The sequence below is a fragment of the Entelurus aequoreus genome, linkage group LG17 (assembly GCF_033978785.1).
Source record: "Entelurus aequoreus isolate RoL-2023_Sb linkage group LG17, RoL_Eaeq_v1.1, whole genome shotgun sequence".
NCBI lineage: Eukaryota > Metazoa > Chordata > Actinopteri > Syngnathiformes > Syngnathidae > Entelurus > Entelurus aequoreus.
The window spans coordinates 50,350,393-50,494,571 of NC_084747.1; the positions used below are offsets into that span (position 1 = coordinate 50,350,393).

General features: G+C 38.8%; 6 protein-coding genes across 10 annotated transcripts in view; 3 read left to right on the forward strand and 3 right to left on the reverse strand.

The window, feature by feature from the left end:
- Window positions 1-15,658: 15,658 nt before the first annotated feature.
- On the reverse strand, window positions 15,659-39,074 carry rmi1 (RMI1, RecQ mediated genome instability 1, homolog (S. cerevisiae)). The gene is given in 12 exon segments (XM_062023976.1): window positions 15,659-16,550; window positions 16,552-16,764; window positions 16,767-16,925; window positions 17,065-17,284; window positions 19,047-19,242; window positions 23,694-23,787; window positions 25,501-25,624; window positions 25,700-25,770; window positions 25,852-26,001; window positions 28,420-28,530; window positions 29,694-29,909; window positions 38,970-39,074. Coding segments are annotated over 11 exon segments (1,662 nt in total). The 5' UTR covers window positions 29,850-29,909; window positions 38,970-39,074; the 3' UTR covers window positions 15,659-16,382.
- A 66-nt stretch (window positions 39,075-39,140) lies between these two features.
- On the forward strand, window positions 39,141-62,071 carry hnrnpk (heterogeneous nuclear ribonucleoprotein K). Of its 2 annotated transcripts, none has more exons than XM_062025868.1 (16): window positions 39,141-39,214; window positions 46,969-47,104; window positions 48,624-48,721; window positions 48,876-48,932; window positions 49,642-49,685; window positions 51,087-51,159; window positions 51,225-51,338; window positions 55,108-55,236; window positions 55,486-55,805; window positions 56,065-56,112; window positions 58,622-58,661; window positions 59,417-59,432; window positions 59,722-59,754; window positions 59,841-59,899; window positions 60,313-60,482; window positions 61,133-62,071. In XM_062025868.1, the coding sequence occupies exons 2-16, from the start codon at window positions 47,050-47,052 to the stop codon at window positions 61,161-61,163; spliced, it is 1,287 nt and encodes a 428-aa protein (XP_061881852.1). In that variant the 5' UTR covers window positions 39,141-39,214; window positions 46,969-47,049; the 3' UTR covers window positions 61,164-62,071. The 2 variants fall into 2 exon arrangements, with proteins under 2 accessions (XP_061881852.1, XP_061881853.1); XM_062025869.1 differs by having other exon boundaries at window positions 61,348-62,071.
- A 1,943-nt stretch (window positions 62,072-64,014) lies between these two features.
- qng1 (Q-nucleotide N-glycosylase 1) lies at window positions 64,015-78,057 on the forward strand. Of its 2 annotated transcripts, XM_062024291.1 has the most exons (7): window positions 64,015-64,120; window positions 69,177-69,373; window positions 69,460-69,610; window positions 70,061-70,173; window positions 74,296-74,439; window positions 74,669-74,864; window positions 76,806-78,046. In XM_062024291.1, the coding sequence occupies exons 2-7, from the start codon at window positions 69,188-69,190 to the stop codon at window positions 77,036-77,038; spliced, it is 1,023 nt and encodes a 340-aa protein (XP_061880275.1). In that variant the 5' UTR covers window positions 64,015-64,120; window positions 69,177-69,187; the 3' UTR covers window positions 77,039-78,046. The 2 variants fall into 2 exon arrangements, with proteins under 2 accessions (XP_061880275.1, XP_061880276.1); XM_062024292.1 differs by lacking the exon at window positions 64,015-64,120 and having other exon boundaries at window positions 69,189-69,377; window positions 69,463-69,610; window positions 76,806-78,057.
- Window positions 78,058-81,241: 3,184 nt separating this feature from the next.
- LOC133632052 (kinesin-like protein KIF27) lies at window positions 81,242-108,271 on the forward strand. The gene is made up of 13 exons (XM_062024294.1): window positions 81,242-81,827; window positions 81,907-82,110; window positions 90,912-91,798; window positions 94,461-94,583; window positions 94,654-94,803; window positions 99,370-99,545; window positions 99,625-99,830; window positions 99,907-100,121; window positions 101,980-102,210; window positions 102,286-102,477; window positions 104,504-104,692; window positions 106,132-106,330; window positions 107,717-108,271. The coding sequence occupies exons 1-13, from the start codon at window positions 81,524-81,526 to the stop codon at window positions 108,172-108,174; spliced, it is 3,534 nt and encodes a 1,177-aa protein (XP_061880278.1). The 5' UTR covers window positions 81,242-81,523; the 3' UTR covers window positions 108,175-108,271.
- Window positions 108,272-116,845: 8,574 nt separating this feature from the next.
- Window positions 116,846-131,861, reverse strand: gkap1 (G kinase anchoring protein 1). Its single transcript, XM_062025872.1, has 12 exons — window positions 131,701-131,861; window positions 131,170-131,475; window positions 125,845-126,006; window positions 125,683-125,763; window positions 123,500-123,638; window positions 123,406-123,434; window positions 123,191-123,328; window positions 119,874-119,960; window positions 117,567-117,630; window positions 117,429-117,499; window positions 117,276-117,353; window positions 116,846-117,160 (listed from the first exon to the last, which is right to left on the reverse strand). Exons 2-12 carry the CDS (start codon window positions 131,410-131,412, stop codon window positions 117,116-117,118), a joined length of 1,137 nt encoding a protein of 378 aa, XP_061881856.1. The 5' UTR covers window positions 131,413-131,475; window positions 131,701-131,861; the 3' UTR covers window positions 116,846-117,115.
- Window positions 131,862-133,070: 1,209 nt separating this feature from the next.
- Window positions 133,071-144,179, reverse strand: part of LOC133632980 (probable gluconokinase) — a 12,936-nt gene continuing 1,827 nt past the window's right edge. For 2 of the 3 annotated variants that reach the window (XM_062025874.1, XM_062025873.1), the window contains exons 2-6: window positions 142,543-142,620; window positions 140,888-140,918; window positions 140,736-140,822; window positions 136,523-136,566; window positions 133,071-136,172 (exon numbers count right to left, since the gene is read on the reverse strand). In XM_062025874.1, coding sequence (XP_061881858.1) covers window positions 135,770-136,172; window positions 136,523-136,566; window positions 140,736-140,822; window positions 140,888-140,918; window positions 142,543-142,580 — 603 coding nt within the window. In that variant the 5' untranslated portion in view covers window positions 142,581-142,620 and the 3' untranslated portion in view covers window positions 133,071-135,769. The remainder of the gene's footprint in view (window positions 136,173-136,522; window positions 136,567-140,735; window positions 140,823-140,887; window positions 140,919-142,542; window positions 142,621-144,179) is intronic. The other variant, XM_062025875.1, reaches the window with a different exon arrangement.

Consider the following 144,179-nt stretch of genomic DNA (forward strand, 5'->3'; position numbering starts at 1 on the left):
GTGGGGAAGTAACATGAAGGTGTTTCTGTTTCTTTCATGTATTGTAATCAACAGAAATAAATTTTTAACCCAAGAACTACAAAGCGGAGAGAAGGCAGGATCTGCCCGAGTTCCAGACGACCTATTTTTGAACTGTTTTACGAACCTCTTCTTTGAACTGTTTTACGACCTTTTCTGTGGACTGTTTACGACCCCGTCCCTTTGGAAGCAGCTGTTGACATGTGGTCGGAGAAAGTCCAAATAAAGGAGGAGGCATACAATCTTTCGCCAGAGCGTGGGTGACACTGTAAGAGGTTACAGGTCGACACGTTTCACCTCAAATTGAGCAAAAACGAATTCTGTCTCTGTTTAATTCTTTGCTTCTTGTCTTGTTTAATAGATAATGAAATTAAACAATGGATGTCCGCTAACTTTTTGCAATTTAACGCTAAGAAAACGGAAATGCTGATTATCGGTCCTGCTCAACACCGACATCTATTTAATAATACCACCTTAACATTTGACAACCAAACAATTACACAAGGCGACTCGGTAAAGAATCTGGGTATTATTTTCGACCCAACTCTCTCGTTTGAGTCACACATTAAGAGTGTTACTAAAACGGCCTTCTTTCATCTCCGTAATATCTCAAAAATGCGTTCCATTTTGTCCACTCGCGACGCTGAGATCATTATTCATGCGTTCGTTACGTCTCGTCTTGATTACTGTAACGTATTATTTTCGGGTCTCCCTATGTCTAGCATTAAAAGATTACAGTTGGTACAAAATGCGGCTGCTAGACTTTTGACAAGAACAAGAAAGTTTGATCATATTACGCCTATACTGGCTCACCTGCACTGGCTTCCTGTGCACTTAAGATGTGACTTTAAGGTTTTACTACTTACGTATAAAATACTACACGGTCTAGCTCCATCCTATCTTGCTGACTGTATTGTACCATATGTCCCGGCAAGAAATCTGCGTTCAAAGAACTCCGGCTTATTAGTGATTCTCAGAGCGCAAAAAAAGTCTGCGGGCTACAGAGCGTTTTCTGTTCGGGCTCCAGTACTATGGAATGCCCTCCCGGTAACAGTTAGAGATGCGACCTCAGTAGAAGCATTTAAGTCCCATCTTAAAACTCATTTGTATACTCTAGCCTTTAAATAGACCCCCTTTTTAGACCAGTTGATCTGCCGTTTTCTTTTCTCCTCTGCCCCCTCGCTGGCTTATTCCGGTTCCGGTGACCATGGATGAGGTGCTGGCTGTCCAGAGCTGAGACCCGGGGTGGACCACTCGCCTGTGCATCGGTTGGGGACGTCTCTGCGCTACTGACCTGTCTCCGGTCCCGATGGTCTTCTGCTGGCCCCACTATGGACTGGACTCTCACTGTTATGTTGGATCCACTAGGGACTGTACTTCAATCCTCCCCAAGGTTTCTCATAGTCATTCACATCGACGTCCCTTGTGTGGGCTCTGTGCCGAGGATGTCGTTGTGGCTAGTGCAGCCCTTTGAGACTTTTGTGATTTAGGGCTATATAAATAAACATTGATTAAATGATTGATTGAATATATGTCATCAGTGTTTGAACCTGACAATAACACCTTTTTTTTTTACAGGTAGAATAAACAAATAATTCCAATTGTTAGCTTTCAGTGGTAAAAAAAAAAAAAAAGTGTGAAGAACCTTGAAGGGCTGCCTTGTGATCTATAGAGATGATTGCCGATAGAGGCTTACAAGGACGACTAATAAGTGCGGCAGAAGCTGAAAGAGCGACACTTGAGGGTGAAGTGCAAATGACAATGATGTCGTATGATATATGTGACAATATAGCGTAACTTCAGATGTCAGCTATTAGTCCCTGCAACAATTAGATGCTGTCCGTCAACAAGATGGAGACGTGACGAGTCTCCTTGTTGCTTACATGTTTTCCCTTTCCTTAAAGCAACATCCAGTACACATTGTTGTATGTGTTCTGGATGTTGTACATCATAAAACATGCATTGTGCGACATGCGCGTCGCACAACGTACACCGTGTGATGCGTACATTGTATTTGTCATACAACATATGATTGTATGAAGTGACAGCAAATCTCCCTTTAATTCCTCCTCCTTCATCCCAATGGCTTCCTGCTGCTGACCTTTCATTTCATATCCGGGCTCATCAATTCCGGGCATTAACTGGCGCTCGCAAAGGCGCACTCGAGCACACACAAGCAGGGGCGCCCATAAATGAAGACGCCATAAAACACTGAAAAATGTGACCAAAACAAAAGATCAACCGCTGTCATCTCCTGTATGAATAAAACATGACGGAGACATCGCAGAAAAACAAGCATTTACTGGGATTAGAAGGCCATTAATCTAGGATCTTTGACTGGTGCCGTAGGTTCTTAAAAACAGCAGAGTGCCTCTCTTGATATGGAGGACGTTTTGTCATATAGAGGAACTTTGGATGTCGTCTTGACTCCATACCAATATTTTGGTACTGGCACCGGCACCAAAATGTGTTTCGATACTTTTCTAAATAAAGGGGACCATAAAAAATTGCATCATTTGCTTTATTTTAACAAAAAAATCTTCTGGTATATTAAACATATGTTTCTTATTGCAAGTTTGTCCTTAAATAAAATAGTGAAACTACAAGACAACTTGTCTTTTATTAGTAAGTAAGCAAACAAAGGCTCCTAATTTAGTCTGCTGACGTATGCAGTAACATATTGTGTCATTTTCCATTCTATTATTTTGTCAACATTATTAAGGACAAGTGGTAGAAAATGAATTATTAATCTACTTGTTCATTTACTGTTAATATCTGCTTATTTTGTCTTTTAACATGTTCTATCTACACTTCTGTTAAAATGTAATAATCACTTATTCTTCTGTTGTTTGGATGCTTTACATTAGTTTTGGATGATACCACAAATTTGGGTATCAATCCGATACCAAGTCGTTACAGGATCATACATTGGTCATATTCAAAGTCCTCATGTGTCCATGGACATATTTCCTGAGTTTATAAATATAATATACATTTAAAAATGTCATGATCCGTGGTCCAGATCATGTTTTCGTTATGTTCTGTTAGATTGACTCCATAGTTCCTGTTTTCTGTGCACTCTTGTTTGTTTTGGTTGCCATGGTTGCGTATTAGTTTCACCTGCCTCTTGTGTTCGGGACGCTCACCTGGCTCTAATCAAGAGACATTATTTAAGCCCGCGTTTTTTCCAGTCAGTCGGCCTGGCGTCATTGTTTGTCATGCAATGCCATAGTTTATGCTAAGTGTTTACCTCATGCCTTGCCAAGTAAGTCGTGTTTGTTTCATGCCACAGTTTCGTGTTCGTTCCACGCCATAGTTTATGCTGTTTGTTTCATGCCAGTTTCGTGTTCGTTCCACGCCATAGTTTATGCTGTTTGTTTCATGCCACAGTTTCGTGTTCATTCCACGCCATAGTTTATGCTGTTTGTTTCATACCACAGTTTCGTGTTCGTTCCACGCCATAGTTTATGCTGTTTGTTTCATGCCACAGTTTCGTGTTCGTTCCACGCCATAGTTTATGCTGTTTGTTTCATGCCACAGTTTCGTGTTCGTTCCACGCCATAGTTTATGCTGTTTGTTTCATGCCACAGTTTCGTGTTTGTTCCACGCCATAGTTTATGCTGTTTGTTTCATGCCACAGTTTCGTGCTCGTTCCACGCCATAGTTTATGCTGTTTGTTTCATGCCACAGTTTCGTGTTCGTTCCACGCCATAGTTTATGCTGTTTGTTTCATGCCACAGTTTCGTGCTCGTTCCACGCCATAGTTTATGCTGTTTGTTTCATGCCACAGTTTCGTGTTCGTTCCACGCCATAGTTTATGCTGTTTGTTTCATGCCACAGTTTCGTGTTCGTTCCACGCCATAGTTTATGCTGTTTGTTTCATGCCACAGTTTCGTGTTCGTTCCACGCCATAGTTTATGCTGTTTGTTTCATGCCACAGTTTCGTGTTCGTTCCACGCCATAGTTTATGCTGTTTGTTTCATGCCAGTTTCGTGTTCGTTCCACGCCATAGTTTATGCTGTTTGTTTCATGCCACAGTTTCGTGTTCGTTCCACGCCATAGTTTATGCTGTTTGTTTCATGCCACAGTTTCGTGTTCGTTCCACGCCATAGTTTATGCTGTTTGTTTCATGCCACAGTTTCGTGTTTGTTCCACGCCATAGTTTATGCTGTTTGTTTCATGCCACAGTTTCGTGTTCGTTCCACGCCATAGTTTATGCTGTTTGTTTCATGCCACAGTTTCGTGTTCGTTCCACGCCATAGTTTATGCTGTTTGTTTCATGCCACAGTTTCGTGTTCGTTCCACGCCATAGTTTATGCTGTTTGTTTCATGCCACAGTTTCGTGTTCGTTCCACGCCATAGTTTATGCTGTTTGTTTCATGCCACAGTTTCGTGTTCGTTCCACGCCATAGTTTATGCTGTTTGTTTCATGCCACAGTTTCGTGTTCGTTCCACGCCATAGTTTATGCTGTTTGTTTCATGCCACAGTTTCGTGTTCGTTCCACGCCATAGTTTATGCTGTTTGTTTCATGCCACAGTTTCGTGTTCGTTCCACGCCATAGTTTATGCTGTTTGTTTCATGCCACAGTTTCGTGTTCGTTCCACGCCATAGTTTATGCTGTTTGTTTCATGCCACAGTTTCGTGTTCGTTCCACGCCATAGTTTATGCTGTTTGTTTCATGCCACAGTTTCGTGTTCGTTCCACGCCATAGTTTATGCTGTTTGTTTCATGCCAGTTTCGTGTTCGTTCCACGCCATAGTTTATGCTGTTTGTTTCATGCCACAGTTTCGTGTTCGTTCCACGCCATAGTTTATGCTGTTTGTTTCATGCCACAGTTTCGTGTTCGTTCCACGCCATAGTTTATGCTGTTTGTTTCATGCCACAGTTTCGTGTTTGTTCCACGCCATAGTTTATGCTGTTTGTTTCATGCCACAGTTTCGTGTTCGTTCCACGCCATAGTTTATGCTGTTTGTTTCATGCCACAGTTTCGTGTTCGTTCCACGCCATAGTTTATGCTGTTTGTTTCATGCCACAGTTTCGTGTTCGTTCCACGCCATAGTTTATGCTGTTTGTTTCATGCCACAGTTTCGTGTTCGTTCCACGCCATAGTTTATGCTGTTTGTTTCATGCCACAGTTTCGTGTTCGTTCCACGCCATAGTTTATGCTGTTTGTTTCATGCCACAGTTTCGTGTTTGTTCCACGCCATAGTTTATGCTGTTTGTTTACCTCATGCCCTGCCAAGAATTCTTGAGAAGATTAAAATATGTTCCTACCTGCAAGTCCCGTCTGGAGTGATCCGTTTGCATCCCGGGGAAACAAACCTCGCAGTAAGCTGCGACCCCCCCACCCCCCCGTCATGACAAAAAAAAAAAAAAAGAAGATGTTGTGATGCAAAAAAATATTGTTGTAATCACAGTAGTATCGAATAGATACGCTCCTGTACTTGGTATCATTACAGTGGATGTCAGGTGTAGATCCACTCATGGCGTTTGTTTACATTGTGATGCCGGTGAGCTACGGTGTGTAGTGAAGCATGTTTAGCTATTCCTCGTCCTGCAGGGATGATACTTGTAAGAAATGTACTTTATTTGTCGCCATGGAGGCGAGGATTAGCGATTTAGAAGTAGCTAAAACACTGCCGACTGCAGCTGGACGTTAGCCGCTAGCTAGCTAGCAGTGTCTTAAAGCACCTCTTCCTGTGGGGTGTTTCAGTGTTATAACTTCACCTTTATCGTTAGTTTTTAAACCAAAATGCGTCCGTTCTCCCTTTTCTGTCTACACACTGTGTCTGCTTGTAAGTACTCCGTGATTGTGCGCTGCCGAACATGCTCCTCTGCTCGTAAACCAGCAATGACACGACGTGACGACAACGGGGGAGGCGGGGGACCAGTACTTTTTAAAGGCGGTATAGTACCAAATATGATTCATTAGTATCGCGGTACTGTACTAATACCGGTATACCGTACAACCCTAATTTGTGGTCGGTCTTTAAAAACACAATAGTGCTTCTGTCATATACAACCTTTTTGATGTCTCCATTCCATTTCCTGCAAAATGTCCCCGATATTAAACTACGAAAAAGTTCAGAATGTTGTTCCATGTCCGACTAATTTCTGATGGGATCGTGCTGCCCACCTCTGAACATAACATGATTTCTTTCTTTTTCGTCCATCTTTCTTCTTCTGAAGTCTTTTTATCCACTGCATTAATGATAAGAACTAAGTGTGGTGGGAAAAAAAGACTTGATGATGTTGGAGAGGTGTAAAGGGAGCAAAGAAAAGCACTCTGCGCAGCTTGTCAAATTACCTTTCTAATGACCCGCTTGTCTGCCAGTCTTATCTCTGTGCAGGAAGGGAGAAAAATAAGACAAGTGGGGGTGCTAAGCCATTCTTTCCCTTGTCACAAAAATCACTCATTGGTCTCTTTCTCACGCTCGTCTCTTTCAAGGCCTGTTTGGCTACAGCACGCCGCTTGTATTCAAATGTTAGTAATGACTTAGCAGTATACGAGTTGCATTGTGGGCTTGTCAATCGCTTGTCTGCATTCTTTCAAGAGTTGCCCCGTGGAGACATAATGGGATTTTCCATTAAATTTCCTTAATGATTATTCACCTGAGCCATCACTGAAAGGTCACAGACAGGATGGCTTACTTCTGCTTAATTGCAGGAATTACATCTGTAGAAATCCTTCTTTTTTTTTTTCTACAAAGGAATATTAGATAAGAAACATACGCTAATAGAGTCATATTGCTACCAAAAAAGTTTTAATAGAATCATTGTTTGTGCACGAGTCAGCATTATAATGCAAGTAAACCTTGACACTCATGTAAATATTAAGAAAATATTAATCCCAGAATTTATTTTTCCCATGTAAAATTAGCTTTTTCTAATATTTTTAGTCTGAACTTTTTACGCCATTTCCCAACAGCCTTTCGTCAGCTTTTTCCAGTAATATTATGGATATTCTTATGTTTTCTAGTAATATAAAATAATATTAAAATCATTTGTTGAATCTTAAAATTATGCCTTTTTCCCCACGTACATTTTTTTCCCCCCGAAAGTTATTACTTTTTATGACAATCTGTTTTTCTAGTAATACTGTGACTATTATTTTATTTGTTTCTAGTAATATTAATACTATAGTAGTATTAAAAAATATCTTGGAATTGTGCCTTTTTGTCATCAGCTTTTTTAGTAATATTGTGCCTTTTCCTATAATTTTTTTATAACTTTTTTGTCATTTTATGACATTATTAGTATAACTTTAAAAAATAATTATCCCAAAAATCATGCCTTTTTCCTACGTAAAATTTGCTTTTTCTAATATTTTTTATATGAACTTTTTACACCATTTTTCCAACAACCGTTCATCGGCTTTTTCCAGAAATATTGTGGCTATTCTTAAGTTTTCTAGTAATACTAAATAATATCAAAGTCATTTTTTATATCGTAAAATTATGCCGTTTTCCCACGTAAAATTAGTTTTTCCGATGACTTTTTATGACAATTTCCCTGTAACATTTCATTTGTTTTCCTAGTAATACTGTGACTATTTTTTTGTTTTTGTTTCTAGTAATATTAATACTATAGTTGTATTAAAAAATATCTTGGAATTGTGCCTTTTTGTCATCAGCTTTTCTAGTATAATTGTTACTTTCCTAACCTATAATTTTTTTATAACTTTTTTTGTCATTTTATGACATTATGAGTATAACATTAAAAAATTATTATCCTAAAATCATGCCTTTTTCCTACGTAAAATTTGCTTTTTCTAATATTTTTAATATTAACTTTTTACGCCATTTTTCCAAAAACCTTTCATCAGCTTTTTCCAGTAATATTGTGGCTATTCTTAAGTTTTCTAGTAATATTAAATAATATTATAGTCATTTTTTAAATAGTAAAATTATGCCTGTTTCCAACGTACAATTTGTTTTTCCGATGACTTTTTATGACAATTTCCCTGTAACATTTAATCTGTTTTCCTAGTAATACTGTGACTATTATTTTATTTGGTTCTAGTAATATTAATACAATAGTAGTATTAAAAAATATCTTGGAATTGTGCCTCTTTGTCATCAGCTTTTTTAGTTATATTGTGCCTTTCCTATAATTTTTTATAACTTTTTTTGTCATTTTATGACATTATTAGTATAACATTAAAAAATTATTATCCTAAAATCATGCCTTTTTTCTACATAAAATTAGCTTTTTCTAATATTTTTGGTATGAAATTTTTACGCCATTTAACCAACAGCCTTTTATCAGCTTTATCCAGTAATATTTTGGCTATTCTTATGTTTTCTAATAATATTAAATATTATTAACGTAATTTTTTAAATCGTAAAATTATGCCTTTTTCCCAAGTAAAATTAGTTTTTCCGATGACTTTTTATGACAATTTCCCTGTAACATTTCATCTGTTTTTCTAGAAATACTGTGGTTATTATTTTATTTGTTTCTAGTAATATTAATATAATAAAGTAGTATTAAAAATATATTGGAATTGTGCCTTTTTGTCATCAGCTTTTCTAGTAATATTGTGACTTTCCTACAAGTTTTAATAACTTTTTTGTCATTTTATGACATTATTAGTATAACATTAAAAAATAATTATCCTAGAATCATGCCTTTTTCCCACGTAAAATTACCTTTCGCTAATACTCTTACGAACTTCTTAAGACATTTTACCTGTATTATCATCAGGTATTTCTAGTTCTATTGTGACTGTCTTATATTTTTAAATAACTTATTTTTAGAATTGTATGACATTATTAGTAAAACATTTTTTTTTTTTTAAATAATCACATAATTATGCCCTCTTCCCACATGAAAGCTTTTTCGAATATTATTACGACTTTGGACAACATTTACACCATAACATTCCATGAGCTTTTTCTATAGTAATATTGTGACTATTTATATATATATATATATATGTATATATATATATATATATATTTTTTTTTTTTTTTTTTTTTTTTTTTAATGTTATGACTTTAATAGTATAATATTTTGAAGTAATGATTTTAAATGTATTATGTAAAAGTAGCTTTTTCTCGTAACTGTGACTATTCTCATCAATGTATTTTTATCCTAGTAATATTATGACTTTATTCTGATAATATTCAAAAAGAAATAACCTAAAATGATGTTTTTTTCCCCCACGAAAAATGTGATTCTTCTATTCTGTATTATTATGAATTGTTCTTTTAATGTTCTAAAATATAACATGACTTTATTCTTATAAAGCAGGGGTGTCAAACTCATTTTAGCTCAGGGGCCACATGGAGGAAAATCTGTGCACATGCGGGCCGGACTATTCAAATCATGGCATTATAACTAAAACTTCAGATTGTTTTCTTTGTCTTACTTTGGTCAAAAATAGAACAAACACATTCTGAAAATATTACAATAAAAATATAGAAAAAAATAACGGCAGCGGTAAAATTTAGATCCATGAAAGAAAGAAGAAAATGAATGAATGTTTATAACTGAATACATTTACATATGCATAAAAAAAATTTCTTTTGTATTATTTTTTTTCAATTAATTAAGTAACATTTATGACAAAATTTTTGAAAAACACAATATAGAAATAAAATAGAATAGAATAGAAAGTACTTTATTGATCCCTGGGGGAAATTCAGCACCACAGTTCACTCACAATAGACAATAATAATAATAATAAATAATATAAATAATATAATATATATTATATATATAATATATGAATAATATAAATATAGTCTACATATATTCTACATTTAAGTGCAGAATGTGACATATAACAGGATAATGCGTACATTTATCATTTGTTTTCAAAACGCTTACAAAAAAAGTGGGACCCCAAAAATTTACTGTGGGATCCCATTTTTAGGACTTGATGGGGTCCCAGGGACCCCATTTTGAAAATTCTTAGCGCCAACACTGAGGGAGTATTGGTGCCTGCAAAACAGCAGCAGGCAGCTGTGGGCTGCGGGCCGGTTCTAATACTAATCAAATATCATCCCGGGGGCCATAGATCATTCAATCTTGACTTTGACACATAGGTTATAAAGTAAAGAGATAAAAGTATGTTTTTTTTTATGTATAATTTATTTTTTGTTTTTTTAATAAATTATTTTTTCCCTTTAAAATGATTTATATTTTCTTTTAGAATAATTACTTTCGGCTCAAAATACCTGTTTTGGTAACATAAATTGTTATTTATGTTACGATTTTTGTTTCTACCTAAACCAAACAACTAAACCCTTGTATGTACTTGAATGTTTTTCACATAAATATACAGCTTTTTTTCCTGATATTTCTTAAAATATCACAATAAATAAATCAAATTACAGCTGTTTTCTCTACATTTCTTAAAATGTCACAATAAATTAATCAAATATGTTTTACTCCAATTAATACAAATGATCTTAAAAGTAAGTATTTCATTCCCCTAACAATCCAAAAGTACTGCTAGTTTCTTATAAAACCATTGTGACATCATTTCTTCAAATGTTCTGACTTTATTTCGATGAAACTCGGAGAAAGGATATTTTGATGAAGAGATTTTAATGGACTGTACAACGGAGTCGCGGTCAAATGAAGAGTACACTCCATTAAGAGCCAAAAAAGCTCCTCCGTCCATTCCTCTTTTCAAGGCCGTCTGTCCAGATGAGGCAAAATACAGCAAAAGTTTAATATAGTTTAAGTTCAATTTCCTGGTATATTCTTCTTCCTTTAATGATTCACATCCTCAAGCCTGGGGCACATTTTCATTTCGGCCCTAAAAGAGCGCTTGAGCCATAAGAAATGATTTTTATTTTATTACTAATAGTAATAAGGCAAAGAAAACTACAGCTGCTCAAGTTTTTTTTTTTCTTCTTCCCCCCAGACTTTTTTCAGGATTGTTTATTTGCTTTTTCCCTTGATGCTGGAAGGCGTATAGTGCATGAAGCTGTACGGAACCATTAGACAAATTAGCACAGCGTTCTCCCTCCATATGGGCACCGGCCCTCCCGTCTTTATTGTCTCTGCCACTCGGCTGCTATTTCAAATCGGGGAGGAAAGAAAAATTCATTCCAACTAAAAGGGGAATGAACACTTATTTTATCTCCAGCTACTGTACATCTCCGGCCCTCAAGTGGGGGACTAACGTAATCACGTTGGTAATATGGCAAATGGAAAGCTATTAGGGCGGAAAAGTGCTTTCTCGTGCGCGCTGCTGGAATATGGACTCTGCTTTCTCAATGCATCTACATTATGGATGGAAAAGGTTCCTTTTCTTTATCTCTTATCCACAACTCACCTCGTCACTGTTACAATCATTTTTAAGACTTTAAGTCAAGCTACAAACCCCGTTTCCATATGAGTTGGGAAATTGTGTTAGATGTAAATATAAACGGAATACAATGATTTGCAAATCCTTTTCAACCCATATTCAATTGAATGCACTACAAAGACAAGATATTTGATGTTCAAACACATAAACTTTTTTTTTTTTTGCAAATAATAATGAACTTAGAATTTCATGGCTGCAACATGTGCCAAAGTATTTGGGAAAGGGCATGTTCACCACTGTGTTACATCACCTTTCCTTTTAACAACACTCAATAAGCGATAGTGAACTGAGGAAACTAATTGTTGAAGCTTTGAAAGTGGAATTCTTTCCCATTCTTGTTTTATGTAGAGCTTCAGTCGTTGAACAGTCTGGGGTCTCCGCTGTCGTATTTTACGCTTCATAATGCGCCACACATTTTCGATGGGAGACAGGTCTGGACTGCAGGCGGGCCAGGAAAGTACCCGCACTCTTTTTTTACGAAGCCACGCTGTTGTAACACATGCTGAAAGTGGCTTGGCATTGTCTTGCTGAAATAAGCAGGGGCGTCCATGAAAAAGACGGCGCTTAGATGGCAGCATATGTTGTTCCAAAACCTGTATGTACCTTTCAGCATTAATGGTGCCTTCACAGATGTGTAAGTTACCCATGCCTTGGGCACTAATGCACCCCCATACCATCACAGATGCTGGCTTTTCAACTTTGCATCGATAACAGTCTGGATGGTTCGCTTCCCCTTTGGTCCGGATGACACGATGTCGAATATTTCCAAAAACAATTTGAAATGTGGACTCGTCAGACCACAGAACACTTTTCCACTTTGCATGAGTCCATCTTAGATGATCTCGGGCCCAGAAAAGCCGGCGGCGTTTCTGGGTGTTGTTGATAAATGGCTTTCGCTTTGCATAGTAGAGCTTTAACTTGCACTTACAGATGTAGCGACAAACTGTATTTAGTGACAGTGGTTTTCTGAAGTGTTCCTGAGCCCATGTGGTGATATCCTTTAGAGATTGATGTCGGTTTTTGATACAGTGCCGTCTGAGGGATCGAAGGTCACGGTCATTCAATGTTGGTTTCCGGCCATGCCGCTTACGTGGAGTGATTTCTCCAGATTCTCTGAACCTTTTGATGATATTATGGACAGTAGATGTTGAAATCCCTAAATTTCTTGCAATTGCACTTTGAGAAACGTTGTTCTTAAACTGTTTGACTATTTGCTAACGCAGTTGTGGACAAAGGGGTGTACCTCGTTCCATCCTTTCTTGTGAAAGACTGAGCTGTTTTAATACCCAATCATGGCACCCACCTGTTCCCAATTAGCCTGCACACCTGTGGGATGTTCCAAATAAGTGTTTGATGAGCATTCCTCAACTTTATCAGTATTTATTGCCACCTTTACCAACTTCTTTGTCACGTGTCGCTGGCATCAAATTCTAAAGTTAATGATTATATGCAACAACAAAAAAATGTTTATCAGTTTGAACATCAAATATGTTGTCTTTGTAGCATATTCAACTGAATATAGGTTGAAAATGATTTGCAAATCATTGTATTCCGTTTATATTTACATCTAACACAATTTCCCAACTCATATGGAAACAGGGTTTGTAAAATCAATCCAAAATATGCTAAGTTATCTGTTGTTAGTTGTGCTGCTACTGTATAGTATGCAAACCAGCAGTGAGGTACTTATGCAGTTAAGGCAATGCATGCAAATACAGTATACATTATTGTATACAGGAGTCCCCTTCCCCCGTTAGCAATGAGACCGCCTGAGCTCCCAGAGCTATCATCTCATCCAGACTCTCTAGCGCGTAACGGGCTATCAACATGCATAGTCGGGTCTGGATTTTAGATGCTCAATGTGATTAGTCCCTAATGAAGAAAGAGCAGCCACGTGAATGGAAGCGCACACAGCGGCGTCGGGCAGGAAGTACACCGCCATGAGTTGTGTGAGCACATATATTAACGTAAACATACATTTTGGATTTTTCAGGGAGTTGGCAACCCTACAGGATTTTTGGTTTTCTCCCGTTTACAGATAGGCTCAAAGGTTTTGAGGCTGTCGTTCGGCAACTTATCATTTTAGCTCGCCCTGCATAATTTTCGAAGTGACTATAAGCTAACCTATGAATAATAGTGTTGTGTTTTGAGACGCTCCTTTGCCCCATTCATCAACTTCCTGTATATATACATACATACATACATACATACATACATACATATATATATATATATATATATATATATATATATATATATATATATATATATATATATATATATATATATTATATATATATATATATATAATATACATATATATACATACATACATATATATATATAGTGACACGTGTATACTGTATTGACTGCACGATACATATATATATATACACATATATATATGTATATATATATATAATATACACATATATGTATATATATATATATACGTATATATATATATATATTATATATATAAAACACATATATACGTGTATATGTATATATACGTGTATGTATATATACCCATACACACACATGTATATATATATATACACATACACACAGCTGTATACTGTATATATACGTATATATATATATACACGTGTATATATACACGTATAAATATATATACGTATATATATATATACACATACACACACTTGTATATATATATATATATAAGTATATATATATACACATATATATACAATATATATATATATATATACACACACACGTATAAATATATATATACACTCGTGTGTGTGTATATATATATACTCGTGTGTATATATACATATATATCTGTATATTTATACATATATACATACATATATATGTATATATATATACATATACATATATATATATATACATACATTACATATATATGTATATATTTATACATACGATACATATATATACATATACAGTATATGAAGATATACATGTATATACATACATATATACGTATATATACATATATATGTATATATATATACACATATATATGTATATATATATACACATATACACTACCGTTCAAAAGTTTGGGGTCACATTGAAATGTCCTTATTTTTGAAGGAAAAGCACTGTACTTTTCAATGAAGATAACTTTAAACTAGTCTTAACTTTAAAGTAATACACTCTATACATTGCTAATGTGGTAAATGACTATTCTACGTGCAAATGTCTGGTTTATGGTGCAATATCTACATAGGTGTATAGAGGCCCATTTCCGGCAACTATCACTCCAGTGTTCTAATGGTACAATGTGTTTGCTCATTGGCTCAGAAGGTTAATTGATGATTAGAAAACCCTTGTGCAATCATGTTCACACATCTGAAAACAGTTTAGCTCGTTACAGAAACTACAAAACTGACCTTCCTTTAAGCAGATTGAGTTTCTGGAGCATCACATTTGTGGGGTCAATTCAACTTTCATCTGAAACTCGACAGTCTATTCTTGTTCTCAGAAATGAAGGCTATTCCACAAAATTCTTTGGGTGACCCCAAACTTTTGAACGGTAGTGTATGTGTATACATATACATGTATATATACAGTATATATACACACGTATATATATACATGCATATATGTATATATATTTTAATATATATATACACGCATATACTGTATGTATATATATATATACACGCATATATGTATGCATATATTTAATGTATATATATATTTAGATATATATGTATATATCTATATACATACACATATATACACACGTATATATCTATATATATATATACACACACACACATATATATATATATATATATATATCTATGCATATATTTAATGTATATATATATTTAGATATATATGTATATATCTATATACATACACATATATACACACGTATATATCTATATATATATACACACACATATATATATATATATATATATATATATATATATATATATATATATATATATATATATATATATATATATATATATATATGTGTGTATATATATATATATATATACACACACACGCACACACACATTCATGCATATATATTTACGTACATACATACATATAAATAGATACACATACATACATGTATGTAAAATATATACATGTTATATATACACACACACACAGTACACACTGACAAACTGTACATAAATGAATTAAAAAATGATTGCAAAGTTCAACAAACACTTAAAATATAGTGATTTCTTCGTCAGAGCGGCTACCTTTGAGTTTCCAGTGTTTCCTAAGAGACTTAAACTTGAAACAAATTGTTTGCTTTTCATATAATCTTGAGGAGTTGTGGGACCCACTGAGATGCAAATCTTTAATAGATTAAAACAAGAAAAGAAAGACGACTTTTCAAACAACTGCATACAGTTAATATTAGCAAAGCGTAAACATTAGTGCCACATGAAGCCATTAGGACAAAAACACAGAGGAGCTGTGTAATGAACAGAAAGAATCGAAAATCATGTCTGCTTCCTCGTTTCCCTTTCCTCTTATTTTCCCTCCGGGGCGACTTTATTGAAGACCCGCGCTGCCCTTGGATATTCAATTATTTTCCAGGCACACGTAATAGAGTAATGAATGAATGCAAAGCCGCCAATTCATTACTGCAATCTGAATATAAACCCCCCTTCCGTTTTCTCCACTCCAAAGATGGTATAGGTTAAAATACTCTTTACAATTGCAAATTCTTTTTGGCCTGGCTTTAGTTCAAATTCTACATTTTTTTATATCTGATGGAGGGCACAAAATATCAGCGTGAATAAATGAATGAAGCGTGGTCTCAATGACAGCATGTTATATTCACATATAGCAGATGGCTGCATTGCAGCATGGACTTCAAGTTCACACATTGTCTCCTCCAGATTGGAAGCAGAAGGACAGCTTGATCATCAGACCCCCCACCAAAAAAAGTCTCATTAAAAAACATCTTTAAGGCTTGCGCTGATGTAAAAGGCCATATTTGGCTTTTCTCATTTTCACATCCAGCAGTGAGTTCGTTCTCATTACAGCCTCCCCCACCAATTCTCATTTCCTCCTGTCTCTCACCCTCGCCTCCAGCCCCCGATGGACCCTCTCGTTGACAGGCTCGGCCCGGGTCACCACCGCTCTCCTGCTGCCCTCGGCGACCACCTCGATGGTCATGAGGCAGCACATGTCCACCAGCTCCTCTTGACATCGCCTCATTCCGGCGTCCCAGCTCGCCCCTGCGGGCGGGGTCTCGCCTCATGGCGCCTTTCTCCGCCACCGAGAAGCCCAGCAGGCCCGTCAGCACCTGGTCTGAGAGCTCCACGTCTAGGTAGCCGCTTCCGTCGGACACAGTGGCGCAGATTCGCCAGAGGCCGTTGTTGGCGCTCAGTTTGCCCAAGAGAGTGACGATGAAGGCTTTGACGAGGATCCTAGTGGAGGCGGTGGGTCTGGCGCGGAGAAGGTGTCCTCCAGCAGGTTCAGGTATGTAAATGGCGGCGAGGACAGAGTGATGGGGTGAATTTTTGGCGCGATTCTATCAACTTCGGCAGCACTCTGGGCGTGACTTTCTCCCTTGACTGCACGATGGGAGCTCTCAAATTCCTAATAGAAAGCACATCGATTTCATTTCCACCTAAGTGGCTGTGAGCGCCTCCTGATTCCACTTCATCAGATCCAGCTTCTGCAGGAAAGCAGTCCATATCGTCCTCCATGACGTCACCCACACCCTGTACTAAAGGACGGACGCTGTCTCTGTTCTGGGCCTGTCACTTCTGCCGCCCCCCTGAATGATCGCATTGTCCAACTCGTCCAGGGTCAGGTCGTCAAAGTCCTCGTCGGCCAAGCTCATGTGGTCCAGAGACCGCGGTGTCAACGGGGTCGTAGTCCTCCTGCTCGTTGCTAGGGCGACGGCTTTGGAATGAATGAATGCACCCGTGTTGGGCTGGGTAGAGGCCTCACTTCTAAAAGACAACGTTATAAATTAAACTAAATGGACACATCGATCCAACACAAGAAGAGGAAATTACAAAACTATTACCACTACAAGTACTACCCCCACTACTGCTAGTACTACTTATTCAAAGAACCTTAGTTCCTTACATTACTCCATTATAGGGTTGTCTTGATACCAATAGTTTGGTACCGGTACCAAAATATATTTCGATACTTTTCTAAATGAAGAGGACCACAAAAAAAATTATTTTTTGCCTTAATTTTAACAAAAAATCTTACAATACGTTTTACTACACACCAAGAACAATTTTAGAAGATTAAAATGAAAATAAAAAAGCATTAAACACATTGGGCATTTCCTGTTATGGTCAAAGAACAATTTATAATTTTATATATTACATATAGCCTGCCATTGTAGGATTGGGTTAGAATAGAATATAAAGCTTTATTGATATTATACTCTATTATTATTTATGGTTGCCATTCTTGGGCTATGCTTTAAAGAAAAATACAATAATTCGTAAAAAACAATGCTATGGCTGAAAGTACACAGGCAATACACACATTGTTAAAGATACAACACAAATGATAGCAATTTGTTACAAGATGCAGTCATATCACTTGCATTAGTTTGCGCTACGTGGGCGGTTTTGACTGCTAATATTTGGCATTAAGCCAAACAGCTGTGTGCGCTTCTGTATATATATATATATATATATATATTATATATATATATATATATATATATATATATTATATATATATATATATATATATATATATATATATATATATATATATATATATATATATATATATATATATATATATATATATATATATGTATATATATATATGTATGTATATATATGTATGTATATATATGTATGTATAATATATATATATATATATATATATATATATATATATATATATATATATATATATATATACATACATACATACATATATATATATACATATATATATATATATATATATATATATATATATATATATATATATATATATATATATATACACACATACATATACATATATTTTTTATTTATTTTTTTGTTTTTGTTTTTTTAATAATTGTTTACTTTGACAGCACTAATGTAAACATGTATCAATGAACTGATTAAAAAAATATATTGTCTGCAAACATGTTTTCCACCAAGCTCTTGAAAAAGATGTGCTGAGAAATGAACAAAAAAGGCTATAAAATGCAAAAGTAAAAGGAATAAATTCTGTATCCGTCCACAATACATTCCCTTTAAAGTAAAGCTACCCAGCCCATCCATTAGCAGTCTGACCTCCACCAAGGCCAAACAATAATGCCAGCTACAGTTGTTTAATTATGGCAGTGTTTTGCAATCAATAATATCATGAATGATACTGCGCTATTTTATTTATTGGGAAGAGGGTATCAAATAAGACATGCTGAAATCTTTGTAAATAAATAATGGAAACTGTGTCTTCTAATGCATTAGGCACACATAATTTTATGTAGTAAAGTATTCATACTGTCCTCTAAGTGGACGACTCAATATCGATATTTTGTCCCAGGTGCACACTCTCCCCAGTAACAACACACAGGGAAATGAAACCTCCCTTGGTAAAAATTGCACGTTGCCACAGCAATAAATGCCACCGAAGCAATCTAAAATGTAAAATGTCATGACGATTATGATGCCAGTGATGCAGGGTGGGGGAAGGGGAGTTTAAAGTACTAAATGTCAAGACATCGCACTGACAACCACTCACCTGGATGAGACACTCCTGACAGTGGAGCTTCTGGAGGACTGAGTGGAAATCGGGCTTAGTGTCCTGTAGCCGCTGTCGTGAGGGGGCCGAACCGGAAGCCTTTCCGCCATCATCTCCTCATCTTGGGCCTCCAGACTGGCCAACAGCTCTTGGTCATCAAGTTCCAGGTCCAGACCTTCCTGGTTTGTAGCATTACCTTTGGTAGATATCATAGTAACACAAAAGGGATGGATATTGATAAGATGTTTACGGTTCTGATTAAACTTAACTGATTGGAATATCCTTTAACAGTTAATGTGCAGTGTGGAGATGCTGAAGAAACAAGTCTGTGTCAGAAAACCAACAAATTTAGCTGAACTGCACCAATTTTGTCAAGAGGAGTGGTCAAAAATTCAACCAGAAGCTTGTAGATGGCTACCAAAAGCGCCTTATTGCAGTGAAACTTGCCAAGGGACATGTAACCAAATATTAACATTGCTGTATGTATACTTTTGACCCAGCATATTTGGTCACATTTTTAATAGACCCATAATAAATTCATAAAAGAACCAAACTTCATGAATGTTTTCTGTGACCAACAAGTATGTGCTCCAATCACTCTATCACAAAAAAATAAGAGTTGTAGAAATTATTGGAAACTCAAGACAGCCATGACAGTATGTTCTTTACAAGTGTTGGTAAACTTTCGATCGCGACTGTATATGTTTTTCTATTTTTATGCAATCCTTCATGCTCACAGATCTAGTCTGACCAATCTTAGATCTTACCAATCCAAGTCTATGAGCATGAACTGATGAAACCTACTTTGATGACAGGAGAAACGTCTTCTAAGAAAAACCAAACAGTCCAGTTGCGATCAATTGAATGCCCTGAGAATACAATGATCTGGATGAATGACAACATCCATAGACATATACGCTACATTGTCAGCCCCAAAAACAAGAGGATAGAGGGGAAAAAAGGAAGTTATTGACTACAATGGCAGATTAATGCAAAGCTCTTTGGGTAAAATTTTACCATATATTGTAGGGCTGCAACTAACAACTAATTTGATAATCGATTAATCTGTCGATTATTACTTCGATTAATCGATTAATAATCGGATAACAGAGACAAACTACATTTCTATCCTTTCCAGTATTTTGTTAAAAAAAAAAAACAGCATACTGGCACCATACTTATTTTGATTATTGTTTCTCAGCTGTTTGTAAATGTTGCAGTTTATAAATAAAGGTTTATAAAAATAATACAAATAAATACAAATTAAAAAAGTAGCCTCTGCGCATGCGCATAGCATAGGTCCAACGAATCGATGACTAAATTAATCGCCAACTATTTTTATAATCGATTTAATCGATTAGTTGTTGCAGCCCTAATATATTGATATATCTGCTAATGTCATACTTAGGAAAAACGTCACAAATGGGGCATCCTCCACGGTTGCCATTTCTAATATAAGATAGTAACTTATATCTGTCAGTATACTTGATATGGAAGCGCTAAAAACAACAACATGGTTGAGGGCAAGAAGAGGCAGTCGAAGAGGAGGCATGTAAAAAGGACGTTGCATTCTGAAGAGATGACCAGAAAGCGGTTTGAAGATAGTCTGTAAAACATAATCTATGACCAAAGAACCACCATTAGCTGTTATGTAGACCACAATGAAGTGTTTCAAATGTAGAAAAAAAAACATAACACGGCCCCTATAAAGGGGAACTGCACAATCACGTCTACAATCATAATGAGAGACAAGAAGACAAAAGTTTTGGTTTTTTTGCAGTCTAACATGTAAAAATCGGCTCGTTCTAGGTAGCTAGTTATGCAGCTGATGGGAGAAATCCATTCTACCTCTATATCACTTTAAAAATGCAAGAAAAAAACGCCAACAATACTTCATTAACGTTCTGTAAACTGTGTAATAACTTGTAGCGACATTGTTATTGTAAGAGCGAACACTGAGGAACTCTTTTTCTAACACATCGGCGTGCTTCAGTATTAGCCGTAAAAGCTAACTACGGCGAGAGATAAACTAGCTTCAACGACAACACAAAGCGTGTTTGAGTTTGTACAGCACAACACTGTGATAAGACACAAATCTGTACTGACTGAAAAACACCCACAATCACATTACAGTATATTTAAAGTATTGGCCCATATTTCATGTATTGTTTGTACACAACTAGCCAGACAGCGTATGCACTGTAGTTGTAATAACACGCATGGCGTGCTGCATGTATCATGATCAATTAGGCCTGGGCCGATAACAAATTATGCTGGACGATATATTGACCTACAAATTATTGCCGACAAACGATATTATTGCCATTATATTTTTGAGACCAAATTAACCACTGATGTAATGACAGTACATAATAATAGACTTAGACTTAGACAAACTTTAATGATCCACAAGGGAAATTGTTCCACACAGTAGCTCAGTTACAATGATGGAAAGTGTAAGGATGGAAAGGACAATGCAGGTATAAATAGACTAAATATAGCGAGATAAAATATAACATATATACGTAATATTTACATAATATATGTACAGTATATTATATATACTGATATATTATATTTTGTCTATATCATATATACAATATATAACAATTACCATTTACAATATTACAGTATATGTGACAGCTGCAGCATAAAATAGAGAGTAAATCAGACATTGAAAACAAAGAGAAGTAGCTAACATAGAAGATGTCAGGATAATAATGGAAGTATATCCTTTCAAAATGCAATCAACTTGTGTTTCGCATATATTTTAACATTGTAGTTGAAATGTAAACTTTTAAATATGAAGTTAAATAAAACAAATAATAAAAATTAAAAATAAAGTATACTCTGTAAGCAAAATGTTGCACTTGAAAAAAAAATCACAACCAAAATCAATCAAATTAGTTCTGTTTCTGTTAAGGAAGGGGTGAGTAACCTCAAATATACACAACCAAAACAATAAACAAAATGGCTAAATAACATTATCTTGACCAAAATTATCACGTTATCATAATTAACGTGGTACACAGACTAACATCGTTTAACCAAGTTGTTTTTTTAATAACTAAAATTAATAGACAATACACTTTCTTGGCAGAGGAAACATTAAATATTGTTCTGGCTTCATAAAAGCCATGTTATTTTTATTTGTGTGTTTAAAAAAGTTGATCTTCTTCCATTTTAATTGTAAAGGGTGAACAGTTTTTTCACTTCCAGTTTACGTATGTGACGTCATAAGAGTTCACTTGAACAGAGTCCGTGTGTGTCTGTTTCAACTTGTCTAGTTTATCGATCACTTTGTGCAAAAACAACACATCCTTTATGTTTAATGTGAATACTGTAACTCACTTGTTTACACAGTAATGTAATGCTCTTGAAGCATACACATGGCAATTTATTGACGCTGGAAAACTTACCGCCTTAATTTTAATGTATCATTGGTTAATTGACTTATCGAATATCAGCCGAGGCCTACTATCAATATGAAGTGTGACTTACACGATGGACAGTTGTGTCTTTGGTCCATTTGGCTTGGTTTATTAGGGGTAAGCACGCAATTTATGTTGAAACGGCATGTTTCCAAATTCCACAATTCCACACCTCATTCTCTCGACTTCCGTCTGCTCCAACGTTTCACCCTCTTTTCCGTGCTCGCTTCTAGAAGCAGCAGTTCATCCAGGTTAAAAAAGATAAGAATCAAAAATAATTTAAAAATAATCCTCATTTGTCCACTAAAGTTGTCTTTGTTGTTTGTTACCAAGTCTGCCATGATTAGAACAGACACACAAGCCGTTTTTTTATCCGGAAGTAGGAACACACAGTTGTTGCCGGAAGTCGGACGTGCGCTGCTATGGAAACGGAAATCAATGCACGGAAGAAGAATGATTAAAATGATCAAAATACGGCAAATATTGTACATATTACATATTGTTATGAACATGTCTGTTACTAGATTGTATATATAGTCTATAAAGTGTGTATACAAAACGTTGATGGAGGGTTTTGAAGTTGTTTTAGAGGGCATTAAATGGCAACGACGTTGACTCCTATTCGATGCATCTTCCAAGCGTTTTCTTATCATCTTTAAAATCCTAATTAAAAAAAGACATGTGTTCTTGTCTCTCGTAATGATTGTGAATAAAAGGCAAAACTCCAAAAAATGTGCAGTTCTCCTTTAAGACACCAAAAAATGCAGTTTATTGCCAAAAAGGAGGTGATTATTATTAGTTTAGGGGAGAGGTAGTTTCTCTTGTTATATTCTTATTTTACTGTTATATTTGTATTCTCATTGTTGCTTTTTATTTTTATTCTATTGTAATATTTTTCTATTTTGTTTCCATTTATACCTCCATTATTACTTATTACTTTTTAAATTCGATATCAATTTTGTACACTGCTGCTGGAATTTTAATTTTCCTGAGGGAACTCTCCCGAAGAAATCAATAAAGTACTATCTATCTATCTATCTAGGTTCAACACTGTGTATAAGGACACATAATTAGCGGCTAGCCGCTTGTCAGCCAGACAGGATCGGCGTTTGTGATCAGCAATAAAAGACTTTAATCGGCAACAGCCACATGAAAATTGTCCGATACTGATCGGTGGCCGGTCGTTCGGCACATCCCTAGAATTGTCATAGTGTACCTTGGTTTGACTGGTGAGCATCCGCCCTGACTTCCTCATCTTGCTCCTGAGGATGCTCTTCAGGAAGTCCCAGGGTACGGCATAGTAACCTCCCCTGTCGGAAAAGTGAGAATGGAATCTTATCATTCTTTTTAATCAACAATCAAAAACAAAAATCAACCCTTTTCACACAGGAATCTTGCAAAATTAAGGACCATAGGAGTAGACAATGGCAAAATGGACGGTGCCACTTTGATGGTTGCAGACTTATGGCCCTATTCTCCCGCTATTACGCGCTTAAAGTTAGGCACGTTTTTCTTATTCGTATTTTCCCATCTAGCCTGCGGACGAGCTCACTCATGCGTAAGTCAGGCAAAAGTTTTTAAGTCGTGAATGAAAAAGTTAAAGTTAAAGACCCAACGATTGTCACACACACACTAGGTGTGGTGAAATGTGTCCTCTGCATTTGACCCATCCCCATGTTCACCCCCTGGGAGGTGAGGGGAGCAGTGAGCAGCAGCCTGCGCCGCGCTCGGGGATCATTTGGTGATTTATCCCCCAATTCCAACCCTTGATGCTGAGTGCCAAGCAGGGAGGCAATGGGTCCCATTTTTTGTAGTCTTTGGTATGACTCGGCCGGGGTTTGAACTCACAACCTCCCAGTCTCAAGGCGGACATTCTAACCACAAGACCACTGCGCTGGGCTTGTGGCCTTGAAGGCAGGCTCATTACTAATGAGGCAGACTTTGCCGGTGCGCCCTTTTTTAAAAATGGTGGAGCATTGAGTTTTACTAATACTTGAAAATGTCAGTGAAATCCATTAAAAAGATAACTCTTCAAATTTTAAAAGGCGTATCAATTCAGATAGTACTAGTCACGTGAACGTGTGTCGCTATGGCGATGTAGTGTGCGCACGCTACAACAGCTCCTTCTTCCTCATTGGCTGTGAAAAAAAATCTGTAGGTGAAACTTTGTTTCCCTTGTTATTATTACAACCACTTTGATGTTATTGGTGATGTTAAGAGTTCTGTTTAGTATAAATGTTTGTGAAGCTGTGATCATACTTGCCAACCTTGAGACCTCCGAATTCGGGAGATGGGGAGGGGGGTTTGGTGGTAGCGGGGGGTGTATATTGTAGCGTCTCGGAAGAGTTAGTACTGCAAAGGGTTCTGGGTATTTGTTCTGTTGTGTTTAAGTTGTGTTACGGTGCGGATGTTCTCCCGAAATGTGTTTGTCATTCTTTTTTGGTGTTTGTTCACAGTGTGGCGCATATTTGTAACAGTGTTAAAGTTGTTTATACGGCCACCCTCAGTGTGACCTGTATGGCTGTTGATCAAGAATGCCTCGCATTCACTCATGTGTGTGTAAAAACCGCATATATTAAGTCAATGGGCCGGCACGCTGTTAGTATGGAGGAAAAGCGGACGTGATGTCAGGTTGTAGAGGACGCCAAAGGCAGTGCCTTTAAGGCACGCCCCCAATATTGTTGTCCGGGTGGTAATCGGGTGAAATTCGGGAGAATGGTTGCCCTGGGAGATTTTCGGGAGGAGCACTGAAATTCAGGAGTCTCCCGGGAAAATCGGGAGGGTTGGCAAGTATGGCTGTGATGTGTCTAAGAGGCTTAAAGAGCGGTGTGTGTCTGTGTGTATCTGTGTATGTGTGCTTGCACAGGGTAGCGTGACAGTTTGATATTAACTTTTTTCACTTAGCACATGGGAGAATTGGGAAATGCGCCATTAAAGTCTTCAATGTGTGACCAACTGGAATTGAATTTGGGTGCTGAATGGTTAACAAGTCATACATCAGCAAGTCAATTGTTTGGTGTCACCTGGTTGTTCCTCTCAGACAGCTCTTCCACTTCCCCGCCCAGAACCTTCACGTTGGACGGCCCCAGCAGAATCACTCCAAGTCTGCAAACCATCTGCCCTTGCAGCTGCAGCTTGACGCCGGGTCTAGTGGTCAATAGAGGCCATTAAGTGTCCTTTTTCCATTCTGTATTTAGAATGCAAATATATATGTGGAACTACCTAAGAGCAGTGCTCAGTGCAGGGACTGTCTGATACTCCATGGCCTCCAAGCTCTGGACTCCATCGGTCACCTGGGATGGAGATCATGTGGTTATTCGGGGAGGGAACAAAACCTATTTGAGAAACACGATACCCATAATCCACTACCCGACCTGCAGTAAGAGCATGCGCGTGGGTCTGGCCTCCCACGATCTCTGCGTGGCCTGTGTGACAGCAGATACGTCATCATTGGAGCAGTCTGTGCCCTTCCATTTCTGCAGCTGGCCATACGCAGGCTGACTGATGTCCAGCAATGAGTCAACCTGCAACAGAGAAAGAAGAATCATCAAGTCACACTGATCTTTTTCTCCCTTCAAGTAACACATTTCATCGAATATACTAGATAAATGCAACCGGGGGGCTATTTTTGGCCTTTTTGACTGGAGGGGCAATGTTTTACGTCACATTTTTTCACATTCATCATGACCATACAGGTGAACAAAAAAGATAACCACTGCCTTGACTTGGAGAACAAGTGAGGATGTGTATAACAAACTAGGACAAAAGTATTGGGGCAGTATATGAAAGGAGTCCATCTTGTATCATATGCTTTAGTTTTCAGTTTTGGGGTTCGGGTACACACACAATAAAATTAACTATAAAGTCATTTTTTAATCAAGAAAAGTTTCCCGCACATTGATCTGATATATTGGATTGGAATGTAACTTTATTATCATTGCACTTAAAAAGTACAACAAAATTTGTTTTCAGCTCAAACCCGTCCAAGAACAGACAGACAAACAGCAGACACGGGTAGACAGAACAGGAAGACTCATGGATTGCTAGACGGACGGTGGCCGATAGAAAAGTAAGAAAAAAAAAAAGGTAAACATATTCAATAAATATAATCTAAAAGATGAATTCAAACTACCTTAAACATTGGAAAAATAGGACTTCCTAAAATGTGACTTTGCCGATAAATATATGATAATTAAAAACCTTTAGAATGTTTTTATAGTTATTTTTTTATACATTTGTGTTACTCATTATCCCAAATTAATTTACTTTAAAAAAAAATTCTAATCAAACTATAATAATTCAGGTAAATGTCACACTTTAGACGTGACTCTAGGTTTTTACTCAGACCTGCTACCCCATTACTGAAAAGTTTAAAATATTCTACAAGTCAAATGGTCCAAAGGAAGTTGCATCATTCCAATCCTCGGAAAAACCATGGGAAGGCCAAAAGTAAATTCACGTATTAATTTTTGTTGAACATATTCGATGATATTTCAATTTCAATTTCAAAACAGTCCTGTTTCCTAAATTATGTATAACATGTTGGCTTATTTATTAATCTTATTAGCATCAATTCCATGTATACATCATGTATTTTCTAATTCTATGCTAAAAAATAGCCCTTTTTGGCATAATAGGGAACTTTGTCAAAAATGAAATAAATGTGCTTGAGATAGGTCCGATCAATACACATTTTAAGTAGTTCAATACACAGTAGTAGTACCTTAACTTTCAAACTTAATTGGTTCTGTGACGGAGCTCTTACCTCAAAACACAGGTACCGTATTTTTCGGACTATAAGTCGCAGTTTTTTTCATAGTTTGGCCGGGTGTGCGACTTATACTCAGGAGCGACTTATGTGTGAAATTATTAACACATATCAAATAATACTATTTAGCTCATCCACGTAAGAGACTAGACGTATAAGATTTCATGGGATTTAGCGATTAGGAGTGACAGATTGTTTGGTAAACGTATAGCGTGTTTTATATGTTATAGTTATTTGAATGACTCTTACCATAATATGTTACGTTAACATACCAGGCACGTTCTCAGTTGGTTATTTATGCCTCATATAACGTACACTTATTCAGCCTGTTGTTCACTATTCTTTATTTATTTTAAATTGCCTTTCAAATGTCTATTCTTGGTGTTGGGTTTTAGCAAATAAATTTCCCCCAAAAATGCGACTTATACTCCAGTGCGACTTATATATGTTTTTTTCCTTCTTTATTATGCATTTTCGGCCGGTGCGACTTATACGCCGGAGCGACTTATACTCCGAAAAATACGGTACCTCCAATCAATGTCTGACATTGAAATGAATTAAAATCAATTCAAATTGGTGCGTGGACCACAAAACTGCACACTTTTACCTTAGAACATGCTTTTGGAAACCGTATTTACCTTGAAGAATGGATTTCTAAAGTATCTCTTTTAAGCTGCTTGTCCGTCAAACACTTCAGCAGCAGCTTCTCCATATTTACATGGGTACAAGTCTGCCCTTTGAGCATTATTCAAACATTCGTGGCTGGCGTTAGACTAAATTTGCTTCAGTATGGTGCAGGTTAGCAGTGAAAGCCTCAAATTGCCTTCTCAAGTCGACCAAACACTTGGTCATGTTTTTGATGATTTTGATGTTTAATTCAATGAATACCATTAACTTCTTCTCAGCACACTCACTTTATTTAACATACATAAATAATGGATGTTTGACATTTGTCCGTTCAAATCGTGACACCTCGGCGATTGATAATTTTCCCAACTCTATTACTTACTGTATAAGATAATTGACTGTATGTTTGTATTTTAATTTAATGTATAAATGCATACCTCACACTTGCTTTTGTTACCCTGTATTTATAGATGTGTAATGACAATAAAGTTGAATCGGATCAAGTAGTGCATGTGCTTGTGTGTCCTCATTTCATATCAGTTAGTACCTGCACACAGAAGGTACCCCTGAGCTCAGTCTTCAGGGCTTGAGCGAGGCCATCGGGGAGAACAGGGTAGTCCAAGTCCTTCAGGTCCGTCAAGAGCCACTGGTCAAGCGCCTGAGGATTCCCGATTGTGATGCAAATAAGGAATTAGAGTTGTTAGTGTCAGGCTGGTTTAAACTTAGGCCATGTCTACACTAAGTCGTTTAACCCCTTAAACGAATAATTATTTAGCCACACTAAACCAGCTTTTAACGTCCCCCTCCTCGAACAAATTTTTACACGGGTAAGTCAGCTGTGTAATTTTTGAATCTCTGGCACTTAGCTTTGTATGGACTCATTGATCGTTTACAAAGTGAGTTTGGAGAGGAAGTGTCGCCAGAAAGACCTCGCCCACCAGGAAGTGACGTCAGAAAGAACGCGCCACAGCCAGCTTCATAATAAAGCGGTTTCGTAGCTCAGAGCTAACCACTGGAAATGTGAAGGAGAGTCATCCAGATATGCCCGTGTTTCTCCTTCTTCTACATGTACAGACGCTTGTGGAAATCACACATGAATACCTTAAGAAAAAGCAATTGCAGCTATTTGGGATACAACACTTCTCAGACGGCAAGAGAACTTTCCAATGTCCGGCCGGGTCAGCTATGATGCTACTTAGCGAAAAACTTGTCGAAGGAGAGACAACGACAATGCAAGCTCCCGTGGATGTGATAAAAAAAGATAGCGTGTGCTTTGTATTACCTGGCCGTCGAGGAAAACGGCGAATGCATTTTGACTGGCAAAGCAGACTGTATCAGTTATTGTCCGCCATTTATGTCGCGGACTCAACGTCTAGGTCCAGAGTATATAAAGTCACCAAAAAGGAATGGACAATGAAGGTGGAGGCAAAAGAGTGAGGAGTGTCCTGACCAGATATCTAGATCCGTAGATTGATTAATGTAAAATGTTATTTATCATATTGTTTACGTGTCTAAAAAAGATTTGATGGCTCAGGTGTGATTCACTATAATAGGGCCCCACAGCACACTGAATTCCAGTTAATTTAAATACCACAACTCTGGATATTGTTCAAATAAGTTAAATTTAAGAACTTGCACACAAAACAATACTGGAGGTGACTATGACGTGCGCATTTTCCACGCATGCGTACTAGGTCGCGTGCGGGGGTCTTAAACGGTGGCATTGTTGTGTGTGGACACGGATAATGTTAGATGTGACTTACCCTGGATAACCTTATCCAGCCTAGTGTAAACGGGGCCTTAAACTCACTTAAGTCCTACCTGTTGGTTGATTTGCTGTTGCGATAGTCGACCTGCTCCTCCGGCCTCTTCTTGTAGCCACTCCACACATGCCTCCAGCCAGGCGAAAGGCACCTGGACATGCCAGGAGGACCGCAGCCAGGCCTGTGTCGCCTGTACCACAGCCTGAGGAGCCATCTTTTTTTCTTCTTCGAGTATAGCTTCACCTTCACCTTCACCTGTAGCAATGTCATAAAGCTCAAGCAAATAACGGAATGTTTAGTCGATTTAAAGTTAAAGTTAAAGTTACAAAACTGTTGTATTACTCATTCACGGATGTCATTTTACTATAAAAAGGTCAGTACCGTATTTCATGCACTATAAGGCGCACCTAAAAACCTCCAATTTCCTCAAAAGCTGACAGTGCGCTTTATAATCCTGTGCGCCTTATATATGGACCAATGTTGAGCCACAACAGGTCTCGCAACTACGGTAACTACGCCGACTTCATTTTCCCCCTTCTACGGCTGCTTACCGTAGAAGAAGAACTTCTTCTTCTACGGGGGAAAATGAAGTCGGCGGCTGCTTACCTGAAGTCGGCGGCTGCTAACCGTAGTTGCCAGATCTAAACTTTATGTAAAGACCCAAAAATGGCTGCTATTAAGAGACACGCTTACGACGCAGAGTTTAAACTCAAGGCGATCAGTCACGCAGTAGAACACGGCAATAGAGCAGCAGCGAGAGAATTTAACATTAACGAATCAATGGTGCTGAAGTGGAGGAAGCAACATGATGACCTGCGCCAGGTAAAGAAGACTAAACAGAGTTTCCGAAGGAACAAAGCGAGATGGCTACAGTTGGAGGACAAACTCGAACAGTGAGTTGTTGAACAGAGAGCAGCAAGTAGAAGTGTCAGTACAATCACTATTTGTTTTGTTGACATTCCCTTTAGCGCAGCTCCATCTAATGGATGCATAACGTAACCCCAGCCTCTACTGTAGCGTCTATTCTATGCGCCTTATAATGCGGTGCGCCTTATATATGAACAAAGTTTTAAAATAGGCCATTCATTGAAGGTGCGCCTTATAATCCGGTGCGCCTTATAGTGCGGAAAATACGGTAAATGAATGTATGTATTTGTAAACGCTCTGAAGTGGGAAAGGGGTAGGATTAAATAAGCTTTGCTTCTTCCTACTCCTTTTCGGACATGATGTAAAGAGAAATTATATGAAATTGTGTGACATATTATGCTGTAAGTGTGTTCGTGTTCAAAATAAACTAAAAGAAAGAAAGAAAGAAAGTTAAAGTACCAATGATTGTCACACACACACTAGGTGTGGTGAAATTACCCTCTGCATTTGACCCATCCCCTTGTTCCACCACCTGGGAGGTGAGGGGAGCAGAGAGCAGCAGCGGTGGCCGCGCTCGGGAATCATTTTTGGTGATTTAACCCCCAATTCCAACCGTTGATGCTGAGTACCAAGCAGGGAGGTAATGGTTCCCATTTTTATAGTCTTTTGTATGACTCGGCCCGGGGTTTGAACTCACAACCTACCGATCTCAGGGCGGACACTCTAACGCAGGCCTGGGCAATTATTTTGACTCGGGGGCCAAATTTAGAGAAACAAATGTGTCTGGGGGCCGATATATCTATTTTTAGGAACACCAATACAACACCTCACAATAATGTCTGACTGAATGCTAAAAAGTTATGACAGACCGCCTTAAAAAACGGAATTCCATCCATTTTCTACCGCTTATTCCCTTTGGGGTCGCGGGGGGCGCAGGAGCCTATCTCAGCTGCATTCAGGCGGATTGAATTTAAAATTTTCTAATGAAGGAGACACCCAGAAAGTACATGACAATAATGTGGGATTTCCGATATTAACTATGAAGGATAAAACACTGAATATTGACAACATATTGACCGTGCGTGACTGCTCGCCGTCTGTTCGCTGCTGCGAAAAAGCGAAAAAGCTAAGTAGCGCTCTATCTGTGTGCTTTTAATTGTTCTACAGCTTTCTTTATCACTTCTCAAACATTTTTAGTGGTACTATTTAACTTGCAAATCACCCGATCTCTGTCCCACCCTTTCCTCAGCTAGCTAGCTGCTAAGCTAGCGCGGAGAAAGGCAGCGCCGGTCAGTAAGAAGCTACTCCTACAGACCGCGACCACTTCCCTGAGGACAGCAGGAACTTCACTCGGTGACAGAAAACACTGTGAGTAATGGCTTCCTGCGCGTCTTGCACCATACTCACGGAGAGGTTGGCTCTGCTAGAGGGCCGTGTCCGCCAGTTAGAGCAGAGTAATGTCGTAACTTTAGATGTTGCGGACACATCTGCTAGCGTTAGCTGTAGCGAGCTAACTAGCCCAGCTTGTAGCAGTCCTAAGCGGCCTACAAGCTACGGTGTACCGGTTGAGACGCATAATAGATTTAGCTCTTTAGCTAGTCCTACACCCCAGTCTACCGGGCACCACACCTTAGTTATAGGGGACTCCATCACCCGAAACATAAAGCTTAGCAAACCAGCCACAATAAAGTGTATCCCCGGGGCCAGAGCACCTGACATTGAAGCTAATCTTAGGGAGCTAACTCGCAACAGGCCTAGTAAACACGTACGACAGGCTAATCGCACCACTAATTATGCGAATATAGTTGTACACGTTGGCTCCAATGACACTAGAATGAGACAGTCAGAGATTACAAAGAGAAACATAGCCAGGACTTGTGATCTCGCCAGAAAGATGTCCAGGCATCGAGTAATTGTCTCTGGCCCCCTGCCTGCGAGAGGCAATGATGAGAGATATAGCAGATTAGTCTCGCTTAACAAGTGGTTGGCTAGCTACTGTAGGCAGAAGGGACTAACGTTTATTGATAACTGGCCCTCTTTCTGGGGCAAACCAGGCTTGCTGATGAGAGACGGCCTTCACCCTAACCAGGAAGGCGCCATCATCCTGTCTAGAAACATAGACTACTATTTAAGTCTCACTTGACTGACTACACTAGAGCAAGCCCGGTCACAGGCAACTACAATGTCTGTTAGTCCGGGTGAGGAGTCAGTTAAGCTAGAACTAGCCAGCGCCAGGCTGGATAATCCATGTACGCATAGCAATTCTCTTAGAATAATACACAATTCACATAATGTTTTTTCTGTTGTGTCTGTGTCAGGGGTGGACATGCATTCTACTGAGGTGGCAAATTATGATATGTCCAGTCTATTGCAGCACCAAACAAACAATCGGAAAATTCCCGTCATATCAATTCCTAGATATGGTCGAAACTATTTAAAGTGCACTACGCATAATAAACGCAACATTGTTAATATTGCCACTACGGATAATCTTAACAAAAACTCGTCAAAACAGCCCAATACCTATAATATGGGCTTTTTAAACATAAGATCATTGTCTCCCAAGGCGTTATTGGTTAATGAGGTCATTAGAGACAACAATCTTAACGTCATTGGTCTTAGCGAAACCTGGCTCAAACCGGACGAATTTTTTGCGCTCAATGAGGCATCTCCTCCTAACTATACGAATGCGCATGTTGCCCGCCCTCTTAAAAGGGGAGGGGGTGTCGCACTAATATACAATGAAAATTTCAACCTTACCCCTAACCTAAATAATAAATATAAATCGTTTGAGGTGCTTACTATGAGGTCTGTCACACCGCTACCTCTCGACCTGGCTGTTATCTACCGCCCCCCTGGGCCCTATTCGGACTTTATCAGTGAATTCTCAGAGTTCGTTGCTGATCTAGTGACGCACGCCGACAATATAATCATAATGGGGGACTTTAATATCCATATGAATACCCCATCGGACCCTCAGTGCGTGGCGCTCCAAACCATAATTGATAGCTGTGGTCTTACACAAATAATACATGAACCCACGCATCGCAACGGTAATACAATAGATCTAGTGCTTGTCAGGGGTGTCACCACCTCCAAAGTTATGATACTTCCATATACTAAAGTAATGTCCGATCATTACCTTATAAAATTTGAAGTTTTGACTCTTTGTCAACAAGCTAATAATAATAATAACTGCTATAGCGGCCGCAACATTAATGCTGCCACAACGATGACTCTTGCTGACCTACTGCCTTCGGTAATAGCACCATTCCCAAATTATGTCGGCTCTATTGATAAACTCACTAACAACTTTGACGATGCCTTGCGCGAAATTATTGATAGTATAGCACCGCTAAAGCAAAAAAGGGCCCCTAAAAGGCGCACCCCATGGTTTACAGAAGAAATTAGAGCTCAGAAATTATCATGTAGAAAACTGGAACGCAAATGGCGCGCGACTAAACTTGAGGTTTTCCATCAAGCATGGAGTGATAGTTTAATAACTTATAAACGCATGCTTACCTTAGCTAAAACTAAATACTACTCAAATCTCATCCGCCTCAACAAAAACGATCCTAAATTTCTGTTTAGTACAGTAGCATCGCTAACCCAACAAGGGACTCCTCCCAGTAGCTCCACCCACTCGGCAGATGATTTTATGAATTTCTTTAATAAGAAAATTGAACTCATTAGAAAGGAGATTAAAGACAACGCATCCCAGCTACAACTGGGCTCTATTAACACAAATACGACTGTATATACGACGGACACTGCCCTCCAAAATAGTCTCTCTATTTTTGATGAAATAACATTAGAGGAATTATTACAGCGTGTAAGTGGGATAAAACAAACAACATGTTTACTTGACCCACTTCCTGGGAAACTTATCAAGGAACTGTTTGTATTATTAGGTCCATCAGTGTTAAATATTATAAACTTATCACTTTCCTCTGGCACTGTTCCCCTAGCATTCAAAAAAGCGGTTATTCATCCTCTGCTCAAAAGACCTAACCTCGATCCTGACCTCATGGTAAACTACCGACCGGTCTCCCACCTTCCGTTTATTTCCAAAATTCTCGAAAAAACTGTTGCACAGCAGCTAAATGAACACTTAGTGACTAACAATCTCTGTGAACCTTTTCAATCCGGTTTCAGGGCAAATCACTCTACGGAGACAGCCCTCGCAAAAATGACTAATGATCTATTGCTAACGATGGATTCTGATGCGTCATCTATGTTGCTGCTTCTTGATCTTAGCGCCGCTTTCGATACCGTCGATCATAATATTTTATTAGAGCGTATCAAAACACGTATTGGTATGTCAGACTTAGCCTTGTCTTGGTTTAACTCTTATCTTACTGACAGGATGCAGTGCGTCTCCCATAACAATGTGACCTCGGACTATGTCAAGGTAACGTGCGGAGTTCCCCAGGGTTCGGTTCTTGGCCCTGCACTCTTTAGTATTTACATGCTGCCGCTGGGTGACATCATACGCAAGTACGGTGTTAGCTTTCACTGTTATGCTGATGACACTCAACTCTACATGCCCCTAAAGCTGACCAACACGCCGGACTGTAGTCAGCTGGAGGCGTGTCTTAATGAAATTAAACAATGGATGTCCGCTAACTTTTTGCAACTCAACGCTAAGAAAACGGAAATGCTGATTATCGGTCCTGCTAGACACCAACATCTATTTAATAATACCACCTTAACATTTGACAACCAAACAATTAAACAAGGAGACTCGGTAAAGAATCTGGGTATTATCTTCGACCCAACTCTCTCGTTTGAGTCACACATTAAGAGTGTTACTAAAACGGCCTTCTTTCATCTCCGTAATATCGCTAAAATTCGTTCCATCTTGTCCACTAGCGACGCTGAGATCATTATTCATGCGTTCGTTACGTCTCGTCTCGATTACTGTAACGTATTATTTTCGGGCCTCCCTATGTCTAGCATTAAAAGATTACAGTTGGTACAAAATGCGGCTGCAAGGCTTTTGACAAAAACAAGAAAGTTTGATCATATTACGCCTATACTGGCTCAGTTGCACTGGCTTCCTGTGCACTTAAGATGCGACTTTAAAGGCCTACTGAAACCCACTACTACCGACCACGCAGTCTGATAGTTTATATATCAATGATGAAATCTTAACATTATAACACATGCCAATACGGCCGGGTTAACTTATAAAGTGACATTTTAAATTTGCCGCTAAACTTCCGGTTCGAAACGCCTCTGAGGATGACGTATGCGCGTGACGTAGCCCGACGAACACGGGTATGCCTTCCACATTGAAGCCGATACGAAAACGCTCTGTTTTCATTTCATAATTCCACAGTATTCTGGACATCTGTGTTCGTGAATCTGTTTCAATCATGTTCATTGCATTATGGAGAAGGAAGCCAAGCAAGCAAAGAAGAAAGTTGTCGGTGCGAAATGGACGTATTTTTCGAACGTAGTCAGCCACAACAGTACACAGCCGGCGCTTCTTTGTTTACATTCCCGAAAGATGCAGTCAAGATGGAAGAACTCGGATAACAGAGACTCTAACCAGGAGGACTTTTGATTTGGATACACAGACGCCTGTAGAGAACTGGGACAACACAGACTCTTACCAGGATTACTTTGATTTGGATGACAAAGACGCAGACGTGCTACTGTGAGTATGCAGCTTTGGCTTTTTTTTGCGTATGTACGTAACTTTTTTAAAATATATAAGCTTTATGAACCTTGGGTTAGGTGAACGGTCTTTTGGGCTGAGTGATTGTGTGTGTTGATCATGTGTTTGAATTGTATTGGCGTGTTCTATGGAGCTAGGAGCTAGCAGAGGAGCTAGGAGCTAGCATAACACGTACCGTACCGTAAGTGCGCGTCACGTACGTAACTTTTTAAAAATATATAAGCTTTATGAACCTTGGGTTAGGTGAACGGTCTTTTGGGCTGAGTGATTGTGTGTGTTGATCGGGTGTTTGAATTGTATTGGCGTGTTCTATGGAGCTAGGAGCTAGCAGAGGAGCTAGGAGCTAGCATAACAAACACGCAGGTGTTATTATGCAGGATTAATTTGTGGCATATTAAATATAAGCCTGGTTGTGTTGTGGCTAATAGAGTATATATATGTCTTGTGTTTATTTACTGTTGTAGTCATTCCCAGCTGAATATCAGGTACCGTGAGTATGCAGCCTTGGCTGCTAAACATTCGATAACTTGACCGTATGTGCGCGTCACGTACGTAACTTTTTAAAAATATATAAGCTTTATGAACCTTGGGTTAGGTAAACGGTCTTTTGGGCTGAGTGATTGTGTGTGTTGATCAGGTGTTTGAATTGTATTGGCGTGTTCTATGGAGCTAGGAGCTAGCAGAGGAGCTAGGAGCTAGCATAACAAACACGCAGGTGTTTTTATGCAGGATTAATTTGTGGCATATTAAATATAAGCCTGGTTGTGTTGTGGCTAATAGAGTATATATATGTCTTGTGTTTATTTACTGTTGTAGTCATTCCCAGCTGAATATCAGGTCACCCCCGGCTCTCACAGCATCTTCCCTATCTGAATAGCTTCAACTCCCCACTAGTCCTTCACTTGCACTTTACTCATCCACAAATCTTTCATCCTCGCTCAAATTAATGGGGAAATTGTCGCTTTCTCGGTCCGAATCTCTCTCACTTCATGCGGCCATCATTGTAAACAATAGGGAACTTTGCGTATATGTTCAACTGACTACGTCACGCTACTTCCGGTAGGTGCAAGCCTTTTTTTTATCAGATACCAAAAGTTGCAATCTTTATCGTCGTTGTTCTATACTAAATCCTTTCAGCAAAAATATGGCAATATCGCGAAATGATCAAGTATGACACATAGAATAGATCTGCTATCCCCGTTTAAATAAAAAAAATTCATTTCAGTAGGCCTTTAAGGTTTTACTACTTACGTATAAAATATTACACGGTTTAGCTCCAGCCTATCTCGCCGATTGTATTGTACCATATGTCCCGACAAGAAATCTGCGTTCAAAGAACTCCGGCTTATTAGTGATTCCCAGAGCCAAAAAAAAGTCTGCGGGCTATAGAGCGTTTTCTATTCGGGCTCCAGTACTCTGGAATGCCCTCCCGGTAACAGTTAGAGATGCTACCTCAGTAGAAGCATTTAAGTCCCATCTTAAAACTCATTTGTATAATCTAGCCTTTAAATAGACCCCCCCTTTTTTAGACCAGTTGATCTGCCGTTTCTTTTCTTCTCTCCTCTTCTCCCCTGTCCCTTGCGAGGGGGAGTTGCATAGGTCCGGTGGCCAGGGATGAAGTGCTGGCTGTCCAGAGCCGGGACCCCGGGTGGACCACTAGCCTGTGCATCGGTTGGGGACATCTCTGCGCTGCTGACCCGTCTCCGCTCGGGATGGTTTCCTGTTGGCCCCGCTGTGGACTGGACTCCCGCTGATGTGTTGGATCCACTGTGGACTGGACTTTCACAATGTTATGTCAGACCCACTCGACATCCGTTGCTTTCGGTCTCCCCTAGAGGGGGGGGGTTACCCACATATGCGGTCCTCTCCAAGGTTTCTCATAGTCATTCACCGACGTCCCACTGGGGTGAGTTTTTCCTTGCCCGTATGTGGGCTCTGTACCGAGGATGTCGTTGTGGCTTGTACAGCCCTTTGAGACACTTGTGATTTAGGGCTATATAAATAAACATTGATTGATTGATTGATTGATTGAACATATGAACATCACACCCCCTCTCCATCCACATATTTCACAACCAAGCAAAACGCAACAAAAATGCAACAAACACAGTGAAATATGAACGCAAAGGGTAAAAAAAAAGCCACCTACAATCTGATATATCACTAAACTTTAGAACATTGTTGTAAAAATCTCCTTCCGAGTCTGTCCCTTACACCCACATTTCAGCCTCTGGAAACACTCTTTGGAAACAAACTACGCCCACACTGCTTGGTGCCTCGTCTGAGCTGCTGTGACTTAGATTACCATAGTAACTAATTAGTTGACCATAGTAACTCATTAGATTACCATAGTAACTAGTACATCATGCAAAAGCGCAGATTCCAACCAATGAAATACTTTGTATAGTTGAAGACTTACGGTCATTTGAAAACATCACTGCACATCATAATGGCAGCTACAGTTTCGATCCTAAAGATCTAAAAAAAATGATTTGGGAATGTCCGGTGGGCCAGATTGAAAAGCTTAACGGGCCGCATGTGGCCCCCGGGCCTTAATTTGCCCAGGTCTGCCCTAACGTAGGTACGTAAGTGTCACGCAGAGAGAAGCGGAAGTACAATAACACAAATCACAAACATACAATTCACCCAATTATGTGCGGATAAAGTGTGATAAAACAGGCCAACACTATTTTATTTAACGCTGTATCGAGTATTAGAATGTTAATATTCACATACAACTGTCGCGTTTGACCCAATATGTGGAGAAGTTCACATTTAACCTACCTCGAAACCAGAAAAAAGCGCCACTATTTTGCAGACACGACTTCCGTGAAAGGCGGATCTTGTACTACAAAGCAAAAACCCATATTTTTGATTGACAGCAATGAGAGCCAATCAGACTCGTATGCTAAAGGACTTTGTTCCTCTTGTTTAGCCAATGGCTTTGCTGGTTGAGATGCGCACTTTCGTTCCGCAAGCAACGGAAGGGGGAGAGGCAAGGCAGGCAAGGCATCGCACTGTACTTTTGGGTTAGTACGCTCTTTTTTTTTTTTTATTCCGAGTTGTTTTTATTACGCGTTTTGAGCTTCAAAAATGTACGATTACTCACACCACGGCCGGAAATCGTGGTGTGGCGACAATTAAACATTGCGGCGCCAAGCTGTCCAAAATGAGCTAACATGGCTCGCGCGACTGAATTTGTAGCAAGATGGCGACGTTAGCCAACTGTGGCTAAACGGCTAGCGTCATTGCTTTGAAGGAGTCTTAAATTCTCGTAGTTTAAACGACGCAGCTATCTCCAGTTTGGTATTCACTTGAGCGTTGTCATCCCCTGGTCGAATAGGATAATTGTTACAACCATTATGGACGTCCTTTTAATGATAGTTTAATGGCGGTGCACTTTACGAAGCGCCGAGCTAATAGTTAGCTAGCATAACCTGATTGCAATGACTAGCTACAGTTAGCTGCCTAAACTGTTGCCAAGGTAGCGTTAAAATGCATAAAACATATTATCGCCGTCTCTGTTGTTCAAAGTTAGTTATCCATTGACGTTTGAATAATGCATCCGTGAGTGTGTTATTCACCATCAGAGGTGGGTAGAGTAGCCAGAAATTGTATTCAAGTAAGAGTACTGTTACTTTAGAGATTTATTACTCCAGTAAAAGTAAGGAGTAGTCATCCAATTATTTACTTAAGTAAAAGTAAAAAGTAAGTTGTGAAAAAACTACTCAAGTACTGAGTAACTGATGAGTAACCTGTTCGTTTAATGATGACGGCAACAAATAATGCACAAAACCATAAAAATAGCAATGAGCAAATTCAGAGCCAGGAATATCTCTTAAGCAACTAAAACAATAATACATATTAAATAATAATACATTAACATTAAAAAAATTCAAATTGAGCCACAATAACTTAAAGGCCTACTGAAATGAAAGGTTCTTATTTAAACGGGGATAGCAGGTCCATTCTGTGTCATACTTGATCATTTCGCCATATTTTTGCTGAAAGGATTTAGTAGAGAACATCGACGATAAAGTTCGCAACTTTTGGTCGCTGATAAAAAAGCCTTGCCTGTACCGGAAGTAGCGTGACGTCACAGGTTGTGGAGCGCCTCACATCTGCACATTGTTTACAATCATGGCCACCAGCAGCGAGAGCGATTCGGACCGAGAAAGCGACGATTACCTCATTAATTTGAGCGAGGATGAAAGATTCGTGGATGAGGAAAGTGAGAGTGAAGGATTAGAGGGCAGTGGAAGCGATTCAGATAGGGAGGATGCTGTGAGAGGCGGGTGGGACCTGATATTCAGCTGGGAATGACTAAAACAGTAAATAAACACAAGACATATATATACTCTATTAGCCACAACACAACCAGGCTTATATTTAATATGCCACAAATTAATCCGCATAACAAACACCTCCCCCCTCCCGTCCATATAACCCACCAATACAACTCAAACACCCGCACAACACACTCAATCCCACAGCCCAAAGTACCGTTCACCTCCGTAAAGTTCATACAGCACATATATTTCCCCAAAGTTACGTACGTGACATGCACATAGCGGCACGCACATACGGGCAAGCGATCAAATGTTTGGAAGCCAAAGCTGCGTACTCACGGTAGCGCGTCTGCTATCCAACTCAAAGTCCTCCTGGTTGTGTTGCTGCAGCCAGCCGCTAATACACCGATCCCACCTACAGCTTTCTTCTTTGCTGTCTTCATTGTTCATTAAACAAATTGCAAAAGATTCACCAACACAGATGTCCAGAATACTGTGGAATTTTGCGATGAAAACAGACGACTTAATAGCTGGCCACAATGGTGTCCCAATATGTCCGCACAATCCGAGACGTTTTCAGCAGAACAGTTCGCGGGAAATTTAAAATTGCACTTTACTAATCTAACCCGGCCGTATTGGCATGTGTTGCAATGTTAAGATTTCATCATTGATAATTAAACTATCAGACTGCGTGGTCGGTAGTAGTGGGTTTCAGTAGGCCTTTAAAAGTTAACCTTTACGCAAACCATAAACTGATAGGTGTGGGCTGCACCTGGGGACACACTGATTGGTGTTTGTATGCATGCGTGTGTGTGTGCGACTGTGTGTGTGTCTATGAGGCTGCAGTGCTTTTAATAAATGTCCCCACACGATGTGCGTTTGACAGTGATTCATAGCAGGGAAGCTAACATCAGCCTACGGTGACAGCCAAAATATCTACTAAGGTTACTTACCACGATGTGCTTCCTCAAATTTGACGTTGAGTTCATGTAAGCTTAAGCTTGTTAATCATGTGACCGCCTGGCTCTGTTTGATTGGTGAAACGGAGTCAAACGTCACCGGTGACTGTATTTGATTGGTGAAACGCAGGCATGCGATAGATCCTACTTTGAAGGTCTGTCTTGACAAACCAAAACAAACAAAGCGTGCATAACAGATCAATAAAAATCAGTAGCGAGCTGAATGTAGATAAATGGAGCGCAGTAAAAGTAGCGTTTCTTCTCTATAAATATACTCAAGTAAAAGTATGTTGCATTAAAACTACTCTTAGAAGTACAATTTATCCCAAAAGTTACTCAATTAGATGTAACGGAGTAAATGTAGCGCGTTACTACCCACCTCTGTTCACCATGAATTGATTATCGTGGACCCCGACTTAAACAAGTTGAAAAACTTATTCGGGTGTTACCATTTAGTGGTCAATTGTACGGAATATGTACTGTACTGTGCAATCTACTTAAAATTTTCAATCAATCAATTCACTAATACCAAGTGTTGATTACTGGTGTCTACCGCACCTTTAAGGTATTAATTCATTACCTTGCACCTCCTAAACCCTCAAATCTAGACTCCAAACATCCCAGAACAAGCTAGTCAGGTTACTTTTAGACCTCCACCCCAGATCACACCTCACTCTTACCCACTTCTCCAAAGTGGGCTGGCTCAGGGTGGAGGACAGAGTAAAACAACTTGCACTGAGCCTAGTCTATAAAATTCGCTACACCTCCCTGATACCGAAGTACCGTATTTTTCCGATTATAAATCGCTCCGGAGTATAAATCACACCGGCCGAAAATGCATAATAAAAAAGGAAAAAAACATATATAAGTCGCACTAGAGTGAGTATAAGTCGCATTTTTGGGGGAAATTTATTTGATAAAGTCCAACACCAAGAATAGACATTCTAAAGGAAATGTAAAATAAATAAAGAATACTGAACAACAGGCTGAATAAGTGTACGTTATATGACGCATAAATAACGAACTGAGAACGTGCCTGGTTTCTCGCTTACTACAAACTTTGTCTCTGCTGCTCGATTGCCGTTTTCTGCTGCATATTTCACTACTTCCAGCTTGTAACCTGCAGTATATGATTTCCTTTTCGCTGCCATTTTTGTTCAGCCCTTATCAGTTTTTATAAGTTACCGCCAATGTTGAAACGATCAATTTTCAGAGGTACGGAAGTAGCAGGTAGCATCTTTTTTTTCCACAATGCACTTCTGCCATGACCCGCCCCCGCCAAATTTTTATTGGTTGACGTGTGTGTGTGTGACGATTGGTGATACACGCTTAGTCTCTTACGTGAATGAGATAAATAATAATATTTGATATTTTACGGTAATGTGTTAATAATTTCACACATAAGTCGCTCCAGAGTATAAATCGCACCCCCGGCCAAACTATGAAAAAAAACTGCAATTTATAATCCGAAAAATACGGTGCATGTCAAACTACTTCCATAATGTAAATGACTGCCATAACCACAACACCAGGGGGAGCTCTACAAACCACATTAAACCCAGATTCCGATCTAACAAAGGTCTTAACTCATTCTCCTTCTATGCCACATCAATATGGAATGCACTCCCAACAGGTGTTAAAGTGCATCTCTATCATCCTTCAAAACCACACTAAAAGAACACCTCCAGGCAACTACAACCCTAGACTAACACCCTCCCCCCACCACATCCCACCTCCCCGAATTGAGGGAAATTTGGGCAATATGGCAAGGTTTTTAAAAATCCCAGAAATGGGAAAAGGGAATAGTAGTGATTGTTGCCTTCTTCTGCCATCAAACCTACTCATACTGTAGTGTCAAAATAAATATTTTAGATTTTCATCCTGTTTCACAGTCAGTAAGTGTCATAAATATTTTAGATTTTCATCCTGTTTCACAGTCAGTAAGTGTCAATGCATTGAATTAGTCCGATCCAACAACCCATGGAAAGACCTTAACCCGATTGTTTGGTTTTTAAAAATCGGGCTAACACACCTGTATTATGCAATTTGAAAACCAGGGGCCGTACTTATCAAGCTTCTTAGAGTGCCATTTTACACTTAAGTCCTGAGAATTTGCGAAATTTAGTCCTACTCTCAAACTTAAGAATAAAAGCTTTTTATCAACGTTCTTAAGTCTAAGAATCACTCCTACTCTCCACGATATTTAAGAGACCTTCAGAGGTGTCTTAAGTGGTTAGGAGTTGCCAGCAGGGGATGGCACTGAGGCGAGAGAGACGTGCGCGAACGTTCAGGGAACGGAACAATGTTTTTGTTTTTTTTTGATGACGAGCAGCTGATCAAACGGTATCGTTTAGACAGAGCGGATATTATTTTTGTCACAGATTTAATACTTTTCGATTCCTTGTTGATTTCTGCATGTGTCTGCAGTGGGCTAGTATATATAGAGCCACCCACACCACTTTCAAATTAGTTGCCTAATTAATGAATTGGAAAGAAAATGTTATGACAGTAGCGTATGTGTGTGGCCGTGAGGTGAGTGACGTCAGTGAGAGTGTGGGCGATAGAAGAGAGGGAGCGGTAGCGTGAGTGCCGGCGGGGACTAGTTTGTTTTGTATTATTTTGTAGTTTATTGTCAAAATATACACTCCCATTGTCCACTTAAATATTTCCAAGATATTTCTTTATTCTTAGACAACGGATTCCCTTCCGTGATTGGTCATTTCTATGGACACAGAAATGACGTCACCTAAAATTCCGTTTACGGCACATAGTAATGTCGTAATTCAGCTCTGAGTGTGACACTTAAGATTCAGTCCTACACTTCGCTGAAAATGTGAGTAAGACGCTTGATAACTAACTTTTAAGTGCAGCTTTCAGCGAAGAATTTATTTACTCTTAAGTCAACTCTTAGCAGACTTCTTAGGAGTAATTCTAAGAAGCTTGATAAGTACGGCCCCAGATCTCTTGAGTGGGTAGCTAAGGAACTGAAGAGTGTCATCTTAATTCGAACTCCCGAACGAAATACGAGTGATTTAGACTTAGACAAACTTAAATGATCCACAAGGGAAATTGTTCCTCACATTTGGAAGACACATATGAAAGACACACATTTGGAAGACAAGCAGGTATATTACAAAGAAATTAATAAAGCGTATGTAAACCCCTTCACGCTGCATTTGGGCTCTCCAAACTGATTATCAATAACTGTATTGAACACAACTGCCAAGATAATCCAGACCAATAACCACCTTCACCTGGAACAGTATCGACCGGGACACGAACTGTCTTTACCTTCGGATTTAGAACTTCTTCCATCAAATCAATATTATATATTATGAATCAACTCCAAGACATTGAACAGTTTTGTTTCCATGATTCGCCGTTCGAAAATTCCTTTTAAAAAACACTCTCTCTGGTCTTTTTTTGCTTTAGACCTGCATCCTTTCCAAGGCCTTCTTGGTAGTAACGTCATCATCGTAGCGCAATCTAAGATCATTTCTTGATGCTGTCTGCTATTTAACATCAGCAAAGCCATTAGAGACGTAATATTTCTAATATGTGCCAATATTACAGCGGACATCAGGTACAACAGAACTAGGCTGATCATTTGTAAGGAGCTACAGATGCCTGGGTCAATGGGATAAGCAATATATTAGTGCACGCTAAAATGAAATAAGCGCCCCCCCACACACACACACTGTACGGTAGGCACATGGCGTATGACCAATCACATTAGACAGTGTGCATGGACACTGGGACTTCACATGTAAGTGTGAAAATACAAAAAACTGAACTACTTGAGAAATCTACCTACCTACACCTACTCAGCGGCCTAGTGGTTAGAGTGTCCGCCTTGGGATCGGTAGGTTGTAAGTTCAAACCCTGGCCGAGTCATAACAAAGACTATAAAAATGGGACCCATTACCTCCCTGCTTGGCACTCAGCATCAAGGGTTGGAATTAGGGGTTAAATCACCAAAAATGATTCCCGGGCGCGGCCACCGCTGCTGCTCACTGCTCCCCTCACCCCCCAGGGGGTGACCAAGGGTGATGGGTCAAATGCAGAGAATAATTTTGCCACACCTAGTGTGCGTGTGTGTGTGTGTGTGTGTGACAATCATTGGTACTTTAACTTTAACTTAATCAGACAAATTTAGTGCATGAAAATGTTATTGTCTTTATCATGAACTCTGTTTGGAACTAACTTGATTCATATGGTATGGGTTTACAAATGTCACATGACTGGTTGCTTAGCATCTCCCAGAACAGTGCTTCAAATGCTTCCTGAGCAGCTATTTGCTTCTACCTGTTTATGTTCCTCTGATCAGCACGCTCCTACTCTTGTAACAAGAGAATAGCTACCATACCAAAGCAAAAACTATGCTTGATTTATCCAGGAGTCTTGAAACCTATTTCCTTGACCCAGCCACACACAAAAAAGTTGTAGACATACATGCTTTTGCAAGCTTTTCATCTGTTTTGCCGTGTAGAAAGACTTATGGACCGCCAAATATTTCGACATGTTTAAGAACTCGACTAGAGCTTCAGCTATCGAATATTTTAGTAATCGAGTATTCTATCGAATATCCCGATCAATTAATTGAGTAATCAAATAAATCATATTTTGCCTAATTATTTTTTTATTTTTTTGTCCTGTCCAGCTTCTCAGGCAAATTATATTGTTGATGTAGATGTACAAATTTACTTTACAAAGGAGAAGTGTGGGATACTTCTCTTGTTGCCTTATTTGTATTTTGACTTTATTGAATGGATTTATATTATTATTTGGTGCAGTCTGGCCGGAGCAATTTTTTGCTTAATTAAGGTTTAATTATACATGTTAAGATGTGCCCTCAATTATTGTGTTTGGCCTAATTGTCTTTTATTTCCTAAACGCCTGTTTTTATCATTGAAGGCTGACACGCACAGCTGAAAACCATCCGTGGTTGATTGTGCCAATTTGTGTGTGCTAACAAAAACAGGTGCGCTCACAGCCCTATGTGCTGTGTGGAGTGACCGCATAAACAAAGTTCTTGTCTCTCGTGCGTTTTTAATGATTATTATACGGTGCCGTGTAAATGGTGGTTTCTCCACGCAAATCCGCTGAGCTGTTTTCAACCTTCCAACAATACATAAACAATTTAAAAAGACAAACCACTTAATAATGACAACAACAGTTTTTAATTTTAAGAATGCAATACAGTTTATTGCATTCTTTGCGTGCAAAATAGTAATCAATGATAATTTCGCAATAATAACATGTTTGAGATGAAAACACATATATATAAAATTACTTCAAAATTAATATTCCCTGAGAAAGTTAAAATAAAACTATTATTAGTAGCAAAAATAAAACAATAAGGACAGTTTTCATTATATCAAACATAAAAAGTACTTTGCTGCACAGTAGCCATATTAGTTTGGTTGACCACCAGTTTGTTTACTTCTGTTCAAAAGTCACGTGACTGATTACCACCTATAGGCGCTTTGCTTTTGCATCTCCAAGCAAACACTTCCTCTCTTACAATGTTGACAGTTTACAAGACAGAGGAAGTTTTCTTGTTTCCCCCTGCTGTCACCGTTGTGCCAACTCCTGGTTTTCCACGGTCAGAAGATCATGGACATGAAAGACGATCAAGACGATTCCTCATTCAGCAACATGGAGGCAAACGGTAAATGGACACTGCATCAGGAAAGTATTCACAGTGCCTTACTTTTTCCACATTTTGTTATGTTACAGCTCTGTTCTAAAATGAAATACATTTATTTTTGTCCTCAAAATTCTACACACAATACCCCATAACGACAATGTGCAAAATGTTTCCTTTAGAGCTTTTTGAAATGTATTAAAAAACAAACAAACAAAGAAATAACACGTACATAAGTATTCATGACCTTCGTGCCATACATTGTTGATGCACCTTTGGCAGCAATTACAGCCTCTAGTCTTTTTAAATGTCACAAAATTGTACACCTATTTTTGGGCAGTTTCGTTCATTCCTCTTTGCTCCATCAGGTTGGATGAGAAACTTTTTCAGATCTCCAGAGATGTTCAGTACGATTCAAATCTAGGCTCTGGCTCGGCCACGCAAAAACATTTACAGAATTGTCCTGAAGCCATTTTTTTGATATCCTGGCCGTGTGCCTAAGGTTGTTGTCCTGCTGAAAGATGAACCGTTTCTCCAGTCTTGATTTCAAGAGGGCTCCATCCAGGATGTCTCTGTACATTGCTGCATTCATCCTTCCCTCCATCCTGAAGAGTCTTCCCGTTCCTGCCGCTGAAAAACATCCCTACAGCATGATGCTGCCACCACCATGCTTCACTGTTGGTGTGGTATTAGCCTGGTGATGAGCCTAGCCTGTTTTTTTCCAAACAGGACACCTGGCATTCACACCAAGGAGCTAAAGTTTGTTTCGTCAGACCAAAGAAATTTGTTTCTCATGGTCTGAGAGTGCATTTTGGCGAACTCCAGGTGGGCTGCCACATGCTTTTTGCTAAGGAATGGCTTCCGTCTGGCCACTCTAACTATACAGGCCTGATTGGTGGATTGCTGCAGAGATGGTTGTCCTTCTGTGAGGTTATCCTCTCTCCACCGAGGAATGCTGTAGCTCTGACAGAATGACCATCGCGTTCTTGGTTACTTCCCTGACTAGGGCCTTTCTCCCTCTATCGCTCAGTTTAGACGGCCGGCAGGCTCTAGGAAGAATCCGGGTGGTTCCAAACTTCTTTCATTTACGGATGATGGAGGCCATTATGCTCATTGGGACCTTCAAAGCAGCAGATTTGTGTCTACAGACAATCTTGCCTCGTTGGTCCACAGTCATAAGGCTGCAACCTATCAATATGTGGAAAAAGTACAGCGCTGGGAATACTTTCCGGATGCACTGTAATGTTTTCAATGTAGCTTCTGTAAAAAATCCATTGGTTTCGGTAGCTAATTTCCAGGTACTTAATCCTAAATGAAATTGTATGAACAAGAAAGTACGTATTTCTTGATTACATCTGTGTTTGCTACACGTTTTCTTTGGTGAAATGTTTCCACAATAACAATTGTGTGCACTTATTTTACCTCACTTGGACTAGGTTAGAAAGCTATCATTTACTCTCTCTATGTTGTAGTTGATTTTTTTTAACTGAAGGGATGTTGTTAGCTGGCCTCACGCCGTGTGTTTTTATCTCCTTTACGCCAGGTAAGCGCCCCGCTGAGGATGCAGATGAGCAGAAATCATTCAAGCGCTCCAGGAACTCTGAGGAGTTGATTGAGCTGCGCATCCTCCTGCAGAGCAAAGTAAACTAGCTTGTTTTATTTTTCTATTTCTGTGTATGTCTGAACTGTACATAATGAACGTATATCCGTCTATGTCTGGCTCTGCAACAACTTTTTTTTCCCGACCTGCCAAATTATTTTTGGATATTCTTATCAATTGTGTTTTTACTTGCAGAACGCAGGGGCTGTTATCGGAAAAGGTGGCAAAAACATCAAAGCCCTACGTTCAGACGTGAGTAGAACTGAAATGTTCTGTCTTTTTTGCCCCCGTTCCCCAGCATCTTAAAAACGTAATCCTCTATTGAGCAGCAATGTTTTGTGATAAGATTGTGCTTGAAGAATAATTTTTATTTGATTGCCTTACAAAAAAAATGCTATTGTTCCTACTGTTAATTGTATGGCCATGCTTTTCAAATCACTTGTGTTGTGTGTTTTAATGATAAGAAGTGCATAGTGTTGTGTTCACTTGCAGCCTTCAGGTAACCCGGCCAAGTCTTAATTATTTCCTTTAAAGTCATTGCCTCTCTTGCCCTCCACAGTTTGCCCCCCTCCCTCTCCACTGTCTTCTAGTATGTTCCCCAACATTGAACTCTTCATGTTCTTTAATATGCGTGACCTATTTTTCCAATGTCAACCTCTTTACTCTCTTTGACAAGCCAATCTCTGAGAGAAATGAAGACACACAATTTGATCAGTGTAGAGCCTGTATATTAAAAATGTTTCCACTTTCCCCTCTCCCTTGTTTATTATTTTACTGTTGACTTTTTTGCCCACTTCCTCCTCTGTTGCCCATGTTCTGGACGGCCCCTCCTGCGCCCGCCCGCCCACCTGACACCCCGGTTGGCCCTGCCCATAATCGTGCCCTGTCCCTAAACGGGCCGCCTTACTTGATTGACATCCGTGCTCGAATGGCCCTGGCCCCCTGCCCATGCCACGCCCAGTACAATGCCAGTGTGTCAGTCCCAGACAGCAGTGGGCCTGAGCGGTATGTCCCTAAGCTCCTCCCTCTCACTGCCTGACTACAGGTCAAACAGACAAGAGACGATCAGTCATAGTCATCCTGCCTCTTTTCAAGTCACTGTGTTACTATTATAATCTACTTGTGTTCAATATATTGTAGCCACAGTTAAAATGCCTTAATGCTTTCATGTCCAGTGTTGCCTGTTTAAAGCCATGTCAGCATCCTTTACATACCACATCCGCATTGAAACTTTTAAGGGTTTTTCCACAATCTGCCACTGGTCTTTTCCCCAATCTTGTTAGAATCTGCCTATGTGCCAGCAGTTCTTTTTTTAATTTACTTACTGATTACTTATTTTGTTCATTTTTTCCTATCCTGTGTTTTCATCTCCCCCTTCTTTAAAGTGGAAGTTTTGGGTGGTTTATATTGTTGTCGGCTCCATAAATGCTCACCTGTGGCTTTCCCCGCCACATTCTTTCCTTTCAAAGTTGCGTGTTTCATAACAAAAAGGCTTAGCGTCCTATCCATTCCCTAATACCATTCATTGTGTGTGTGTGTGTGTGTGTGCGTGCGTGCGTATGTGTGTCTTGCTCACTAGCCTCTTGCTTCATCCCAATGTAGCTTTTAATAACTGCAATGCTTGGAAGAAAAGGGTGCCTCTGTCCCAGTCCCTGCTCATATCTGTGCCCTTTGGTTTTATAGTTTGGCTACTCCCATCACCTAATTAGCACCATTTACAGTTACGGCAATCCTAATTAGACTTCCATGTACAAACTTTGCTTCAGTATTTTTATTATTATTATTTTTTGCTGAAGTCCTCCAGTGAGCGCATATACCTGTAGTGAATGGTAGTTTTGACTTCGCAAACTTAAAAATCAAATTTTTTTAAGACAAAGACATGTTAACCTAGCCTTTTTAAAATTTGGTTTGAACCGCTTTTTTGGAATGTAGTAATGCGCAACCACTAAATATTTTTTGCCTTTTTTTGCAAATAATGTAGCATCCAGTGGTGCTTTTTATCCCCCGAGCCAGATTGTCCCCAGACTTCCCTCTCCCCATCTTTTCCGTTCAGTATTTCACTGATTGCTGTTATTTTGTTTTGGGTTTTCCTTTATCTCTTTTCCTACTTCTATCTGATCTGGACTAAATATGACATTCCTTTGTATCTGCTTTGTTCAGTTTGTAGCTTTTGGCCAGCTACAGTGTGGTGTTATCTCACTGTCCTGTCATTAGGCGTCACAATTTATTCCAATAATCTGGATTTACTTAAATGGGGTTTGGCAGTTTTCTGTGGTTCTGTGGGGGAATGCATTTAATTCTCCCATCTAACATGCTTTCCCTTCCTTCTGGCATGCCTTGTTGGGCACTCCACCCTGTGTATGGCTCTGCCACTGCCTTGTCATTGCCGCTCCCAACCTAATAAAGCATCCTGTGCATCTCTGCCGACATCGACACCGTCGGAGAGATCATGCTCAAGATTATCCCAACCCTGGAAGAGGTGAGAACCTGACACATTTCACACAAACCTGAATAGTGATATTAACATGTTAATGTACTCCACAGTACCAGCAGTACAATGGAATGGATTTTGACTGTGAGCTGCGTCTACTGATCCACCAGAGCTTGGCTGGCTCCATTATTGGAGTCAAGGGAGCCAAGATCAAGGAGCTCAGAGAGGTATTTTTTTAAATGAAACCACAAAGGTTTTTACTGATTTAAACTTAGGCAATATCGACCTGATGTTAAACATTCTCCTGGAGCCTATCCCAGCTGCACTAGGGCGAAAGGCAGGGTACACCCTGGACAAGTCGCCACCTCAACACAGAGACAACATTCACTCTCACATTCACACACAAAGGCCAATTTAGTGTTGCCAATCAGCCTATCCCCAGGTGCATGTCTTTGGGGTGGGAGGAGGCCGGAGTACCCGGAGGGAACCCACGCAGTTACGAGGAGACCATGCAAACCCCACGCAGAAAGACTTTGAGCCTGGGGATCTAACCCAGGACCTTCTAGTTGTGAGACATCAGCACTAACTCCTGTTCCACCGTGATGCCCGTCATTCATTTCAATGTGATAATGATAGGCGGTGTTAGTTAGTACTAGAAATATAATGGTATCAAAATCTCACTGTACCATATTATCACGATATTAAGGGCACAGTACGATATTAGTTTGTGGTATATGTCCCAAAAAATTCCATAGTGTGTAAAATTAAGTGGCAGGAATGTTTAGGGTTAACACATTTACTGTAATTGAACACAAACATAATGCAAAAATGTTCTAATCGTACTACAAACATGTATTTTTAATTGCCAAGAATTGTGCAGGGCATCAAGTTTTTCTAGCAAATATTACTTGCAGTTAAGTGTCTTTAAAGTGACAATGTAAACATCCAATGTTCAGTTTGGTGTCTTTCAACGTTTACTTTCTGAGATGCAGTGTCCTCCACAGTAGACATGTTTTTATATCAGTTTGGAATATGCTGTTTTTCAGAAAAGTTAACTATTTAACTTTTAATAATATAAATACCTCACAAACAGATGTTTGGCTGTGCATGTTTTGACTGTCTTTTCTGGGAGAACGTTTATAAGGTGACTATTTGTCTGTGGTGTACCCTGCCTTCCGCTCGAGTGCAGCTGGATAGGTTCCAGACCCCCTGGGACATGGGGACAGACAAGTGGTGGAAAAAGGGATGGATGGATTGAGGATTTATCAAGTAGCTTTTCAGTTTACTCCTATTTCCTGCGGTTTACAGTTTTTTTGTGACGTGACCAGCTGGCTTTGTGTCGCCTTGGAAACGCTTGAGACGAAAGTGCCGCATATGCATGATTTTAGAACGCAGACTTTACCTGTGCCAAAGAGGTTATATTTTCGCCAGGGGTTGTTCGTCTGTTAGCAACATAACTCAAATAGTTATATACTTCGATTAATTTTATCTGGATATGTCCAAGAAAAACATTTCCTTCATCTACTTTGAACACTGCTTTCGGCATTCCACGCCCCCACCTGATTGGCCTGCACTGCACAGAGGATTCTGGGAGATGTAGTTTAATTTCAGACAGCGGCAGAAAAAAACTACACATCAAGTTTTTGTTTGATACCGTCACACATCACGGCATTATTGTAAAGACTTTGAAACCACAATACTGTTTCCCCCCTAGTTGTTAGCACCTGTTGTATTCAGATGACATGCTAGCGTTACTGCTGCTGGGATGACATCAGAGTGGTTCAAAAACATGACATTCATTTATGGTTATACCACGCTGTGTGTTCAATATATTTCAGCATATCTCCATTTTGATGTAATGGCAGCCTTGCAATTATTACAAGTAGCACTTTTTCAATATTTTCTTGTAAAATAAAGCCAAAGTTTGGAGTGTTCCCACAACCTGGGCGCCATGTTGCTGTCTGAATCATCTACGCACGTTGCGTAATGACATTCCAACCCGCAAGAATCGTTAAGGGAATCATTTGAAAAATGGACAGCGATTTTAAAGGCCTACTGAAATGAATTTTTTTTATTTAAACGGGGATAGCAGATCTATTCTATGTGTCATACTTGATCATTTCGCGATATTGCCATATTTTTGCTGAAAGGATTTAGTATAGAACAACGACGATAAAGATTGCAACTTTTGGTATCTGATAAAAAAAAGGCTTGCCCCTACCGGAAGTAGCGTGACGTAGTCAGTTGAACATATACGCAAAGTTCCCTATGGTTTACAATGATGGCCGCATGAAGTGAGAGAGATTCGGACCGAGAAAGCGACAATTTCCCCATTAATTTGAGCGAGGATGAAAGATTTGTGGATGAGTAAAGTGCAAGTGAAGGACTAGTGGGGAGTTGAAGCTATTCAGATAGGGAAGATGCTGTGAGAGCTGGGGGTGACCTGATATTCAGCTGGGAATGACTACAACAGTAAATAAACACAAGACATATATATACTCTATTAGCCACAACACAACCAGGCTTATATTTAACATGCCACAAATTAATCCTGCATAAAAACACCTGCGTGTTTGTTATGCTAGCTCCTAGCTCCTCTGCTAGCTCCTAGCTCCATAGAACACGCCAATACAATTCAAACACCTGATCAACACACACAATCACTCAGCCCAAAAGACCGTTCACCTAACCCAAGGTTCATAAAGCTTATATATTTTTAAAAAGTTACGTACGTGACGCGCACATACGGTCAAGTTATCAAATGTTTAGCAGCCAAGGCTGCATACTCACGGTACCTGATATTCAGCTGGGAATGACTACAACAGTAAATAAACACAAGACATATATATACTCTATTAGCCACAACACAACCAGGCTTATATTTAATATGCCACAAATTAATCCTGCATAATAACACCTGCGTGTTTGTTATGCTAGCTCCTAGCTCCATAGAACACGCCAATACAATTCAAACACCTGATCAACACACACAATCACTCAGCCCAAAAGACCGTTCACCTAACCCAAGGTTCATAAAGCTTATATATTTTTAAAAAGTTACGTACGTGACGCGCACGTACGGTACGGTACGTGTTATGCTAGCTCCTAGCTCCTATGCTAGCTCCTAGCTCCATAGAACACGCCAATACAATTCAAACACCTGATCAACACACACAATCACTCAGCCCAAAAGACCGTTCACCTAACCCAAGGTTCACAAAGCTTATATATTTTAAAAAAGTTACGTACATACGCAAAAAAAAGTTGCGCACATACGGTCAAGCGATCAAATGTTTAGAAGCCAAAGCTGCATAGTCACAGTAGCACGTCTGCGTCTTTGTCATCCAAATCAAAGTAATCCTGGTAAGAGTCTGTGTTGTCCCAGTTCTCTACAGGCGTCTGTGTATCGAAGTCAAAAGTCCTCCTGGTTAGAGTCTCTGTTATCCGAGTTCTTCCATCTTGACTGCATCTTTCGGGAATGTAAACAAAGAAGCGCCGGCTGTGTACTGTTGTGGCTGACTACGTTCGAAAAATACGTCCATTTCGCACCGACAACTTTCTTCTTTGCTTGCTCAGCTTCCTTCTCCATAATGCAATGAACATGATTGAAACAGATTCACGAACACAGATGTCCAGAATACTGTGGAATTATGAAATGAAAACAGAGCTTTTTCGTATTGGCTTCAATGTGGAAGGCATACCCGTGTTCGCCGGTCTACGTCACGCGCATACGTCATCCTCAGAGGCGTTTCGAACGGGAAGTTTAGCGGCAAATTTAAAATGTCACTTTATAAGTTAACCCGGCCGTATTGGCATGTGTTATAATGTTAAGATTTCATCATTGATATATAAACTATCAGACTGCGTGGTCGGCAGTAGTGGGTTTCAGTAGGCCTTTAAGGAATTGGTACACCGGGAACCAGTTCTGAACAAGAACCGGTTTTCGATTCCCATCCTTACTGGTAAATATAAGTATTTTTGTGTCCATTTCTCTAGACCACAAAGACCAGTATCAAGCTGTTTCAGGAGTGTTGCCCTCAATCGACAGAGCGAGTCGTGCTTGTCAACGGTAAAATGGAGCGTGTGGTTGAGTGTATCAAGACTATGTTGGAGGTCATCGCTGATGTAAGTTAGACAATGTCAACCTGCCTCCTTTTTTTTTTTAAATTGTTTTAAATGTATTTTTTCATTTTAGGACCCAAAATAATTGTTTCCTGTTTACGTATGTCGTGTACCTAACCCACCCATTTGGACATACACTGTGCATTGCTTTACACTGTATACTGTAGTTTTAGAGTAGTATATATTCAAGTGTTTTCCTATTAACTTGCACTTCTTTTTTTTTAACTTGCTAATTTGTTTTTTTTCCGCCAGGCTCCAATTAAAGGCCGTTCACAGCCTTACGACCCTAATTTCTACGACGAAACATACGAATATGGAGGGTTTACTATGATGTTTGAGGAGAGAGGTAGCAGCCGCCGGCTAATGGGAGGCTTCCCCATGCGCGGGAGCAGGTCCAGTGCCGGCGACCGGGGCTATGATCGAATGTCGTCTAGCAGATCGGGACGGGCATCCATGTCTTCCTCACGCAGGGATTACGATGACATTAGCCCTCGTCGAGGTCCTCCTGCACACCACCAGAGCAGGAGCGGCAGGGGCAGCAATATGTCCATGGGTCGCTCACACCGAGGCGGGTAAGACCGGTTGTGCTTTTTAAAGTGACAAGTTGTTTGATTCTCTTCAGGTGCGTATGTATGTTTATTTTATTTCTATATTGCCCAGACTTGCTTTGCATTGGTGCTTTCATCGGACAAATGGTGTCCAGTTGTAGTTGTACTATGCGTGCATCTGGAAAAAATTATATTGTTGTCCATTTCATTAAGTATGTTCTCATGCCTGGTTGTCTGGGTGTTTTTTTGTCTTTTTTTTCCCCATCTCCATCTCTCCCCACAGAGATGATCGTTACTATGACTCATACCGTGGCTCAGATGAAAGGTCAAAGTAAGTTTCAGTCTTCTCCCCCCCAAACCTCTGCTCCCCTAATGTATTCCTCTAGTAGTCATTTTTGTTTGTCACACAGGCTTAAGAGTAGTTTGTCTCTAATATGCAACCCTCCTCATCCCAATTCCTCTTTCAATTGTGTTGGAAGGAGAGTGCTATGATCCTCTTGTGCTAAAGACCATTAGAACCTTTTTTGTAATACATGGTGGTGTGGGTGATGGTCACATGCTAGTGGGAAGTTGACTAGCTGTCACGATAGTCTCTTACAAACCTGCTTATAGTATAGTAGAGTAGGGACGCACGATAAATATATAGTTTTTTTAAACCGATACACATTACTTCCTGCTTCTCGAGCGTTACTAATAACTATATCATTTGTTTATTTAGATTTAACCAATTTTTGCACACCGGTCTTTGGGGCAGCTTTTTTTTTCTTTGCAGGCTTTCAGTACATCATCATAGCGATGCTGATGTTTCAGGAGACTGAAGTTTGAAGTGTTGAAGCTCAATGTTTTGTTTTTTTTCCCCTCTTTGAATATTTGCAGAACATTTATAGTGCATTGCAAACAATGTTCCCTCTAAGGTGCGCGCCTGTGCAATTGCGCACTGCTCAAGTGTCCTCTGCGCACGTCAAATCTATGCCACGCACAAAATCAAATAAAAAAATAAGCGCATAACAATTTTCGACACGACACGGACACGACAGAGAAGACAGTTTTCGTCATCATTGTTTTTTAAATATTGAAACGTCTGTCGAGGCACTTTGAGGACATGAATTCCATCCATCACTTTACTGAGCATAACTCTGTATTGTCGGCCATAAACACATCACCAAAACATTAGTAAAAAAAAATTATATCTAGCAAAACTGGTCATTTTCCACAGTACAAACCAGACCAAAACCAACTTTGTTATATCAGCAGCCGCTCGCTCTCTCACTTGCGCCAACACATGCACATATGGCACTTAGCCAGTGATGTGTTTACAGCCACACAAAAAGTCGGACAACTCCAACACCACACATAAAGTGTCATTCCAGGTCGTTACACTATGATTTACCAATCAAATGTGTGCTTATTCTAGTGTCATTTATTAGGAATCTTAATTTATAAATATTAATCATGAAATGCTGTTAGTATATTAAATAAATACTAATAAAGATATATTTTTACAAACAGGAAGTTGCAGGAATGTACACATGATCCCCTGCTTACATCTCATTGTGCAACATGTGAATGTTTTAATGGGAACTAAATGCAATGTCTGAAAGGGGTACAAATTTCCAAAGCAGGACCTCCACCCAGACAAACAATACAAGTACACAGTTCATGAAAAACAATATTTTTTGTTATTGTCATTGTAAGTGGGCCTAAACACTTATATTAGAAAATAACCTCATGGAAATTACTGCTGTCATTTGATTATAATAATAAGAGAATGTTGTCTGTCTATCTGTGTTGGCCCTGCGATGAGTGTGGGGACTTGTCCAGGGTGTACCCCGCCTTCCGCCCGAATGCAGCTGAGATAGGCTCCAGCACCCCCCGCGACCCCGAAAGGGACAAGCGGTAGAAAATGGATGGATGGATGGAGATTTAACTTATTTAGTCAGGTTTGGGACAGGCGTGCTGCTGGTGTAGCCACAGTGTGCACATCTGATGTTGCTCACATGGGCTCCACTGAATGCTCAAGGAGTTTTTGCGTTTGCTCACACACATGAAAAATTAGAGGGAACATTGATTGCAAAATAGCATGCCAAATGTCTTCCTCTGAAACATTCAAGAAGTCCCACATGATCGGTGCCATGTTTGTTTACAGTGAGCTTAGGAGGTTTACAAAAGGCAGTTTACAGAATGAGTAGGAGAAAAGGAGTGCTTGATTTGCTCACTCTAACCTCCCTACAGCACGGTACCGGTAATCTCGCCTCACTTTAGCGTTTTTTTAATTCCTCGGTTATTGCAGCTATTTTTTTATGTTATCTGATTTGTTGTATGACCTCATTCCCCTGATAATTATCTGCCCCCTATTTATCGTGCACCTCTATAGCACTATATATTTGATGTACTTATCCACCTTGTAAATGCACCAATTCAAAACCATTGCAGTTCAACATATGGAACTTGGGAAAGAAGAGCCGATTTCAAACAAATGTCGTCTATTCATGCTCTTCAGTAGCGACAAGAGTAGCAAATAAATGCACATTATGAGAGGGGAGCAGCGGCAGCCCTTGGCTCTGATTTTCATCACCACCACCTGTCACTCCTCTCACCATAACACTGTCAGAGCTGTTCCTGTTACTGTGTGGGAAGATGGCTGAGAGTAAATGTGTTTATACTGTAATCTTGCTCAGCGTGTGTGTGCAGGTTGACCCGGACCAGATTTATTTTTTTCTTCCTTGGAATGTTTTCAAGCATTTCTGAGCATTTTCCTGTTTCTTTCCACCCCCACCCGCATCGTTCCTGACTACCTCCCATCTTCCCCTCCCTCCCTCTGTACCACTCCTCATCACCAGTGACAGAAGAGGCAGACCGGATCGCTACAGCGATAACATGGTTAGTGACCCTTGCTAAATACATGAGGCTCTGCTTGTAACGACTCACAGGGTGCCAGCATCCTGAGGCTAGTGCGTACAGGTTGGTTCCAGTCTCCGACAAGCTGTGATTGTGCATTGTGTTGTACTCATGCCAACGCCTCATTGCGCTTTATTAACGACAAAGCTGGCCACTCGTGCACAAACCCACCTCGGCTCAAGACTGGCATTTGAGCTCGTTCTGGCACTATGTAGAAGTCGTCCCACAAAAATGACCGTAATCACCGCAGCTGGAGACATCCCATAATAATCAACTATAATTGCCCTCTTACTGTGTACTTTCCATGGCCAGGCCTGTTTTTCTGTATAAGAGAGAGGGGTGGTGGTGACCACAATTGGTTGCTAGGCAATAATAACGCTTTGTTGACAGACTCTCTCTCTCTTTCTCTCTCTCTCACCCCCCACTCTCTCAGAACTGGCAGGATACTGCCTGCCGTTGCTGGGCAACAGTATTTTGAATTGCTTGTTGCCCCGGTGACAGCAGCCGCTGAATAGCAGGTGAAAATGGGGGCTGATGAGATGCAGGGAGAGAGGAATAAGGAGGAGTCTGGCATATGGATGAAAACTGGGTGGCTTTTAGTTGAGTCTACTCCATTGACGAGGTTACAGTGTGATCCGCGTTGGGCTTACAATGTACTCCTCATCCTGCATGTGTAGGGAGAAGAAGGGCTGCGCTCCCATTTTTAACCTCTCTGTATTTCTCTTTGTTTTTCACAGAGTGGAGGAGGATATGGTAAGTCTCAAACCTTTTTTATTGGTCTTCACTACGAGGATATGCAATGTTCCTTCTCTTGAACTACCTACCGTATTGCCTTCAGCAAACTATTGCCTTTTGAATTGTATACAAGTGGCTCAATATGCAGAACAGAACCTTCAAGCTTGGTGTGATGACATTTTGCAACACATTTTCAATATACATGCAATGTCAAATATAGTAGATTCCTCGTGCATTTTTTTTCCGGCTTTTAAAAATAGTCGCCTAAAATGTACATGACCTTTTTGTCGCTTTCTTGCGTGCTTAGACAACACTTCCTCCTGGGATGGCTACCAATCAGGTGAGTCCTAAGAATGCACTGCTTACTCCTTCAGTTCCTTTTTTTCCTGCTGTAATTCTATACCTGTTTTTATCTGTTGCCATCAGGTGGACGGTGCTCCTACAATGACCCTGTCATTACCACACAAGTGACCATCCCTAAAGATGTGAGTAAATACCCGCGTTAAACTTGACATTTAGTCACATACCTGGTCGTAGGGTCATGGGTACTGTAGCGGTTCAAATTGCCATCAATTCCGACTCTGTGCGCCTTTCACATCTGTGATTGACTGACAAGCCAGTCCAGGGTGTAGCCCGCCATCGGCTTTAAGTCAGCAGGGGTAAGCTACCCTTCACCCCCACCCGCTGTGACCCTGAGCAGTATAAGCTGTATAGAAAATGGATGGAGATTCAATATATGATGGTCTGTGTCACCTGTTGGGTATTGTGAAAACCACTCCCAAACAATTACACTTTTTCCAATATTATATGGGGATATTTTATTGAAATGGACATTTTTGCACTAATTTGCGCACATTTTTCTCCTCATCCCCCTCCCCGCCTACCATGGCCCTTCCAGCTGGCGGGCTCCATTATTGGCAAGGGGGGCCAGCGGATCAAACAGATCCGCCATGACTCCGGAGCATCCATCAAGATCGATGAACCTTTGGAAGGTTCGGAGGACCGCATCATCACCATCGTGGGCACCCAGGATCAGATTCAGAATGCCCAGTACCTTCTGCAGAACAGGCAAGTTTTAAATTTGAATATTTACTGCACTAGCATCCTCTAGTCTTCGCTTGTCTACTTAAGAAATAGTTATATATTTTTGATGATGATTGTGAAATACATGTTGCATCCTGGTGCAAGCTAACTTAGTTTCTCTTGCCTGCTGTCTTCTTCACTAACACCGTTCCTTTCTTCCCGTGCAATCTGCAAAGTAGTTCAAACCTTCCTCTTTCATGAAATGGCTATGACAAGGCAATTTTATTGATATTTTACATATATTTTTTCAATTGGACTTTTCCTGTCGAAAGGTTCCTCAAATTGGTCAGACACCCCCAATTTTCATTTGCCTACGAAGCCGTTTCACTGTGAAGCAGGGAGTGGATTGATTCTTCCCCCGGCCGCTGCTGTGTGGAAGACTAGTGATTTTGTTGTTTTTAGTTAGATCAAGCGACAACAAATCACAGTCTGCCAAATAGCAGGGGCTCCTCCTCTTCTGTCTCCCTTGGCAACCAGTAGGCACGTATACAACACACGACTTCCTTGTTGATGCTCGCCAAGCTTAGCCTGAATGCTAATACAGCGCTACAACCTGCTGTTGCTGTCTAATTAGTGGTGGTGTTGTCATGGTAACTAACCCTGCCTCCCTTTTCCTTCCTCTCCACCCCCTTCAGTGTGCTGCACCTGCTTGGACTCAAGGACTAACCACACCCCCCCTCTTTTTTTTTTTTTGGCCACTTTTTTCATTTTGCCCGTTGTCCTTTTCCTCAAAGGACGCCACAGCCCTACACGCCTAGTTATATTCTATGCTTTAATACATGGTTTAACTGTGACTGGTGAATTGTTGCTGTTGTAAATTTTATTTATTTTTTCACTCTTCTTATTTCAGTGTGAAGCAGTTCTCTGGTCTTTTGCTGTAGACTCCCCTGGATTGAAGCAGATTTTCCCCCTTGCTCCCTTTGCTTTTTTTTTCCTTTCTCCCTAACTTTCTGCCCTCGACCCCTTCTGGCTCAACACAGCCCCCTTCAGACTATTAATTCTGGATTTTGGGTATCTTTCTGGTTTTTTTTTCTAGTTTTATTTTTGTATTTTTAATGAAATGAAATGTCCAACATTCCTGTGCATCAAATATGTTCTGCATTTTTTAAAATGTATTCTTTTAGTTGACCTGCTTACTGTTTCCAACACACGTGTATTAAAGCATATCCTTATTGCTTGGCAGACAAAAAACGTCATTTGTGATGGTTTTGTATATTATTAATGTGTAGCTTTTTCCCCCAGTCCTGACTCACACACTGCTGTAAAACATCTAGAATGTAAGCTTCCATTGTTTTGTTTTTTTGTGGCAGGACTTGTTGATGCACCAGAAATACTACACATTGACAGTCTACTGCAATATTCATAGGTGTCGTGTGAGTTAAATTCATTCATCATTCAAATGTACTTCCAAATTGAAAGACATGACAGTTTTGTTACTAAACTTTATTGATGAAATGGAAATAAATTAACAATAAAGCCACCTTGTCTGTGCTCTACTACACTTGCTTGATGTTCATGCTCGAAAGCTTATTTGTCAAATTGTAAAATGAATAAAGATGCCACTTTTCACTTCATGTGTTTGCTTATTAAAGACATATATGAAGGCATGGGCGAGTGGGTGACTTTCCTGACTATTTCTAAATTATTATAGTGATTAATTATTTTACTATTAATCACTTTCTAACCAATTGTGAAGGCAGCTTACAAAAGTGGGAAATTGCTTTCATTTCCAAAACGTTTAGCAAATCATCAAAATGTACATTAAAGATGTTTTTTATTTTTTTTAGAAGAACAGATATTTTAAATCAATTTGGTAATTTTTCTTTGACTTTTGGACTGGCAGCAGAATTTGGACAAAGCAAAATATATCTTGGACCAAAAATCACTGCATGTTCTCTACTGCTTGGTACACTGCAAAAAGTCAGTGTTCAAAAACAAGAAAAAAAATACAAAAATTAGGGGTATTTTATTTGAACTAAGCAAAATGATCTGCCAATAGAACAATAAAATTTGGCTTGTCAAAACTTTCCAAAACAAGTCAAATTAGCTAACCTCAATGAACCCAGAAATACCTTAAAATAAGTATAATCTCACTAATTGTACTACTATATGAGTATGTATTTTCTATTGTTTCATTGAAAATACAACAGCAAAGTCCATTTGGCTGTCATCTGTTTTAATATGAGACACAATTGTGTCAAAGTCATGATTTTTTTTTTCATGCTTGAAATAAGAAATGATTACTTTAAAAAAGTAGTTATATACTTGTGAGTGTTGATGACACAGCTTTGCAACAGTTGATATTCTAGTTTCAAGCATTTTTTACTCAATATAGGTCATCAAATCTCAGCTACAAGCTGTAATATCTTACTGAGATAATTTAGGACCAAAACCCTTAAAACAAGTAAAACACTAACATAAAATCTGCTTAGTGAGAAGAATTATCTTATCACACAGAAAATAAGCAAATATCACCCTAATTTGAGATATTTAATCTTACTTAGATTTCAGTTTTTGGAGTGTAATGTTATCATATCTGAGTTATTGTGTAGAAATATGGGGAAACAGCTGCAAATGTGCACTTTATTCATTAACCGTGTTATAAAAAAAAGATAAATTAGACTCATTCATAATGTTGGCTATAGAGAACATACAAACCCTTTATTTATTGAGTCAAAAATACTGAAGTTCAATGATTTGGTAAAATTGCAAACTATAACCTGCTACCCAAGAATGTACAACAATTATTCTTAACTAAAAAGGAGAAATATAACCGTAAAGGGAAAAAATAACTTGAAACATTTGTATGCGCGTACAACACTAAAAACCTTTAGCATATCAGTATGTGGAATTAAATGATGGAATGGATTAAGTAAAGAAGTTAAACAATGTACTGATATGATCCAGTTTAAGAGGTTGTTCAAATTAATAGTGCTTACAAAGTACAAAGAAGAAGAATTATGAGAAATACCTTCAACCTTATTGAAAATGGGATATTCTTCATCTCAGTATCCAACCAGTAACCAGTCTCCAAGGTTTCTCATTGTCATCCCATTGGGTTGAGTTTTTTTCTTGCCCTGATGTGGGATCTGAGCCGAGGATGTCGTCGTGGCTTGTGCAGCCCTTTGAGACACTCGTGATTTAGGGCTATATAAGTAAACTGATTGATTTGAGTATGTTTATCATGACTGACTTAATGATCCATTACAAGATATGCTGTATTAATCATTCACTGATGTAATTGTGTTACAAAAAGAAGACAGTAAATGTATGTATTTGTAAGGGGTAGGATTAAATAAGCTTTGCTTCTTCCTACTCCTTTTCGCACATGATGTAAAGAGAAATGATATGAAATTGTGTGATGTGTTATACTGTAAGTGTGTTCATGTTCGAAACAAACTAAAAAAAAAAGAGGAAAAAAAGAAATCAACACATGTTTTGCGTGACAAAGGTCGGTGGCTTTGGCTTGCCGTGTAATTAGTAACAAATTGAGGCTGTTTCCGGTTTCATCAGCTGACCGCCAGTGATTGGTTGAGAATGTACAGCGGAGGCTCTGATTGGCCAAATTTCACATACACAGTGAGCGGATGTAGATGGGCGTGTCCAACGTGCTGCCATGAGCGGTAAGTTGTGTTTGTACGACGAGAAAATTGATTAAAAAGCGTGTCAGAAACTACAATTACACGTTTCTAAGTGTGTATGTAAAGTAAACAAGTAACATATTTAGCACATATTGAAACGTAGACCTGAGACAACGCAGCCAACATTGGCTAGCTTTTAGAAAATGTAGTTTTAAATGTGTGATACAGTCTGTTAATTAAATCAAAAGTTGTATTTAAACGTACAACCTTTTAATGTAAGTTTTAGAGAAAGAGGTGAATATAATTCATGTAATACATCACACAATTCCAGTTTTCATTACAGCGCGTCCGAAAAGGAGTAGGAAGAAGCAGAGTTGATTTAATCCTACCCCTTTTCATACCATAGCAATTTTATCCCATTTCCTTGTTTTCTGTATCAGAACAGTGAACTAATAAATACATAATATACCATAGTAAGCATACAAATATTAAATACATAAATAATATTTGTCTCAATTTAAAAAAAAAAAGGGTTCAAGATGTTCATCATAATTCTTGGTCTGTGTACTTTGTGAACACTTGTAGTTTGAACCGTCTCTTTAACTGAATCATATTGGTGCTTTGTTTGGTTTCTTTGGTTAATCCATTCCATAATTAATACTGATATACTAAAGGTTTTAAGTAGAGATGTTCGATAATATCGGACTGCCTATATTATCGGCCGATAAATGCTTTAAAATATAATATCGGAAATTATCGGTATCGGTTTCAAAATTATGTCCCAAATTCCAAGCTGCTGTTTTGAGGCATGTTAAAAAAAATAATGCACTTTGTGACTTCAATAATAAATATGGCAGTGCCATGTTGGCATTTTTTTTCCATAACTTGAGTTGATTTATTTTGGAAAACCTTGTTACATTGTTTAATGCATCCAGCGGGGCATCACAACAAAATTAGGCATAATAATGTGTCAATTCCATGACTGTATATATATATCGTATCGGTTGACTAAGAGTTGGACAATATTGGAATATCGGATATTGCCAAAAAAGCCATTATCGGACATCTCTAGTTATAAGTGTTGAACGAGCATACAAATGTTTTAAAGATTAGATTTTCCTCTAAGGTTATATTTGTCCTCTTTTGTTGAGAAGAATTGTTGTACATTCTTGGGTAGCAGGCTATAGTTTGCTTTGTGCATAATTTTAGCTGCTTGCAAATGCACCAAATGGTTGAATTTCAATAATTGTAATTTAATAAATAAAGGGTTTGTATGTTCGCTCTATCCAACATTATGTATTATTCTAATTTATGTTTTTTGTAACACAGTTAGTGAATGAAGCGCACATTTGTAGTTGTTTCCCCATATTTCTACACAATAACTCACATATGAAGTGATTTTTGGTCTCGAACATGTTTTGCTTTATTCATTATTGACGTGTTCCTTGCTACTTTATGTTGTATTTTTTTTTTTACATGAGATTTCCAATTCATTTTATCATCTGTTATTACACCCCAAAATGTGTTTTCTTTTACCCTTTCAATATTTACTCCGTCTGTCTGTGTAATGTACCGTATTTTTCGGATTATAAGTATCTCCGGAGTATAAGTCGTACCGGCAGAAAATGCATGATAAAGAAGGAAAAAAACATACACTACCGTTCAAAAGTTTGGGGTCACATTGAAATGTCCTTATTTTTGCAAGAAAAGCACTGTACTTTTCAATGAAGATAACTTTAAACTAGTCTTAACTTTAAAGAAGTACACTCTATACATTGCTAATGTGGTAAATGACTATTCTAGCTGCAAATGTCTGGTTTTTGGTGCAATATCTACATAGGTGTATAGAGGCCCATTTCCAGCAACTATCACTCCAGTGTTCTAATGGTACAATGTGTTTGCTCATTGGCTCACAAGGCTAATTGATGATGAGAAAACCCTTGTGCAATCATGTTCACACATCTGAAAACAGTTTAGCTCATTACAAAAGCTACAAAACTGACCTTCCTTTGAGCAGATTGAGTTTCTGGAGCATCACATTTGTGGGGTCAATTAAACGCTCAAAATGGCCAGAAAAAGAGAACTTTCATCTGAAACTCGACAGTCTATTCTTGTTCTTAGAAATTAAGGCTATTCCACAAAATTGTTTGGGTGACCCCAAACTTTTGAACGGTAGTGTATATAAGTCGCACTGGAGTATAAGTCGCATTTTTTTGGGGAAATTTATTTGATAAAATCCAACACCAAGAATAGACATTTGAAAGGCAATTTAACCCTTGTGTGGTGTTCATATTGTTGTTACTCTGCCAGTGTTTGTGGGTCTGATGGACCCGTTGCATTTTGTGGCTTTTAATGACTCACAATCAAACACTTTTATGTTAAAATACTGACTTATCCCAAAAAACATCTGTAATGAAGTGCTTCGAGAGGCTGGTAAAGGAATACATTGTCTCCAGACTTCCCCCCACATTCGACCCATACCAGTTTGCTTATCACCCTAACCGCTCCACAGAGGACGCCATCTCCTCTGCACTCCACCTGAGCTTAGCACATATGGAAGGAAAGGACACACACGTGCGGATGTTGTTTCTGGACTTCAGCTCAGCATTCAACACCATCATCCAGCAGCACTTGGTGAGCAAACTGGCCCCCCTTGGATTCAGTACCCCCCTTTGCAACTGGCTGCTTGACTTCCTCACAGACAGACCCCAATCTGTGAGAGTGGGCAACAACACCTCCAGTGCCATCTCCCTGAGAACCGGCTCCCCCCAGGGCTGCGTCCTGAGTCCACTGCTGTTCACGTTGATGACCCATTACTGCTGCGCCAGGTCCACTACTAACCACATTGTGAAGTACACAACATTACTGCTGCGCCAGGTCCACTACTAACAACATTGTGAAGTATGCGGACGACATGACAGTAGTGGGCTTCATCCGTGACAACAATGACATGGACTACAGGGAAGAGGTGAAACATCTGGTTGACTGGTGCAGAACCAACAACCTGGTCCTGAACGTCGACAAGACCAAGGAGATCATCGTCGACTTCAGGAAGCACCAGTCCAGCCACGCTCCACTCTACATCAACGGCACAGCGGTGGAGATGGTAAGCAGCACCAAGTTCCTGGGGGTGCAGATAACTGACAATATGACCTGGTCCCTACACACCGTAAAATGAGCTCAGCAGCGCATGCACTTTTTGTGTGGGATGAAAAGAGCACAGCTCCCTCCCCCTATTCTCAGCACATTCTACAGAGGCACTATAGAGAGCCTGCTGACCAACAGCATCTCTGTCTGGACCGGAGCCTGCAGTGCCTCAGACTGGAAGTCTCTGCAGAGAGTGGTGAGGACGGCGGAAAAGATCATCAGGACTCCTCTTCCTCCTATCCAGGAGATCGCAAAAAGCCGCTGCCTGACCAGGGCTCAGAAAATCTGCAGAGACTCCTCCCAACCCCACCAAGGACTGTTTTCACTGCTGGACTCTAGAAAGAGGTCCGCAGCCTCCATAGCAGAACCTCCAGGTTCTGTAACAGCTTCTTCCCTCATTCCGTAAGACTCTTGAACGCATCATAATAATCCCCTCAATTCCCCCCAAAAATGGATGAACTCGCTGGAATATAAAGACAATATAACATACATCCATAAACGTAGATGCATATGCAAAAGTGCAATATATTTATCTTTACAGTAATCTATTTATTTATATCTGCACCTTATTGCTTTTTTATCCTGCACTCCCAACCAGCTAATGCAACGAAATTGTGTTCTTATCTGTACTGTAAAGTTCAAATTTGAACGACAATAAAAAGTAAGTCTAAGTCTAAGACCCACAAACACTGGCTGAGTAACAACAATATGAACGTTGCATGGACATTTCAGTTTCTGCATCCCACAGGGATTCTTCTTTTGTGTTTCTGCACCTGCGGTTCCCACACAAGGTTGCAACATCGCTTGTCAACACTGTCTGCTCTCATTTTGTCGCACATTTGACCCTCTGATGTTCTGTGTACTTACACTCTGTCCTCCTCCTGTCTAGGCCTGCTGTGTGTGTGTGTGTGTGTGTGTGTGTGTGTGTGTGTGTGTGTGTGTGTGTGTGTGTGTGTGTGTGTGTGTGTGTGTGTGTGTGTGTGTGTGTGTGTGTGTGTGTGGTACACAGAACATACATTTCCACACTTCTATTAGCCCCGGGTCCATTGGACCCTGGACATCTTATATGTAATATAAATGTGTAGGTGGGGTGTATGGTGTGTGTTCATTAAATATGTATTCTGATATATGTTCTTCACAGAAAATGAGCCAAAGTCAGTGAGTCTCAGTTTGAAAAATTAATTAATTGTATCATTTTTCTTTTAATAAAAATCGAAAACGGGTCCCACAGACCCGAACACCACACAAGGGTTAAAATAAATAAAGAATAGTGAACAACAGGCTGAATGACGCATAAATAACCAACTGAGAACGTGCCTGGTATGTTAACGTAACATATTATGGTAAGAGTCATTCAAATAACTATAACTTATAGAACATGCTATACGTTTACCAAACAATCTGTCACTCCTAATCGCTAAATCCCATGAAATCTTCTTCCTCGGTGTCTCTTCTAAACAACTCTGCCAACTCCAAAGGTAGACAATGCGCCGCTTCCTTTCTTTCTGCTGCTCGATTGCCGTTTTCTGCTGCATATTTCCTTTTCGGTGTTTTGTTCCGCCCTGCTCAGTTTTTATAAGTTACCGCCAATGTTGAAATGATACATTTTCATAGGTACGGAAGTAGTAGCAGGTAGCATCTTTTTTTCCCCACAATGCACTTCTGCCATGACCCGCCCCTGCCAAATTTTTATTGGTTGACGTGTGTGTGTATGACGATTGCTGATATACGCCTAGTCTCTTACGTGAATGAGCTAAATAATATTATTTGATATTTTACTGTAATGTGTTAATAATTTCATACATACGTCGCTCCAGAGTATAAATCGCACCCCCGGCCAAACTATGAAAAAAAACTGTGATTTATAATCCAAAAAATACGGTAATTTCAGTTGTAGTATTGTCTACAAAAATGCAATAGATGATGCATACTTTTGTATCATCTGTCCCAGCATAGTCCACCATGGAGCCTCCATTGTTTCCAAGGCAGTCGGGCCAGTTTGTAGCAGAGCGCAGTCAGGATGTGTTTGTGGAGGATGAAGGCATCCAGAAGGTGGCCGAGATGCTCTACGCTCTGCGGAACAGTGACGAGCTGACTGCCAATGGCTGGAAGAAGGCCAACCCTCTGGCCCCTGCAGCCACCTCTGACCAGGGTAGTGTTGATCCTGCAAGTCGCTGTGACTCCACTTATGTTGATGTCGTTGATGTAGTTTTGTGTCTGTCGCTCAAACCCTGCAGGCTTTCAATTGGGTGTTTGTGGTGGACACTTTGAACTTCTCCTTCTGGCCCGAGAAGGACACGCAGCAGTGCGAGGTGACTTTTAAAGGCACCACATACACGGGTTACATGACCCTGTGTGCCGCCATCGCCAGGGCCATGGATGAAGGTGAGGCGCTGTTAGTCCTTTTGTTCGAGCTAAGGAAAAACCTGTAACCTGACTGTCTGTTCGCACGTTTCTTTTTAGCTCCCGACCCCCCACGAGCTGTCCAATTATTGTGAATGTGCCCTTTGCTTGAACTTGGACAGCTGGTGGGGGGCGGGGGTGATGCTGGTAACTCTGCACGCGCCAGTGCATCATTTGCAATTAGCGGGAATGACGCTGGATATTAATCAATAACGTTTTATATGAAACGCCGCTCTCCTATGTGTGCTCGCCGTGGCCTTTTGCAATTAGGGCAAATTGTCCCCATAGTGTGGCTGCGTTGCGTGAATCCCGTGAAATTACGTTGTCGGGGCTTCTTCACAGAAATTCCTGCTGTAGAGCGCCTCCCCCCACCACTCTCTCCTCTTCACTTGTTACCAGTTTAATGCATACTTGCCTCTCTTCCCTCCCCAGGGGTGCCCATCACGGATCCCAAGTTCTTCTCTCAGATGAGCGTAGAGGAGTTGGCGCACGTTCTCCGCTCGGACAACGCAACGCCCATGCCGATGCTTCGCGAGCGTCACCAGGTTGCACAATTATCCACCTGCTCACATCCAATACGAAATTCAGCAAAAATAAAAATACATACCGTATTTTTCAGACTATAAGTCACAGTTTTTTTCATAGTTTGGCCGGGGGTGCGACTTATACTCAGGAGCGACTTATGTGTGAAATTATGAACACATTACCGTAAAATATCAAATAATATCATTTAGCTCATTCACGTAAGAGACTAGACGTATAAGATTTCATGGGATTTAGCGATTAGGAGTGACAGATTGTTTGGTAAACGTATAGCATGTTCTATATGTTATAGTTATTTGAATGACTCTTACCATAATATGTTACGTTAACATACCAGGCACGTTCTCAGTTGGTTATTTATGCCTCATATAACACAGTGGTCCCCAACCACCGGGCCGGACCGATTGGTACCGGGCCGCACAAGAAATAAAAAAAATAAAAATAATTTAAAAAAAAAAAAAAATTTTATTTTTTATTTTTTAAATTAAATCAACATAAAAAACACAATATATAGATTATATGTCAATATAGATCAATACAGTCTGCAGGGATACAGTCCGTAAGCACACATGATTGTATTTCTTTATGAAAAAAATAAAATAAAAAAATAAACCCCCCCCCCCCCCCGTGGGACAAATTTTCAAGCGTTGACCGGTCCGCAGCTACAAAAAGGTTGGGGACCACTGATATAACGTACACTTATTCACCCTTTTGTTCACTATTATTTATTTATTTTAAATTGCCTTTCAAATGTCTATTCTCGGTGTTGGGTTTTATCAAATAAATTTCCCCAAAAAATGCGACTTATACTCTAGTGCGACTTATATATGTTTTTTTCCTTCTTAGTATGCATTTTCGGCCGGTGCGACTTATACTCCGAAAAATACGGTATGTAATTAGGAGGGGGTACTGTTGCGTCTGACCAGTCTTCCCTCTCAGGGAATTAAAGTCACTGGTCAATCCTAAATTCTTTCAGATGACATATATGCAGAGTAAGAAGGACCATCAAGACAGAGTAGGAATATTATCAAGTTTTACTAAAGCTTTAGGAGACCGGTCCACACCAATTGCGGTCACACCGGCATCTCGAATATGGTCTAACATTCAAACGGGAAGAGACAACTTCTTGAATACAAAAACAGCCCCCACCCTGTCCAGAAAGGAATACAGCCTCATTGTTCTAATACAGATAAGATAAAAAAGGGAGTACTCCAACTCCCACGTTCTAACCCTTCAAGGTAAAGCACACAGTTTACTTGCTGACATAAGATACAAACAAAAAGAGTCCACATGGGCATGACTCTTAAACATTAATGCATTCTCCACAGTACCTAATTCGGTACCTAATAGGCACATACTGAATAAACCGGTGCCATATTATGATACTTTTGTCGTATGTCACGTCCGTTTGCACACTCGGCCGGCTCAAACACTTGTCGGGTAAACAAGCACGCAGAGCGGACTCAGTCGGACTGCCTCTAGGTCAGGGGTGTCCAAAGTGCGGCCCGGGGGCCATTTGCGGCCCGCAGCTAATTGTTTACCGGCCCGCCACACATTCTGGAAATGCTATTGCAAAAAATAAAAATGAACATTAAAAAAAGTGGAATGAGGTGAAATCTAACGAGAAAAAGTTGCAATGTTGACACAAAGCTGCCATGCAGGCTATTTTTTTTCTTTTTTCTTTTTCTTTTTCTTTTTTTGCCACTGCTCAAAAAAAAAATAATGACAAAAAATCCATGTTATAATTAATTATTTTCAAAGCTCCAATTAGTTCAAATTTTTCACTTTAAAATGTTTTATGTGGTAAATACTGCATGTATTGTGTAGTCGCCATATAAAAACAAAGTTTTCTTTGACAAAAGAGCATAAAACAGACAAAATAATAGTTCAAACGTAAAATCGACAGATATATCTGAAGTTGATCTCGTAACTTAAGTGATGAAAGTAAAAAAACAAAAAAACAAATAAAAATGTATCACTTTATGAGTGGAGCACCTTTTGGATCCTAAATATATTTAGTGGTATTTTATTTTATTTATTTTTTAAAAATTGTATTTATTCACTGTGATGACTCAAAAATATTAAATAATTAAAATCAATGGTGTCCTGCATTATTTATATTTTAGGGCCCTAATTAGTAAATACTGCATATTTCAGTTTTACTATAAAAAACAAAGTTGTTTTTGACAGAAAAGCCATAAAACCTTTTTTTTTTTAAAGTTGATATAGAGATTTACTGTAAACGTTAGATAAAAAATAATAATACAAATGAGACTTATTTTTAACATTTTAATAACTGAGACCCTTTATGGTCCCCGGGACCCCTAAAGGTAAAATAAATACAAAAAATCCATATATTTTGTTATGGTTTGAAATGAAAAATATCAAAATGGCCCCCACATGCTTTAATTTTTCCGTTTGCGGCCCTCAGTGGAAAAAGTTTGGACACCCCTGCTCTAGGTAATGTAAATTGTCAATTCCATTAAAACCTCTAAAGGCCTTAGTGGCCACATGCGTGGACAGCACCTTTTAGCTCTTATTTCCAAAATTGTGTACACTACTGAATTGGGGTCTTATGCCGACATATGGACACTTATACTGCTATCTGGTGGTGTCAAAAGAGTATAACATACAATGGAATTTTGAAAAAAAAAAGTGTAAAAATAAAAATTAGCATGTCACTACACATGAAGTACACGTTTGTGTACTTACGGACTAAGTACATCATATCAAAAGATGATTTTTAGTTTTTATTCTAATTAGGGTCCAATAAGCCCAAATAGCAAAGAGAAATAAAATAAAGCATGTAAACAAACAGCTTGGGCCTTAAGAGGTTAAAGCAAGAATGCCTGATAGAAAGCACTTGCACTGAGAGGTCCACTTTTCACAATGCGCTCGCTCAATTAGATTTGCCATAGACTGATGAGCATTAGCAATTTTTCATGACAATTTCAACACCTCTAAATTTGCTACTGAAAACTACAACTAAGATGACACCAGATTCCAAAATGATCCACCTGCTCACATCTAATGAGAAAGTCAGCAACAATAAAAATACATATGCCGTTAGGAGTGGGTACCAAAATATGTCGGTAATACCGGGTATTGATTCACATAAAATCAGACAGTGCCATATTACGATACTTTTGTTGTATGGCACGTCTGGTTGCACACTCGGCCGGCTTAAACACTTGGCGGGTAAACGAGCAGCTTGGGCGGACTCAGTCGGACTGCCTCTAGGTAACGTTGCAATTTTCAATTCCATCAAAGCAAGTATGCCTGATAGAAAACACTTGAACTGAGAGGTTCCACTTTTCAAAATACGCTAGCTCAATGCTAATTTACATTGGATTTGCCATAGACATTCGACTGATGAGCCTCGATCCGTATTTTTTTTTGCTGATGTCACCACGGCGGTTCAAATTTTAACGTTTTTGCCGATTTCTGTTGTCAAATTCAGAATTGTACGACTTTTGGGGGGTGATTGAATTTGAAGTTTCCACTGTAGGAGAAATGATGTGGCAGACGTGACATGCTGTTTGAAAAAAAAAACACTTTCTTAGGTAATTGCTGTGATCTTCATGCGATGTGAAGTCATCATTGTTTTATCTGACCATGATGTCGCCTTTTGTCGTCGGTAAAAAGTTGTTGATTTTTACGTTGTTGCGTTTTCTCGGTGATTAAATGTTTACTCTGAGAATGAACAGGAATGCTAGTTTGCGTAAACTTGATTTTTGTCATTTTTTCCTTAGCATCTCTATTTTTTTATAGTATTTATAGTCATCTAGTGACAACATTTTAAGTTTTTTATTTTTTATTTTACAAGAATATCAAAGACTGAGGGACTTAACGTCCAAGTATACGTATTCCAGCATGTCCGTACCAAGAAAAGCACTTTATAAGTGTGATGTAATATTGTTATTATATGTTTTCCTATGCGGCTTACAAACTATTTTGTCATGCCATCCGAGGCCTGCTATGATAGGCCGTGATGTCTTTGTTCTTGTCTCCGCTTTTACACACAATGGAAACGTGCAAGGTGCTATTTACAGCTAGGTTAACATCGCACTTTATTCACAGCTCTGTATAACACGTGCACACCTTCTCTGTCTTTTAACAATAAGGTGCTGACGGAAGGCGGCCGCGTGCTTTTGGAACACGGCGGAAGCTTCCGCAGTTTCATCAGCCCAGCTGGGGCCGACGCCCGGAAGATGGTGGAGCTCATTGTGGACAAGATTCCTTCGTACAGAGACGAAGCTACCTATGAGGTTTGTCAGCATTGTTTGAGTCCAATATGAAGTTATAATTCATTTCTGGGGATGCACGCTTTATTAATAATGTCACAATTAACCTAACGATACTCATATTGTATAGGTATTAGATGAGCAATGAACAGGCTGTGATGTAAGGGCTCCCTCTGGTGGCTAAAGACAGCAAAGCAACAGGTGTTCCAATCAAAGAGTACATGTAGCAAAAATGCCCTCCGCTTCATTCCAGGGTAAGAGAATCGCATTCTACAAGCGAGCTCAGATCCTGGTGGCCGACTTCTGGGGCATCATGGCAGCCCGGGGCGAGGCGGACATCTCCAACATGGACTGGCTCACCATGTTCGCTGACTACAGGATCCCTCAGGCCCTCGTCTACTTCGGCGCCCTGCGGTACTCCGACGCTCTTCTGGGCATGCTCCACAATGGTGCGTGTCGCTTCATCAGGTGCACCCGCACCATCTCATGCAAGAGCTACATCAAAGCATTATATTCATACTATCTTATCACTCACCTTTAGTTACACTACTGAAAGCTGTTTTTAATATTTTGGTTGACTTTATTAACCACGTTCGAGGGTCTAAATCAGGGGTGTCAAACGTACGGCCTGTAGACCGGATCAGGCCCGCAGAATGACTTTATATAAGTATAAAAATGAGCCGAAATTTTTGAATGAAAGAAACTGCTGTTGTAAATGTGTCCACTAGATGTCACAATAGCAATTTTTTGTATCTTTGTAGATGATGCTACATATGTGCTAAATAAACCACGTGATGTTAGTACATGAATAACATCCTGTAATTAGATTTTGATATTATTTTTTTATCTTGATAGAATGAAAATGAACACCAACGAGTTGACTGATGAACATTATCGGATAATTTATTCAGAAAGTACCGTATTTTTCTGAGTATAAGTCGCTCCGCAGTATAAGTCGCACCGGCCGAAAATGCATAATAATGAAGGAAAAAAAAACATATAAGTCGCAGTGGAGTATAAGTCGCATTTTTTGGGGAAATATATTTGATAAAACCCAACACCAAGAATAGACATTTGAAAGGCAATTTAAAATAAATAAAGAATAGTGAACAACAGGCTGAATAAGTGTACGTTATATGAGGCATAAATAACCAACTGAGAATGTGCCTGGTATGTTAACGTAACATATTATGGTAAGAGTCATTCAAATAACTATAACATATAGAACATGCTATACGTTTACCAAACAATCTGTCACTCCTAATCGCTAAATCCCATGAAATCTTATACGTCTAGTCTCTTACGTGAATGAGCTAAATAATATTATTTGATATTTTACGGTAATGTGTTAATAATTTCCCACATAAGTCGCTCCTGAGTATAAGTCGCACCCCCGGCCAAACTATGAAAAAAAACTGTGACTTATAGTCCGAAAAATACGGTATAAATTACGACAAATAAAGGTAGAATACTATTAACCGCAACAGGTAAGTGTAAAAAAAAAACCAACAAGATTATGATTTGTACTTTTTCAGAATGTGCTTGTTCTATTTTTAAACAAAGAAAACAATCTGAAGTTGTCTTTATTTTTAAGTTATCGTGCCGTGATTTGACCAGTTCGGCCCACTTGGGAGTAGATTTTTCTCCATGTGGCCCCCGATCTAAAATGAGTTTGACACCCCTGCTCTAAATAGTTTTAGATAGACAATAATGTGTCGTTTCGCACTAATTCAAACCACAATCGTACAAGTTTACCTCATGCTAAAAATTTTATAAACATCAAATAAATAATGTGTTAATAAATGCTTTTATTGTAAATAGATTATAAATAAATATATATTTCAGACATTTATTCATTTTTTTATTGTTTTGCAAATTTACTAGCTTCGTCGAAGCCTGTTGCTTTTGTAGCTGTTTCAGCAGATTTTAATTGCTAGGATAGGATCTTTGATCCAAGACACAACTTACATTGAACTAAAATGTCCTTTTCTTTGTGGTCGACAAAAGAAAAGTAGTGAGAATATCTCCATGTTAAGAAACTCGGCTTCGGGCTTCGCCATGACGTCTTGTTAGTAAACACAGACACGCCCCCTCCCACACACACGCAAACAGCGCGCCGATACTACATAAAAAATAGCGTAAAATAACGCAGTAACGCATCATGTAGTAATGGTAACTGAGTTACTGAATATAAAAAATAACGCGTTAGATTACTATTTACCGCTGAAAGTAACGGCGTTACAGTAACACGTTAGTCCCAGCACCGGTAATCACACGGTTCTACTCTCTTATAGAGCGGTGTATGTGTTCCAAATGCCCTGGATATGGACAGTGCAGTGTACCTAATGTTGTGACCCAACGTGAAAAGATTTTACAACCTCGTCCTCCAGGCGAGCTGCTGCCTTCAGGCGACAGGAGAGAGGTGGAGATCCGAGCGTGTTCCATCTGGGCGGTGGAGCGCATCAGGACGCGTCTGAGCGAGCTGCTGCAAGAACGGGACGGCAGGAGCAGCGCCGGCATCAACTCTGCCATCATCGACTTCTACCTGTGGCCGTACGCCAAGCAGCACCACGAAGAGATGGCCCACATCCCCATACACCACACACGCTCCGTCTACTACTGACAAGATGGCAGTGCCTTCTAAACTGGGGGTTCTTAACCTTTTTTCTTTTTGACCTCGGAAGCCAACTTTTCCACTCCTTAAATATTAACACTGAATTAGTAATGTACTATTGATTTTGATCATATTCAATAATTACATCTAACCTTACAGTTTAATAGGATAAACCTTGTCAAATGATATGAAACCAGGTTGATTAGAAAAAAAATAGTGCATAAGTAGGGGCTCATAAATAACTCGTGAAAAATGTAATTCACATACAATTATGAGCTTGATGAATGAATGTTTCTTAACAAAAATGTCAAAATAAAAGTGCAAATGAAAATACAGCTTTATCACTCAGTCATAATTTTTGCGCTTACCAAACTTCTTTGACTTTCGCTCCAGTGTGTCAATACTGCCACAAGTGGTGGAAAAGTATATTACAACTGAGTACCGCTGCGGCCCAGATGCAGACCAACAATGGGTCCTATGGTTAAACACTGTTCTAAGCCACCAAGACACGTCATAAATGTATGTGCCAGCATTTGGACCATCGTGGCATACTATATTACACTGAAGCACATCACATATTTCATGTCTAGTCTTTGACTAGAGATAAATACATTTGTGAAGAATTCAAATTTAAATGGAATGTAGTGGAATATCCCATCAGAATTAGAATTTGTAAAATATTGTTTTAAGGTTAGAAAAATAATTACATGTAAAAAAAAAAAAATGTATACCAAATGTTCCATCTTTAAGATCGATACATTGAATTTATATTTTACTTACTATATACACTTCATTTTTTTAATGAAGTATTAACACTTGTAATTTTTCTCATTTTTAGACATTCAATACAATGTTAATAGAGTGGAAAAAAATACAATTTCAAGTGTAGACTGAAGTCCCTCAAAATGTTTATTTCTTTATGAATTACAACATTTTAAATTTATCTGTACTTTTCATCTTAGCTGTACTGCAATATTAATTGATATTTACTGTATTTTTCGGAGTACAAGTCGCTCCGGAGTATAAGTCGCACCGGCCGAAAATGCATAATAAAGAAGGAAAAAAACATATAAGTCGCACTGTAGTAAAAGTCGCATTTTTGGGGGAAATGTATTTGATAAAACCCAACACCAAGAATAGACATTTGAATGGCAATTTAAAATAAATAAGGAATAGTGAACAACAGGCTGAATAAGTGTACGTTATATGACGCATAAATAACCAACTGAGAACGTGCCTGGTATGTTAACGTAACATATTATGGTAAGAGTCATTCAAATAACTATAACATATAGAACATGCTATACGTTTACCAAACAATCTGACACTCCTAATTGCTAAATCCCATGAAATCTTATACGTCTAGTCTCTTACGTGAATGAGCTAAATAATAATATTTTATATTTTACGGTAAAGTGTTAATTTCACACATAAGTCGCTCCTGAGTATAAGTCGCACCAAAGTATGAAAAAAACTGCGACTTATAGTCCGAAAAATACGTTAAACCTGCAGAAATAAAAAACAGCGGCATGCTGCTGTAATATGGTATTATCTTTATTGTACTTTTTATACTGTATAAATTACATCAGTAATTATATGAATATTGTAATATTGTGTGAATGCTCCAAAGCATTCACACATAGGATTTTTTACACCAAAATTAATCTATTTATTAAACTACTACTTCTCCATATTTTGGCGCGCTCAACCTTCCACATTTTTCACCCAATTCAAACTGTTCAGCCTATTTGAAAAAATTCCCAAATTTCCCAGAATTCCAGGTTTTCCGGGACATTTTTCCCATTCAAAATGAATTGGCCATTTTTCAAACTTTTAACCATTTCCAAATTTTTCAACCGATTCAAACCATTCCACCTTCAACACATTCCACCATCCTGGAAATTTAAACTACCTTTTTTTTTCCAGGTTCAAAAAAATTCCAGGATTTTCCAGAATTCCTGGCTTTCCAAAGCCCTATTTCCACCCTTTTTTCTGGCGACTACTCTGTAGGGCTTGCCCTCCAGGGGGTTCTTCGGACCACCAATCAATGCCACGAGAGCCCGGATCAGAGTTACAATACAGTTTTATTTGCTTCTTTCAACAGGTTGCTTTCCAGCGATTGTCTTTTCTGTCCGTCTTTGTCACTCTCTCGCTCTCACTCCAGCTCCAACACCTCTCTCCTCCCGGCTGCTGCCTGTCGCTGATCTCGAAGCCCGTCCTGGCACACCCCGCTTCGCTGGCCACGCCCCCCCCTCCACATACTCCTTCCACATTTTTCAACGCATTTCAACCGTTCCACCGTCAAAACATTCCTCTTAATCCGGACAAAAAACGAAGTTGTTTTTTCAACTGGAAAAATTCCTGGTTTTCCTGAAATTCCAGGAATTCCGCATTACCATTTCTCAATTCAACATGTTCCTACTTCAACATTTCTCGACCGATTTGAAAAAATTCAACACCAACCATTTCAACTCATTCAGACCATTCAAGTTTTTTACCATTTTCAAAAAAATTCCCCGCTTTTCCTGAAATTCCCAAACTTTGGGGAAATTCCCATTGAAATCAATGGGACATTCTTCAAAGTTCCACAACTCCCACATTTTTCATCTGATTCAAACTGTTCCAACTTCAAAATATTCAGCCTGTTTGGGAATTGTGTGCTCTACTTCAACAATTCTAAAAAAAATAATCCAGGATTTCAGTTCAACTTCAGCATTGGAGCATTCACCTGAAATTTCTTCAGGAATTGCCTTACTTAGTTATTATTAGATTTGTTACGTATATGAAAATTAATTACTCTTCCGTTTAGCAATCACATTTTTATCGTAAATCCCATCTTAAAACTCATTTGCATACTCTAGCCCAGTGGTTCTTAACCTTGTTGGAGGTACCGAACCCCACCAGTTTCATATGCGCATTCACCGAACCCGAACCGTAATCATAAAATTATGTTATAATATTAAAGAAATACTAATAGATATATATTTTACAAACAGAAAGATACAGGAATGTACACATAATCATGTTTACATCTCATTGTGCAACATGTGAATGTTTTAGTGGAAACTAAATGCGATATCTGAAAGGGGTACACATTATTTCCAAAGTAGGACCCCCACCCAGACATATAATACTAGTACACAGCTCATTAAAAACAATGTTATAGTTATTGTAATTGGGCCAAAACACTTATATTAGAAAATAATCTCATGGAAATGACTGTTGTCATTTGATAACAATAATAAAACCTTTAACTTGTTATTTAGTCAGGTTTGGGACAGGTGTGCTGCAGGTGTGACCACATGTGCTCCACCGAATGCTCAAGGAGTTTTTGCGTTTGCGCACACATATAAAAAATTAGAGGGGACATTGTTTAGGGGTATCCATAATACGCCGATAGGGATACGTTTTTATTTACAGGAAGAGTCGGGCGTGTCTTGACCTCCGCGGCGGAGGCTCTGACGAACCCCCGAGGCCGACTCACTGAACCCCTAGGGTTCGATCGAACCCAGGTTAAGAACCACTGCTCTAGCCTTCAAATTGACCCCCCTTTTAGACCAGTTGATCTGCTGTCTCTTTTCTGCTCTGCCCCCTCCTTCATGGAGAGGGGGGGAACAGATTAGGGGACCACAGCTGTTCAAAGCTGGGACCGGGGTGGACCACTCATCTGTGCATCAGTTGCTGACTTGTCTCCACTCAAGGTGATCCCCTGCTGGCCCCACTATGGACTGGACTCTCACACTATTCACTAGATCCACATCTGCGGTCTCCTCCAAGGTTTCTCATTGTATCCCATTGGGTTGAGTTTTTCCTTGCCCTGATGTGGGATCCGAGCCGAGGATGTCTTTGTGGCTCGTGCAGCCCTTTGAGACACTCGTGATTTAGGGCTATATAAATAAAACTGTTTGATGGAGTGATTGTAGGTTATACAATCTATTTTATGCGTTTTGTACACTTTGTGTAATTTAATCATATACATAAGGCAAAGGCACGCTCAAATATTTTGTCATAAATGACTAATTTAAAGCACAAAAGTACAATTGGGTCTGGCAACCAAACGAGGGCCTTCTCTGTCATTACCCCTCACAGTTCGGTGCATTCTTGGAAGCTCCACGTAGTGGCGCTGTTTATCTTTATAACTTTTTTTTTAACGGTCTTCCGGTAATCCTTTGAGGCTCTTGTTGAACATAGCGTCCGTTTCCACGGCAACCGGGCTAGGCTCGGACGACACCGAAATATGTGTCATTTCATTGCGATAAAACCACCGAAAAATAGACGAATGAAGAAATACTAATAATGTAAGTTTGAACAAAAGGATGTGTAGTAGATGAAAGAGGAAGGATTCGCGTTAATGACGCGTTGTCGCTTTTTGTTTCTCGTCCTCTTTGCCTTTATTGTCTTGTCTAGGTTACTTTGATCTTTTTAAAGATGGCGCACAATTACAAAGCGTCTTTATCTTTTATTAACTTTTAATGTCAAATTAAAATAATCTTTATGATAATGGCGGAGGTTCGTATCCGTGTGGCGGTTCGGTTGCGTCCACTCTTGCCCAGGGAGCTCCTGCACACCCACCGGGAGTGTCTGCGGGTAGTGCCCGGGGCCCCGCAGGTGATGCTCGGTTCCGACCAGCTCTTTTCCTTCGATCACGCCTTTGGACCGAGCTCCAGCCAGGATGAAGTGTACGAGTCTTGCGTTAAGCCGCTGACCAACTGCTTACTGGACGGAACCAACGCCACCGTGTTCTGTTACGGTCAAACCGGGTCTGGGAAGACATACACGCTGGGTGGGAACAAGATGGGTGAGAACCTGGATGGAATGATGTAGAAATATTAAGTGATTAAAGTTGGACAAAGTGTTGACCTCTGTGTGTGTTTCAGATGCAGAAGGCGGCATCATCTCCTGCTTCGCCAAGGATGTCTTCTCCCTGCTGGACAAGAAGAAGCAGAGGAGTAGCGATGGCGTGGACGCCACCATGCGCCTGTCCTACCTGGAGCTGTACAAGGAGGAGCTGCGTGACCTTCTGGAGCTGGACACCGCACGCAAAGACCTCCACATCCGGGATGACTTCAGGGGAAACACAGGTGAGCTCACAAAAAACGCGCCCTACCGGACCTCCTGCTTGTGTATAACAAGGAATCTTGAAGGAATCTTTCACGCGAGTACAATTTTTAGTCATGTAAATCATCGATAATTGGATCGGATCGAGACATCTCTAGTGTGAACACAACCTTTTTTTTTATCGGGTAACATCCCACCTCTGTTAGAGCGACCCGACAACGTCCAATGATGGATCGTGAGTAACCCCGATAAAGGCGGAGTCCGTTACGCTCATTTATTCCACACATAAAGATGACCCCGATCCTGTGGTCAATGGTAGTTAATGTAGTGAAAAAATCCAGACTTTTTGACACTTAGAAAAAAAACAGACTTTTTGACTCAACAAAATCCGACTTTTTGACACTTAGAAAAAATCCAGACTTTTTGACATTTAGAAAAAATCCCGATTTTTTGACACTTGGAAAAAATCCCAATTTTTTGACACTTGGAAAAAAATCCCAATTTTTTGACACTTGGAAAAAATCCCAATTTTTTGACACTTAGAAAAAACAACTTTTTGACACAACAAAACCTGACTTTTTGACACTTAGAGAAAATCCTGACTTTTTGACACTTACAAAAAATCCAGACTTTTTGACACTTACAAAAAATCCAGACTTTTTGACACTTACAAAAAATCCAGACTTTTTGACATTTAGGAACAATCCAGACTTTTTGACACTTGGAAAAAATCCAGACTTTTTGACTTTTAGGCAAAATCCAGATTTTTTGACACTTAGAAAAAAAAACTACTTTTTGACACAACAAAACCCGACTTTTTGACACTTAGAAAAAATCCAGACTTTTTGACACTTAGAAAAAATCCTGACCTTTTGACACTTAGAAAAAATCCTGACTTTTTGACATTTAGAAAAAATCCTGACTTTTTGACATTTAGAAAAAATCCAGATTTTTTGACCCTTGGAAAAAATCCAAATTTTTTGACACTTAAAAACAACAACTTTTTGACACAGCAAAACCCGACTTTTTGACACTAGAGAAAATCCAGACTTTTTGACATTTAGGAACAATCCAGACTTTTTGACACTTACAAAAAATCCAGACTTTTTGACTTTTAGGCAAAATCCAGATTTTTTGACACTTAGAAAAAATTCAGATTTTTTGACACTTAGAAAAAATCCAGACTTTTTGACATTTAAGAAAAATCCAGACTTTTTGACATTTAGGAAAAATCCAGACTTTTTGACACGTAGAAAAAATCCAGTCTTTTTAACACGTAGAAAAAATCCAGACTTTTTGACACATAGAAAAAAATCCAGACTTTTTGACACATAGAAAAAAATCCAGACTTTTTGACACATAGAAAAAAATCCAGACTTTTTGACACATACAAAAAAATCCAGACTTTTTGACATTTAGGAAAAATCCAGACTTTTTGACACTTGGAAAAAAATCCAGATTTTTTTTTACACTTAAAAAAAACCAACTACTCTTTGACACAAAAAAACCCGACTTTTTGACACTTAGAAAAAATCCAGACTTTTTGACACTTAGAAAAAATCCAGACTTTTTGACACTTGGAAAAAAGCCTGACTTTTTGACATTTAGAAAAAATCCCGATTTTGTGACACTTACAAAAAATCCAGATTTTTTGACACTTAGAAAAAAATCCAGACTTTTTGACACTTGGAAAAAATCCAGACTTTTTGACACTTGGAAAAAATCCAGACTTTTTGACACTTACAAAAAATCCAGACTTTTTGACACTTATTAAAATTCCGATTTTGTGACACTTAAAAAAAATCCCAGGTGGCCAATTTAGCCTTCACGTTTTATTTCATGTTCTTAAAGGGGAACTACACTTTTTTGGAATTTTGCCTCTCGTGCACAATCCTTATGAGAGACAAGAAGGCACAATTTTTTTGTTTGTTTTTTGCATTATAATGAAGTGTATTTCTGGTCTTGTCATCCTCGTCCGGACAGAAGGATGACACGGCAGTGCGGCTAGATTAAAAGAGACATCGGAGGCGCTGTACTGAACCATTAGTTGCTTTATTACAAGCGAGCGTCATTACACATGACTGCATTACCCAGAGGAGCCTAAGTAAAAAATGAAGGACTCCTAAACTGGAGAAGCCAAACCATCAGTTTTATATATGGTCAGGAGCGTGCATCTTTATTGCCTCTTCTTCCGCGAGAACTAATCTAATCCACACACAAATGTCAGTACTAAAGGGGCCTATGTTATTACGTGCCCAAACTGAAATACCTACTAGTTAACCTGGTGGTTTGCTTTCTCCCAGATGAATATAAACATTCATTATATACAAAACATAATATGAGTTAATTAGTTATAAATGATAAATGGGTTATACTTGTATAGCGCTTTTCTACCTTCAAGGTACTCAAAGCGCTTTGACAGTATTTCCAGTTCACTTCAATAACTTGTAAAAATCGTCTCGTTCTAAGTGGCCTGACTTTATTGTAAGAGCGAACACTGTGGAGCTCTTTTTCTAGCATAGTAGCAAACCGCTTGCTTCGGTGTTAGCCGTAAAAGCTAGCTACGGCAAGAGATAAGCTAGCTTCTTTGAGTTTGAGTTTTTAATGCACAACACAATGCGATAGGACACCAATCTGTACCGACTGAAAAACATGAACAATCATATTACAGTATCTCACTCGATGAACAATTGTGCTTTTGGTCAAGCTTTTTCTGGTTTACTTTGGGTAAGCACTCCATTTATGTTAGCATAGCTTGGCTCCAAGTTCTACATTTATACCGTCAAAGTCACATCGATCTCAGTCTCATGGCTTCCGCCTGCTCCAACGCTTCATCCTTCCTTCGTGCTTGCTTTTACAACCATCAGTTCATCCACCGTATAGACTTAGACTTAGACAAACTTTAATGATCCACAAGGGAAATTGTTCTGCACAGTAGCTCAGTTACAAATGATGGAAAGGACAATGCAGGTATAAAATAGACTAAAAGCAATATAAAATATAACATATATACATAATATTTACATAATATATGTACAGTATAGGATATATACTGATATATTATATGTTTATATCATATATACAATATATAACAATTACCATGTACAATATTACAGTATATGTATAGTCGTGTTCCAAGAGATAAGGTTGTAAATCCTCATTTGTCCAAAAATAGTCGTCTTCGTTGTCCGTTACCAAGTCTGCCATAATTAGAACACACTCGCGTTTGTTTCCAAAATTAGGAACACATTTGTTGCCAGAAGTTGAAAGTGCGCTGCTATGGAAAGGGAAATAAACGCTCTTAGGAAGTCAGTTCCGTCAATGATTAACATGACCAAAATAAGGTAAATATTGTACGTATTACATATTGTTATGAAAGTGTTTGTTACTACATCATATATAGACTTGCAGTGTGTATATAAAATGTTTTGATGGAGGGTTTTGAAGTTGTTTTAGAGGGCTTTGAAGGCTACAACGGCCATTTTCCAAGCATTTTTTTTAATCATCTTTTAAAAATCCTAAAAACAAAAAAAAAGAAGTATCTTATAATGATTGTGAACAATAGGCAACATTCTAAAAAGAAGTGCAGTTCCCTCTTAAGACAGTACTATACAATACTATATAGAAAGCATAGTTTACAGTAGACTTAGACTTACTTTTTATTGTCATTCAAATTTGAACTTAACGAAATTTTGTTGCATTAGTGCAGGATAAAAAATCAATAAGGTGCAGATATAAATAAATAAATTACTGTACAGATAAATATATTGCACTTTTCATATGCATCCACGTTTATGGATGTATGTTATATTGTCTTTTATATTCCAGCGAGTTAATCCATTTTTGGGGGGAATTGAGGGTATAATTATGATGCGTTCAAGAGTATTATGGCCTGAGGGAAGAAGCTGTTACAGAACCTGGAGGTTCTGCTACGGAGGCTGCGGAACCTCTTTCTAGAGTCCAGCAGTGAAAACAGTCCTTGGTGGGGGTGGGAGGAGTCCCTGCAGATTTTCTGAGCCCTGGTCAGGCAGCTGCTTTTTGCGATCTCCTGGATAGGAGGAAGAGGAGTAGTCTTGTAGATTAAAAATGGGTCAACACACAACCATTATTGTCTAAATCAGGGATTCTCAAACTGCGGTACAGCTCCATCCAGGACGCCAAATAATCACTTGATTAATTTACAGTGTTTTAGTTTCCTATATTTACACAAAGTGTTACTGTTTAAACTGTGTGTATTGTCACAGTGGCCAAAAATATTAAAAATACTTGTTATATAAAAACCTCTGCCTTGTTTTTAATAATTAATTAGGCCTAATATGCTACTGCATTTTAATGTTGGTAATTATGGTGATACTTGGAGAGCCAGGTGTTTTCTGAGGTGGTATTTAGTGAAAAAGTTTGAGAACCACTGGTGTAAATAGTTGGCAACATTTCAAAGTAAACATGTGATTGGTTCAGAGGTTCAACATTATAATAATAATAATAATAATACAATAACGATGTCGCTGAGTTCATAGGTTAAATTGTAGTCTTATTGTTTCACTACTAGAACAGTATAGTGGTACCTCAACTTAAGTGTGTTTTGAGATAAGCGCCGTCTCTTGGCTAATTGTTATGCTTTAAGTTGCAAGCAAAAAAGTTTAATTACTCGCATCCCCGTCATTATTTGGCTTAGCAAATGTGACACTGAACCCCGTAAAATACAACCAAAACATCAGGGCCTTCATGTAAAAAGCCTGCGAAAACTGCAAAAACTGAAATCTAAGTAAGATGAAATATCTCAAATAAGGGTGATATTTTCTTATTTTCTGTCTGTTAAGATAATTCTTCTCACTAAGCAGATTTTATGTTAGAGTGTTTTACTTGTTTTAAGGGTTTTGGTCCTAAATGATCTCAGTAAGATATTACAACTTGTAGCTGAGATTTTATGATCCATATTGAGTAAAACATGCTTGAAACTAGAATATCATCTGTTGCAAAGCTGTGTCATCAACACTCACAAGTATAAAACTACTTTTTTAAAGTAATAATTTCTTACTTTAAGCATGAAAAAAAAATCATGATGCCGAGCGCATATCATTATGTCAAGATAATGGCACTAGCATTTACTTAATTTAAGAATATTTTTCAAATTATTGAGCAAAAAGGTCTCATTTTTTTTCTACCAAGAAAAGTGCACTTGTTATTAGTGAGAATATACTTATTTTAAGGTATTTTGGGGATCATTGAGGTTAGCTAATTTTACTTGTTTTGGAAAGTCTTGACAAGCCAAATTTTCTTGTTCTATTGGCAGATCATTTTGCTTAGTTCAAATAAAATACCCCTAATTTTTGTATTTTTTTTTCTTGTTTTTGAACACTGAATTTTTGCAGTGTACGTACAAAAGCCTGCCGTACACCCTTTTTTACGGCAGATATGAGATGTGAGCGCACCGTCAACCTTGCTGCTGTGGAGCTCCAGCCAGCTCTGGCAGCCCCCGGGCGAACCCACAAGCTATCAATGTGTCACATCAAGCCTAGCTCCGGGCCTCCAGGGCCCAGATGTTTCCCCCAAACACGGACAACCACTACAAGGCTGCTGGGCTAATATACTATACGTATCAAAACTGCACTGCAAAAAGTCAGTGTTCAAAAACAAGAAAAAAAAACCCCTAAAATTAGGGGTATTTTATTTGAACTAAGCAAAATTATCTGCCAATAGAACAAGAAAATTTGGCTTGTCAAGACTTTCCAAAACAAGTAAAATTAGCTAACCTCAATGAACCCAAAAAATACCTTAAAATAAGTATATCCTTACTAATAACAAGTGCACTTTTCTTGGTAGAAAAAAAAGAGACCTTTTTGCTCAATATGATGAAAAATATTCTTAAATGAAGTAAATGCTAGTGCCATTATCTTGACATAATGATATGCGCTCGGCATTACATTTCTTGAAACCAGCAAACTTATACTAAAAACAAATTTATTGTTCTTAATGGAAAGGCAATAAAGCAACCGCTTGTTACTCTCGGGGTCTCCTAGCCGCTCAGGCAAATCATATTGTCTAAAAATGCACTTTTCCATCGATAACATGACATCATCGCGCCGAGTGCGTGCTCTCTCAGTCAATTAGTGCGCATATATACATATATAATTTTTTAAAATTGTAATTTTGAAGAATTTACCCGAATGTGCATGAATTATTTCTGTTCAAAATAGTTTGAAATGTCACATGTTAAATGTTTAAATATTAACTGTCAGTTTACTGTACTGTGCCAACTGTACTACTATATGAGTACGTGTTTTCTATTGTTTCATTGAAAATAAAACAGCAAAGTCCATTTGGCTGTCATCCGTTTTAATTATGAGACACAAGTGTGTCAAAATCATGATTTTTTTTTTTCATGCTAGAAGTAAGAAATTATTACTTTAAAAAAGCAGTTTTATACTTGTGAGTGTTGATGACACAGCTTTGCAACAGTTGATATTCTAGTTTCAAGCATGTTTTACTCAATATAGGTCATCAAATCTCAGCAACAAGCTGTAATATCTTACTGAGATCATTTAGGACCAAAACCCTTAAAACAAGTAAAACACTCTAACATAAAATCTGCTTAGTGAGAAGAATTATCTTATCAGACAGAAAATAAGCAAATATCACCCTTATTTGAGATATTTAATCTTACTTAGATTTCAGTTTTTGCAGTGTGACCTTGACGTGGAAATGTGCGCTGCCTCACGCCAACTTCATATTTCTACAGGCTGTGGATACTTTGGCAACTCACAGAGGCGGTCGTTCGGGCTTTACCAATATTTGATTTCCACATTGCAAAAAAGATCAAGGCAAGGACACAAAACTGTCTTTTAGCCAATGAATTGAATGCTTCTTATTTATATTAAGTTATTTTTTAGGCAATCATTATGTCACAGATTGCTTTCAAAACGTGTTCCTGTGATTCCTTGGCCATGTCAGGCAGACAACATAAGTGGTCGCGACACACGCTGGCACCAAAGAGAATCTCACGTATACGGCTGCTACCGCAAGAAGCTCTCCTGTGTTATAATGATAAATTGAGTAACCAAACAAAAGTCAAAGTCTTTTGTTTCCTTTGTGTTATGCTGGCATGTTGACATTTAAGAGATTGCAAGGTTACATAATTCCGTCCGCTGGTGCTTATTACTTAGTCTATATTTAGTAGGAAAGCCACGCAACAGTTGTTACATGAGGGCCGAGGTCTTACTCGCGAGCATTAGCTTACAGCTAGAAATTGACATAACTTTGTTTTCCAACCATGAGAAGGAACAAAGTGAGTGTGAAGTACAGTGCCTGCACCATACTGAAGCAGAATAAGACTAATGCCAGCCAAGAATGTTCAAATAGTAGCTGAACAGCGGACATTTATCTATGAAAATATGGAAAAGCTGCTGATGTCGGTGTTTGACAGAGAAGCAGCTGGAGGAGATACCGTAAAAGTCCACTTTCCAAGGAAAATGCTGTTAGTACATTACTCCACTAAACTACTGAAGTTGTTTGTACTGCATTCTATTGCAATGGTGTCCAAAGTGTGGCATGGGGGCCATTTGTGTCCCGCAGCTTGAGTTTTGTTGGCTGGCAACATGTTGTTGGTAAAAAAAAGAGCCGTCAAAATGTAAGAAAAACGATTAAAAGGACATAATGTAATGAGAAAAAAAGCTAAAAAATGTGTTACAAAGTTTAAATATGCGGCAATCTTTGTTTCTTGCATTGAGCAAAAAGTGCATAGTCTAGCCAGTCAAATTCCTTGTGTTTAACATACCTAGCCATTAAATCTGACCCTTATTCAGATAATTTAAAAAAATGCTACGAACAGATATTTAATATCAAAACTTAGTGCCAGCTTTGGTGTCAGTGACAAATTGTATCAATATTAGTTATTAGTATCAACATTTCAGCTATTTGTCGTTACAATACGTGTTTTTTTTCTGACAATATGTTGCATGCCAACAACACCCGAGCTTTAGTCCGCAAATACCGTAGCCCCCCTGGCCGCACTTTCGACCACCTCTGAAACAGCTAATAGTACACTTTGTCACCCGTGACACAATGCTGACACTAAATTTTGTCTTTAAACATATGTTTTCAGCATTGTTTTTTACAAAGTAAAATAAGATCAAAATGCCCCCCGCATACGTTGACTTTTTCTTATGCGGCCCTTGATGAAAAAAGCCTGGACACCCCCTGTTCTATTGTATTGTTTTTGTACAATATTTCTTACCTAAAAGTTAGTTTTTCTTTTTAAAAGGCATGTTACTTGTTAAAATTGAGCTGCTTTTGTGTCAGAGGAATGGGGAGGTCAAACATCATTTAAATAGATTTTAATCATTTTAATGGAAGATGTTATTTGTGTTTAGAGCTCAATCACAGAACCAATTCAGTTCGTAAATTCAATCAATCAATCAATCAATCAACGAACGTTTATTTATATAGCCTTTAATCACACTACTACTAGTACTACTGCACTTTTTTGGAATAATATCCATTGTGATGCGAACTACAGTGCTCAGGGTAAACAATTAACAGTGCAATAACATTTTCATAACATGGTCACTACTGCCTAGTTTCTCTTGTTATATTCTTATTTTTACTGTTATATTTTTATTCTTATTGTTGCTTTTTATTTGTATTGTTATTGTTATATTTTCTATTTTATTTCCATTTATACCCCCATTATTTATTATTTACTTTTTACTTTTTAAATTCGATCTCAATTCTGTACACTGCTGCTGGAATTTGACATTTTCCTGAGGGAACTCTCCTGAAGGAATGAATTAAGTACCAACCATCTTATCATGTCATGTCCCTCCAGTGGTGGTGGGAGCCAAAGAGGTGGTGGTCTCCTCCTCCGAGGAGCTCCTCAACGTCCTGGAGGTGGGCAACGCCTTACGACAAACGGGCATCACCGGCATGAACCAGCAGTCCAGTCGCTCCCACACCATCCTCACGCTGTGGCTCAGCCAGACCTTCCCTGACAAGTCCTCCAAGGCAGTGCGCCTCTCCAAATTCTGCGTGGTCGACCTAGCGGGCTCGGAACGCGTCGGGAAAACGGGCAACACGGGGCTCCGGTTCGAGGAGTCGGTCCACATCAACACGGGCCTCCTGGCGCTGGGCAACGTCATCCGGGCCCTGGCTAATCCCAGTAGACAACGCAGCGCCTATATTCCCTACCGCCACGCCAAGATCACACGCCTGCTACGTGACTCTCTAGGGGGCAATGCCTGCACCCTATTGGTGGCATGTGTAAGCCCCTCCCACTACAGTTTTGCAGAAAGCCTAAGCGTACTCAAGTTTGCTTCCAAATCTCGTCACATTCGCCGTCATGCAGAAGTGAGCTCACCTGACGCCGAAGACAGCCTTCCTTCAACGTTGACATCCGACAACTCGAATCTGACCTCCACGTACAGCCATGTGGACTACGGCGCCCAAACACGTAGACCGCCGTTGGAGCAGACCAGCCATCCTGAGGACGACAGCCCAGCAAGAGAAGCATCTGGTTACGCTTCACTGGTCTATCAGGCGGCTAATCTTCTGGCCGAGGTCTGCGGCACGAAGACTAACGACTCCTTCACGCGTCGAGTGGAGGAGTGGAACGAGAGACTGAAGGCCGTCAGCCAATCACGTCACATTGAGGACGGCATCTGGTCGGAGGAGAGCGACTCGCCCCATCTTGTCACTGAAGACCTGGATAGATGTCAGGTTAGTAATTACTCACTGGCAGTGGCGGGCCGTGCGTTTCCCACCTAGGCCTTCAGTAAAGTCCAAATTCAATGATTACCTCTCAAAGTACCATAATTTATGTCCCCACATGACCGTCGTTGGAGAAATACTATACAAAAAACACATTTACTGGGCATGGAACAGTGTACAAAACGGGTTATTTTCTGGCGCATTTAAAAATCGAATAAACCCGCATCAGCAATGAAAACATATCTTATGTGGTACTGTCAAAATTAAAATGGCAAAAAACATATTAAACGTGGAAAAATATGTGAACTACAGATGTCCGATAATATCGGACTGCCATGTTATCGGCCGATAAATGCTTTAAAATGTAATATCGGAAATTATCGGTATCGGTTTCAAAAAGTACAATTTATGACTTTTTAAAACGCCGCTGTGTACACGGACGTAGGGAGAAGTACAGAGCGCCAATAAACCTTGAAGGCACTGCCTTTGCGTGCCGGCCCAATCACATAATATCTACGGCTTTTCAAACACACAAGTGAATGCAAGCCATACTTGGTCAACAGCCATACAGGTCACACTGAGGGTGGCGGTATAAACAACTTTAACACTGTTACAAATATGCGCCACACTGTGAACCCACACCAAACAAGAATGACAAACACATTTCGGGAGAACATCCGCACCGTAACACAACATAAACACAACAGAAGAAATACCCAGAACCCCTAGCAGCACATATTGCCGTCTCTCCACCTGCATCGAATGGCCCGTTGGTGCGTCTGACTGCTGATTGGTCAGCTGCTGCATGCTGTCAATCATTGTCATGTTACCAGGAAACGGCGGCGCCGAAGAGCCAATTGATGAGCTTGTGGGCGATCTAAAGGGACAGGCTTCAACCTGAGTGATTGTCTCCTATAAATAGTGTAAAATTATATTTGCACAGTAATAAGTGCTGCGGACCAAAATTGCCAACATAGTATTTGATAATCTTAAAATGTTTTAAGTAGGAGTATCAGCATTGGTATGGCCAATACTACCCCTGTAGCTGCTTGGTATCGGATCGATACACAATTTTGTAGTTTCGCCTAAAATTTGGAGCCTTTGTAACCTGTTTTAAAGGCCTACTGAAACCCACTACTACCGACCACGCAGTCTGATAGTTTATATATCAATGATGAAATCTTAACATTGCAACACATGCCAATACGGCCGGGTTAACTTATAAAGTGCAATTTTAAATTTCCCGCTAAACTTCCGGTTGAAAACGTCTATGTATGATGACGTATGCGCGTGACGTCAATCGTTGAAACGGAAGTATTCGGACACATTGTATCCCAATACAAAAAGCTCGGTTTTCATCGCAAAATTCCACAGTATTCTGGACATCTGTGTTGGTGAATCTTTTGCAATTTGTTTAACGAACAATGAAGACTGCAAAGAAGAAAGTTGTAGGTGGGATCGGTGTATTAGCGGCTGGCTGCAGCAACACAACCAGGAGGACTTTGACTTGGATAGCAGACGCGCTATCCGACGCTGGCCGCCGACCGCACGGATGATCGGGTGAAGTCCTTCGTCGCTCCGTCGATCGCTTGAACGCAGGTGAGCACGGGTGTTGATGAGCAGATGAGGGCTGGCTGGCGTAGGTGGATAGCTAATGTTTTTAGCATAGCTCTGTGAGGTCCCGTTGCTAAGTAAGCTTCAATGGTGTCGTTAGCAACAGCATTGTTAAGCTTCGCCAGGCTGGAAAGCATTAACCGTGTAGTTACATGTCCATGGTTTAATAGTATTGTTGATTTTCTGTCTATCCTTCCAGTCAGGGGTTTATTTCTTTTGTTTCTATCTGCAGTTAAGCCCGATGCTATCACGTTAGCTCCGTAGCTAAAGTGCTTCGCCGATGTATTGTCGTGGAGATAAAAGTCACTGTGAATGTCCATTTCGTGTTCTCGACTCTCATTTTCAAGAGGATATAGTATCCGAGGTGGTTTAAAATACAAATCCATGAGAATAGAAAAAGGAGAGAGTGTGGAATCCAATGAGCCAGCTTGTACCTAAGTTACGGTCAGAGCGAAAAAAGATGCGTCCTGCACTGCACTCTAGTCCGTCACTCTCACGTTCCTCATCCACGAATCTTTCATTCTGGCTCAAATTGATGGGGTAATCGTCGCTTTCTCTGTCCGAATCGCTCTCGCTGCTGGTGTAAACAATGGGGAAATGTGAGGAGCCTTTCAACCTGCGACGTCACGCTACTTCCGGTACAGGCAAGGCTTTTTTTTTATCAGCGACCAAAAGTTGCGAACTTTATCGTCGATGTTCTCTACTAAATCCTTTCAGCAAAAACATGGCAATATCGCAAGTATGACACATAGAATGGATCTGCTATCCCCGTTTAAATAAAAAAATGTCATTTAAGTAGGCCTTTAAAAAGGTCATTTACACACCAATTAATATATTGTAATATATGTTGTTATCGCAGGAGTCTGCAATATATATTGCGATATATATTCTAGTCCATATGGCTGATCCATCCAATCAACCATAATGTTCATCCAACCATCTAATTCACCCAATCCAACTGTCCATCCTTAACACCCATTCAGTCAACCATACTGATCATCAGCCAGGTAGCATCCAACCAACAACAAGAAAGATGATTGTATTGTGTTTCTTTCAGGAGTCTCTGGACGCAGAGTCTCAGCTGTTGAAGCAAAAAGATGCTAAAGTGCAAAAGGAAGTTCAGGAGCTCTTGCAGAAGCAAAACATCTCCATGCAGGCCTTTTGTGAGGAGAAGGAACAGGTCAGCAGCGTTCTTCTCTTGACATTTTATCCTCTCCCGTCATAATCACAAACGTACGAATGTCCTTCAGACGGAGCGCCTGGTGGACCAGCAGATCCTCATTGACCGTCTCCGCTGCGACCTCATGAGGCTGAGGGGTAAAACATGCTGCAGGGGTCAACACGGACCTCACAGCGCCAGCTTGATCCGACCCAGTTGTGGACACATGCTGATCAGCAAGGTGCGGTAACATTCTTACCTGTTGCACAAGATTAAAAAGAAGTTGGGCGTCTTAGTATCAAGGCGTAAACACGATAAAATAGCATTGGTTCACGATGATTAATGGTGAAGAGGATTACTTGCAGATCCACCTCACATACATGGCCGGCCCGTTGCATAAACACTCTGCGGTTGTTTAGGGTCACAACCCTATGATCATGGCAAGATTATTTTATTTCATTTAAATCCATCAGTTAGTAAATATGGCATCAGGAAAGTTCAGATACAATACATTTTGTTCAATATTAAGGTTGTTTGAATCAAATTAGGAAAGGTTAACAACACCCGCCCACCTGCAAAAAGTCAAAATATCCCTGTTTATTCAACACAGACATTTAAGCATTCACACACAGTGCCAACATTTGGGAACCACGATGAGGTGATAAAAAAAAGGTGAAAATATAATAAATCTTGGTGGCAGCATGTTTAAGTTTGACTTTTGCATCTCATAGCACATTATTGTGGTGCTTTCATGGAACCTTGATTAAAAATTGAAACAGAGGCGTCACTAGTTTTTAAAGACAGGATGCTTAAACACCAGTAGATGCACCAGTAATAATAATAATATTACCCACTAATGATAAACCTACAGGAATCAGCTAATATCCCCCTAACATTCTGAAGCAAAGGGAAAGTTGGCAGATTTAATCATATTTAAGTGAATAATGACAGGTTGTATGATGTTTTAAAAAGCCAGTTTCAACCCATTTAAGTCAATAATTACTTTTTTAGTGCATGTAAACATACTGAGTGTGTGTGTACGTGGGGAAATTATGTTAGGTTTAGGTTGGCGTTGGGTGTGGGCCCTTCAGAATCGAATAATAATATTAATGGGGCGGCATGGCGTGGTGGGTAGAGCAGCCGTGCCAAAAACTCTCTTGCCGTCCAAATCACTGCCCCACATCTACGGTCCCCTCCAAGGCTTCTCATTGTATCCCGTTGGGTTGAGTTTTTTCTTGCCCTGATGTGGGATCTGAGCCGAGGATGTCGTCGTGGCTTGTGCAGCCTTTGAAACACTTGTGATTAAGGGCTATATAAATACACTTTGATTGATTGATTGATTGATTGAAATGTAGCTTGAATGAATGATGGGTTCCCACTTCTCCGTGAAGCCCTATATAAATCTAATCCATTATTATTATTATTATTATTTAAGCTGCAAGCAGCGCTGAGCGGGCCCTCGCACCCCCGTGCAACTCGGGCTTCACGCAAGTCGGCGAGAACGCGTGACGCATGCGGTCGCGTTTTTAACAAAGCCACGACCCACCATCAACAATTCAGGAAGATTGGAGCAAAGGAGGGGATATTGGCACCCTCCATCGAAAATTTCAAGAAGGTCGCAGCTTGTCGAAAGAAGTTATGACCGTCATAATTTTCCACCGCAAGGAGGCGATATTGGTGTCGATATCAATTTCTAGTCATGGTCAGTTGCCGATCAGCCTCATAGGTTTGGAAGGAGAGCTAATCATTTAAAGTCAAGTAAAGACAGTTTGATGGTTGATGGCAAGGAACAGTTTAAACCGACAGACTCCGCCCACTACGAATGGGTATGAACATCATCATCATCATTTGTACCAATTATGATTAAGATCTGATTTAGTGGAGACGAGTTACAAATGTTGAAAGTTTTGTGTTGCATGTTTGACATCCCTGGTCTAGAATCTGCCATTTTTACCGTCGCTCATTTGATCAAAGTCCATAGGAGAAGTTCGTTAAAGTACGACTCCTGTTTTTGCCCTAAAAATGGCTGACCGAAACAGATTTTTTTTCAAATATGGGTTCTTTAGACATGATAGACGTCTCTAGTCATTTTGTGACAACACGTGAATCTGGTGGCATGGGCTAATTTTTTCAAATTTTCAAGGGGGCTGTCAGGTTCAAGAGACAGAATTCAATTTAGCTCAATTGAGGAGAAACGTCTGGTCTGTACTCTTGTACAGTGTCCCACCACGCTCTGACGAAAGATTGTACGCCTCCTCTCTTATTTGGACTTTCCCTGATTACATGGTAACAGCTGTTTCTAAAGGAAGGGGGTCGTAAACAGCTGCTGCCTTTGGTCACAAAACAGTTCAAAGAAAAGGTGCCTGGAAAGGAGTCGGACCCTGCTTCCTTTTCGCTTTGTAGATCTCGGGTCAAGACAAAAGCTTCCTGTGGATTACAATACATCAAATAAACTGACACCTTCATGTCGCTTCCCATCCTACACAGTGGAGTTTTACAAGCCTTTTGCTTGGTAGGATCAAAGACAGCTTTTGTCCTCTCGCCGGGAACTCATGGCAACACAAAGTTTTGTGATAACTTAGATACAATTATTCTAAAAGGGACCCTACAGAGTCAATTATGGAATTCTGTGTTCGGGACCCCAAAAATCTGAAAATGTAATCTCAGTGTTTCCCATAAACTGCCAAGATACCTGTGGCGCTGGGGGCGTGGCTATGGGCGTGGCTATGAGCGTGGTCACCATGACATCATCGAGTAATTTGCATAATTTACTACAATGATATTATTTTCTCTAAAAAGGATCAAAAAATGTATACTTACTAATTAATAATAACAGTTTTGTTTTAAACGTCCATCCATCCATCCATCCATTTTACAATATAATTACAACACTTTATGTACATATTTATATACAGATTTGAACAATAAGTTATTCACTGAAATATATTTATTAATTGTGGTTCTTACAAAAAATATATCTTATAAAATATAAAAGCTAAAATGTCTCTTAAAGCTCTGCCCCTTTAATTAGTGCATACTAAATAATTTAACTTTAGCCTACTACTACAACCATATTATTTACCAGCAACATAAAGTGAAACAGAGGCCGAGGTGTCCTGCCACAGTCAGTAACAAATAAACAGAAAACAGTAGTGGTCAAATACAAATAAGGCAACAAGAGAAGTATACTACACTTCTCTTTTGTAAAGTAAATCTGAACAGCCTATATGGCAGGGGTGGGCAATTAATTTTTACCGGGGGCCGCATGAGCAACCCGAGCACTGCTGGAGGGCCACATCGACAATATTTCAATTAAATTTTGCTCAATATTATTTTTGATATATACCGTAAGATAAATAATAATAATAATAATAATTAATAATAATAGTAATACTTCAACATAGTGTGTGTAACAGCATTCCATGACTAATATAAATAAATTAACATTAATAATAAATGACAGTAAAATAAGCACACGTATGACTGAGGAGTCATAGTGTAACTTTGTGTGGTGTTTGAGTTGTCCGACTTTTTGTGTGGCCATAAACGCACCAGTGGTTTAGTGCTATGCGTGTTGGTGACAGATGACAAGTTGGTTTTGGCCTGGTTTGTACGGCAGAAAATGACTAGTTTTTCGAGATAGAATTGTTTTACTCATGTTTTTGGTGTGGTTATGTCCGAATATAAACAGTTTTGCTCAATAAAGTCATCGATATAATTCCTGTCCTCGAAGCATCTCGATAGACGTTACAATAATTGAACGGTGTTCAATTGAACGGTGTTGATGAACACCTTCACTCGCAGGTTACACACGGACACACGCCCATAAATAATACTTTTCAAAATAAAAGCAGCACAGTTGTACGACATAGATGTTTTTTCAACTTTATTTTGTAATTAATGATTGCAGCTGTTCACATTCACTCACAATCACGCACACGCATACGTCCACACGGAAGTAATACAAATAACGATTTTCAAAACAAAAGCAGCACCGTTGTATTGCACAATCGACATAGATACTTTTTAAAATTTATTTTGTAATTTATAATTGGCCTCACGCGGGCCGGACAGGGACGCACAAAGGGCCGGATGCGGCCCGCGGGCCGCAGAATGCCCAGGTCTGCTATATGGGCATCTACATCAACTATATCAGTGGTTCCCAACCACCGGGCCGCAGCCCGGTACCGGTCCGCAGACCGATTGGTACCGGGCCGCGCAAGAAATTTAATTTAATTTTTTTTTTTTTTTTTTTTTTTAAATTAAATCAACATAAAAAACACAATATATACATTATATATCAATATAGATCAATACAGTCTGCAGGGATACAGTCCGTAAGCACACATGATTGTATTTCTTTATGAAAAAAAAACAAACCCCCCCCCCCCCCCCCCCCCCCCCGGTCCGTGGGACAAATTTTCAAGCGTTGACCGGTCCCCAGCTACAAAAAGGTTGGGGACCACTGAACTATATGATTTTCCTGAGAAGCTGGACAGGACAAAAAAAAATACATTAAAAAAAAATAAATTGTGGCGGACGTAATTCTTTCGTGGCGGGCCACCACAAATAAATGAATGTGTGGGAAACACTGAATCTAAATGAATCTAAAAAAAACAATTTGCACGCATGTTAAATGCCAAAAAAATGCTGCTCAGGCCTTAACAATGACAAAGTAATATTAAATACTAAAATGGAGCCACAAAAATAATCTTGTCCATGAGCCCCTGCTTACCCTTTTTCATTTTTGAAAACATTCTTACTAAAAGAAGTCAAGCGCTGTAAAATGTGTGCGTGTGTTTATCAGATGCACTCCAGTCTTCCGGCTGAGTCGCTGCAGAGGCTGATGGCGACTTTTAAAGTGAGCAGCCATCGCCTGCAGAGTGAGGAGGAAGTGAAGGATTTCTGTCCTCTTCTCAAGCAAACGCCAGAGGTCAGAGGCCAGTCGGCGAGAGACGGGAAGGACTTTGTGAGTGGGTTTGGGTAAGAAACACTCATGCGTTGATAGGAGAATGTAAAAGGTGAAAGAGAAGCTTCTTAAGTTCATGTGGTGGTGCTGCAGATGGACCAGCAGGCAGAAGAAGTCGGCCCTGAAAGAAAAGACGTTGGGACAGGCGCAAACGTCCAAGAAAAGTCCTCTACGAGGCACCAGCACCTATGAGCAATATCGTACTAGGCAGCGGACCTTCTTGACTCAGAGGAGGATCCAGCTGCTGTCAGCCAACATATCCTTAAAAGAGGAGCTGGTCAAAGAGATGGAAAAAACCGGTGTGCCTAATGTAGTGACCAGTGCTGTGTTTCAAGCGTGCGGTGCTACAGTTCACTTTTTCTCTACGACCTACAGAGAGGGACACGCTCGCGGCGGTGCGGCACGAGTCGGGCGACCTCAGAGAGGACGACGTGCTGACGTGGCTGTCGGAGCAGAGCAGGCAGGGCCGAGCCGTGCTGCGTCAAAGCCTGCAGCACATGGACCTGCAGAGGACTCAGTTGCAGAGGAGCCTCAGGAGGACTACCAGCCCAGAGAGCAGCGACAGCCCTGAAGAATGCACCCCCGACAGGGTCAGTGTTGGTCTACGAGAAACATTTTAAAGTCCAAAATTGCATGCAAAATATAGAACACTTTAAGGATTGAAAAGTATTATATCCTCTATATCAGTGGTGTCAAACTCAAGACCCGGGGGCCAGTTCTGGCCCGCCACATCATTCTGTGTGGCCCGCGAAAGCCTGGAAAAAATGGGTTTCAATAAAATACTTTTTAATATATTTATATATACACATATATATGTATAAGTATATATTTTTATATATATATATATATATATATATATATATATATATATACTGGGCCACCTACCCAGTGGCCCAGTGGTTAGAGTGTCCGCCCTGAGATCGGTAGGTTGTGAGTTCAAACCCCGGCCGAGTCGTACCAAAGACTATAAAAATGGGACCCATTACATCCTGCTTGGCACTCAGCATCAAGGATTGGAATTGGGGGTTAAATCACCAAAAATTATTCCCGGGCGCGGCACCGCTGCTGCCCACTGCTTCCCTCACCTCCCAGGGGGTGAACAAGGGGATGGGTCAAATGCAGAGGACAAATTTCACCACACCTAGTGTGTGTGTGACAATCATTGGTACTTTAACTTTAACTTCAAACACTGATGACATCTATTAAACAAGACAAGAAGCAAAGAATTAAACAGAGACAGAATTCAATTTGGCTCAATTTGAAGAGAGACGCCTGGACACCGTACCCTTCAACAGTGTCTCAGCACGCTCTGGCGAAAGATTGTACGCCACCTCTTTTTATTTGGACTTTCCCTGTTTACATAACAACAGCTGTTTCTAAAGGAATGGGGGGTATGTAAACAGCCATTGTTTTCGGTCACATTGAACACAAAAGAAAAAGATGCCTCGGGCTTGGACTGGTTGTCAGGTTCAAACACTGATGACATCTATTAAACAAGACAAGAGGCAAAGAATTAAACAAAGACAGAATTCAATTTATACTCAATATTGAGGAGAGTCGTCTGTACACTGTACACTTGCACAGTATCTCAGCACGCTCTGCCAAAAGATTGCACGCCTCCTTTTATTTTGGACCCTCCCCGACCACATCGCCACCCGCTGTTTCCAAAGGACAAAGGTCGCAAAAAGTTCACAGAAAAGGTCGTAAAAACAATTCACAGAAAAGGTCAGTTCAAAAAGAGTTCGTAAAATAGTTCCAAAAGAGGTCCATAAAATAGTTCAAAAAGACGTTCGTAAACCAGTTCAAAAAGGAGGTTCAAAAAGAGGTCGTCTGGAAATTGGGCAGATCCTGTCTTCTCTCCGCTTTGAAGTCCTTGGGTTAGAACAATATCTTTCTGTTGATGACAATACATGGAAGAACACAGGAACACCTTCATCTTGCTCCCCCCCCCCCCCCACCCACACACACACACAGTGGAGTTTTACGAGCCTTACTCTTGGTAGGTTTCAAAGACAGCTTTTTCTCACCAGACCCTCAATGTAACACAAAGTTTTTGTGATAATTTAGAAACAATTATTCTAACACTGGTCCTGGATCGAGCTTGGGCAGGTCTTGGATCAAAATAGATAACCCCTCCCGTCTCCTCCCATCGTACACAATGGAATTTTACAAGCCTTTGGCTTGGTGCAACAAAGACAGCCTCTTGTCTGTTCACTGGGAACTCAGAGAACGGGAAGTTTTTTGATAATTTACATACAATTTTTCTGACATATATAATATGCACTTTATAGTTTATCTGAAAGTATGACACTGTGATGTGATGGCGCCTGCAGCACAAGTTAGTGCGCTTTATTTAAATAGGAAGTAGACCCATTGAGATTTCAAGTCTATTTTGCAAAAAAGGACGCTGATATCCAAGTTGACAAGAAGTATGTTTATGGTCTTCAGGTGGACAGTGTTGCATATTTAAACGTGTGCAGAAAGCAACATCAGCCGGGGTCACAGGAGCCACGTGGGCGCTGTTGGCTGGAGGAGGCCGAGGAGTCGGAGCTGCAGAGGAGAGCCAAGCAGCAGGAGCTGGAGGAGGAGCTCAGGAGGAACCAGGAGGTGCTTCAACGCAGGGACGCCTGCCTGCAGCAGAAGAACAAACTGGAGATGGAGAAGCTCCGCTCCAGTCAGGTCAGTCCCACACCATTAGGTTCACATCATCATACAGTATATTGTATACAAACATGACATTGGTGACCCCTGCAGGCTTTGAGTCAGGACTTTCTCAGAGTGTCGGTGCAATTGGAAACACTGGAGGAGAAGATGGCCAACTATGGCGGCGCCAATCACGCAACACAGGCGTCAACGGAGGAGCTCGAGAGCGAACGAGAGACGCTTAGAAAACAGAGAGACAGCCTGGATGCACAACTTAAGGCCAGCACAGTGCTCACTGTGGAGGTCAGTAACAAAAGTTGTACTCAACCTCATTGCTATGATTTCTACAGTTTGTCACAAACCAAAACAACCTTTAGAAACATTTTGTGTGCCAGAATTAACAGATAATTCAATTATTAAATAGTAAGTTCAAATGTAAATTAATTTATCACATAATTTATAGTTTTGTCAAAATTAAATGCTTATAAATAGATTATTAAATACTTAAATACAATGTGAACTAATGTATTAAATTAGTTTTTAAATTGTAAAATTGTATGTAAATTATCAAAAAACTTTCCGTTCTCTGAGTTCCCAATGAACAGAGAAGAGGCTGTCTTTGTTGCACCAAGCCAAAGGCTTGGAAAATTCCATTGTGTACGATGGGAGGAGACGGGAGGGGGGTTATCTATTGTGATCCAAGACTTGCCCAAGCTCGATCCAGGACCAGCCCAAGCCCAAGGCATCTTTTTCCTTTGTGTTAATGTGACCGAAAACAATGGCTGTTTATAAACCCCCCATTCCTTTAAAAACAGCTGTTGTTATGTAAACAGGGAAAGTCCAAATAAAAAGAGGTGGCGTACAATCTTTCGCCAGAGCGTGCTGGAGACTGTACAAGAGTACAGCCCAGACGTTTCTCTTCAAATTGAGCCAAATTTAATTCTGTCTCTGTTTAATTCTTTGCTTCTTGTCTTGTTTAATAGATGTCATCAGGGTTTGAACCTGACAATAGTTTTCATGGAACAATTAAATACACATACAAAGCCATTTAAAATATGTAATTGAAGTATTAAAGAATTAAATCAAATGTAGAGTGATTTAACAAAGTGTTCATTCGTTAATTGAATAGTTTTTTTTAATGGAAAGTAATGTACATATAAAGCCAATTAGATTGTCATTGTATAATTAAATCAAATGTAGAGTAATGTAAAAGATATATATACATATAAAACTAGTTCAATAGATGACTAAAGTGTTGCCTAATAAATTATAATTTGTTTTCATATTTTTTAAAGGCAAAATTAGGTTAATGTAAAGCCAATTAAAAACAAAAAAGTATTTAATTAATTTAAACGGAGAAGAAAAAAAAAATAATCTAAAATATAGATTATTATTAAATATCAAATAAAATATTACTCACTTCATTGACTTTTGCATTTAATGTAATTTTTTAAATTTATAAATGTTTGTTTTTATTTATTCAATTGTATTTAAAAACATTTTATTGCGTTTTTAAAACATGCATTATTAGAAGTCACCCATTAAAGAGGTTCGTTTATATATATATATATATATATATATATATATATATATATATATATATATATATATATATATATATATATATATATATATATATATATATATATATATATATATACATACACACTGTATATATACATGTGTATACATATATTTATAATTTTTTCATATAAATGACTAATACATTTTTAACATCAAAATGTTTACCCACTTGGGAATTACTTCTAATTATTTTAATTAAATTGTTTTTAGCTAATGGCAAAATAAATAACAATTAAACAAAACATAAATGATCATATACAAATATTACATAAAAACATCAACAAAAAAAAATTATGCATGATTTTCTGTATCATATTTATTTTTCTTTATATGGTTCAATATCCATCCATTTCCTACCGCTTGTCCCTTTTGGGGTCGCAGGGGGTGCTGGATTATCAATTACTGTAAATGGAATGTAATATAAAAAATATTCAAATCATCTGTCAAGTAAACATTAATTTAAAAAAGCCAGTTAACAGGAATACAAAATATATATTGTAGTTAAGTTATTGGTAAAAAAATAAATCAAAAAAATAAACTACAGGTAATTAATATAAAAAACCCAAAATGTGTATACAACCATCATTGGATTGGATGATCATTGAATACTTAATCACTTGGCAGCGCTTATTCATTCTCTTTGCTAATTGGTTGACATCTTTAAACGCTGCTTCTTTATTATGACTTTTTTTCTCAGTGTATTCTAAGAAATAATAGAGTATATTGTATTTGATGTGATATCAAGGAAGAGCAGTTGGAGGAAACATTACAAGTTCTGGACGCTGCTCTAGACTTCAAGGAGCAATCCATTAAGGACCAACAGGAGAAGATGCCGTCATCGAGTGAGGGCACCTTTCTCTTTGACGTCACCAGGAAACTGAGGACGCTCTCGCAAACAGAAGCATCCGAACTGCTTGTGAAATACTTCAACAAAGTAAGTCACTTTGTTTCAGGGCCTTAATTATTGCATTACCAGAGCTGCCAACATATGGTGACTGCAATTATTACATTAAATAAATAAATAAATACAAATAAATGTAATTATAAGTTTTTCTGTGATGCCAAAAAAAATGCAAACTATGTTGGTTTGTGTTTCAGTATTTGTTATAAATTATTGTATTCCATATAATAATGAAATACTTACACAAATGTGAATTATTTCTTAACAACCAAATTAAAATAAGCTGGCAGCAAAAAAAAGAAAGAAAACATTTTGGATTGATAATAAACAAAATTAGACAAAAACAAATGTGTTTAAAATACAAAAACATTTGGTAATTTCTATTTAGTTATTTAATATATATTATTTTTATCACATTAGAATAGCAAAATATTCCCCCCATTGGAGATGCTTTTATTAATCAAATACATTAAATAGCTTTTCAGGTAACCATTAAAATAATTAATCAATTAAATAGATATTAAATACAAAGGATAATGAATATATATATATATATATATTTTCATGTGTATACATTAAAAAAAAAAAAAAATGTCATTGATTGATTGATATATACTTGTATGTATGTATATATATATATATATATATATATATATATATATATATATATATATATATATATATATATATATATATATATATATATATATATATATATATATATATATATATATATATATATATATATATATATATACATATACATATACATATACATATATACATATATACATATACCGGTACATGTGTGTGTGTTGGGAGGGGGGCAGCATATATATATATATATATATATATATATATATATATATATATATATATATATATATATATATATATATATATAATTTTTTCATACAAATTACTCTAATAAATTTTTAACATCAAAATGTTTACCCACTTGGGAATTACTTCCAATTATTTTAATTAAATTGTTTTCAGCTAATGGCAAAATAAATAACAATTAAAGAAAACATAAATGATCATATAAAAACATTACATTAAAACATTAAAAAAAAAAAAGATGCATGATTTTCTGTATCATATTTATTTTTCTTTATTATATGGTTTAATATTAATTACTATAAATGGAATATAATATAAAAAAATATTCAAATAATTTGTTAAGTAAACATCAATTTAAAAAAAAAAGCCATTTAATTTTATTGGTAAAAATAAAAAAATAAAAACTACAGGTAATTAATATTAAAAAAACTAAATTTTGTGTCTAACGTAATCTACTATAAATATAATTATCTCAGTATGATGCAGTAGTCCTCTTAAAAGTACTGTGCATTTACCATAATACACATAACTATAAGTTACATGACAAGCTCATACCCTTTTCAAAATGGAGCTTTTATTGTTACACGTTTTATACAGGGATTAGTTCTTAAAGTTATTTCTGTTACCAGGTGATCGGCCTCCGCCAGACGGAACGCAGCTTGCGTTTGTACTGCGAGGAGCTGGAGATCTGCTACAGCGAGCAGAAGGCGGCGCGCGTGCAGCTGGAGGCCTTCATGCAACACTTGGCCTTGGATGCCGACTGCAGACTCACCCTGCAGCAACAAGAGCATCAGAGGAACATCCAGTTGTTGCTGCACAAACGTAAAGGTGAAGATACACAATCCATGTAGCAATGCAACACTATTTCCTCTTTTCTCCTCTTTTTTGCATTTCTTCGATGCATGAGGAACCATTGATTTGAAAATACTAGACTTATTTGGGAAGAAAAAGGCTGCTATACAGCTCATAGCCACCAGAGGGCACAGTTTTCCATTATTAGGGATTGTTATATGCCAGGGGTCGGCAACCCAAAATGTTGAAAGAGCCATATTGGACCAAAAATACAAAAAACAAATCTGTCTGGAGCTGCCAAAAAATGAAAAGCCGTATATAAGTCTTATAATGAAGGCAATGACGTGACGTAAGTGTCTGTATTAGCTATAATAGCCTACTATCAGCAGCCCTTTGAGACACTCATGATTTAGGGTTATATAAGTAAACTTTGATTGATTGATTGATTGATATCAAAATGACTGAAGCAAATCTACGTTGACCGAAATGTTGAAATGTAATATTTATGCTACACATTTTTACAACATTAGGAACCATTAGTAAATCAGAGGCTACTCAGAAGGTGAGATAACTCCTGGAAATGACTGGTTTTTAATGGCCAAAGGTATAGATGTGTGTGTCCAAATTAAAGGAAACGACAGGCTGTCTTCTTTTAATAGATTTATTACAATCTTTGGCAAGCTAGGTAACGTTTGCTGTGGTCTGGAACAACAAGGCACACAAACAACTAACTGAAATGGAGACAATATTACATACACAGACATGAGACATGCAAAACTAAATTATATACAAAGAGGATGAAAGTAAAGGATATTAAATGATCTCAAATATACCTACAAACGAGGCATAATGATGCAATATGTACATACAGCTAGCCTAAATAGCATGTCAGCATTGGTTGCAGTCATGCACTGACCAAATATGCCTGATCAGCACTCCAACAAGTCAATAACATCAACAAAGTGCACCTTTGTGCATTCACGCACAGTATAAAGCATTTGGTGGACAAAGGGAGACAAAGAAGGAGTGGAAGATTTTACATGTAAACAAACTGTCGCGTCACAGTCCACACTATGGTGAGTTCAAGAACCGCCGAAATTAGTAGGACAAAACGATGTTCACCAAATGCTCTCATCAGTGAAGCATGCATAAAACATATTCAAAAGTGGGCTTTCTAACAATTACGAAGGTAGAAAATGGATGGATGGATGTCTCATGTTTGTCCTCAAACAAAAAACATACGAAAACAAAAAAAATATTTCCCCCCCCATCTTTTTCCATTTTCAATCCTTTTTTAAAAATGCTCCAGGGAGCCACTAGGGCGGCACTAAAGAGCCGCGGGTTGCTGACCCCCGTTATTTATGCCATGCTGCATGGTCCTTTATCGATCTTTTATAAATGTGTGAGTTTGACCACTTGCAGAGAGCATCCCGGGAGAAACACATCAGGTAATCCAAGACCGCCTCCAGAACCTGGAGAAAGAACTCTTCTTCTACAAGCACTGCAGCCGCAAGCTGAGGAAGCAGCTGAAAGAGTCGCAGCAGGACGCCCGTCCCGACGACCCCGCCCAATCCAAAGAAGCAAAGACACACCCCGAGCGACAACAGAGCCCCACCTCGTCGTTTTCGTCCCCCGAGCTGCACGGCGGCGCCAAGGTACCCGCCGAGTACAACCAGATCGGCGCCCTGGCACGTTTCCACGGCTACGGCGAGAAATGGCCCACCTACCAGCACGGGCCACGTTCGACGGTCGGCATCCGGCGCAGGAAGCTGAGGGAGCTCTCCCCCGCCGACGTCCAAACCCGGGATTCCGTGGTGGACACCGGCATCGAGATGCTGTCAGACGACTCGCTGGACGCGTCCACCAGCAGCCATGGTTAGGACGGTGCACGTGTGCCTAATGTTGTGGCCGGTGAGTGGACGTTCCTACTATTTTTCACACCACAGTCTTAGTGGAGTACGGAGCCCCTAAAGGGACATGGGGGAATTTTTTTTTTTTTTTTTTTTTTTACACATGTATCTCGTGCGCACGAGAAACTTTATAAAGTTATAAAAAAATTAATTAAATATTTTTTTTTTTTTTTTTTACACGTTTAAATTTTTTTTTTTTTTTAGACATGTATCTCGTGCGCACGAGAAACTTTATAAAGTTATAAAAAAAAAATTACATAATGTTTTTTTTTTTTTAGACATGTATATTTTGCGCACGAGAAACTTTATAAAGTTATAAAAAAATTAAATAATTTTTTTTTTTTTTTTACACATGTACCTCGTGCGCACGAGAAACTATAAAGTTATAAAAAAAAATTACATACTTTTTTTTCTTCTTTTAGACATGTATTTCGTGCGCACGAGAAACTTTATAAAGTTATAAAAAAAAATTACATAATTTTTTTTTTTTTTAGACATGTATATTTTGCGCACGAGAAACTTTATAAAGTTATAAAAAAATTAATTAAATATTTTTATTTTTTTTACACATGTATCTCGTGCTCACGAGAAACTATAAAGTTATAAAAAAAAATTACATAATTTTTTTTCTTCTTTTAGACATGTATTTCGTGCGCACGAGAAACTTTATAAAGTTATAAAAAAAAATTACATAATTTTTTTTTTTTTTTAGACATGTATATTTTGCGCACGAGAAACTATCTCGTGCGCACGAGAAACTTTATAAAGTTATAAAAAAATTAATTAAATTTTTTTTTTTTTTTTACACATGTATCTCGTGCGCACGAGAAACTTTATAAAGTTATAAAAAAAAATTATATAATTTTTTTTTTTTTTTAGACATGTATATTTTGCGCACGAGAAACTATCTCGTGCGCACGAGAAACTTTATAAAGTTATAAAAAAATTAATTAAATTGTTTTTTTTTTTTTACACATGTATCTCGTGCGCACGAGAAACTTTATAAAATTATAAAAAAAAATTATATAATTTTTTTTTTTTTTTAGACATGTATATTTTGCGCACGAGAAACTATCTCGTGCGCACGAGAAACTTTATAAAGTTATAAAAAAATTAATTAAATATTTTTTTTTTTTTTTACACATGTATCTCGTGCTCATGAGAAACTATAAAGTTATAAAAAAAAATTACATAATTTTTTTTGTTCTTTTAGACATGTATCTCGTGCGCACGAGAAACTTTATAAAGTTATAAAAAAATTAATTAAATATTTTTTTTTTTTTTTACACATGTATCTCGTGCTCACGAGAAACTATAAAGTTATAAAGAAAAATTACATAATTTTTTTTCTTCTTTTAGACATGTATCTCGTGCGCACGATAAACTTTATAAAGTTATAAAAAAAAAATTAAATAATTTTTTTTTTTTTTTACACGTATCTCGTGCGCACGAGAAACTATAAAAATGTTTTTATTTTTTTTTATAACTTTATAAAAAGTTTTCTGCGCACGAGAAACTTTCTAGTGTGCAAGAGAAAGTTTCTCGTGCGCACGAGATACATGTCTATAAAAAAATTAAAAAAACACAATGTCCCTTTAGGGGCTCCGTAGTGGAGCACTTTTTTTGTGTGTTGTATTTTTGTCATCCCCCAACCCGGGCAGGCACAAGATATTGATACAACGTTGATTATACGTACATGTCCTTTAACCTCTAAAGGCCTTAGTGGCCACATGTGTGGACAGCACCTTTTTAGCTCTCATTTCCCTGAACAATTTCCCTTGTGGATCATTAAAGTTTGTCTAAGTCTAAGTCTATTTCCAAAATTGTGTACACTACTGAATTGGAGTCTTATGGCTGCTTATGTGGACACTTATACTGCCATCTGGTGGTGTCAGAAGAGTAGAACATACAATGGAATTTTGAAAAAAAAAGTGTAAAAATAAAAATGTGCATGTCACTACACAGGAAGTATACGTTTGTGTACTTATGGACTAAGTACATCATATTAAAAGATGGTTTTTAATTTTTATTCTAATTAGGGTCCAATAAGCCCAAATAGCAAAGAGAAATTAAAAAAAAAAAACATGTAAACAAACAGCTTGGTACGGAGCCCCTGAAGGGACATGGGGAAATTATTTTTTTATATAATTTTTATTTTATTTTTTTAGACATGTATCTCGTGCACATGAGAAACTTTTTATAAAATTATAAAAAATAAATAAATAAATGTATAATTTTTTATTTATTATTAATTTTTTTTAGACATGTATCTCGTGTGCACGAGAGTTTATTTGTATAAAATTACTTAAAAAAAAAAAAATTTAAAGTTTTTTTTTTTTTAGACATGTAGCTTTTGCGCACGAGAAACTATCTCGTGCGCAAGATATACATGTCTAAACATTTTTTTTTTTTTAATTATACATTTAAAAAAAATAATTTTATAAAAAGTTTAGATGGATGTCTTAAAAAAAGTACAAAATTAAAATAATTATAAAAACATTTTTTTCCCCCCATGTCCCCTAGGGGCTCCGTAGCTTGGGCCTTAAGAGGTTAAAACTGACTTTGAAACAACGTCGCAAAATAGTTGTACTTGTAAACTGAGAAACATGTTGGTTGGGAAATAACCAAATTTCCAACGGTCAAATCAACGTCACAACCCAACATTGATTAAATGTTGTCAAAAAGCACGTTGTTTCAACATTGTATTTGTGTTGTAGGATATTGGTTGGGAAATGACCAAAATGCAACGGTCAAATCAACGTCAGAACCCAACATTGATTAAACGTCGTCAAAAAGCCCGTTGTTTCAACGTTAGGTTTGAGTTGCTCGACGTCAGAACCGAATTCTACAAGTTCTCAACGTTGGTTTTAACGTCTTGTGCCTGCTGGGAAGAGGACCCAATCTAGAGAGTAATATAAACAATCTCATCACCAGAAGGATTTTTTATAGCAGACCACTACTCTTGTTTTGTTTTCAAAGCTTCTAACACTAAACTGCTGTGTAATGATGTTGTGTTAAGATCAATTATATGCTTAAGATCAACTCATTGCACTGCTTTTGTGTATTTTTTTGTTCAGTCCAGCGGATGCACTATACCACACTGCAAAAAGTCAGTGTTCAAAAACAAGAAGAAAAAAATACAAAAATGAGGGGTATTTTATTTGAACTAAGCAAAATTATCTGCCAATAGAACAAGAAAATTTGGCTTGTCAAGACTTTCCAAAACAAGTAAAATTAGCTAACCTCAATGAACCCAAAAATTCCTTAAAGTAAGTATATTCTCACTAATAACAACTGTACTACTACATGAGTACGTATTGTCTATTTTTTCATTGAAAATAAAACAGCAAAGTCCATTTGGCTGTCATCTGTTTTAATTATGAGACACAATTGTGTCAAAATCATGATTTTTTTTTTTCATGCTTGAAATAAGAAATTATTACTTTGAAAAAGTAGTTTTATACTTGTGAGTGTTGATGACACAGCTTTGCAACAGTTGATATTCTAGTTTCAAGCATGTTTTACTCAATATAGGTCATCAAATCTCAGCAACAAGCTGTAATATCTTACTGAGATCATTTAGAACCAAAACACTTAAAACAAGTAAAACACTCGAACATAAAATCTTATGTATGGCCGCGCAAGTCCCGGGATGCCCAAAATGTCCATAAGACACCCAGTCCGAAATACCTCCCCGGGTTCCAGTCCCACGAGTCCCGCCGCACAAGTCCCGGGATGCAAAAAAATGTCCAAAACGCACCCAGCAAAGTCCCACGGGAAGTGGGGGAGAAAAGTGAGAAAAGTCATCAAAAGTCCCCAAAAATGTTCAAAATACTTACCCAGGTTCGAGTCCCACAAGTCGCGCCGCCGGCCGGAATGCCCAAAATGTCCATAACACACCCAGCAAAGTCCCACGGGAAGGGCGGGGAGAAAAGTGAGTAAAATGTTCAAAAGTCACACCCGGGTTCGAGTGCCTCGAACCTGGGTAGGTATTTTGAACATTTTTGGGACTTTTGACGACTTTTCCAACTTTTATCCCCCATCCCCGTGGGACTCGGCTGGGTGTGTTATGGACATCCCGGGACTTGCGTGGCCGGCGGCGGGATTTGTGGGGACTCGAACCTGGGTAGGTATTTTGAACATTTTTGGGGACTTTTGACGACTTTTCCCCCCAACTTCCCGTTGGACTTTGCTGGGTGCGGTTTGGACATTTTTTGCATCCCGGGACTTGTGCGGCCGGCGGCGGGACTCGTGGGACTGGAACCCGGGGAGGTATTTCGGACAAAATTGGGACTTTTGACCATTTTGGCCACCTTTTCCCCTCTTCTTCCCCGCCTTCCTGTGCAACATTGCTGGGTGTGTTTTGGACATTTGGACAAAAATAGTTTCAAGCATGTTTTACTAAATATAGGTCATCAAATCTCAGCAACAAGCTGTAATAACTTACTGAGATCATTTAGGACCAAAACCCTTAAAACAAGTAAAACACTCTAACATAAAATCTGCTTAGTGAGAAGAATTATCTTATCAGACAGAAAATAAGCAAATATCACCCTTATTTGAGATATTTCATCTTACTTAGATTGCAGTTTTTGCAGTGCACAGTCTTGAGCGGGTTCAGTTCCAGATTGGTCCTGTAGGCGGACTTGTTGCCATCCTGGATGAGACCTTGAAGCGTTTCACAGAAGGGTCCCCTGAGGTGCAGTCATTGGCGTAGAGCAGTTATTCTCAAACTGTGGTACGTGGGCTTCATCTAGTGGTACACCAAATAATCCCCCTAATTAAAGTAGTGTTTTATTCGCCCTATATTCAAACACAGTGTTACTGTTCAAACTGTGTGGCCAAAATATAAAATATGCTTGTTTAAAAAAAACTGTATTGGTCATTAATTTTTTTAAGAACCACTGGTTTAGAGGGAGAAAAGCAGTGGGGAGAGAACATACCCCTGAGGGGTGCCGGTGCTGATTGTGATGCTCCCCAGCCTTACCTGCTGCCCATGTCAGTCAGGAAGTTGATGATCCACTGACAGGTGGAGGCCGGCACTGTGAACTGGGTGGGTTTACAGTGCAGGATATCCGGGATGATATAGAGCTGAAGTCCACAAACAGGAAGGATCCTTGCGTAGGTCCCTGGGGAGTCGAGGTGATGCAGGGTGTGGTTCAGTCCCATGTTGACCGCATCCTCCACAGACTGGCTTTCACGATAAGCAAACGGCAGAAGATGCCTGTAATGTCCTATAAGTGGCGTCTGCCAAAGGACTTCATGACCACGGACGTCAGGGCGCACGGTCTGTGGTCATTGAGTCCTGTGATGGCCGCTCTATGGAGCTTTTGAATTTCTGATTCTTATTTATTCCGATTCTAAATCCATTTATAATTTACAAATATCAATTTAAAAAACAGATTTTTTCAAGAATACATTTTTTAAAAATGTTTTAGGCCATATCTGATTTAGGTTTCATTATCATTTGTATACCAAATAATATGTTGCAAGAATCAGTTTGAATTGAGAGTCCAAAATCACCCCAAATATTGTAATCCAATCATGAGTTGGCGTAATAAAGTAGTCCCGTCCCTAATGAGGAATACATGTATTTTGGTGTATAGTGCTGTTAAAATTAACACATGCAATTAATCACCAAACATAAACATGTATAAACCCATGTTAATCATGCTTCCGTACTGTTACCAGGTTTTTGAGCAAATAAATGACGTGTGTTCAATTAAAACATTTTTTTTATATTCCTGTATGACATTATGGCAATAAAATTGCATTAGCGGTAAAATGTTTTTTAAAGTTAATTTCAATTATGCAAAAAATTATTATTTTTTTAATTCAGGTTTGATAACTGAATAAAAATTGTTTGACGTCATACATTTTTAAGGATTAATAATCCATTAAAACATTTAAAATCCCTGTAATACTATTATAATGCATTTGAGGTTTCCAGTGTTTCCCCACACATTCATTTATTTGTGGCGGCCCGCCACGAAAGAATTACGTCCGCCACAAATAGATTTTTTATTTTTTTTTGTCCTGTCCAGCTTCTCAGGCAAATCATATAGTTGATGTAGATGCCCATATAGGCTGTTCAGATTTACTTTACAAAAGAGAAGTGTAGGATACTTCTCTTGTTGCCTTATTTGTATTTGACCACTACTGTTTTCTGTTTATTTGTTACTGACTGTGGCAGGACACCTCTGCCTCTGTTTCACTTTATGTTGCTGGTAAATAATATGGTTGTAGTAGTAGGCTAAAGTTAAATTATTTAGTATGCACTAATTAAAGGGGCAGAGCTTTAAGAGACATTTTAGCTTTTATATTTTATAAGATATATTTTTTGTAAGAACCACAATTAATAAATATATTTCAGTGAATAACTTATTGTTCAAATCTGTATATAAATATGTACATAAAGTGTTGTAATTATATTGTAAAATGGATAGATGGATGGATGGACGTTTAAAACAAAACTGTTATTATTAATTAGTAAGTATACATTTTTTGTGCCTTTTTAGAGAAAATCATATTGTAGTAAATTATGCAAATTACTCAATGATGTCATGCTGACCACGCCCATAGCCACGCCCCCACCGCCACAGGTATCTTGGCAGTTTATGGGAAACATTTCTTTCAGTCAAGTTCAGGTATAATAGAGCGTGGTTTCTTCTGAGGACGACCTGGTGGCATGTCGAAACATGTCTCAAACTAAGCAAACTGTATTTATATATAATACAATATAATATAATATAATAATATAAAATATAATACATTTGATTGGCAACACTAAATGGTCCCTAGTGTGTGAATGAGAGTGTGAATGTTGTCTGTCTATCTGTGTTGGCCCTGTGATGAGGTGGCGACTTGTCCAGGGTGTACACCGCCTTCCGCCCGATTGTAGCTGAGATAGCCTCCAGCACCCCCCGTGACCCCGAAAGGGATAAGCGGTAGAAAATGGATGGATGGATGGATGATTTGATTAAAGGCCTACTGAAACCCACTACTACCGACCACGCAGTCTGATAGTTTATATATCAATGATGAAATCTTAACATTGCAACATATGCCAATACGGCCGGGTTAACTTATAAAGTGCAATTTTAAATTTCCCGCTAAACTTCCGGTTGAAAACTCCTTTGGATGATGAAGTATGCGCGTGACGTAGCCAGTGAAACAGAAGTATGGCTCCCCCATTGAAGCCAATACAAAATAGCTCTGTTTTCATCTCATAATTCCACAGTATTCTGGACATCTGTGTTGGTGAATCTGATGCAATTTGTTCATTGCATTATGGAGAAAGAAGCTGAGCAAGCAAAGAAGAAAGTTGTCGGTGCGAAGCGGAGTATTTTGCGAGGGAAGTCAGCAACACAACACAGCCGGTGTTTCATTGTTTACATTCCCGAAAGATGCAGTCAAGATCGAAGAACTCGGACAACAGAGACTCTTACCAGGAGGACTTTGACTTCGATACACAGACGCCTGTAGAGAACTGGGACAACACAGACTCTTACCAGGATTACTTTGATTTGGATACACAGACGCAGACGTGCTACCGTGAGTACGCAGCTGCGCTTCCAAACATTTGATCGCTTGCCCGTACGTGCGTGTCATGTACGTAACTTTGGGTAAATATATAAGCTTTATGAACCTTGGGTTAGGTGAACGGTCCTTTGGGCTGAGTGAGTGTGTGTGTTGTGCAGGTGTTTGAATTGTATTGGCGGGTTATATGGACGGGAGCTAGTAGCTAGGAGCTAGCATAACAAACACCTAGGTGTTTTTATGCGGGATTAATTTGTGGCATATTAAATATAAGCCTGGTTGTGTTGTGGCTAATAGAGTATATATATATGTCTTGTGTTTATTTACTGTTGTAGTCATTCCCAGCTGAATATCAGGTCCCACCCGCCTCTCACAGCATCTTCCCTATCTGAATCGCTTCCACTCCCCACTAGTCCTTCACTTGCACTTTCCTCATCCACAAATCTTTCATCCTCGCTCAAATTAATGGGGAAATCGTCGCTTTCTCGGTCCGAATCGCTCTCACTTCTGGCCGTCATCACTGTAAACAATAGGGAACTTTGCGGAAATGTTCCGGTAGGGGCAAGGCTTTTTTTTGACAGATACCAAAAGTTGCGATCTTTATCGTCGTTGTTGTCTACTAAATCCTTTCAGCAAAAATATGGCAATATCGCGAAATGATCAAGTATGACACATAGAATAGATCTGCTATCCCCGTTTAAATAAAAAAAAATCATTTCAGTAGGCCTTTAAAGAAAAATAAAGTCCTGCAAAGTTTAACAAACAAAAAACAACAACACATTTGACCCAACAAAAATGCTTGCCCTCAATAAATGCTTGGTACTCTCTGCAGCTAAGGAAATAAATTGGGTTGAGTTTTTCCTTGCCCTGGTGTGGGATCTGAACCGAGGATGTCGTTGTGGCTTGTGCAGCCCTTTGAGACACTTATGATTTAGGGCTATATAAATAAACATTGATCGATTGATTGACAAATTACTGTCAACTAAATGTGTACTATTTTTCTAGTACAATACACGTTCTAATGGATGTCAGTGACATGGTGTGTTCAAACTTTAGATGTCCGGAACTACGTGCATTACGTCATAACCAGCACACACACAAATCACTGAAAAAGTATTTTAATTACTTAACAGCGGACAAACCAAAAACATTCTCCATCTCTTTTTCCCTCAACATAATTTTGGCATTTTTGGAACCCACAGATTGATATCAGGCACTCCTTTTGCGCCTCTCGAGGGGCACCGTTTGAACCATAACGTATAGTGTGTGTGTGTGTGTGTGTGTGTGTGTTCAGACGGGGGCATGCACGCAGTCCAACATGACATAAAACAACAAAACAAAAGAAACGACAAGAGCGCCTTCGTTCGCATCGTTATCCGAGATCAGCCTCGGAACCTTTCTTCCCTCTCTTGTTTCCCTGGCAACCACACAATCGTACACAATCAGTGGAACGCGGAATAACGTTTAAAACACAAGATCATCCCGTTTTGCATGACAAGACTTGACTAGAAGACACAAAGTGTGTGTTTCACCTGATGTTTGGGCTGCTCCGACTGCAGACCTTTGAGCTTGGATCGCTCTTGTTCCAGTGCGGCGTGTAGTAGAGTCACCTGCGGACACAAAACACCACATGAAGTCCCTTCACGGGACACACGAGCGGCACGCTGACAAAACTACAACGCAACCTGTGACGAGAGCTCCTCTTTGATGTGCAGCAGCTCCTCCACCTGCAGCAGGATCTCCGCTTTGTCTTTCACTACAAACACACTCCTGTCTTATTTTGAATCCTTTCAAAGTTTCAAACATCGGCGTGTTTCACTCACTCTCTCCTTGCTGGAGCATCTTAAGAAGCTGGCCGTTTCTCGCTTTCACTTCTTTGTATTTCACCTGCAAAAAAAAAAAAAAATAGTACCATAGCAATAGGAGAGACTATTCATCCCTGAACACCATGGAGTTCATGTAGGCTTTATGATGCACTTACATTATTATTAAGGGTGTGGGAAAAAATCGATTCGAATTCAAATCGCGATTCTCACGTTGTGCGATTCAGAATCGATTCTCATCTTTTAAAAAAATGGTTTTTTTGTTTTTGTTTTTTTTAAATTAATCAATCCAACAAAACAATACACAGCAATACCATAACAATGCAATCCAATTCCAAAACCAAACCCGACCCAGCAACACTCAGAACTGCAATAAACAGAGCAATTGAGAGGAGACACAAACACGACACAGAAAAAAACAAAAGTAGTGAAACAAAAATGAATATTATCAACAACAGTATCAATATTAGTTACAATTTCAACATAGCAGTGATTAAAAATCCCTCATTGACATTATCATTAGACATTTATAAGAACAATAGTGTCACAGTGGCTTACACTTGCATCGCATCTCATAAGCTTGACAACACACTGTGTCCAATATTTTCACAAAGATAAAATAAGTCATATTTTTGGTTCATTTAATAGTTCAAACAAATTTACATTATTGCAATCAGCTGATTGTCCTTTACAATTATAAAAGCTGTTTACAAAAATCTACTACTCTGCTTGCATGTCAGCAGACTGGGGTAGATCCTGCTGAAATCCTATGCACTGAATGAATAGAGAATCATTTTGAACCGGGAAAGTATCGTTTTTGAATCGAATCGTGACCCCAAGAATCGATATTGAATCGAATCGTGGGACACCCAAAGATTCGCAGCCCTAATTATTATATCAACTATCAGAGACAGAAACTCTTCATTTAACATAATGTCCTTTTTTGCTGCTTCAACACAGCTCAATCAACACAGAAAAAGGTAAAGTGAAATAACAGACAGACAGGGCTTTGCTGTCCGTAACACACCCACACACACACACGCACACCCACATACTGGTTATCATTTGGAATGGGGACCAAGTTATAAATTATTAACACATTACCGTAAAATATCAAATAATATTATTTAGCTCATTCACGTAATAGACTAGACGTATAAGATTTCATGGGATTTAGCGATTAGGAGTGACAGATTGTTTGGTAAACGTATAGCATGTTCTATATGTTATAGTTATTTGAATGACTCTTACCATAATATGTTACGTTAACATACCAGGCACATTCTCAGTTGGTTATTTATGCCTCATATAACGTACGCTTATTTAGCCTGTTGTTCACTATTCTTTATTTATTTTAAATTGCCTTTCAAATGTCTATTCTTGGTGTTGGGTTTTATCAAATACATTTCCCCCCCAAAAAATGCGACTTATACTCTAGTGCGACTTATATATGTTTTTTTCCTTCTTTATTATGCATTTTCGGCCGGTGCGCCTTATACTCCGGAGCGCCTTATACTCCAAAAAATACGATATTTAGTTTAAGAAACTGTTCAAACTCCAAGTGTTCACAAAGTACACAGAACAAGAATTATGATGAACATCTTGAACCCTTTTTATTAATTGTATTGAGACAAAGATTATTTATGTATTTAATATTTGTATGCTTACTATGGTATATTCTTAATTTGTTCACTGTTCTGTTGCAGAGAACAAGGACATTGGATAACATTGCTATGGTATGAAAAGGGGTAGGATTAAATAAACTCTGCTTCTTCCTACTCCTTTTTGGACGTGCTGTAACGAAACAACTGGAAATGTGTGACGCATTACATTGTATCGTATGCATGTTCTTTGGCTATTTTTAAGACCCTTCTTAAAACCCATATTTATTCACTGGCTTTTAACCCAGCATGAGACTTTAAACTGTTTTTAACTTTTATAACTGTTTTTAACTTTTTAACTGCTTTTTATCTAACAAATTGTTCTTAGGGTAATTTGTATTTGCTTTTTCAATGTGTATTTTACTTCTGTTTTAAATGTTATTTTTTTAGTTTGTCCTTTGCCTCTATTTATTTGTGGTGTACAGCCATTTGTTCTTCAACTGTGGTTGTTTTTAAAGGGCTTTCTAAATAAAGTTGGTATGGTATGTTCGAAATAAACTGAAACTGAACTGAACATTAGGAGGTTGCCTACAGCCACGGATGTTCATGGCCATTTTTAATTAGCCTACACACCTAGCGACTATAGGAGAAAATATTGGTTATTGTCTCCACAGTATAACATTTAAGGAACGTTAAAAGATCGGACCTCCCACTGTGTGATGGTCTTCTTTAGCTCCTGGATCTCTTTGTCCTTCTTCTCCAGCTCATACTTCAGCTGCTCCGCTCGAGGGTCCTAGCAGGGGAACATGGGAGGGATGATTATGTTGGAATATGACCAAAATGTGCCCCGCAAAGCGTCAAAAAGTATATGCCACTGTCATGCTTTTATTTTGTGATGATACCAAAAGATAAAAGGAAAAACGTGACAACCATAGAACAGAAGAGGACACGTTGCAATGAAGGAAAGCAGCACAACAAAGTCTACGTCAGGACTACTTGGTTACAAAAATGGCCAAGTTGACAATATAATAAAAGGAGAGTAGAAGAGACTCAGCTTCTGGGCACAACTTCTGTTTCACTGTTAAAGGTGAGTGCACAATTTAAAAAAAAAGTTTCACTCAAAAGTGGCTAACTTCTTCTTGCACTTGCATGACAGGAACGCCTCGCTCCACTTCCAGAAATGCTCTTGTGTCTGATGTCATCAAAGAGTGAGTATTTTACTTTTTAAAGCACAACACTTAACCTATTTTTACACTTCTACACACTTCTTACAACATCATTAAGCCCAGGTCTAATGATGGCCATAGTTTTAACCTGGAACAGACTAATTTACTTTATTTACATTGTTCTATTTGAGTAATCCCTCGTTTATCGCTGTTGATCGGGTCTGGACAAATAAATTAATTTCTATATTTATTAAGGCTGTGAATCTTTTGGCACCACACGATACAATTAGATTCAGAATCAATTCAAAACCATTTTCTTGATTCAAAATCCATACATTTTTAATAACATTGCGGGCCAGTTATATGATTAACTACATTCCTCCATAAAATAGATAACCGCTCTAAAATTGTCTATATTACTTAAAAGAAAACTGGTTTTGTTTAAAAAAAAATATCTACCCGTACATTTAATAAAGTCCAATACAAATAAGGCAGCAAGAGAAGTGTCAAACATTTCTCTTTTTGAAAGTAAATCTGTACAGCAGATATGGGCATCTACATCAACAATATGATTTGCCTGAGTGGCTGGAAAGCACATATTTAAAAATTAAAAAATAAAATAAAAACAATCGATTAAGAAGAGCTACAAGTAAGAATTGGATTCATTTAAAAATCAATCATTTTGACACCCCTAATATTTATATTTATGAATCAAATATGTTCTTGGCTAGAGCGTTAAATGGTGTACTACCTTCCAAATCCATTTTTCAACATTATGAGAACACTCTCGACATGAAATAACACTCAGTCACCTTTACACTCTTGTAATAGAATAAAGTTATGCTGCGTGAGGCTGAGCCAGTGGCCACGATACTGAACAGTGTGATCTGATTGGCTTGCTCTCCTCTATTGGCCAATACTACTGTAGTCGTGATATTTTTAGAATTAATTTAGCCATGTTTGTTTGAAAATGCTTAATTTACGCCCAAAATGAACGACAAAGTATATCTCGATATACAGGTGTGCTCATAAGTTTATATAACGTGGGAGAATTTATGATTTCTTGGCCATTCTTCAGAGAATATGAATGATAACACAAAAACCTTTCTTCCACTCATGCTTAATGGTTGTGTGAAGCTATTTATTGGCAAACAACTTGTGTTTACTCTTTTTAAATCAAAATGACAAAAGAAAGTACCCAAATGACCCTGATCAAAAGTTTACATACCCCAGTGACTTTGATCTGATAACCTGCACAAAAGTTGACACAAACAGGTTTGAATGGCTAATCAAAGTTCCAATCCTCACCTGTGACCTGTTTGTTTGTAATTAATGTGTGTGTATAAAAGGTCAGTGAGTTTCTGGGCTTCCGACAGACCATTGCATCTTTCATCCAGTGCTGCACAGATGTTTCTGGATTCTGAGTCATGGGGAAGGCAAAAGAATTGTCAAAGGATCTGCGAGAAAAGGTAATTGAACTGCATAAAACAGGAAAAGGGTATAAAAAGATATCCAAGGAATTGAGAATGCCAATCAGCAGTGTTCAAACGCTGATTAAGAAGTGGAAAATGAGGGATTCAGGTAGACCAGCAAAGATTTCAGCCACAACTGCCAGGAAAATTGTTTGAGATGCAAAGAAAAATGCACAAATAACTTCAGCTGAAATACAGGACTCTCTGAAAATTTGTGGTGCGGCTGTTTCAAGATGCACAATAAGGAGGCACTTGAAGAAAAATGGGCTGCATGGTCGAGTGGCCAAAAAGTTAAATTTTGGTCTCATCACTCCAAATTAGTTTATTCCGGAAGTTTTGAAGCTTGTCTCTGTGCTGTTTGGCGTAATGTAAGCGGGATACTTTGTGACATTTGCGCAGAAATGGCTTTCTTCTGGCGACTCGACCACGCAGCCCATTTTTCTTCAATTGCCTCCTTATTGTGCATCTTGAAACAGCCACACCACAATTTTTCAGAAAGTCCTGTATTTCAGCTGAAGTTATTTGGGCATTTTTCTTTGCAAACAAACAGGTCACAGGTGAGGATTGGAACCTTGATTAGCCATTCAAACCTGTTTGTGTCAACTTTTGTGCATGTTATCAGATCAAAGTCACTGGGGTATGTACACTTTTGATCAAGGTCATTTGGGTACTTTCTTTTGTCATTTTGATTTAAAAAGAGTAAACACAGTTGTTTGCCAATAAATAGCTTCACACAACCATTAAGCATGAGTGGAAGAAAGGTTTTTGTGTTATCATTCATATTCTCTGAAAAATGGCCAATAAATCATCAATTCTCCCAGGGTATATACACTTATGAGCATGACTGTATTTTTGCTTAAACTCGATATTCAATATATATCTCGATATGTTTTTCGGCAAAAATATACATATGAATTTGAGCGATATTCACTGAAATTGAAGTGAATGACAACTGTACTGTAAACAGTCAGTGGCACTTTTATTAACCCACTGAGTCAAGATGGGTATTTACAGCACCGAAAATAAACTGTTTAATTAGCACAGAATTACGTAACATAAATAAAATAGGAAAATATTATTTCTACATAAAATAAATGACATAGCTGTGCAAATAATACAACATGTATCAAATAAAAATACATTTGCAGGCAGGCACTTTTTAATTCCCAGTCGACGATGTAATGGACACACACGTACGGTTCTGTGGTCCTACTAGAAGTGGTCCGCACAAAATAAGTGACTTTACTTAATTGTGCGGCTACAAACTCGATATATCGCTCAGCCCTAGATGTAGTGCAAGAGTATTTTTCCAACACCAAAACAAAGTGGAGGTCCAGAAAGACCTTAAGAACTTCCACTTCATATCATGCATGAGTCAAATTTACCGGCTCGTGTTCTGCTGAGGCATCACCCTCGCTGTATTGCTCTCGCCTCTTCTCCCGTTGGATTATTCGAGTCACGTCGTCTGTCAGTTTGTTAAAAAAACGCTCCTCCTGGCCCGGTCCCGGAGCTGACGTGGCTTCCTGGTGAAGGTGTGGGGTGACACGTCACACTGTAGACAACTTTTGAGTACTGCTAAAATACATGCACTAATGCTCACCTCTTTCTCTTGTCTTCGACTCAAAGGTTCTGAAAAGCGCAAGAATGTAAATCTTTACTGTGATAGTGTCAGTCCGGTTCTGAAACCTTCTTACCTCCGCTGCCTTCAGCCTGGAAGTCCTGCAGAGAGACCGTCTTTTTGTCTTTGGTCTGCAGATTCTTCTTTTTGTCCTTCTTGCCTCCGCCCTCTTTGCCACCTCGAGACTTTGGCGAGGACGTGTTGTTGTTGATGCTCTGCAGCAACCCATTTGGAGCATTTTTTTTTAATGAGGAGAACCCATTTATAAGTACAGTGGATTTAGTGATGGGTAATATGACTTAAAATCTATATCACAATATATATCATATCCTATTGTGATAAATATATTATTTGGCATATAATTGAAAATAGATCCATTTCAAAACGGGTTATAAAGGCTTCTTATTTAGCTGTGGACGTATGCGAAACATATTGTGTCATTTATGGTTGTATTATTCTCTCCTCAAAACAAATATTAATCTACTTGATAATTTACGGTTGATATCTGCTTACTTTCTGTTGTAAACTGGTTCTATCTATATTTCTGTTAAAATGTACAAACACTTGTTATTCTGTTGTTTCAATCCTTTACATTAGTTTTGGGCGATACTACAAATTTGGGTTTTGAGCCAAAAAGTAGTTTCAGGGGCAGTATTGGTCATACCAATGTTCATACCGTATTTTTCGGACTATAAATCGCAGTTTTTTTCATAGTTTGGCCGGGGGTGCGACTTATACTCAGGAGCGGCTTACTAACTGTTTGTTTACATGCTTTTTTTAAATTTCTCTTTGCTATTTGGGCTTATTGGACCCTAATTAGAATAAAAACTAAAAATCATCTTTTAATATGATGTACTTGGTCCATAAGTACACAAACGTGTACTTTATGTGTAGTGACATGCACATTTTTATTTTTACACTTTTTTTTCCAAAATTCCATTGTATGTTATACTCCTCTGACACCACCAGATGGCAGTATGAGTGTCCATATGTCGGCATAAGATCCCAATTCAGTAGTGTGCACAATTTTGGAAATAAGAGCTAAAAGGTGCTGTCCACGCATGTGGCCACTAAGGCCTTTAGAGGTTAAAGGACATGTACCGTATTTTTCGGACTATAAGTCACAGTTTTTTTCATAGTTTGGCCGGGGGTGCGACTTATACTCAGGAGCGACTTATGTGTGTAATTATTAACACATTACCGTAAAATATCAAATAATATTATTTATCTCATTCACGTAAGAGACTAGACGGATAAGATTTCATGGGATTTAGCGATTAGGAGTGACAGATTGTTTGGTAAACGTATAGCATGTTCTATATGTTATAGTTATTTGAATGACTCTTACCATAATATGTTACGTTAACATACCAGGCACGTTCTCAGTTGGTTATTTATGCCTCATATAACGTACACTTATTCAGCTTGTTGTTCACTATTCTTTATTTATTTTACATTGCCTTTCAAATGTCTATTGTTGGTGTTGGGTTTCATCAAATACATTTCCCCAAAAAATGCGACTTATACTCCAGTGCGACTTATACATGTTTTTTTCCTTCTTTATTATGCATTTTCGGCCGGTGCAGCTTATACTCCGGAGCGACTTATACTCCGAAAAATACGGTACTTAACATTTCCGTGATCAACAAATAATACAAAAAGGTTTTATCACAACTGTAATCCAACAAAAACAACAATATCAATTAACATTTAAATTATCTCCCTATTTGTTTTTATTAGAAACACAATTTATAATAAAGTCAATAGTGCAAAATAACTAAGCAAAAACAACTATTGGTTCTTTTATCTTGAGTTTTTAAACAAAAACAACAAACTAATTTGTGATAACAAGAAATATCGATCTAATCAATGTAGAATCGACATTATACTGATCTATAATTGGTATCGTTACTGTCTATTTGTATCGATTCGCCCACCGCGTTTATCTTCAAGACGTAGCGGTTTTACCATGTTTTTTTGTATCCTCCTACGGTGTGTGTAGTGTAACATGTTTAGCTATTCTTCGTCCTCCGGTGACTTGTAAGAAACACAGTTTATTAGCTGTGATTTAGGTGCGCCATATGGTCCGGAAAATACAGTACTTATGACAGGTATGAATGTTAATATAGTGACCGTCTGACCCTGGAGCAGATTATTAGTATTTTTAAATTTTTCCTACTGGAAAATGGATTCCTAACCAGACCATTCAAGGTTCCACGGTTATGAAATGTTAAAGAATGTGCTTGTTATTAGTGGTACCTGTTTTTTTTGTTGCTCAAACTCCAGCTTGCTTAGAATCAAGGCCTTTTCTAAGTCGGCCTCGTAAAGCTCACTGGTGATCTGGGGTGGGGTGAGGAGGGGAACATGTTTAGAAGATGCACCTGCGCTTCATCAAAAGTACTGAAAGTGGAAGCATCTTACCTGCTCGTCTCGTTGCTTCCACTGTTGCCAGCCCTGTGACGGAACACTGCCTTGGTCCACCGGCGAGGGACTGAGGAGCTCGGTGGCGATTCCTGACAAGCTCATTGACAGGGGTGGGCCTTGGGACTTCTGTGGGATCTTCTTGAAGGCCAGATTGCGTAGCTGGAAAAAAAACAATAATACTACTAATAATAATAATAATTAGCTTTATTGTCTCCGAGGAGAAATTTGTCTTGGACATCAAGACAACGTTTTACATACATATATAAATACAATACAGTGACGACAGTGAACAGTGCGCAGGTATATCAGTTAGTTATGAGATCACACATTAGACTTGCACACCTCCCGTATTGCACTATCCCAATATTGCACTCATTATTGCATCCAGTTATTACAGTAGTTTTCTGTTGTTAAGTGCTTTGATTGGGACAAAAAAAAAATATACCTGTTGAGTTTGTATGTTGCTGTTCTGTACTGTTTACCATTTGGCATCAACACAATTTCACCATGAAGTATGTGGTGTGGGTCACGGGTGATTTTAAGACCCTGCTTCCTCACAGTCTTGTTGAATATTTCTTGACGGGAACAAGGGGGCTGCATGCCAATTATTTTACCAGCCCTCTTGATGAAGTTTTGACAGTTTGACAGACAGATTTCCAAACCATGTGGAGATGCCATAACGAATCCATCCATCCGTCTTCAACCGCTTATCCGTAATCGGGCCGCGGGGACAACAGCTCCAGCAGAGACCCCCAGACTTCCCTCGCCAAAGCAACTTCCTCCTGGGGGATCCCGAAGCGTTCCCCGCCCCCATCTGGTCCTTGGCCTGCCCCGGGGTCTCCTCCCAGTGGGAAGTGCAACGAGGACATCCCTAGGGAGACGCTCGTGATGCCCGAACCACCTAAGGACATACACTATTTGATTTCCTATTATGCAGCTCATTTTTATTTGACAGTTATTGAAATATCTTGTGTGACATCATGCACAAAAGTGCACTTTATTTGTTTTTAACTATTGTAGTGGCGTTCTGTACAAAAAGGGCACTCTAATTTAGTGTTGTTTTGATATGTCATCTTAGTGACATCATGCACAAAAGTGCACTATTAGCTTGTTTTAAAATGTCTCCGACAATCTTGCACTTTCTGTTTGGAAATGACATGAATGTTTGTGCCACTGCTTAATAACTGTTTAATAAATACAGTTTTGGTCAATTGACTTAGTTGTGATGTCCCACTCTGCGTGAAAGTTTAAAATGAGCATATATGAATGCAGTATGAACAAGAATGTTTTAATGTAGACACATAGAATCATCATACTGCTGTGATTATATGCATCAAGTGTTCATTCAAGGCTAAGGCAAAATATCGAGATATATATCGTGTATCGTGACATGGCCTAAAAATATCGAGATATTAAAAAAAAGGCCATCTCGCCCAGCCCTACATCATGATATTGCTTGCCACACCGCGGGCCCTGAGCCTCCTTAGAAAGTGCAGGCGCTGGCCAATACGGGAGCAAACAGAGTCAACTTGGTTGGCCCAAGTGAACTGGGAATCAAAACAAATACCCAAGTACTTATAGGACAGTGGTTCTTAACCTTGTTGGAGGTACCGAACCCCACCAGTTTCATATGCGCATTCACCGAACCCTTCTTTAGTGAAAAATAACATGTTTTTTTTTTTTCAAATTCGAGACAAAGTTATATGTTTTTGGTAACACTTTAGTATGGGGAACATATTCTAAGTAACAAAGACTTAATTTAGAGTTTTTTGGACACTAGGGGAACATATTCTAAGTAACAAAGACTTAATTTAGAGTTATTTGGTTAGGGTTAGAGGGTTGGGGCCAGGGTTAGAGGGTTAGGGTTATAATAAGGCATTAATAAGTACTTAATAATGACTAGTTAAGAGCCAATATGTTACTAATTTGCACGTTAATAAGCAACTAATTAATGGTGAATAGGTTTCCCATACTAAAGTGTTACCATGTTTTTTACTGGTGCACAAAATGAACCGTGCATGAACATCACCTTGTTCAAAGAACAAAACCAACACAGTGCATAAACTCACAACAAATTACACACCTGAAAATCAGTCTGACTTCAGCTGTTGCCGTATCCGTAATACGCCGATAGGGAGAAGTTTTTATTTACACCAGTGGTTCTTAACCTGGGTTCGATCGAACCCTAGGGGTTCGGTGGGTCGGCCTCAGGGGTTTGGCGGAGGTCAAAACACACCCGACTCATCGTGTAAATACAAACTTCTCCCTATCGGCGTAATACGGATACGGCAACAGCTGACTGGTTTGCAGGTGTGTAATTTGTTGTGAGTTTATGCACTGTGTTGGTTTTGTTGTTTGAACAAGGTGATGTTCATGCACGGTTCATTTTATGCACCAGTAAAAAAACATGGTAACACTTTAGTATGGGGAACATATTCACCATTAATTAGTTGCTTATTAACATGCAAATTAGTAACATATTGGCTCTTAACTAGTCATTATTAAGTACTTATTAATGCCTTATTTGGCATGGCCTTATTATAACCCTAACCCTCTAACCCTGACCCTAACCAAATAACTCTAAATTAAGTCTTTATTACTTAGAATATGTTCCCCTAGTGTCCAAATAACTCTAAATTAAGTCTTTGTTACTTACAATATGTTCACCATACTAAAGTGTTACCAAAACATATAACTTTGTCTTGAATTTGAAAAATTTTATTTTTTATTTTTCACTAAAGGGTTCGGTGAAGGGCAGCACGGTGGAAGAGGGGTTAGTGCATCTGCCTGACAATACGAAGGTCCTGAGTAGTCCTGGGTTCAATTCTGAGCTCGGGATCTTTCTGTGTGGAGTTTGCATGTTCTCCCCGTGACTGTGTGGGTTCCCTCCGGGTAGTTCGGCTTCCTCCCACCTCCAAAGACATGCACCTGGGGATAGGTTGATTGGCAACACTAAATTGGCCCTAGTGTGTGAATGTGAGTGTGAATGTTGTCTGTCTATCTGTGTTGGCCCTGCGATGAGGTGGCGACTTGTCCAGGGTGTACCCTGCCTTCCACCCAATTGTAGCTGAGATAGGCTCCAGCGCCCCCCGCCACCCCGAAGGGAATAAGCGGTAGAAAATGGATGGATGGGTTCGGTGAATGCGCATATAAAACTGGTGGGGTTCGGTACCTCCAACAAGGTTAAGAACCACTGATTTACACGATGAGTCGGGTGTGTCTTGACCTCCGCCGAACCCCTGAGCCCAACTCACCGAACCCCTAGGGTTCGATCGAACCCAGGTTAAGAACCACTGGTGTAAATAAAAACTTCTCCCTATCGGCGTATTACGGATACGGAAACAGCAGAAGTCAGACTGATTTGCAGGTGTGTAATTTGTTGTGAGTTTATGCACTGTGTTGGTTTTGTTGTTTGAACAAGGTGATGTTCATGCACGGTTCATTTTGTGCACCAGTAAAAAAAACATGGTGACACTTTAGTATGGGGAACATATTCACCATTAATTAGTTGCTTATTAACATGCAAATTAGTAACATATTGGCTCTTAACTAGTCAGTATTAAGTACTTATTAATGCCTTATTCGGCATGGCCTTATTATAACCCTAACCCTCTAACCCTGACCCTAACCCGCTAACCCTGACCCTAACCAAATAACTCTAAATTAAGTCTTTGTTACTTAGAATATGTTCCCCATACTAAAGTGTTACCAAAAACATATAACTTTGTCTTGAATTTGGAAAAAAAAAAAAACTTTTTTTTTTTCACTAAAGAAGGGTTCGGTGAATGCGCATAGGAAACTGGTGGGGTTCGGTACCTCCAACAAGGTTAAGAACCACTGATTTACACGATGAGTTGGGTGTGTCTTGACCTCCGCCGAACCCCTGAGCCCGACTCACCGAACCCATAGGATTCGATCGAACCCAGGTTAAGAACCACTGCTATAGGAGGACACCTGCTCCACTCTCTCCCCATGGATAATGACCATGCTGTGATCCCCCACAGATTTGGGATTAAAAACATCTCCTTTGTTTTTTTTTAAAGGCCTACTGAAACCCACTACTACCGACCACGCAGTCTGATAGTTTATATATCAATGATGAAATCTTAACATTGCAACACATGCCTATACGGCCGGGTTATATTAGTTAAGTGCAATTTTAAATTTCCCGCGAAATATTCTGCTGAAAATGTCTCGGTATGATGACGTTTGCGCGTGACGTCACGGATTGTAGCGGGACATATTGGGACACCATTGTGGCCAGCTATTAAGTCGTCTGTTTTTATCGCAAAATTCCACAGTATTCTGGACATCTGTGTTGGTGAATCTTTTGCAATTTGTTTAATGAACAATGAAGACAGCAAAGAAGAAAGCTTTAGGTGGGAAGCGGTGTATTAGCGGCCGGCTGTAGCAACACAACCAGGAGGACTTTGAGTTGGATAGCAGACGCGCTACCGTGAGTACACAGCTTTGGCTTCCAAACATTTAATCGCTTGCCCGTACGTGCGTGCCGCTATGTGCATGTCACGTACGTAACTTTGGGAAATATATGTGCTGTATGAACTTTACGGAGGTGAACGGTACTTTGGGCTGTGGGATTGAGTGTGTTGTGCGGGTGTTTGAGTTGTGTTGGTGGGTTATATGGACGGGAGGGGGGCAGGTGTTTGTTATGCGGGATTAATTTGTGGCATATTAAATATAAGCCTGGTTGTGTTGTGGCTAATAGAGTCTTGTGTTTATTTACTGTTTTAGTCATTCCCAGCTGAATATCAGGTCCCACCCGCCTCTCACAGCATCTTCCCTATTTGAATCGCTTCCACTGCCCTCTAATCCTTCACTCTCACATTCCTCATCCACGAATCTTTCATTCTCGCTCAAATTAATGGGGTAATCGTCGCTTTCTCGGTCCGAATCGCTCTCGCTGCTGGTGTAAACAATGGGGAAATGTGAGGAGCCTTTCAACCTGTGACGTCACGCTACTTCCGGTACAGGCAAGGCTTTTTTAATCAGCGACCAAAAGTTGCGAACTTTATCGTCGATGTTCTCTACTAAATCCTTTCAGCAAAAATATGGCAATATCGCAAAATGATCAAGTATGACACATAGAATGGATCTGCTATCCCCGTTTGAATAAGAAAATCTCATTTCAGTAGGCCTTTAAAAACCACTGCTATAGGAGGACACCTGCTCCACACTCTCCCCATGGATAATGACCATGCTGTGATCCCCCACAGATTTGGGATCAAAAACCATCTCCTTTGTTTATTTTAACATTCACAATCAGATTTCTACCTTATCAGTTTCTAGATCTTTCCTCCTCACCTCATGGGCTTCACTCTGCTGCTGCTCCTTCCTCTTCTTCTTCTTGTCCTTCTTCTTCTCGTTCCCTTGAGGAGTCTTGCCTCCCCCGCTCTTGTCCGACCGCGGCTTCCCAGAGGAGTTGCGCCCGGACTTGCTGGCGGTCTTCCCCGGTTCTGAGACGTCCGAGTCGGAGTCGGAGTCGATCTGAAGCAGGGCGAAGCGTGAGGCGGTGGTGGGGACCATGATGGTGGCCGTCGATGCCATGGAGGAAACCGGAACCGATGAAAGGAGCAGCTAGGTGAGGACAAGTCGCGGTGGCTGGCTCGCCTGTCGACGACAGAGGGAATAGGAAAGTACATTTAAAGGAGGAGCAGCTGGGCGAGGTCACGAAAGTACATTTAAAAAAGTTAAACGGCTGACATGCAAAGTCAGCCACATTGACAACAGCTTAGCATCCTTGCTAACAGCTAAGCTATGCCGGCTCCTTTTTAGCGCTCAAACAAGTAACACCGACGGCGCACACGGCGGTCGAAACGATTAAAAGTGACTCACGTTGTTTAGTAACAAGCTGGAACACTTGTGTGGAAGAGCAGCAATGTTTATAAAAAGTTACCGAAGGCTACTTTCTCCTGTTTAGATTACAAAATGTTAGCGTCCGCTTGCTCGGAGGTAGCTTGTCTTCGGCACGACGGAAAGTCAACAGGGACAAAAAGAAAGTGCCGCTCGCTTTTTTTGGGGGGGGTATAATATATAACATGACACAGAAGCAGTGTTAATAACGAATAATGATATAAATTATTCATCTTTAATAACATTGATAAATCTATTATGTGAGTAAAACGTGTCACGTGTTTTTTTTTTTTACCCTTTTAGAGTCCGTCCAGCGGTTACCATGGTGACACAGCAGCAGCACGTTGTGTGCGTATACACACAATGTAACTTTTTGTTTTTGGATTGTATTTTGTTTTTATTTATTTTAAATGATACTGATGGATGGATGAAGTCTAGGGCCTATGTTAAAATATTTTGTATTAATTTATTTTAAATGATACTGATGGATGGATGAAGTCTAGGGCCTAAGTTCAAATATTTTGTATTTTTTATTTTAAATGATACTGATGGATGGATGAAGTCTAGGGCCTATGTTCAAATATTTTGTATTTATTTATTTTAAATGATACTGATGGATGGTTGAAGTCTAAAATGTTAAAATTTAAAATAAATAAATACTAAATATTTGAACATAGGCGCTAGACTTCATCCATCCATCAGTATCATTTAAAATAAATAAATACAAAATATTTGAACTTAGGCCCTAGACTTCCTCCATCCATCAGTATAATTTAAAATAAATAAATACAAAATATTTGAACTTAAGCCCTAGACTTCATCCATCCATCAGTATCATTTAAAATAAATACAAAATATTTGAACATAGGCCCTAGGCTTCATCCATCCATCAGTATCATTTAAAATAAATAAATACAAAATATTTGAACATAGGACCTAGACTTCATCCATCCATCAGTATCATTTAAAATAAATAAATACAAAATATTTGAACATAGGCCCTATGTTCAAATATTTTGTATTTATTATATTTGTGATTAAGGGTTATATAAATAAACTTTACTATAAACTAAACTACAATATACTACCCAAGAATATACAACAATTCTTCTCAACAAAAGAGGAGAAATGTAATCTTATAGAGAAAAATGTAATTTAAAACATTTGTACGCACGTACAACACTTAAGACCTTCAGTATATCAGTATGTGGAATTAAAATATGGAATGGATTAAGCAAAGAAATCAATGTACTAATATGATCCACTTCAAGAAACTCTTCAAACTTAAAGTGTTTACAAAATACAAAGAAGAAGAACCATCATAAACATTATGAATTTATTTCATTCATCCATTCATTTTCAAGATAATCTTACTCATCTCACCATATAAAATATAACTTACTTCACCAATTATTTATTTATTTTTATTGTTATTACTTATGGAGTATATTGTGAATAAATTGAGAACAGGAAGTGAAAAAAGTTTTAACTGCTGTGTAAAGGAAAAGCGGTAGGATTAAATAAGCTCTGCTTCTTCCTACTCCTTTTCGAACATGTTGAATAGAGAAACTGGAAATTGTGATGCATCATGTCGTATGCTTGCATGTTTCAAATAAACTCAAACTTTGATTGATACTGTTATTTGCCTTTAAATGAGCTACAATAAACAAATAACACTTATGGATCCAGTACAATAATGGTGCATTTGGACTCAATCTTTGTGGGCTTTATCCCATGTCTAAAATTATATAAATATAATTATGATCTATGTTTGACTAAATGCATGTACAGTATATAACTCTCCCAGCTTGTGGTGCTTCATAGTAAACACTAGGGGGCAGACACAGCTTTTTTAGTATATTGTGTGTTGGTCCCATTGCTCGAGGTTAGTCATTTAAAAAGTAATTTACAATATTCAAATGATTTTTGCTCGGACAGTACTTATTACGATTTATTGTGTGTGTAAGTGTTTTTTTTGGTATTTTCCTGCTTTTGTGTCCTCACTGTTGTGGATAAACAGATACACACAAGACACATTCTCCACCATCAGATGTGTGTGCACATTGTTGAGACATCAACAAGGAAAAGTACCTTCCATATGAGGTGTGAACAAGTTAGGACCGAAATCATGGTCCCAATACGGAAAACCATTGCATCTAATAGAAAATGTCTCATTTGCACTCCCTGGTGGTGAAATCTATCAAAATTAGGGTGGTTCTGAAAAGGAGGGGTTTTTCAAATTGACTGTCAGTTTTAAAAGTGCTCCCTCTCTGGTCAACATATGAAATAACAAGTGTGTGTAAGAAGTTAAAAAAACGCAGACTTTGGCCAACATATGAAATAACAAGTGTGTGTAAGAAGTTAAAAACGCAGACTTTGGCCAACATATGAAATAACAAGTGTGTGTAAGAAGTTCAAAAACGCAGACTTTGGCCAACATATGAAATAACAAGTGTGTGTAAGAAGTTAAAAAACACAGACTTTGGCCAACATATGAAATAACAAGTGTGTGTAAGAAGTTAAAAAATGCCCTCTTTGGCCAACATGTGAAATAACAAGTGTGTGTAAGAAATTGAAAAACGCCCCCTTTGGCCAACGTATAAAATAACAAGTGTGTGTAAGAAATTGAAAAGCGCCCCCTTTGGCCAACATATGAAATAACAAGTGTGTGTAAGAAATTGAAAAGCGCCCGACTTTGGCCAACATGTGAAATAACAAGTGTGTGTAAGAAATTGAAAAGCGCCCGACTTTGGCCAACATATGAAATAACAAGTGTGTGTAATAAGTTAAAAACGCAGACTTTGGCCAACATATGAAATAACAAGTGTGTGTAAGAAGTTAAAAAACGCAGACTTTGGCCAACATATGAAATAACAAGTGTGTGTAAGAAGTTAAAAATCGCCGACTTTGGCCAACATATGAAATAACAAGTGTGTGTAAGAAGTTAAAAAATACCCCCTTTGGCCAACATGTGAAATAACAAGTGTGTGTAAGAAATTGAAAAGCGCCCCCTTTGGCCAACGTATGAAATAACAAGTGTGTGTAAGAAATTGAAAGGCGCCTCCTTTGGCCAAGATATGAAATAACAAGTGTGTGTAAGACATTGAAAAGCGCCCCCTTTGGCCAGCATATGAAATAACAAGTGTGTGTCAGAGATTGAAAGGCGCCTCCTTTGGCCAACATATGAAATAACAAGTGTGTGTAAGAAATTGAAAAGCGCCCGACTTTGGCCAACATGAAATAACAAGTGTGTGTAAGAAATTGAAAGGCGCCTCCTTTGGCCAAGATATGAAATAACAAGTGTGTGTAAGACATTGAAAAGCGCCCCCTTTGGCCAACATATGAAATAACAAGTGTGTGTCAGAGATTGAAAGGCGCCCCCTTTGGCCAACATATGAAATAACAAGTGTAAGGCTCCAGCACCTCCTGCGACCCCAAAAGGGATAAGCGGTAGAAAATGGATGGATGGATAGAGACATACTGTCATAACTTGAAGTAAATAATGAAGATTAAAAACTAATTACAAACAAAAAATTCAAATAAACAAAACTAAAAGCTTATCTTTTGAATATTTGCATAGTATGTATATATTATTAATGTTGTAAATACAAATCTTTATATATCTAGAAAGGGTGGTCCTAAAAAAGTAGGCATTTTTCAGAGGTCTCAAGAATATTAATACATATATATATATTGATATACCACAATATAATTAATACAAATAAGATTATATTTTAAAAAGGAATGTATCGTAAATACATTATACATTTAAATTGTTTTCGTCCCAGCTCGTAAACTTTTTTAATCAAATCTTTAAATAAAGAAGCAAATGAAATTGTTTATGAATATTGTACGTTATAACAATATAACAAATTCAAGCTCTCTAATACTAAGTCTGAATTAAATGTCAACATCCTAATATTTTCCATATTGTCGGAATACATTGTACATAAATATATACAAATAATTGTTTGTAATAATGTAGATGAAAGGTAAGGTAACTTCATTTAAAAAAACAATGTAAAAATTTGCTTCAACATTTTTCTGGCCTCTAAAGTTTTTCCTCGTGTCCTCCGCCTGCGTGGCTGCTGAGGTGCTCCTCCACCTCCACGGCCATGTCCGAGATGCTCCTGCTGCCATCCAGCAGCACCACGTTCTTCTCCTGCCCCTCCAAAGGTGGCTCCAAAGCATCAAACTGAGAGCCCAGCAGGTCTGCCTTCATGTAGTGTCCCTTCCTGGCCTCTAGCCTTCGTTGGAGGACGTGGTAGTCTGCATGCAGGAAGAGAAAGTAGACGTCCGGGAGGGAGGGGGGGAGGGCATGATGTCCCTGGCCTGGTTCTGGGGGTGAATATGAGGAGGACGGGAGGGCTTTGGAGCCATGGAGGAGGATGAGTCTGTAGAGGCGCTTCAAAGCGGAGCACGCCACCAATGCGTTGGAGTCGGAACGTCTTTCACTGTAATGGAGACCATACACCTTCTTTAGGGAGCTTCTTTTCCTTTAAAATCAACATTTGTTAGAGATGCACGCAAACAAAAATGTGCCTTGTTGAGGGAGGAAAAAGATGAGCCAAATTGGAGAAGGGACGTCTTTGATGTGGTATGATTCCATGGCACATTTTTCACTACTTTCACTTTCCTTGCCTCTCTCTCTTCTGCCAGCGGCTTTTCAGGCCCATTCCCCAAACTGCCATGATCGGGCTTAGATCTTTCCGTGACAATTTCATGCTTTTTCATCGCCTTCTTTGAATTACTCAACTTTGCCATCAAATGTGAGTGTGTGTGTGTACCTTTTTATTATTCACACCTTTTTATGGCTTCATGTAGTCTAAGAAGCCAAGGGAATCTATCCTACAAAGTATAAGCAAACACATCACTTATTACAATGACACAACATAATGACAATACTTTAGAGTAGTCAGTGTACAGCTTGTGTAGTAGTATAGTGGTATTGATATGCCCCAATTTTCATACTATCTGGTTTTCCTTCGCCTGGGTTACCAAACAATGTGCACAATATTCTACGGCAGCGTTTCTTAACCATAGGGCTGGGCCCGACAAAAAATATCTCTTTCCCAGCTGTGGTGCGTGCGGGTAAAATACACTTTTCCACCACTTGTCGCAGTAATGACAATATAAAAAAAAAATATTAAAAAAAAGAAGTCTGCAGCTAAAGCCATAGAGAAGTTTCTAAAGCGCAAAAATTATGACTACATTGGTGAAACTGTATTTTCATTTGCACTTAAATTTTATTGAGTTTATTTAATATTATTAATTTAGTTAGAATGTACCGTATTTTTCGGACTATAAGTCGCTCCGGAGTATATATCTAGTATATACTCTAGAAAGAGGTTCCGCAGCCTCCGAAGCGGAACCTCCAGGTTCTGTAACAGCTTCTTCCCTCAGACCGTAAGACTCTTGAACGCATCATAATTAAATTATCCCCTCAACTCCCCCCAATATGGATTAACTCGCTGCAATAAAAAAGACAATATAACATACATCCATAAATGTGGATGCATGTGGAAAAGTGCAATATATTTATCTGTACAGTAATCTGTTTATTTATTTATACATGCACCTTATTGCTTTTTTATCCTGCACTACCATGCTTATGTAACGAAATTTCGTTCTTATCTGTACTGTAAAGTTCAAATTTGAATGACAATAAAAAGGAAGTCTAAGTCTAAGTCTAGTCTAGGCCGAAAATACATATTAAAGAAGGAAAAAAACATATAAGTCGCACTGGAGTATAAGTCGCATTTTTTGGGGAAATTTATTTGATAAAACCCAACACCAAGAATAGACATTTGAAAGGCAATTTAAAATAAATAAAGAATAGTGAACAACAGGCTGAATAAGTGTACGTTATATGAGGCATAAATAACCAACTGAGAACGTGCCTGGTATGTTAACGTAACATATTATGGTAAGAGTCATTCAAATAACTATAACATATAGAACATGCTATACGTTTACCAAACAATCTGTCACTCCTAATCGCTAAATCCCATGAAATCTTATACGTCTAGTCTCTTACGTGAATGAGCTAAATAATATTATTTGATATTTTACGGTAATGTGTTAATAATTTCACACATAAGTCGCACCCCCGGCCAAACTATGAAAAAAACTGCGACTTATAGTCCGAACAATACGGTATATATATATATTTAAAAAAAAAGAAGTCTGGAGCTAAAGCCATAGAGAAGTTTTTTAAGCGCAAAAAATTATGACTAAATTGGTGAAACTGTATTTTCATTTGCACTTAAATTTTATTGAGTTTATTTAATATTATTAATTTAGTTAGAATGTACCGTATTTTTCGGACTATAAGTCGCCCCGGAGTATAAGTCGCACCGGCCGAAAATGCATAATAAAGAAGGAAAAAAACATATATAACTCGCATTTTTTGGGGAAATGTATTTGATAAAAGCCAACACCAAGAATAGACATTTGAAAGGCAATTTAAAATAAATAAAGAATAGTGAACAACAGGCTGAATAAGTGTACGTTATATGAGGCATAAATAACCAACTGAGAACGTGCCTGGTATGTTAACGTAACATATTATGGTAAGAGTCATTCAAATAACTATAACATATAGAACATGCTATACGTTTACCAAACAATCTGTCACTCCTAATCGCTAAATCCCATGAAATCTTATATGTCTAGTCTCTTACGTGAATGAGCTAAATAATATTATTTTATATTTTACGGTAATGTGTTAATAATTTCACACATAAGTCGCTCCTGAGTATAAGTCGCACCCCTGGCCAAACTATGAAAAAAACTGCGACTTATAGTCCGAAAAATACGGTATATATATAAAAAAAAAAGAAAAAAGTCTGGAGCTAAAGCCATAGAGAAGTTTCTTAAGTGCAAAAATTATGACTAAATTGGTGAAACTGCATTTTCATTTGCACTTAAATTGTATTGAGTTTATTTAATATTATTCATTTAGTTAGAATGTACTTCTTTCTTTAGTTTATTTCGAACACGAACACACTTACAGCATAGTACATCACACAATTTATCATATCATTCACTTTACATCATGTCCGAAAAGGAGTAGGAAGAAGCAAAGCTTATTTAATCCTACCCCTTTCCCCACTTCAGAGCGTTTACAAATACATACATCATTTACTGACCTTTTTATAATAGAATGACACCTGTGAATTAGTATATACAACAGTTTTGTAATATGTAATTCATTAATTCAGTCATTATTAACATACTGAGATGAAGAATATATTATTTTCAATAAGGTTGAAAGTAATTCTCATAATTCTTCTTTGTACTTTGTAAACACTTAATTTGAACAACCTCTTAAACTGGATCATATCAGTACAATGTTTAACTTCATTACTTAATCCATTCCATCATTTAATTCCACATACTGATATGCTAAAGGTCCTAAGTGTTGTACGTGCATACAAATGTTTTTCACTTCATAATTGTGCATTTATTTTTCATCAGTTTTTATGAAGCCTTTCTTTTGCAGTATATTTGATTAATATTTATTTTTGTAATCAGCCTGACCGAAGCATTTATCATAATCTTTGTGATTAACACATGGTTTCATATCATTAGACTATGTATATCCTGTTGAACTGTAAGTAGGTTAGTTAATACTATTGAATATGATTAAAATCAAAGAGTAAGATTACTAATTCAGCGGGGGCCCCCTGTAGCGAAAAAGGCGGGCCCAAAGGTCAAAAAGGTTAAGAACCCCTATTTTACAGAATCAAGGATCCCACCAGTTGGTGATTCAGTCATTGTACTTTTTTTTTTATTGACTGACAAATCCGCCTTGGGGCCAAAGAAAGTTGAAAATGCCAGCACTTTGATAAAGAAGGTGAAAAACACAACTGCATTCAAAAATGAAATTGTTGCAAAGGTCGAAGGTAGCGTCCGCCTGGTTTGGGTGTAGTCTTTGTAAATGCGGTGTGGGTTAAATATTGTGGGCGTCCGGAACGGATTAATTGAATTTACATGACTTCCTATTGGAAAAATTACTTATGTTTTTTTTTTTTAGATGTCCGATAATATCGGCCGATAAATGCTTCAAAATGTAATATCGGAAATTATCGGTATCGGTTTCAAAAAGTAAAATTTATGACTTTTTAAAACGCCGCTGTGTACACGGACGTAGGGAGAAGTACAGAGCGCCAATAAACCTTAAAGGCACTGCCTTTGCGTGCCGGCCCAATCACATAATACCTACGGCTTTTCACACACACAAGTGAATGCAAGCATACTTGGTCAACAGCCATACAGGTCACACTGAGGGTGGCGTATAAACAACTTTAACACTGTTACAAATATGCGCCACACTGTGAACCCACACCAAACAAGAATGACAAACACATTTCGGGAGAACATCCGCACCGTAACACAACATAAACACAACAGAACAAATACCCAGAACCCCGTGTAGCACTAACTCTTCCGGGACACTACAATATACACCCCCCGCTACCCTCTAAACCTTGTTACATTGTTTAACGCATCCAGCGGGGCATCACAACAAAATTAGGCATCATAATGTGTTAATTCCACGACTGTATATATCGGTATCGGTTGATATCGGAATCGGTAATTAAGAGTTGGACAATATCGGCAAAAAAACGGACACCTCTAATTGGAGGCTGTTAAAAAATGAGCTGCCGGCCACACTTTGGACACCCCTGGTTTACAACAACCAAATGCACTGCTGTATAATACAATTCAATATATATAACAAGGCACAAAGACTTGTACTGAACATAAATGAGATAAGAGGAAATTATGCATTAGTCATAACTTGGCTGATCATTCACATCCCAGACTGCCAACTCAAGAAAAAACGTGCCAGAACCGCACAGTGCCGGTTCAAAGTTAACTTGGAGCGTGGTGCTCTATGTCTGGCAGGAGCTTAGAAGCGGCAGCCAAGACGTTTTTTTTTTGCTAAAGCGCCGGTAAATGTGGCTGAAAAAGCATCAAAACTCAGGCTAATCCCGGAGACCTGAACTGACCTGATCTGTGAGGGCTTCTCCACGAGCCATCTTGGCCACATTCTCCTCGGGGTGGAAGCGGTCGCCTTCATGTAGAGGCCAACCGAGCTGTAACGACAGTCAGGTGTTGATGTGGTCCAACATCAGCAAGAGCGAAGGAATTATTAAGTCACCTTTTCTGATAGGAAGGCTCCTAAAGAGCTTCTGGATGAAGAAAACAGACACAATAGTTATCATCTCATCAAGATACATCACATTTGTAGACATTACAGCCTCATTTAACACAAAGTCTATGAAACATGGGTCACATACATTTTTGGGCATGTTTTGCTAAGTGCTTTTTTTTATTTTGTTGTGAGTTAAAACTGAGTAAACAGTTCAAACATAAGAGGTTAACTTCATTTTAAACACTTGTTTAGAAAGTGACCTTAACATGATGGCCTGTTATTAGAGATGTCCGATAATGTCTTTTTTGCCGATATTGTCAAACTCTTAATTACCGATGCCGATGTCAACCGATATCAACCGATATATACAGTTGTGGAGTTAACACATTATTATGCCTAATTTTGTTGTGATGCCCCGCTGGATGCATTAAACAGCGTAACAAGGTTTTCCAAAATAAATCAACTCAAGTTATGGAAAAAAAATGCCAACATGGCACTGCCATATTTATTATTAAAGTCACAAAGTGCATTATTTTTTTAACATGCCTCAAAACAGCAGCTTGGAATTTGGGACATGCTCTCCCTTAGAGAGCATGAGGAGGTTGAGGTGGGCGGGGTTGAGGTGGGGGAGGCAGGGGGCAGCGGGGGGTGTATATTGTAGCGTCCCAGAAGAGTTAGTGCTGCAAGGGGTTCTGGGTATTTGTTCTGTTGTTACGGTGCGGATGTTGTCCCGAAATGTGTTTGTCATTCTTGTTTGGTGTGGGTTCACAGTGTGGCGCATATTTGTAACAGTGTTAAAGTTGTTTATACGTCCACCCTCAGTGTGACCTGTATGGCTGTTGACAAAGAATTAATTGCATTCACTTGTGTGTGTGTGAAAAGCCGTAGATATTATGTGACTGGGCCGATACGCAAAGGCAGTGCCTTTAAGGTTTATCACCGCTCTGTACTTCTCCCTACGTCCGTGTACACAGCGGCGTTTTAAAAAGTCATACATTTTACTTTCTGAAACCGATACCGATAATTTTGAAACCGATACTGATAATTTCCGATATTACATTTTAAAGCATTTATCGGCAGTCCGATATTATCGGACGTCTATACTAAAAACATGTTTTTTATTTTGTAGTTTCTTCAAAATAGCCACTCTTTGCTGTGATTATTTTTTCGCACGCTCTTGGCATTCTCTCGATGAGCTTCAAGAGGTAGTCACCTGAAATGGTTTTCACTTCAAAGGTGTGCTTGAAGCTCACCGAGAGAATGCCAAGAGTGTGCAAAGCAGTAATCAGAGCAAAGGGTGGCTATTTTGAAGCAACCAGAACATAAAACATGTTTTCAGTTATTTCACCTTTTTTTTTGTGAAGTACATAACTCCACATGTGTTCATTCATAGTTTTGATGCCTTCAGTGACAATCTACAATGTAAATAGTCATGAAAATAAAGAAAAACGCATTGAATGAGGAGAAGGTGTGTCCAAACTTTAGGCCTGTACTGTGCGTTTATAGCAAACTTTATTCTGTGTTGCTAAATGTAAAGTAGTGATGGACCCTTTGTTTACACACTTGACTTCTACAATGGACACTAACAAGTCACAACGTGATGCAAGTGTTGGATTAAGTAAAACAGATGTTTAACACACTTTTGATCAGCAAACACTTACTTCCCACAGCCCGACACGCCCATGATTATGTAGATCATCTTGCTGTGGACGTGCAGCCTGCAGGTGCTTTTTTTTTTTCTGAGGAGACATTCACTTGTTATGCCATCAATAATACACTCATCAGACACAACATTAGGAACAACAATACAAAAGCTGTTTGAAAAAAAAAGTTTTTAGTTTTAATGAGTAGTATTCTTTACTGTTGTGGAGGTTGCCAAATGATCTTAGTTGTGTGAATGCTCCAAAGCATTGATTGATTGATTGATTGAAACTTTTATTAGTAGATTGCACAGTACAGTACATATTCCGTACAATTGACCACTAAATGGTAACACCCGAATAAGTTTTTCAACTTGTTTAAGTCGGGGTCCACGTTAATCAATTCATGGAATTAATGGTGTTCTACTCCAAAATTAATCTATTTATTCTTCTACTTCTTCTTCTCCAGATTTTGGCGCGCTCTACCTTCCACATTTTTCATCCGATTCAAACCATTCCAACTTCAAACTGTTCAGTCTATTTGGGAATCGCGGGCTTTAACCATGACAAATTCCCAAAATTCCCAGAATTCCAGGTTTTCCCGGACATTTTTCAAACTTCCACCATTTCCGAATTTTTCAACCGATTCAAACCATTCCACCTTCAACTCATTGCACCATCCTGGAAATTCAAACTACCCTTTTTCCGAGTTTTTTCTGGAGACTACTCCTTCCACATTTTTCAACCCATTTCAACCGTTCCACCGTCAAAACATTCCTCTTAATCAGGACAAAAAACGAAGTTGTTTTTTTGAACTGGAAAAATTCCCAGTTTTCCAGAAATTCCGTAATACCATTTCTCAATTCAACATGTTACTTACTATTTCTTGACCGATATGAAAAATTCTAACACCAACCATTTCAACTCATTCAGACCATTCAAGTTTTTTTTGTTTTTTTTTACCATTTTCAAAAAAATTCCCCAAATATTTGGAAATTCCCAATGGGACATTCTTCAAAGTTCCACAACTCCCACATTTTCTCATCTGATTCAAACTGTTCCAACTTCAAAATATTCACCCTGTTTGGGAATTGTGTGCCCATAATTCCTTTTTATTTATTTTTCCCATTCAAAATGAATTGTCTATTTTTCAAACTTCCACCATTTCCAAATTTTTCAACCGATTCAAACTATTCCACCTTCAACACATTCCACCATCCTGGAAACTCAAGCGACCCTTTTTCAGAGTTCAAAAAAGTTCCAGGATTTTCCAGAATTCCTGGTTTTCCAAAGCCCTGTTTTTCACCCTTTTTTCTGGCGACTACTCCTTCCACATTTTTCAACATATTTCAACCGTTCCACCGTGAAAACATTCCTCTTAATCAGGACAAAAAACGAAGTTCTTTTTTGAACTGGAAAAATTCCCGGTTTTCCAGAAAATCCCCGTAATACTATTTCTCAATTCAACATGTTACTTACTATTTCTTGACCGATTTGAAAAATTCTAACAGCAACCATTTCAACTCATTCAAGTTTTTTTTTTTTTTACCATTTTCAAAAAAATTCCATAAATATTTGGAAATTCCCAATGGGACATTCTTCAAAGTTCCACAACTCCCACATTTTCTCATCTGATTCAAACTGTTCCAACTTCAAAA

What these genes read in the sequence shown, in the direction of transcription:
- hnrnpk (XM_062025868.1), top strand. Translation starts at nt 47,050, where the DNA reads ATGGACATGAAAGACGATCAAGACGATTCCTCATTCAGCAACATGGAG. An exon ending in CTGGGATGGCTACCAATCAG is followed by an intron (nt 59,755 to 59,840) that starts GTGAGTCCTAAG and finishes TGTTGCCATCAG; the next exon opens with GTGGACGGTGCTCCTACAAT. An exon ending in AAGTGACCATCCCTAAAGAT is followed by an intron (nt 59,900 to 60,312) that starts GTGAGTAAATAC and finishes TGGCCCTTCCAG; the next exon opens with CTGGCGGGCTCCATTATTGG.
- qng1 (XM_062024291.1), top strand. Translation starts at nt 69,188, where the DNA reads ATGGAGCCTCCATTGTTTCCAAGGCAGTCGGGCCAGTTTGTAGCAGAG. An exon ending in CGCCAGGGCCATGGATGAAG is followed by an intron (nt 69,611 to 70,060) that starts GTGAGGCGCTGT and finishes TTCCCTCCCCAG; the next exon opens with GGGTGCCCATCACGGATCCC. An exon ending in TGCTTCGCGAGCGTCACCAG is followed by an intron (nt 70,174 to 74,295) that starts GTTGCACAATTA and finishes TTTAACAATAAG; the next exon opens with GTGCTGACGGAAGGCGGCCG.
- LOC133632052 (XM_062024294.1), top strand. Translation starts at nt 81,524, where the DNA reads ATGATAATGGCGGAGGTTCGTATCCGTGTGGCGGTTCGGTTGCGTCCA. An exon ending in GACTTTGTGAGTGGGTTTGG is followed by an intron (nt 99,546 to 99,624) that starts GTAAGAAACACT and finishes GTGGTGCTGCAG; the next exon opens with ATGGACCAGCAGGCAGAAGA. An exon ending in CAAAGAGATGGAAAAAACCG is followed by an intron (nt 99,831 to 99,906) that starts GTGTGCCTAATG and finishes TACGACCTACAG; the next exon opens with AGAGGGACACGCTCGCGGCG.
- gkap1 (XM_062025872.1), bottom strand. Translation starts at nt 131,412, where the DNA reads ATGGCATCGACGGCCACCATCATGGTCCCCACCACCGCCTCACGCTTC. An exon ending in CCAGGCTGAAGGCAGCGGAG is followed by an intron (nt 123,435 to 123,499) that starts GTAAGAAGGTTT and finishes TGCGCTTTTCAG; the next exon opens with AACCTTTGAGTCGAAGACAA. An exon ending in GATGCTCCAGCAAGGAGAGA is followed by an intron (nt 117,500 to 117,566) that starts GTGAGTGAAACA and finishes GTGTGTTTGTAG; the next exon opens with TGAAAGACAAAGCGGAGATC.